Source organism: Pleurodeles waltl, chromosome 3_1, assembly GCF_031143425.1.
Source record: "Pleurodeles waltl isolate 20211129_DDA chromosome 3_1, aPleWal1.hap1.20221129, whole genome shotgun sequence".
NCBI classification, from domain to species: Eukaryota; Metazoa; Chordata; class Amphibia; order Caudata; family Salamandridae; genus Pleurodeles; species Pleurodeles waltl.
Window position 1 is genome coordinate 793,889,214 of NC_090440.1, and position 144,179 is coordinate 794,033,392.

The 144,179-nt window shown below is 44.6% G+C and overlaps 1 protein-coding gene across 6 annotated transcripts; it reads left to right on the forward strand.

The window, feature by feature from the left end:
* Positions 1-272: 272 nt before the first annotated feature.
* Positions 273-68,482, forward strand: LOC138284632 (SIN3-HDAC complex-associated factor-like). 6 transcript variants are annotated; one of them, XM_069223638.1, is made up of 6 exons: positions 273-405; positions 2,181-2,329; positions 15,426-15,525; positions 17,397-17,514; positions 28,038-28,185; positions 63,795-68,482. In XM_069223638.1, exons 1-6 carry the CDS (start codon positions 277-279, stop codon positions 63,925-63,927), a joined length of 777 nt encoding a protein of 258 aa, XP_069079739.1. In that variant the 5' UTR covers positions 273-276; the 3' UTR covers positions 63,928-68,482. The 6 variants fall into 6 exon arrangements, with proteins under 6 accessions (XP_069079739.1, XP_069079740.1, XP_069079741.1 ...); XM_069223639.1 differs by lacking the exon at positions 273-405 and adding an exon at positions 424-657; XM_069223640.1 differs by lacking the exon at positions 273-405 and adding an exon at positions 424-625.
* The last annotated feature ends 75,697 nt before the right edge of the window (positions 68,483-144,179 follow it).

Sequence of the window (144,179 nt, forward strand, 5' to 3'; positions counted from 1 at the left end):
CCGTTGCCTGATACCTTTTATACGAAGCTGTAACTCGAGCCACAGAACTAGAACGTAAGGATGCACATCGCTTGAATGGGTTATAGTTACTAATAGAAACTAATCACAACCATTCTCCTTCCCGCTCGTAAAAAAGTAAGCACGCATAAAAACTAAGTCGTGATTGGAGTACGTCACCTGGAGTCGTGTCGTTGCTAAGAGTTTTTCTCTAATGCATCGTACTCCCTACTGATTCGGACTCTGAGTCTCTAACATGGCGGCGCAGGCAGGCTGCCTATGCAAATAAGCACGATGCGTATGCTAATATATGCTAAAGAGCAGCTGCGAGGGGGAGTAACCGCTGGCCCATGCGCGATTACGTGCACGAGAGATAGAAGCGTTGCCCTGCGAAAGTTATCCATTTCGGTGAGTAGTATCCTGTTTTAAACCATTTAAATTGCGTTTTAGCGTGCAGCAGTCAAGTGTCGCTGTGGGTTTTGGAGAGGCCGATGCGTTGGGAGCGCTGACTTTAAGCATAAAGTTGTAGGCAGAGGATTTGTTTTGTGAGTGCGCGTCGGACGCGTGGAGAGGACAGAAGTACAACAATGGGACGTGCACAAAGCTGAGAACTCTCTGCCCACGGCAGGTGGGTGCACCTTCCCAGACGGCGTGCACGAGGTATTACGCCACTGCCAGCTGCGTGGTAGTTTAAACATACCGCCGTTGCGGACTCTTTTTAACCTCGTGGGTCAAAAAAACAGATTATGCTCCGAATCCCTGGCGATGCCCAGATCTTTGCTTTGATCTTGCGTTGTGTGTCGGTTGGTGCCTGCGGCTCGTGCTGCGGCCGTCCGCTGCTCTGTTGTGGTCGGGTCTGGGTCGTCTCTGGACCCGCTGTGGTCGGCACAGGAAGATGGGCGGGTGGGCGTGTGTGGTGGCTTACAGGGTCAACACAGCGCCCTCATTTCACGCACCACCTCGCTTTTGTTTCTGCACAGATACGCAGACAAGAAACAAGACATACGCGAGTGCTTTATCCTGATGTGCCATTTTTGTAAGGTTTTATTTTTTTTAACGGTTTCTGTTTCACGTGGTCGGCCCGCTGGGAGTTGTTTTGTTGTACTTCCACGGCTGCGGTTACTGGTTGCTGTCTGTCTGTCACTGGCTCTTGTGTGGCCGTAGAACGGCGGTGGGATCCGGCCAGGGCACTAACAGATCCCGCATTATTGCAGACAAGGGGCATGTTTCAACTTCCTCGCTAAATGCATTAGGTACGACGACAACTGTAGAGGAAGTTAGGTACGTCGAATATTTTATAATAAAAGAAAACTCTAAACGCATTGGTACCACCCACACGGCATGCTTTTCAAACAAAACAATACACGATCTATTTGGTTAGAGAAACGGGTTTGGCATCGCTTCGAGGGTGGTCTGGCGCGGATTAGGACCAACATGGTGTAAACTGGGTGCGTGCTCGTGGTTGTAGGGCTCCTTTGTCAGGTAAGCACCATGCGGTTCTGTTCGTGCGAGTGCATTCTAAAGGTTATCCTCAGTCACTGGGTTTATGGGAACTATCTACATGCTTCCACGTTCAAAGTAATACTGTTGGGTAGTGTATGAATTTACAGGAGAGAACATCGTTATCTCTCTCGCACGTTTGCCAGTAGGCAGACCGGTCTCTCTAATGTTTACCTCTTGAAATGTTCTTTTGTCGGTGTCCTGCCTATGCGCGTGTTAAGTTTCTTTTAATAGTTCGTTAACTCAGCCTGTTGATGCCTAAACGCCGTGCATTGTACCCACCCTGCCCCATCTGCATGTACGAAATCTTTTAATTAAACAGTGTGTGCTGTTTTCATTGAGGATTAATGGTATGCATACAACTCGGAATTTTTCATTTTCAAGCATTGATCAGAGTACCTGGGCACTCTTTTAGGACGCGGAACCCTTAATCGGTATACATTGATGGTGCTCAAAGGCATTGAGCTCAAGATTGTCCGCCTGTTAAAAACACGAGTTCATCTGATTTTGAAATGCTGCTTCATGTTCCCCTTTTCACTTTATGTTAATATGCATTAACTTTGTTTTACAAGGCCCAGTGGGACATCTGTAATTGTGTGATTAAATTACGGCAAAATGAGTTTGTATCCTCTGGTTGATATTTACTTACTTGGTACTGGCTTTTTTCCCCCTCGATTTCTCAGGCTGACGGAGGACCCATAGTCATGTTTGGCTTTCACAAATCCAAGATGTACCGGAGCCTGTCAGGGTGTTGCATCTGCAAGACCAAGTCTTCCAGCTCCCGCTTCACTTGCAGCCAGAGGTACCAAGAGAACTTCAGGACCTGCTTTGGGTACGTTTTGTTTCCTGCATCACCAATGTGCTGGTTGACCTTTTTGCTCTTGGGGAAATCATTTCTTAACAGTTGCTAAATTTTCCAGGTCCATGTGTGATGTGCCGCTCCAGTCCAGGTTTTGTCTTTTGAATTGTAGTTCTGTTTTTATAATGGAATATACCAAACTACAAGTCCCAGAATTCAAAGGGAAAAACATGCCAGGAGTAGCACATCAAGCACGAACCTGGGAAACTTGGCAGGGAGCTGAAGTATGGCCAAGGAATATATGCCTAAATATTTTCCACTTTCTCCAAAAATCGTTCTGTCTCCGAAAGAGGCACGTTTTGAGTTCTCCATTGTCTTAGTGTATTTGAAACAGGCCCTTTTTTGCCTGAAAAAAAATCAGGTTATTATATTGGTCACTCTCAGCCATGTTCTCCCACTGTTTCGCGTTTTAGCATGCTACCTTTTTATACTACGTTTTTCTTCCTCCACCCACGCCACATTCTTTCAGTACTTATATTTCGGAGAGTCTTGTGTTGATAGGCTACACATAGTTTAATCCCGATTTCTTTATATGGCATCACAGAGTTCAACTGCTGTGTGTAAGTTTGTCATATTTAAGAATCGGCTATTGATTTTTTTTTTTTTTCTGAAGTGGTAACAATCATGGGGCATGGTAGGGTTTTTCCACTGATGGTTTGTTTGCTAACCGTTAATGCAGCCGGATTAATGCCGATTCCCACTGAATCTCTAGTGGAAGCCAGGGGTCGCTGTATAAGCAATCTCTGATTTGAGCTTCAAAATAATAAATTATACACCAACCCATTAAACAAATTACAAAGTAGTTAATTTTAATCAGAAAGAAAATTAAAAAATCAGAAGTTTAATTTGAATTGTAAGGTTGGAGCTTTTCAAAATTTGCTTTAGTTCTAAAAGCAAGTGACGTGCCGGACTCTAGCACATCACTTTGGCTTTTTTGCTCCTAATGGAGGCTTTTTTTTTTTCTTTTTTCTCTTCTTTCCTTCTCCTTCATAGCATGCCAGCACTTCATTGGCGGCTACCAAATATCCATACCAGATTCAGTACTTGCTCCGCTGCCACGAGTTAAGCTGTGGATCTCAGGATTTCTTAATTCCCACACACACTTACCAATTTTTTTTTAGTTTGCTCTTTTGCACGTCTGTACATTATTATTCTGCTAAAATTATTTAATGTTTTAAATAGTTGCAGATCCCCTCAGTAGGCCCATGCGCCTCCCCAAGTAAAGAACCTCTGCATGAATGCATATCAGATATGATCTTGCCCTTTTTGTTGAGTAATTTTTTAAAATTTGTTTATTGAATATATAGGTGAAAAGCAACAACAAACACGCATTTGCAATGCAATAGGGCTCGCATTTACTTTGAGTTGAAGCTATTGGCATTGTAAATGTATAACAAAACTTTTTTGCCACTTTAATTGGTCAACCTTGCTGCATATTCTGATCCTTTCTGCCACAATTCCAGTGGCCTTGGAGAGAGAACATACTTTTTTTTTCTAGTGGAGGCTTGGAGTCATAAGGTTAATATGCCTGCTGCAAAGAACGTGTGCTGAGCAGATCAGAGTGCTTATAATGTAAATATGATACCGCCCATCAAGTGCACGCGGTGAGCTCCAAATTGGCAATTGTGTAACTATTCCTGTAGCCCTGTCTGTGTCCAAGTTGGTAACCAAACCACCCCAAGGCCGGACAAACGTAAAGCGTTTACCTGAAACAGAGTTCAACATAGATCTTGTGCTGTATGTGAATAATCAAGAATGTTTGAGTGTGGATAGAAATATTTTACCCCTTCAGGCATCCCGAGAACAGTGTGTAGGGTTCTGCATGGTGCTTCACATAATTAATACAATTTTACTGTGGTGTCAGACCTTTACGTTGATACACTGCATTTCATGCTGTGATATGGGTAATTTGTAGGATGACAGTTTGGCTTCAAGAATGTTTCTATATCTTATGCCTGTATGTTTTAGGGGTTCTGTGTTCCCCAGGGGCACTGGATGAGGGCTAGATCTTGCTCAAAGCATTGAGTCCAGCATCCAGGTCCTGCTACTGATTAGTCTGTGCCTGTAGGAAGTCAAATTTGGTGTCTGGAAAAGAACTATGAGAAGAGGAGGTTGAGTCAACATTTTTTTTTTTTTATTAAAACCATATTGGGTGGTCTGTACCCTTCCACTACTGGTGTTGGACTTCGAATTGTAGTGCATATGCTGGAGGTTTTGCTCTTTCTCCCTGCTCCCCTTCTCAACTCAATCTGTCTCTCTTTATTAAACACTAACACCAGGGCTCGTATGCCTCAGCGCCCTTGAGAGCTTCAAGCTTTGTATCACTGGGCAGCCATCTTAAAATATTTTTATCCATTTCAAGATGGCCACCTTAAAGCATAAGGCAGACTAATTCGAGGATGGTGCCTATCTAGAGTGAAAACAAGCATTGGCAAAGCCAATCTGTTTCAGATGCCTTTTTGTCATACTTTCCTTCTTATGTCAGTATTTCAAAGTCCGTAGTACAGTTTCTTTGCATCAGTAAGAATCCGTTTTCCCTGTGATGTGTTTTAAAATAAAGAATTTATATACCTTTCTCCAAGTCTGCCAGTCTGGTAGGAAGCACTCCTAGTGTTCTAATTAATTGATTCGCTTTTTATAGTGACTTTTTTTTTTCTTTTATGTATATTTAAAAAAAAGTGTGTGTGTGTGTATATATATTAGCTAGTTACACTTCTAGGCAGCAGATTTTGTTTTCCTCCACCAACCTTTCAGTTTTTCTGTCCTCCTGCTCCCTTCTTACAGACTCTTTCATTGTGGCATTGCCATTTCAACCTACTGACCTGCATGTTAGTCACATACCCAGTGATAATGATTGCAAAGCATTTAAACACAGTGGCGGCAGCTCTTAATAGCTTCACAAAAGTAGGTAAGGGGGTGTGGTAAACTGTATCGTTCTAAAGGCTCAAATGTTATAGTACTTGGCTAATCATCTTAGTCTTGCTGAAAGGGGTGGGGGCAGTTAGGGAGGCTGTGGGGAGGAACAGGGGACTGGATTGTGATCGGTCCTGCCCCGACCAGTGCATGAAAAATATTTCTGGGTTTAATTTCATTTGCTCAACTGAGCAATGAATGCGCTTGGTTTCTGCTTTTTCAAAGATGTGTGTGTGTGGTGTGGTTTTTTTTTTTTTTTTTTTTTTTTTTTTTTTTTTTGAGCTGTAGACATTTGCGCTGTCTTTGCTACTGCTAGAGATGGGCTGATAATGTTAGAACCTTTTCACTTTGGGTAACTGCACTTCAAAAACCCCACATGACTTTATTCTGGACTTTAGTCCTCTTTAGGTCGAGTATGCAAGCACTTCTGACCTGTTAGTATTGTGGGATTTTAACCATGCCCATCAATTTCACTCATTCTTGGGCTTGCCTTTCAAAAATCCCTTGGTGTTATTGGTAAATGCTTTTTGTCCCACCTTGAGGCTGCTTTGTTACCTCCTTGGGGACTGACCTTGTTACATAGATAATTACACGATTTCCAATATGCTTTGCTGTGAGCAGACTACTTTTTTTTATTTATTTTGTCTCCCCTCCATGGCACTTTCAAGTCTTGCACAGTGAATACTCAGGCGGCAGTATTGGAGAGATTTGCATGACTACCAGTTAATTCACATTGTTTAGTCTCTCCTTCACGCCATGGCGCTTTCAGGTTTTACATAGAGTGAATTTGAGTGCACTCAATGTCCCAAAGAGATGGCATTTTTTCCATGTCTGGAACATGTTATAAGGTTCCTTTTGCTGTGGCCCCACCATATGCAAAAGCTGGGCTGCTTCCATCTACCTTAACGTTGTGCGAACGTCACGTTAAATGTTTTGAGATTGACTTTAAATGCGGCTAGTTTACCATTTGTTCACAGCGAATCATGGCTTTTGAGACCGGTTATTTTACAGCAATCACGGAAGTTGGATAAATTGCTCTCCTGATAATCTCCATTCTACATAAAACAAGATATGAAATTATACCTAATCAAGCCAAGGGATTATATAATGGTTATTTCCCTACCTCTTTTACCACCGTAAAGTGAATGAATGTGAAAGCATCGGAATTGTTCTAACTTTGCAAAGATTAATAGCCTTTCTTTCTTTATTTGGGGGTGGGAGGGTAGGGCGCCAGGTAAAATACTTTTTTGTTTTGTTTTTTGTTGCTGCAGGTAAAGAAAGAAGGTAAATGGAAGTGCTTTATTTATATGCATGGCCACTGGAATTATGTGGCAGAGAGGACCAGGGCTCACCAATTTATATGGCAAGAAAAGTCCAGTTATGCAATTAGAACACTAGTAGCTGTAACATGAGCAAATGTGAGACCTGTTGCATTGAAAATGCATGTTTGCTTAGCTTACAGTTGCTGGACCCACTGAAGAATACCTTGTATGACGTTAACTATAACTCAATAGAAGAATTGAGAGTATTTGATCATGTCCACCAGAAACCAAAAGGTCATGTGATTTGGATAGCTCAGAAGCAGGAAAGAGGGTTTCTAGTGTTTATCCCTAGGAGCAGTTCATTGACACAATTTCACCAGTTGCCAAACTCTAAGCTCTGGAGTCAATGTAACAAAAAGACATGGGATACTCCAATTGTTCCCTAATGGTCACAGTCACACAGTGTTAAGCGTACCAGAAAAGAATGCACTGTCGGAAATCCAGGTAGTGTTGTCCCAAGAGGCCGAAAGGTAGCCCTATCAGTGAATTTACCTTTTCTATGCTTTTTAGTGTCTGCAAGGAATTCAGAAGGATTCCTGACACACTTCAATGGGTATAGAATTCTCTAGCACGGATGTGGAGAGGTCCACTGCTGTATTATAGCACTTACTGGGTGAGACATGGCCATTCAAAGGGATAGTGTGTCCTTGAAGTTTAGGAATGCTTTGGCTGTGTGTGGACATTCCCAAACTACAGTCTATCCCCTTCCCACCCAAATGTTGCTTGGGATGTAGGGGAAGGACATTCTCCTTGCGGATGTTTGTTGTGTGTTTTTTTTTAAATACCCCACATAGGGTGGGGGTGTGTGTGTATTTGCATAGAGTATCCTATTCCTGCTGTTAAGAGGATTCTGCGTTTGGAGCATGCATTGTCACTTGAACTTTCCAGGAGTACGCCTGAAAAGGTGCATCTGGCACAGCATTTCAAGCTTACTAGTAAGAATGTTTGTGAACATAAAAAGTAGAGAAAACCTGTTAGGATGGAGATGACCTTTATTTTTCCTTTGTGTACATCTTTCTTGGTGTGGCAGTGTTTTTTTTTTTTTTTTTTTTTTTCTGATTTACTTCACGGTTTAACCCCTTGGATGTATGGCTTTCTTTATAGAACAAGGCATGAGCTTGTTAAAAGAAATTGTGCATACCCAGCTGGCTTCTACTACCTTGATTAGGAATGTCCACCAATCCAAAACTACTGGGAATAAATTTCCCTTTCCTTAATAGAAATAATGGAATCTTCCGTTGACTGTGCCCTGGTGATGACATTCCTGGTTTACACTAAACCTATTCTGATGCTGGTTAGAAGGCTGGTGGGCGTGCTGCTTCTCTTAGCTGGGGGAAAAAAAGGTACCTTGCTGCTGCGGTTTTTTACTGAACGCCTTCTTATTTGATGAAGTTTAGAACTTTGTAAAGTGCTAGGAATGAGTATAGAGAAATTTCAAATAGTATGCAATGGGAGGGTGGATTTTGCAAGATTCAATTACGTGTCTGTCTACGGTAGGTATGAGCCTGGTGAAGGATTACAGGCTAATGGATAGATCTGTTTTCCGGCTAAAGGTGTAGGGATGTGCGTCTTTATTTCTGATTAGACAAAGTTTATTTTATTAGTGGCAGAGTTACGCATAAGGAAACTATTTGCTATCATTGTGTGGTTTTTTGTTTTTGTTTTCTTTTTTTTCTTTTTTTAAAGGTGTTTTTTTTTTTTTTCCCTCAAACATTACAGTAAAATAGTGCAACAAAACAAGGGGAACATCTCAGTGGTACATTTTTATTATGCAGCCAACGTTAAGAGGTGATGGTCTACATAATTTTGTGGGTATAGTAGGCACTCTTTGAAAATGACACATTAGATAATGGCAGTCAGTGTATAGGAAAGATGGGGGGGGGGGGGGAAATCACCACTCGGGAAGGTCTCACCTGAATAGTTCCCTGCTCACGGGGGGGGCAGTTGGCACATTGAGTATCACAACTGCATGCAGTCATCAAGCCATTCTTCTGCAAAGAGCTATAGGTGCTACATAAAATATCATCTGGTGCTCATGCAATGGGGAATGCGCTCTCATTGCGACATCCTGCCATCACAAGACCTCTGACTCCCTAGCCACCTTCTTGTACTGCAAGATCGCAGACATCCATGGCAGCTTCAATACCCAGCCCCCCCATCAACAACCGATACCACTTACTCACAACCCCCTCCAGCCTCCAACTCTCCTGGACCCATGTCAATGATGACAACACCATCAAAGCCATGAACACGTCCACTCCGGCTCACCATCTGACCCATGCTCTAACCACATCTTCAACAAAGTGAGCTCCGTCATCGCACCCCAACTCCAGAAGATCATCAACAGTTCCTTCAAGACTGCCACCTTCCTGGAGAGCTGGAAACACGCCGAGATCAACACCTCAAGAAACCCAAGGCAGACCCAAAGGACCTTAGGAACTTCCGGCCAATCTCCCTGCTCCCCTTCCTGGCAAAAGTCACAGAGAAAATTTGCCCACTTCCTCGAGGAGAACAACACTTTGGGCCCATCCCAATCCAGATTCCGCAGCAACCTCAGCACCAAAACCGCCCTCATTGTCGCCGCTGATGATATCGGGACCATACTTGACCAAGGCGAAACCGCGGCCCTCATCCTCCTGGACCTCTTGGCCATGTTCGACAGTCTATACACACTCACTCACTCACACTCTCTCGCAGGGGTCTGCAACAGAACCCTGGACTGGATCACCTCTTCCTCACTTGCAGAATGTTCTCCCTCCCCAATTCTGCCACCAAAATCATCTGCGGTGTACCCCAGGGATTGTCCCTCAGCCCGACCCTCTTTAATGTCTACATGGCTCCGCTCGCAAACATCGTCCGATCTCACAACCTTAACATTGTTTCATACGCTGATGACACCCAGCTGATCCTCACCAAGGACACCGCCAAAACCAACCTCCATGAAGGAATGAAGGCCATCACCGAATGGATGAAAAACAGCTGCCTGAAACTGAAATATTACAGTAAAATAGTGCAACAAAACAAGGGGAGCATCTCCGTTGTACATTTTTATTATGCAGCCTCAACAGACTGCTCTCCTTCTACAACCCGACAGCTTCGCTCTGCTGACCTTGCCCTCGCTGCTGTCCCACGCATCCACTGAGTGACAGCCGGTGGCAGATCGTTCTCCCACCTCACCACCAAGATGTGGAACACTGTTTCCACCCGCCTTCGACAGACACAAGACCTACTTATCTTCAGGAGACACCTCAAGACTTGGCTTTTCCAGCAGTAGCAAACCCGAAGATGCAGAGTGATGTCGGACAAATACGGCATGGGATTGAGGGCTAGGGGTTCAATTTGAGCCCAAATGGTCAGATGATGCTTGCAAATGGTTGAGTAAAGAAATTTGTTATGTTGGTTCTTAGAGTGCACTAATCACCTGCGAGGGTGTCCGGGCGCTAGTGCTGGAACAAGGTGTTTTTTTTTTTTTGCAGGACTCGAGTGAGTAGGAGGCTCTAATGTGTTTAAGGAGTTTGTTCCAAGATTTGGGTGTGATGTAGGACTCCTAACCCCCCTGCTGTGCTTATGTGAATGCCGGGGGGTGTGCGCGAGCAAAGTTGAACATACGTTTCTGGCTGGCTGTCGGAGTGTATTCTGCTGTTCAGGAATGCAAGGCTTTGTATGTGTGCGTGAGGAGTTCAACCTGACTGTTTGTGAATGGGGAGCCAGCAGAGCTCTCTGAGGTGAGGTGGGATATGTGTAAAGATGGGAGTTTGAGCATGAGGGTTGTGGTGGTGTTCTGGGTGGTCAGGGGTGCGTGTGAGCTGCTTGGAGATTCCGGAGTGGTACATTGCCGTAGTCAAGTCTGCTAGGTATGAGTGCTTGTGTGGCGGTTTGTCTGGTGTTCTGTGGCATTTTGAAGATCTTTTGGAGTATGGTTAGGGTGTGGAAGCAGGCAGTGCTCACTGCATTTACTTGTGCCGTTATGTTGAGCTTGTTTCTGGGGTGATTTCCCCCAGGGTCTGTCACCTGAGAGGTAGATCTATATGCTACATAGAGCTATATGGTCTGACACAGATTGCCCATTGCAGCGATCTGAATTGAAAGAAATTAACTCTTGCTGAAGATGCAGCTTTTGACATGCATGTGCTTCTTTTTTTTGCCACAGCACTAGCGAGATTGCTCCGAAATGCCTGATTCTTTAATGCAGATCTTCAGTCTGCAGAAGTATACACGTTTGATGTATATCTATTGCAAGATCTCTCCCCTAGATGAAACTAGAACCAAACATCCGGACAACCTCCTTTTTAGTTGCCATACTAAAGATCCCTGTGAACTGGATACAACTAAGATCAAGCAGAGGTGTCTCTCACTCTCTCCCTCAACGTACTATAACCACTGATTTATGTTCAGAGTTCTGAATGGAAGTGTTTTCAAACATTCCCTTCGGTCCATTGCAACAAAATGCTGAAGAGGTCAGGTTATCCTAACGATTCATAGATTTTAACAACTCGTAGATTTGTACATGTAGTAGCATAACATCATATTGTCTGCCACTTATTGCATAGAGTTATATGGTCTTAATATAGATATCACTTTGCAGCGAGCTGGTTTGAAAGAAAGTAGACTTTGCTGAAGATTCATCTGTTGAGATGCATGTGCTTCTTTTTTTTTTTTTTTGTTTTTTTTTTGTTGCCAATTTTGTTTCAAACGATAGATTGGGTGTCAAATTTCATAGAAAACTGCAATATCCTCATTCCTGAAGCCTTAGCTATAGTCTTCTATTTAAATGTTTTGTAAAGTAGTCTTATCTAATGAGATCTTAGTAGAAATGTATGTAATGGGCCTTTTCAACAAACGAGTCTAATAGTTAAATTCTAGTGAGCAGTCCTATTTCTGTAATGAATAGATCACCCCTGTCAAAATATAGGGCAGTCACAATGTGGAGTCGGAGTTGCTCACTACATGGGGAGCAACACTCATGCGAATGCTGTAGTGAATGGAGGGTAAAAACTGAGCTATCTGTTTTAATCTTATGGATATAAAACACCACATGTGAAAGCAACTTGCCTATAATTTCTACTATTCATCAGTGCACCACAAACATCAGCAAGGGCTGCTTTGTGCTTGGACCTTACGTGGTACCAATAGCTGTGGGAAGCTACAACTGATCAGCATGCAATATCAGATTAGAGAGCAATTGATGAACATTAAGTGTTTCAGGATGATCTAGGCTTCTTTCCAAACGTAAATGACACCGCGCTCCGCGGCATTGTGAAAAAGACTTAAGGTTGAAACCTGTCGGTGTAGTTGCACATTTCAATTTTCAGTAAAGAATTATTATGAAGTTCACGGAGTGCGGTGTCATTTATGCTTGGAAAGAAATTTGAATTGAGGAAAGCATTCTGCCTCGTTCGGGGGGTGGGATTATATACAGACTTCGAACCAGCCTGTTAGCTAATACTGTGTATGCTGCATGGGAGGGCATTTCACTGCATTAGCCTCACAAGCCCTTCTTACATCTGCTTAAGTGACAGCCCCTTCTGGAATTTCTTGAATCGGAGAGCATGGACAGCTACGTCCTACCTGAACTCTAGCAGGCTTTTGGCCGGATCTCCCAGGCGCGTTTGACACTATACCCTGAAGAGTTCCATGGGCTGCTGTATTGATTTCAAATTTGATCCTTGCTGCTCCTGCAGCCAGTGGATGTGTGGCTTGTGCCAAACCGCGCATGTTTGAATGTTCTTAATTGCAGATTACCACTACAACTTAATTCTGAAATAGTTGCGAATGGTGTGTGCCATAGCATGGGCATCCAGTGTACATGAAATGCCTAAGGAAATCCTACATATGGAGCAGTCTTTATGTTCCTGCTAAATGAAAGCACATGCAATGGTGTTTAGGCTAAAGGGGCATGCATGTTGCAATACCATGGATGGTGGCTGAAGGGATAATTGGTGAAATGGCAGAATTCCTCCACTGAATTTACACAGTGACATGAGCTCAATCTTTAATCCATTAACAGCAAACCTGCTGTGTGCTTCCAAGCTTGGGTGTCCACAAGCGGTTTGTGATTGCACAGTCTGTGCATTTCTCTACATAATATAACTAGCTGCGATTGTCCGCTTACATATGGAAATCCCACTGTTATATCCTTAGTAGCTGATGTTAAACGGAGATTGGCAAATGGGTACCCCACATGTTTACAGCTCTTGGGGGTAAGAAGTGTAAGTTTGAGCATGCCTATTGAATTTTGTTCCTGGGGAAAGAGCCCATGCAGGCTTTGGCCATCTCAGCAATTTCATCGGCTAATATCTTACGCCCATGCATGGAAACAGTGGTCAGTAGTCATTAAAATAATTCATTTGTTTCGTATTTGCAAAGTAGATTTGTGCTTTAACATTGAGTTGCCTTTTACAAAGTTTTTTTTTTCCACTATCTGTTACTTTATGAACATATCTGTGCTATGAAGCACTGTAATTGCCATATATTTGGTTTTAAATTGTTGGCCACCAGAATAACTAATCTAAACATGCAAATGTGAAATGGTATTTTGTAATGAGTTTTCCTAACTGTGCGATACATCAGCCCTAGAAAAAACGTTTAGAAAATGTTTGTAGATGGGGAGAATTTTCTTTAATAAATGGCTTCAGTACTCTAGGCAAGCCTTCGGTAGCTCTATAAACAGTTCTCTAGATTGTACATTGTGCACTGAATGTAATACTCCTGATCATTCCTGTGAAACTAGATGCCAAGTCCAGAGGTGTCATTTAAGTTGACACTTTGCTGGATATAGCATCTAGAGGTTGTATTAATGCTCCAGACGAGGAGCCAAAAACTTAATATTATACATCAAATGGACAGAGATGAGGCAGTAGAGTCCATCTGCTTAGTGGTGCTACATCCTTTTCTCTGTAGGCTATAGTTCTTCCTTTACACGCTGATGTTCCTTTTGCTCAACCCAAAGCAGTCACATTTTCTTACCCAGAGTGAAGTAATCTTGAAGGAGAGAACTAGGTTGATGAGGGAATCAATCAGTAGATGTGTAGTGTCTCTTTTCACCCATGAGGGTATCCAGGCATTGGAAGGGTTCAGTTGATTAGCTGAAAAGCCAGAACTTCAGGGACCTTTGGAAGAGATGAGGAGGCCTAGAGATGAAAGGATAGCTCATTCCATGTGTTTGCTGCTAGGTAGTAGAAGGGGCGACTTCCGCATCTGCTACGTCTCATGGTGGAGGTGAGGGTTAGGGTTAGAGAAACTGAAGCAGAGGTGTCTTTGGGGCTGATGGAAGTTAAGGCAGTGGGTCAAGTAAGAAGGTCCGCAGTGCTGTAGCTCCTTGTATGCTTGGCTCAGTAGCTTGAACTGGCTTCTTTTCTGTACAAGGAGCCAGTGGAGTTCCATGAGGTACAGGGTGATGTGTGGTTGTCTAGGGACATCCAGGATGAGCCCGACTGCGGTGTTCTGTATGGTTTGTAGTCTTTGGGGGATGTGTACTGTAGTCCCTGTGTAGAGCGTTGCTGTATTCAAGTCGACTGCTGATGAGGTGTTGGGTGATAGTTTGGCTTGAGCTTTGGGGGTAGCCATTTGAATATCTTGCAAAGCATGTACAAGATTAACAAGCAGGAAGAGGAGACTGAGTTGACCAAAGTCATGATGGTTATCTTGTTCAGAATAATGCCTACCGTGGTCATTGTGGGTAGGAGTACACCTGAAAAGTGTGGTGACTGTGCAGTAATTCATTTTATTAAAGACGACCATGTGATGCTACTGTACATACTCTGCCTTCTGTATATTTAGAGGAAACGTGTATTGCTGCTGGCAGGATTGTAAATGTTTGTCTGTGGGAGTCATTTGTACTGGGGCTGCTGCATTTGCTGTGCTTTTTAATGCAGCTTTGTAAAAACCTATATGTATAGGAAACCCAAACTTCTTTCCTTTATCAGTGCTTGTTCTGTTAGTTGTGTGGACCATGGATGTTGCCTGTTGATGTTAGAGATGAGCTTTGTTTTATAAAACGGTTAATCTTGTATTGTTTTTTCCACTGTGTTGTAGTAATAAAACCTCAGAGGGCAGGGAAGGTATACATTTTAAAAGCTTTAAAAGTTGAAGAAAGCATGGTTTTGCAAATGTATTTTTAGGCTCTAGGATTTGATCCAATAGAACAGGGTTTGAAAGTGAGATGCTGAGGTTCTTCCTTTTGAATAAACAGTTTTGTGCGCTGGGGTACAGGTAATGTATAATTCACATGACCGTCCGTCTTTTGTCCAAAAAAGTGTGCTGCTCCTAAAAGGCTACCCTCATCTTAGAACCCCCCTTTGTATTCCCATTCTATATCAAGATGCCGAACTCCCAGTACAGTGACTAAAATGGGCTGCTTATTGGCTTGTATAGGAACTTAAACAGGAGTTGAAACAAAGACCGCTTAGCAGGATCACCAAATATCTCACTTCATTACTGTGCCCCACAAATCTAATGACTCCAAGTAGACCCCCCCCCCCCCCCCCCCCCCCTAAGCGCCTTTACAATTATATGGTTCTTTATACCAACAGCAAAGAAAAGATTAACATGTAGCAATAGTCTTGCATGTTATGCGGTGTCGTGATTTAGCAGTTTCTTTTTGCCCAATTCCATCAGTTGCTAGTAAAATCTATGCATTTTGTGTGGAAGATTGCAGGACATTGTTCATTACGTTTGTGGCTTCTTCTAATTGAAGAGCCTTCCATTTGTAGTTCCTGGTTTTCAGGAGAATAGTCCAATGTTATTGCATTTGTTTTGACCGTGAAGCATTCACAGGTTTAGGTTGTTGCTTTCGGCTAAGAAAAAAATATTTGTTATTGGGCATCTGTGTTTAGGTTGCGCGAAGACCGTACTGGAGATATCTGCAATGCTTGTGTGTTGCTGGTGAAAAGATGGAAGAAACTTCCCAGTGGTTGTAAGAAGAACTGGAATCATGTAAGTAAAAGCAGTGAGTATAAGTAGGTAGCAGGCTACACACCACAGTCTGTTTTACTTCACAATTTCGCAACAGTTGAAAATGTGCCCATTGTTTTCAAAGTCTAACCTATGGGGAAAAACACTCCCACAGTGCAATAAAATGTGTTGAGTCTAAATACTGTTTATCAACATGTGGCCCTTCTTTTAATAAAAAAAAAAAAAAAAGCTGGTTGAACTTCTATTTAAAATAAAACATGTGTAGGGTAATTGTGTTCATATGACCTACATGCAAGCCCAAAAGGCTGCAAGGGAGCATTTTTAGGGATGAGGGTGAATTTCCATGCAAAGTTAGAACTCCACCACATGAAAAGCAGAGTTGAAATAGAAACAGCCTATCTCTGTCCCTTATTGTTTGACACTGTCATATATCAGAGCTAAAATTTGCAGAGTTTGAGCTAAGACAGACACATCAGCTTTGCTTCCAAGTTGAGACCTACTTGAAATTAGGTGGTTTAGGGTAAAAGCGGCAGTGTTTTCACTGGCGAAATGTTAAAGGGTGTTCTGTTTCTAAGGAGAACAGAGAGGCCAGGCTGGGGTACCTAATGTATGTAGTGAAACTCAAATTTTGAAAATGGCTGGAAATCTTTGATCATGCTAGATATCACATTTGATCTTGCATGTTCTAATGTGCTACCACTACAATTGGTGGACATTAGAGGAAAGCTCTCAAATGGTTGTCATTCTCTCTAGAGACCAGGCAGATTTTTTTGCCCTTTACAAATCTGCATTCCATCTTTTAGCTTGCTGGGGTTTAAGGACTTGACCTTGAGTCCCACGTTGTTCAACTATATATTAATTCAGCCTGAACTATAATTCTTACTGGTACACCAATCGCACATTCTTCTTCACGTACATGTGTAATTTTGCAGGTAGAGCAGTCGGCTGTTTCTTTTTGACTATGGTAGATTGGGCGCTTCAAATATTTGCACACGATCAAGTGAAAATATGACGTGATAATCTTGAAGTCCTTTGTGTTTCGAACTGCGAGATGCTGGCAAGATTCAGCACAATTGACAAGATCGGAAACTCTGCCTTTCTGATAGAGAGGGAGCATTCATTGGCTGCTAAAATCATTTGGTAACTTCTGCATGTGTTTAAATTATATATATATATATTTTTTTTTTTTTTTTTCTTCTATCGAGTAAAATCCTGCCCATGTTCCTCTGTGAATACATATGTTCAGTGGTGAAGCTGGAGTCTGCATGTCACAAGTCTATCCTAGTCTCCCCAGTCCTTTCTGGTAAATGCAGTCCAAGGTAGACTCCAACTCAGTTTTTGTTGTGAGACTTCACCACTTGATTGAGCTGGCGATTTTGGGAGTGGTTTATTCGCTCTTAAGAAAAGCATTGAAATGATGATAGCTGTGCATGCGTTAGATTTGGGTTTGTCTTGGGAGAATAAACAAGCATTTGCAAACCCAGTAGTGGTCTCTGGCAACACTGCATTGCCTTTGGCAATGCTTGTTTTCAGCGTGTGCGTGTGCGTGTGTGTGCGTGTGTGTGCGTGTGCGCGTGTGTGCGTGTGTGCGTGTGTGCGTGTGTGCGTGTGTGTGTTTTTTTTTTTTTTATATAAACTCCAGTCCTTCACTTCTTCCTTTTCAGCTTAACATTGCTTAAAACTGCCACTTTGGAACACTGTAGAAGTTGCAAAGAGCCTTTCCAGTTCTTTCTTGAAATATGTTGTTTAATGCAGACTGGAGTCCGCTTATACTGCACCCCTAAAATGAAATGTACGAAACTGGCCTTATTTCTTAAATAAGTGTTATTTTGAAGTTTCATATAGATAAAGAAATCATTCAGATTAACTGGCTTTTGTTTACCCTTCTATAGGTAGTGGATGCACGAGCAGGACCAGGCTTGAAACTCATGAAGCCCAGAAGATTCAGCAGCATAATTAAACGAAAACAGAAAAGGAAGCTGCGGGCCATGCGGAAACTAAAAATGCAAAGTAAATATACCAGCTAATCATTTTCTGGACTTACTTGTGAATATGGCACACTATTGTTGTTCAGAAACGTGGAAGTCTCATGAGAAGTGTTTCATGTATTTCAGTGGAAAATATATGTTCAATGGCAAGTGTGGTTGTAGATACACGTAGCCATAAACCTGTCATGTAGTGTTGGGTGCGGATGTGTGCAAGTTGTTTTTCTTTGAAGAAGTCTCTAGAGTCATGAGGCAAACTGGCTCCTCCTCTCGATGATGGTGTGCATGGGCATCAACTCCATTATTAGATTGTTTTCTTTCTGCCATCGGGTTCGGACGTGTTCTTTGGTGCTCCAGTTCAAGGCCATTTTTGGACTGTCTTTGGTCTGTTGTTCATCCCTATACCTGTCTGCATTGTTTGTTCACGTTTCACGCTCATCCTTTGAAAACTGGAGAAAATTGTCACCTGACTATTCAGCGTTTGTCTTTCTACGTGCGGCCTTCTGGCCTTTTCTTATGTAATCCGATTCAATCAACCATGCGCTGCTGATGTAATGGACTCCATTTATGTGCTGTCACGCCAAATACCAGAATACCTACCACTATCAAGTTTGTAGCCTGTTGTCTCCAAACCACAACAACGAAATCAGGGAGGCCTGTCGATCTTTCTGATTTAAGTAAACACTGCCTGATAGAAAGGAAATGCAGAGCTAAGAGCTGGAGAAGACACCCAACATCTTTAGTCATCATGATGTCGAACATCAGGATGAAATGCACAAGGCCTTGACAGCCGAGGCTTTTTCATTCCGGACTCGAATCCGATCCTGAAATAGTTGGGTATGCTGTTCCAAGATCTTCCCTCAGGTCAACGCGCAGTGAGTACCCATGCCCGGTCGAAAGCACAGCTTCTGAGCCACCACTAGCAACAGACTATGGTAGCAGGAGTGGGGAATTCATAAGGACTGCTTGTCCTAGGGATGAAATGCAACTGAAATCTTCTTGTCTTTTAAAAAAACCAAAAGAAAAAAAAAAACAATCTACTTGTCTGTACAAATGATAATACCCACCAAAGGCTAACACAGAAACCTATGCCCTGTGTATAGCTTTCATATCTTAGCTGTATATGGGTGTGCTAGGTTTAAGTTAATGTTTTCAGGGTGGTTTATATAGGTTGGTGAGTGGATATAGATGCAGTATAGCTTTAAAGGAAGTAACAGTATGGCGATAAATTATAAGGCTGTGTTGTGGGCATGATTGTGCCAGGAGTTGTCAAATGTATACTAAAAGTACTTGCGTAGCTCAATCTGAATGTGTTGTTGAAGGGGGGGAAACACAAACAACTAATTGGCCTGGTAACATGCTATGTACAGAATAGTGCCATATGATTAAGGGGACCTGTTCACGAAGATTGGAGGGTTTTTAGTTGTGACAAGGCACAGGTAGAGTAACGCAACCTCCATGGTAAGATGACCAGATCCCACGACTGATTTCTGAGTGGGCCTATGACATCCACTAAAGTAGAACAAGCAAATGCCATGATGCATTAAAGACAAGGAAGCATGGACTGCAGGACCTCCATGCAGGGCTGGGGTACCTAAGCACCATGCCCTCTAGAACCAAAGATACAAAGCAGTTGTCTGTCTCTTCCATTACTTAACTGTCATCAGTGATTTCCCACAAAGAACACGATACGAAAAGTAGCATGCATAAATACTTTGACTTATCATGGCCCACTGAATCTGCATGAGGGTGCCATCCACACACAGAGACTTTAAACATTTGTGTAGTAAAAGTGGAGTTCCAGGCCTGGCAAGTAAATTTAAATACCAAGCACATGTGGCAGTGCACTGTGTGTGCAGGCCCTGCAGGTCCACTGGTTGCATTCAATTTACAGGCCCTGGGTAGATGGTGTACCACTTTACAAAGGACTTACAGGTAAATTAAATAAACTAAACGGGTGTAAACCAATTCTATTAAGCTGTAGGGCAGAGAGCACATGCACTTTAGCGTTGATAGCAGTGGTAAAGTGCCCAGAGTCCTAAAGCAAACAAAAAGCGGGTCAGAAAAACAGGAGGAGAAAGGCAACAAATGTGGGCATAACCTGCAGAAAGGACCATTTCGAACTTGAGGATTAATAACCTCTCAGTAACCCTTTACTGTAAAGGAGCTGCAAAAAGCTCCCTCACAATTGAGGAACTTATTGGCAAAGCTGAAGCTCTCTCATAGCTTCTTGAATCCATAGGAGATTAAAACAAAATGTCTTCCCCATTGCTACGAGCAGGTGCTCTAAAAGATGGCTAATAACACTCAAATCTGTGAAAGGAAAAAACAAAAACACATGGAGGAAGGAAAAAAATTAACCCCTCAGTCACTAATACTACTGAGGGAGTTCACTTACAAAGAAGCTAATATTCTATTAATATAGAACTTTTCAGTAACTTTTTTTCCGTAGTAGAACAAATAGTGATAAATGATGTAGGTGGGGACCAGTCAGAACAAAAACAGAAAATAATTTTTGGAATCTGGCATTAACCTGTTTTTTCTCTGTTGGTTCGTGATTGAAGAGCCTTAATATAGGTGGCCACGAAACACATAGCTTACTGATATTTGAACCCTGTAGACATGAACACACAGGTCCTGCAGATACACATGTACTTTGCCCCAAATGCATTCAGCAAATGTCTGCCCCAGCAAAACCGCTTCCCAAATGGTATATCCTGCTGCTTAGTCCGTGCGTGATATCAATCTGTTGCACTAAGGGCCATTACGAAGGTGGACTTGTCTTCTGGAATGAACATTTGGAAAACTTGCCTTCTGGAGTGAACCTATGGAAAACCAGCATTTGTGATGCAACGGGTCTAGCGTTTGCTCGTGTTAGAGCTGATAGCGTTGTAAACTCCTAACCCAACTTTTCACTGGTAATGAAACCTATCGACAAAAGTGCATTTATGTACTAACCGGAAAAAGTGCAATTAACTGTGAAACAGGGTCAATATTATGTAAAGCGCCCGACTTCTGCCAAGCTAGATCGCGCTGTGAAAATAGATAAAAAGTAGTCCACGAGCCGGACGGAAAACAGCGAGCCTCGCATGTTTTCTGTACTTGGTCGATGCACTCGAGGAGGGCTATCCACCGGAAAAGGCATGACGTATGCATGCCTTCCAGTAATGAAATCAAGCAGATTCTAACATGCAAGCCCACAAGCCAATGACAAACGCTGACGTGACGTGGACAGGGCTCCGAGCCCTTTTTAATTACTAAAGCATCTCGCTTAGCGAAGCGCATGAGACGCAGGCTCAACCTTAAAAAGGAGACGGGTCCCACACATGCTGTCTGTTCAGGGAAGAAGGAACAACTAGTGTAAATCAGCTAGCCTGTATGAGAGATTTTGTGCTGCTCTCCAGCTGGTTTACGGTCGATGCCCTACTGGTTTAGGACTGATTTACTGCAGGTAATGGTGTTCATATTTGCACTCTTAAAGAAAATAACTAGCCTTTCACAGTTGGTTTGTGAGGGGCACTGCACTGCTGCGACTTTTCATATCACCTTGCAAACAAACCTAGGCCCCTCCTAAGCGTTTATGTACATGAATGTAAATAAAGGATCTGGGACACTGTTTTCCAGCCACCTTTTTAGAGTCTCCGTTTTGGTCACAGGCATCAGAGGCCTGGTAGGAGCAAATATGTGTGGGCATGGGTCTAATTGGAAAAGATGAGCGTGGAAGGGTTGTGACATGATCCATGGGCATAGGAAGCCAGATGGGGAGGAAAACGGAACTCCTCCCTCAGGCCTGGGGTGGATATGGGAGCCTGAGTGAGAGAAAAGATCAACAAAAGGAGCACGAGGGCAGGTGCCAGAAGCCAAGGATGAACTAATAGCTCAGACAGGGGCGCACACATCCGACCCAGGAGGAGCAAGATGCAACAAGAGAAACTAGCAGGAGACTGTCCTAAATGTTCCAGGAGAAGAGATTAGGCAAAGAAAGGACCAGTTTCAGCCCCAACCTCTACCAGCTGCTTCTGAAGGTGTATTCTACAAAACTGCACTGTCTTATCTCTCCTTCTCCACAGGCTCTCAAACAGTGTGTGGCTCCTCGAGGCCAACAGCACCAGAGTGTCTGGCCAAAACATAACCTCGCAGTAAGAATGAGGTTACCTGGAGGATGGGCTTAAATATTTATTCAGCCAATACCAGGCTAGAATCTAGAGCTTCTAGGACTATTACAGCCATTGATCCGTTTCCTATGCTGATTTCATTTCATTATGCCTTTGTGATTGGCTGTGAGCACCAGAGTGCCACAGCTCTATCCTGCTTATGGCCTGTTAATTTCTAATTGTCCGTCGGGCAAAATGGACATTAAATCTTCCTGCCCTTGACAGAAACCAACCTGTCTTGGTCGTTAGGCAATATGAATTCCACACTCCTGATGGTAGGCACCAAACACTCGCTAAGGATGCCCTGTGCTTTGGTCCGGCCCTGAAAGCCTAGCTGAAACCTTCTGCAACTGCATAGTCGATCAGTCTCTGTGCCGAGCCGACCAGCCACTGCATCATCTCTGACCACCTCAGCACCGAAACAAAGGCCAAGCACGGCACCAAAACCTTTCATATTGGCACCCAAGCTGATACTAAAGACTATGACTGAGAAACTTGAGCCAAAAAAATAAAAAAAAATCCCCATCCAGTCCTCAGTTGGTCGGATTTTGATAAAGGCAGTGCAGCCAGTGTATACTCCATCCAAGCGCCAGCTTTCTTTTGGGAAGGCTTTTGAACTTTCTGCACCTCCAAGGAAGAAGGACATTGCCACCAGTCCTATTTAGCCACTATTGCCTGCTTCTCCACCACCTCGTTCACCGCATCACCTTAGTGATATAGGTGAAGCCTCTCTACAAGACTCTCTGCAATCATACATTGGAGAACAGGGAGGAACAGATGAACAGCAGCCAACAGATCCATGGGACACATGACGTTGACACTCCAGGGATACTGACCCAAACCTCTACCCAACTAAACCCTCAACCTCCGATTACTGTGGTTAAATATCAAATGAAATGGTGTATGGCACTGGATTTAGGGCCACATGTACAAAGTATTTTTCTAATCGAAAATGGGCCGATTCGCAGAATCGGTCCAATTGCAACTAGAAAAATGCATTTTGGAATGTACAAAGCACAAACTGCGATTCGTTACCTTGTTACCGAATCGCAATTTGGGTTTCGCAGTTTTGTATGAGGAAGGGGCCTGTCCAGGGTGTCCCTTTCTAATACCAAATCTAAATGGTATGTATGATTGTTTTTTTTTTTACCGTGAATGTGGTCGCAAAACAATCGCAGTTAGCACCAATTGGAAACTGGGGCTAACCCATTCAAAAAGGGGAAGGGGTCCCAAAGGGGCCCCTTCCCCTTTGTGAATGTATGCGAAAACGTTTAAGAGCAGGCAGTGGTCCTGCTGCATACTCTTCAAAAATGAAACAAACATTTCATTTATTTTCTTTTTGTGTAAGAAAAATAAACAAAAAAACGAAAGATTACTTTTAAATAAAGCAATCAGACATGGTGGTCTGCTAAGACCAGCAGCCCACCATCCCTGTGCTTTTTTGCGATCCTCAGTGGGTCGCAAATTGGAACCTACCTCATTAATATTAACGACCCAGGTCTATTTGCGACCCACCAGGAATTGCAAAAGAAACTCAATGGAGTTTCTTATATTTGCAATTGTGATTCCCTATTTGCGATTCGCAATTAGGAAATCGCAATTCCAAATATATGTACATGTGGCCCTTAGTTCTTATACTTAAGTGTTACCCCAGTTCTGCAATGCATTATGTTAAGTGCAGTTCAGTTTGCTCATGAAATCATACTTCATACTTTTTAGGTTTGAGTCTGTTCAAGTGAGGAAACACACAAGCTTGATTTTCATAGTGATTACGTCCACCGTTACAACTCATGTGAAAGTATCAATATAAATAAGGTTTCGAAATCTCAAATGCAGTTTTCCTTGAATGCCACAGCTGCAAACCTCAACCTGCTCCACTACCAGTGACCTGATCCAATTTATTATGCATCTCTAGAAGATACAACTCTGCAGCTTCATCTGCAGTAAAAAATGTTTCACTTTTATAGTGAATATTTAATCTCAGTGGGTATTACAGGGATGCTTAAACTTTAAGAGCAAGCCCAATTTAATTTGCTGTAGCTGTTGTCGCCTCATGGTTGCCCTAGCCATAATGTGGAAAGATTATGATCTGCTGATTGTTCAGTAGGGCTGCTTGTCTTTGCAATCGCAGTGCCTTTCACCTAAAAATTGCCACTTCACTTTGGTATTGGCAGGATACAGACCTCATAACCCTTCGCAGATTTGCTTTCCGTTGGTAGTGCTGATTCATTGAGGTTTTTTTTTTTTTTCTTCAATATTTAGTGGTATACAGGCAGTATTGCATCACTTCATGGATCAGTTTCTTACCCTGTGAGCACATCTTGTAGGATGACCTTCCAGCTTCATATCTGCGTGTCTCATTCTGGCTTCGGATATGGTGACATGAGGATGTCAGTAGTCATTTTAGGGCTCTTTGTTGTACCTTTTTGTTTTAATTGCTTGTAATTGTACTCTAGCTGGATCTGCAATTCCGTATTACAGTGGGCCTCGCTTGCAGTGATCCCAACTCCTTTTATTGCTGTGTGTTCTACATCCCAGCCAGTTCTGAAGCACACTCTTTCCCAGGGGCATGTTGGCTCCAGAGCCACACATGCTCCTGTCAGCTCTGCCTTCCAAGACTGTTCCCTGCCAGAGCCCTGGAGTATAAGTGGGAGCAGAGCCTGGGTTGCCCTTGTGTGCTGCTCACATCACTGGATGGTTCATACCCATTGTAGGAAGTTGGCTCTGTATGCACTATTTCAAAGTAAGGAATAGTATGCACAGAGTCCAAGGGTTCCCCTTAGAGGTAAGATAGTGGCAAAAGAGATAATACTAATGCTCTATTTTGTGGTAGTGTGGTCGAGCAGTAGGCTTATCAAAGGAGTAGTGTTAAGCATTTGTTATACATACACACAGGCAATAAATGAGGGACACCCACTCAGAGACAAATCCAGCCAATAGGTTTTGTTATAGAAAAATATATTTTCTTAGTTTATTTTAAGAACCACAGGTTCAAATTCTACATGTAATATCTCATTTGAAAGGTATTGCAGGTAAGTACTTTAGGAACTTTGAATTATTACATTAGCATGTATACTTTTTACATTAAACACAATAAGCTGTTTTAAAAGTGGACACTGTGCAATTTTCACAGTTCCTGGGGGAGGTAAAGTAATGTTAGTTTTAACAGGTAAGTAAGTCACTTACAGGTTTCAGTTTGGGGTCCAAGGTAGCCCACTGTTGGGGGTTCAGAGCAACCCCAAAGTTATCACACCAGCAGCTCAGGGCCGGTCAGGTGCAAAGGTCAAAGAGGTGCCCAAAACACATAGGCTTCAATGGAGAGAAGGGGATGCCCCGGTTCCGGTCTGCCAGCAGGTAAGTAGCCGCGTCTTCGGAGGGCAGACCAGGGGGGTTTTGTAGGGCACCGGGGGGGACACAAGTCAGCACAAAAAGTACACCCTCAGCAGCGCGGGGGCGGCCGGGTGCAGTGTGCAAACACGCGTCGGGTTCACAATGGTTTTCAATGAGAGATCAAGGGATCTCTTCAGCGTTGCAGGCAAGGGGGGGGCTCCTCGGGGTAGCCACCACCTGGGCAAGGGAGAGGGCCTCCTGGGGGTCACTCCTGCACAGGAGTTCCGTTCCTTTAGGTGCTGGGGGCTGCGGGTGCAGGGTCTTTTCCAGCCGTCGGGAAATGGAGTTCAGGCAGTCGCGGTCAGGGGGAGCCTCTGGATTCCCTCTGCAGGTGTCGCTGTGGGGGCTCAGGGGGGACAACTTTGGTTACTCACGGACTCGGAGTCGCTGGAGGGTCCTCCCTGAGGTGTTGGTTCTCCACCAGTCGAGTCGGGGTCGCCGGGTGCAGTGTTGCAAGTCTCACGCTTCTTGCGGGGAGTTGCAGGGGTCTTTAAATCTGCTCCTTGAAACAAAGTTGCAGTTCTTTTGGAGCAGTGCCGCTGTCCTCTGGAGTTTCTTGTCTTTCTTGAAGTAGGGCAGTCCTCTGAGGATTCAGAGGTCGCTGGTCCTTTGGAAAGCGTCGCTGGAGCAGGTTTCTTTGGAAGGCAGGAGACAGGCCGGTGTTCTTCTTCTGCAGGGGTTTTTCAGCTCAGCAGTCCTCTTCTTGTAGTTTCAGGAATCTAAATTCTTAGGTACAGGGGAGCCCTTAAATACTAAATTTAAGGGTGTGTTTGGGTCTGGGGGGTTAGTAGCCAATGGCTACTAGCCCTGAGGGTGGGTACACCCTCTTTGTGCCTCCTCCCAAGGGGAGGGGGTCACATTCCTATCCCTATTGGGGGAATCCTCCTTCTACAAGATGGAGGATTTCTAAAAGTCAGTCACCTCAGCTCAGGACACCTTAGGGGCTGTCCTGACTGGCCAGTGACTCCTCCTTGTTTTTCTCATTATCTCTCCTGGACTTGCTGCTAAAAGTGGGGGCTGTGTCCAGGGGGCGGGCATCTCCATTAGCTGGAGTGCCCTGGGGCATTGTAACAGGAAGCTTGAGCCTTTGAAGCTCACTGCTGGGTGTTACAGTTCCTGCAGGGGGGAGGTGTGAAGCACCTCCACCCAGAGCAGGCTTTGTTTCTGTCCTCGGAGAGCACAAGGGCTCTCACTGCATGAGGTCAGACACTCGTCTCTCAGCAGCAGGCTGGCACAGACCAGTCAGTCCTGCACTGAACAATTGGGTAAAATACAGGGGGTATCTCTAAGATGCCCTCTGTGTGCATTTTTTAATAAATCCAACACTGGCATCAGTGTGGGTTTATTATTCTGAGAAGTTTGATACCAAACTTCCCAGTATTCAGTGTAGCCATTATGGAGCTGTGGAGTTCGTTTTTGACAGACTCCCAGACCATATACTCTTATGGCTGACCCTGCACTTACAATGTCTAAGGTTTTGCTTAGACACTTTGGGGGCATAGTACTCATGCACTGGTGCCCTCACCTATGGTATAGTGCACCCTGCCTTAGGGCTGTAAGGCCTACTAGAGGGGTGACTTATCTATACTGCATAGGCAGTGTGAGGTTGGCATGGCACCCTGAGGGGAGTGCCATGTCGACTTACTCGTTTTGTTCTCATCAGCACACACAAGCTGGCAAGCAGTGTGTCTGTGCCGAGTGAGGGGTCCCCAGGGTGGCATAAGATATGCTGCAGCCCTTAGAGACCTTCCCTGGCATCAGGGCCCTTGGTACCAGGGGTACCAGTTACAAGGGACTTACCTGGATGCCAGGGTGTGCCAATTGTGGAATCAAAAGTACAGTTTAGGTGAAAGAACACTGGTGCTGGGGCCTGGTTAGCAGGGTCCCAGCACACTTCTCAGTCAAGTCAGCATCAGGCAAAAAAGTGGGGGGTAACTGCAACAGGGAGCCATTTCTTTACACCCATCCCTTGCAGAACAGATCAGCACATGAAGGCCTTGCACGACTCATGCTGCAGCCCACACTGCTTTGCAAGCATGGTTGTTTTGCCTCTGATGTGCAGCAAGAGGGGGACTCATCTTGACTCTTAATGCTACGGAACACACTCTGCTTGCAAAGCTAAATTCTGTCTCAAGAGTTTCTTCTTCACCTTCGGATAGCTTCACATTGCCACTAGTGGGTCTCCTACTTATGCCTGGGGCTGCAAACAATGAGGTCACTCTGGTTTCTTGTATGATCCCAGGCACCCAGCAAGCTCTCGCCACTCCATTTCAAACGTTTTGCGCTATACAGGGAAAGAATTCCTGTGTGAAATACCAAACAAAGCTTGATACGTCCCACACAGCTTTTACCGCTGATCTAGCGGATGCTTTTCCAGCATGCTTGGCTGCTTCTTGGTTCAAATAAAGTGGTGCTATTTTATTTATTTTATGACAACTGTTTGTACTTCAGGGTTCCTTGTGGGGGAAGGGAGTCAGGCTCGTACATCCCAACATGATCACCTCTGTAGACTCCAGATGGCTATTTAAAAAAATAAATAAAAAAAATTCACCTGTGAACTCAGATTATTCAAGGATGTTACTGTTGGACAGGCCAGAGCCACTTCTTCCTTTATCAGGGGCTCTGGTGTTCATTGTAACCTTGAATTGCAATGGTTGGCGTATATAAATTCTATTAGATGGTTTCCTTTTAACTGGAATATGTGCCATGCCCCCACTGCAGCCTGCACGTTTTGTCCTACAAATGTGATGGAAGCCATTTGTCCTGGCTTACAAATATAATCTAGAATTCCATAGTTGTATATTGTCCACATGGGACACCAAGTTGCAAGTAGAGTATAGTCTGTTGCCTTAATACTTGGCTTTCCTTTTTGGGGTTGTAAATTGTGCCTGAAAGAATATGTATTAATTAGCAAAAGTTTGTAATTAAGTAGTTGCTTAATATCTGTATCACCTTCCCTTTGTGTTCACATGTCATACTCTATTGTGTTTATAACCTGTTGCAGATTCTGATGCCCACAGCACATCAAGCAGTTCTCCTTCTCAGTCTCCTAGTTACAGCATCCATTCTGATGAAAGTTCAGATACAGAGATCCCGAGCAGCTGCTCCTCGGTGCCGCTCCTTTCATTTTTGGATCTTACTTATTGGAAAAGGTATGCAATTTCAGCATGACCAGTAAATGAAACTGGTTTTGCGGTTGAAATACCGTCCAGTTCAGCATCATTTAATTTAAAGTACATATTAGTGGGTGTGGAACTGTAATTGATTCTCAGGTACTTGCCTGTGTTAAAATACAGGTACGTATTTGTGTTAAAATACATATTTTGCCTTCCTTACCTGCCAATCCTTTCTGTACCGTGTTGTCATGTTCCTGTCCCACATCTGCATGTATGTACATTTTTGCAAATCTCTTTTGTATACGCTTTACATGGATTGGCATCCAGTCCAAAGTACACTAAATGTATTTATTTATATTCATTTTTTAACTGAAGTATTCTATTAAAGGGGCTGGTGGTGCTGCATGCAGACAACAAAGATATGGTATTGTAGACAGTGGAAGAAAACGTTCAAAAAGATTGACAAGAAGATATGTTGGGGTGGAGGGCTATAAGATGAAATGGGGGTAGGAACTAAATGCAAGGTGAAGTAGGACCAAGCTTGCGTAGGCAGATCCACAACAAGGGTGTGGCATGTGAGGGACTGGCAATAGTTAACTATTATGGTTTTTCGTTTGTTTATACATGTGCTTACGGGAGAGTTTGAAAATGTTGAGAACAATGCAGAAATGGGAGAAATGTTACAGGGATCTTCCCACCCCCCCTTATGTAGGGAGAATAGAATGTAGAGTGAAGGACCTGTAACATTGCTTCTTATTTCCATATTGGTCCTGCCTATGACTTGCCTCTATTTCTTACCCATAGAGTCTTGGATCTGTGTTGCAGTTGAACAATAGGTCTGCATTGTTCAAATAGCACCCCTAGGTATATTTGTCAATGAGTTAAGTCTGTTTACTTTCTTGTCAAAATAACAACCACTAGTCACACCAGCACTTTGTTGGGCCATGCTTGACTACAGTGGGAAGAATCCATTGTGCCAAGAGGAGGGGTGGGGGGGGGAGCCACCTGTATCCTTGTCTTCGGCGGCATGTAAGGCCCCACCCCTATATCCCCAGGTTTTCTTCCTATTCCCACCTTCCCTCATGGAGACATATTGAGGCTGCCAGCGGTGGTGGTGTGGCTTGGGGCCTGCACAGGGTGTGGTAGTGCCTGTAAGCAACCAACCCTCCCCAGACAAGGACTTTAGTGTATTTGACCCTCAGAAAAGAGATGGCACAGGTGGGGGACGGGGAAATCACCAAGGACCTTGCATGAAGAGTGAATGATGCCAAAAATAAGACAAGATGAAATAATGTGGGATTGGTGTGGTTCCTGGCGGGGGTGGGGTAAAAAAAAGGCAGTATGCTCGAGTTATTGGAGCAGTGGCTCTGTGGCACATTTCAGTCAGCACAGTTCCTGACCTTTTGAAGACTGGGATGAAATTCTCAAAGAGGCTAGACGAAAGGAGGGTGGTTAATACAGTGCCTCAACAATGTTGTTCCCGGATTATTCCAAGGAGGTGCACAAGCCAAGAAAGATGTTCAACACAGTAAAGGCCAAGCCTTGCCCCTTGAAACTGCAGTGCATGCTACTATTCCCGGCCACATTGAAATTCATGTTTCAGGAAAAAGCCTTCATTTTCCTCACCCCTGAAGATGTCTGGCATTGGTTAGAGGAAATATCTCAACTTTGGGTGGTGACGGGCTGTTTGAGAGGCTTAAGGAAAAGGGACCCTGGTGGCAAGACCCAAGCTCTGGACTGTTCCGAAGAAGAGGAAATCCTAAGGCAGATTGAGCAAAGGGAGGCCTGTGTGGGGAACAGAGCACTTTTGCAAAGTGAGTGACGGAACAACTCCCTCTGAGGAGGGGGTGCCTTGCCGGGGATGCCCAGCGTCTCTGGCCTGGGGCGATGAAACCGTAACTCGACATACAACTCATAATGTTCATAATTGAAGATCACATGGTGCGGCAGTTATTTGTGACCCGAACAGTGATAGATGATCATACTGACTTCTTTTGTCATTTGGGTCTGGGTGGGCTTCAGGTGGCAACCTGCTTGGACAATGGAGGTAACTGTATTTTTGTTGGTGGTCTTAGTCCTCCTGGGACACACCCCCTCCACTTAGTGTGATGTTCATGTGAGGTGGATGTGACTGGGAGCTTGTTTGTTCTTTTTTTTTTTTTTTTTTGAAAATGAGAAGGGTGGGCAACAGACCTTTGTGATCTTGCCTGCGCGTAGTTATGTTCTGTTTTTTTTAGATGGGCACACTAGCGGGGGATGGGGGAGCAGAACTTGGGGTGGGGGGGGGGGGCGGTAGTTGGTTGGTTGTCAAGCTGAGGTTTGTCAATATGGTTTTGTAGTGGCAAATTAGGGAGATAGGAATGACCAGGTGCCTAGATGAGGCACAGCTATCAATCCTGTCCTGAAACGAGGTTAAGAGGTCCAGTGATTAGTATTAGTATTATTTCCTTCTTCAGATGATCCAGCTGAGAGAGATATGGTACCCGTTTCTGTGTAGTGGATTATGCACAACTCTGGCTCATGCAGGATTTACCTCGGGCTCCATGGGAGGGACTACACTGATTAAAGACACCCTCTTCCACCTCATGTTTCCAGATAACTCTAACCTGGATTGATTCTTATGGGGTTTTGGTCAGGGGTTCAGGGACTATGGGGAAAGACTGATATTACCCTGGTCTGCGTTTATGCGCTACCCTGGCTGCAAGCCTCCACATAAGGGAAAATGACATCCATAATATTTGAATTAATCGTCCCTACATATAATGGGAAGGGTGGGGGCAGGTGTCATTTCAGTTATGTCATGGCTCATGCCATGGATCTTTCAGGGCCAGTTGTGGCCCCTGTAAAAGAGACACCTAGCACACTTTGCAGCTACACTGGGTCTTTCGGACCTTTGGCGAAGGCCTCATCTTGGAGAGAGTTTGTTTATCAATGTATATAGCGCAAACAAATCCCCATGGGCGTCTTGTCACTGCCTCATGCATTAGATTGAAATCTGTCTCTTAGTGCTATATAGGGTGATTGAACAGCCAGGTTTTTAGGAGTTTCCTGAAAGGTAACAGCTTTGGCTGGTTCCTTAGGTGAACAGGTAGTTGGTTCCAGAGATGGGTGATGTAATGGGGGAAAAACTTCTGCCACCCCAGGAAGTTTTTAAAATTCTAGCAGTAATTAAATTCCTAGCTGTTCATGAGCCAAGGTTCCGAGATGGAGTTTGCCATGCAATACTGTTTTTAAGGGGAACCGAGCGAGTCTGAAAAAAGGATTTATGGGCGATGCAGAGTGATATAAAAGTGACTTTTGTTAATGGGAAGCCAGGGAAGTTTCTCTCTGGCCTTTGACACGGAGTAATATTTCTTTAGGTTGTTTGAGGCGTACAGCTGTGTTTTGAATTCTTCGCAATTTATCTATAATGCCTATTTGGACTCTAGCATGTGGTCTGTGAAAGAGTTTGGAATCCATAATGACTCCAAGATTTCTGACTTTGACTACTGGGGTAGGTGGCGGTCCCAGGAAATGTGGCCACCAATCAGTTCCACAGGGGGGCTTCAAAACCAAAAAGGAGTACCTCTGTTGGCCTAGTTTAGTTTTAGACAGTGAGTGCTCATCCAATTGACAATCACAGACATGCAGTTCTTAAAGCGCAAGGTTGTTTCAATAATGTTGTCAGTAATGAGACTGCAAGGAAGCCAAAGTTCCTTATTAATCTCAAAGAGGGAGTTAAAATAAATATTAAACAGAGTGAGGCTCAGAGAGGACCTGTGAGGAACCCCACAAGGAAGGGGGGGGGGGTGTGGAGAAAACGGTATAGAGTTGATATCTCCCATCAAGACTGATTGCTCCCTTTGGTCGTGAAAGGAGCATAATGAATTGAAAGCGGCTTTCGTTTCGACGGCAGCAGATAGATCCACTAGGATCACTGCAGCCTGCCCAACTTCGTCCACAATATTCCTCAATTCCTCAGTCACTGTTATCAGCAGTTTTCATGCTATGGCCTTTACGGAAGCCAATTTATGCATGATCCAGGGTGTTGTATCTTGATCAGTATCTTTAAGAAAGGTATTGATGTCTTTCTAGAACCTTGGCCTTCAGTGGGAGTCGAGAGATTGGCCGATAGTTTTTTATCTTCTAGGGGGTGGTGGGAGAAGTGACACCCTTTCCCAGTCCGATGGAAAAGTACTAGTTGCCTTAATGCTGTTAAATAGCGAGGCCAAGGGGTTGGGACAATGGCATTCTCCGTTAAGAAATTTAGCTGGACATGGGTCTGATGGAGATCCAGATTTCGTGAGTCGCTCGAGCCCTCCCTGGCCTGGAGAAATAGGAGGAAACTTACTAAGAGTGGGGAGGTCTGCGTCCAGCTCTACAGTAGCTGTGGTAGGGGGGGTCAGAACTAATAGTTTACGGAGACCTTAGCAACTGTTTCTACTTTATTTTTAAAAAAGAGGCTACATATTCACGTTGGGGATAAGGGGGAGTAATCTGGGCTGCAGGCACGGTGGACTGCTTTTGGACTGTTTGAGTTTGCGGCCGATTTAATTTTCTATAAAATATGCAGTATTTTCAGATATGATCAGTTTTTATACTCCTGGATCAGCAGTTTATTTTTGGATCTTTCCTCTGGAGAGTATGAGGATCACCACGATTTTTCATGTCTTCTGCATCTCTTTAATTTCTCTGAGCTGTGAAGAAAACCATGGGCTGTGGTACAAGCGCTAGTTATTTCCATCTTCTTCAGGGGGACCAACTTGTTGGTTGAATCAGCTCTGACACTTTGAAAGGCATATAAAGCGATTCTCAGGATAGAAGCCAAAACATAATTGCAAGGGGAAAAAAAGCACACAACGAAAGAGAGGTCGTGCCAGCTGCTGCACTTGGAGGGTCCAACACAGGGCCTGACAGACGCGTAGGTCCTCAGGAAAATTGAGGTGGTACATACAGAATACTGGGGCCCCGCCAAGGAGAAGGCAAGGCTGCAGATGTTGGCCATTCATCATCGCCTATACAACACCCGGGGACAAGGCATGCAAGTTGCTAGCACGGTTAGACTGGAGAAGGGCAGAGGCCCGTTTGGTGGGAGCCATCACTGCCATATCCGGAGAAACATACATGAATAGCACACTTCTAGTTGGAGTTCACCTTTTATTATACATGATTTTGTAAGGCACGCCCCCTTCCTGATGCTGAACACATTGGGGACTTCCTGGGCATAGTGGTTACCCTGGTACTCTCAGCTGAGGACTGTGTGATATTGGAAGAAGATATTGAGCTTCCCGAGGTCAAAGTTGCCCTGCAAGTCTTAAATCGTGGAAGGCCACAGGGCCCAATGGGCTCCCGGCCTAATTTTTTAAGAGGTATGCAGGCATACGGAGACCCCATCTTCCAAACTAGAGAGAATCTAGAGACTGGGGGTGCTAACCCCGTTCTCCAGTGTGCTATCATTACAGTGATACAGCTGGTTTTAGGCTGCTCTTCCTTTATAGGAGTCCTATCGCCCTATCTCACTTTTAAATATCAAAGCTAAGATACTTGCCGTGATCCTGGCCACCAGGCTACTCATTGGTGGTTCCACTAATATAAGGAGATCAATCCAGCTTCGTGCCAGGTAGGTCCTCCAGATTTAGTTTGAGGAGACTACACAATTGGATGGCGGAGGTGCGAGCTAGGGAGGAGCCCCATGTCTTTGTCACTAGATGTGGTAAAGGCAGTTGATTCTATACACTAGCCTTACCTGCAGCAAACACATCTAAAAATCGGTTTTGTCCCGAATTATAGGAAGTGGGTAGCCTTGTAATATCAAGCCCCAACGGCAGCGCTGCGGATTAATAGCACCCTTTTTAGCAATATTCCCAGTAGAGGTGGGGCTCTTCACTATTACAATCAAACCTCTGGCATGTATGGTCCGTACACACCCTGATATGAGGATTCTGGGTTTTTGGCTCTAGTTGGGAAGAGGAGAGACCCTTGCTTTATGCAGCTGACATCCTCCTCTGTCACTGAGCCCCTGGCCACGTTTCTGGTCACCTTTCAGACCTTGGAGATGTTTGGAGGCTGTGTAAGGGTACAAAATAAACTGGTGGAAGTCTGTGTTATTTCAGCCATACTGGCCCCTCTGACCTGATTGCTTTATGGGTTACAGTGCAGGTTGAGACGGTGGGCTTTAAGTACCTTGGAGTTTGATGCCCAACAGGGACTTTGGTCTCTCCGGCAACCTGGGAAAGGTAGCTATATCGGGAGATACAGAGCACCGGTATGGGCTACCCCAACTCTTCTGGGGAGAGTTGCAATCTTCAAGGTGATCACACTACCTAAACTGCTCTATGCCCTTCGGAATACATACTGCAAAATTCCAGAGGAGATGTTCACCAAAATAGACAGGGATTTGAGTACACTGTTATGGAATGGGAGACACCAGAGTTGCAGTAAAATGCTGCAGCGCAATTCTTATAACTGAGGGATTGCTCTTCCGGATATGTGGCCTGCTACTTGACTGGATATTAGCATCTCGGGACCATTCGATGTAAAAGCTGGAGCGGGCCCGGGACTGCCACGTTCCCCTTTGCATCACTTCTGTGGGAAGGGGGGCTGGGGTTAGCAACTGCTGCCTGCAACCAGGTGGTGATTAAACTTTGGAGAAAGGGCTTGTAGGTGCGTAGGCTGGCTGAATAAGGTGACCTGGGAGACACTCTTGTGGGAAGCAGGGGAGGGGATATGATGCAGGAAGTGGGCAGGCTGATGTGTTTGAAGCCTGTGACATGTTAGCCATTGCCAAGATTTGAGATCTTAGATGGTGATCTGATGCTCTCTTCTAGTTACCCACGCTTATTGGGTTAGGGTGGTGCGGTAACTCTGGACCATCCTTGGTGTTGACATTATGATTGAGCCAAATTATGTTCTCCTTGGGGTTGGGCCTGAAGTAGATGTCCCACAGGCCAAGCTTCTCTTTAGTAACCTGGGTCTGGTGGTGGTGGTGAAAGTGAAAAGAGATGTGGCCAGGTACAGGGGAATGCCGGAGGTCCCAACACTACGCGAGTGGACAATAGAATGGGCATGTATATGACCGTGGAAAAGGTGATCTATAAGAGCATGGGATGTCCTCATAAAGTTTATAAAGAATGGGGGCATTGGATTAACCCTTATAACCTGGGCAACACCAAACCTTCGGGGCAAGTAGCCTAATGTGATGCCTATGATGGTTGTACATTTGCTGTATGTCTGATCTTCTATTGCTTAACGCTGTTGGCACATTCTGCATATATGTGCACGTAAGATGCTGCTGTGCTCACTAATCTCCCTCAGATGTCTGTTGCTTTTTATGGATATCTGTACGGGTGCAGTATGGTGCCCGATTAGTGTGTGTATAGATAGATAGATATTGGATGGCATGTGTAGCTGCAGATACACATGCTATGCACAAGTCCTGCCATCTAGTGTTGGGCTCGGAGTGTTACAAGTTGTTTTTCTTTGAAGAAGTCTTTTCGAGTCACTGGACCGAGTGACTCCTTTTTCGGCTCCATTGCGCATGGTCATCGACTCCATCTTAGATTGTTTTCTTTTCGCCATCGAGTTCGGACGTGTTTCTTTTCACTCCGGTTGTTCAAGTCGGAACAAATATTACAAACTCTCAATTAGTCGGTATTGTTTTCGATCGAGTATCCTCCATCATCGACACCTCTGTACCGGCGGATACAGATCTCTACTTGCCCTTCGGGGCACCGGCGCCCAATTTGGGCCTGGTCGGCCCGACCAAAAGTATTGTCGAAGCCTCATGGACCGGACTCCGTTTAGATTCTGCCCTCGGTGCCACGCCAAGTATCCCTACACGGACCAACCTCTGGTTTGTAACCTTTGTTTATCTCCATATCATCGAGAGGATCCCTGCGAGGCCTGTAGATCCTTCCGCTCAAAAAAGACTGAGACCCCGAAGAGCGTGAAGGTTAGAGATGGCGTCCAGAAGCACTGAACACCTCGAGGAGGAGATGATCCACACCGCCGTCTCCGTTCGGGGGTCAGATTCCGAACAAGTCTGACATCAACCACCCAATAACAGCGGGCCAGCACGTGAGTACGCTTGCCCCGACCCAATCCAAGCCCAAATACAAGGCCTCTGGGATGCCACTGCCAGAAGGCCATAAGAAAACTACTAGTGACCAAGCAACATCTTCGGCACCAAGGAATGCCACACCAACAACAAAGCCTTCGGACTCTAGCTGAGGCACAGGCTCTGAAATTATAAGGCACTGACCCATCGAGTCGAAGCCCCGAAAGTCACTCTCAGAGCAGAGGCCAACCAGTACTTCAGGCCCTTCGATCCCGAAAAAGCATACATACACTGAGGAGAATGGACTTTCAAAGGAATTAAAAGAAAGCCATAAATTTGCTGAGGAACTGACACAAATGGAGGATTTTGATGAGAAACAGGCCAGAATACTAATCCATAAAGACACTGGCAAAATCCTCACTGCACCTCCTCTAATAACAAAGAGGAAACTGGCCTTCCATGGACATTTGGACACTGATCAGCCACCGGTTACAGTGCCAAAACCAAGAGAAAGATCTCTGCCTCCTCATTTTCACCTCACCAGTCTCCTCCTCATTCTCCTCACCTAACTGTCTCCCCGCCTGCTACCCCCATTGCACAGTCTCCATCACACACTGTAGAATCACAACAAGATGACACTGATTCATGGGACCTCCTATGATGATCCAGTTTCAGATAATAGTCCAGAGTGCTATCCATTAAAGCCATCACCCCCCTGAGGATAGCACCTCATATACACAGGTTCACAGGGCAGCGGCATTTCACAACGTGGCCATGCACACAGAACCTCTTGAGGATGACTCCTATTTAACACATTGTCCTCAACTCACGCCACCTACGAGTCTACCCATGCTTCCTGGCATGTTAAAACATGCACATCAAATCTTCCAGGAACCAGTTAAGGCAAGAGCTATAACCCTAAGGGTAGAAAAGAAATATAAGCCACCACCCTCAGACCCAATTTTTATTACACAACAGCTGCCCCCAGATTCCGTAGTAGTCAGCGCAGCAAGGAAAAGGGCTCACTCCCAGTCCTCTGGGGTCGCACCCCCTCCAGATAAGGAAAGTAAGAAATTCGATGCTGCAGGTAAAAGGGTGGCATCGCAGGCAGCTAATCAATGGCGTATAGCCAATTCGCCGGGGCTCACTGGGATGAGATGAAAGACCTTATTCAGCATCTCCCCAAGGACCAACAGAAGGGAGCCCAGCAGATAATAGAATAGGGACAAGCAATCACAAACAACCAGATCAGGTCAGCGTTGGACTCAAGAGACACAGCCGCAAGAACTATCAATACGGCTGTCACCATTAGGTGACATGCATGGTTCAGGTCATCAGGATTTAAACCTGAAATCCAGCCTGCTGTCCTCCACATGCCTTTTAACGAGCAACAACTTTGGCACGCAAGTTGATACAGCCATTGACAAAATGATAAAAGATGCCAACACTGCCAAAGCTATGGGGGTGCTTTATTCATCCCAAAACAGAGGCTCATTTCGAAAGCCTCAATATAGGGGAGGCTTTAGACCCCAACCATCTGAGCCATCTACCTCACAAGCCAAACCCTCTTACCAGACTCCATACCAGAGAGGGGGGTTTCGGGGAACCTACAGAGGACAATTTCCCAGATCTAGAGGAAAATACCAGCCCTCAAAGCAACCCATTCATACCAAACAGTGACTTTACCACCATCTTCCCTCACCACACTTCCCCTGTGGGAGGAAGACTGCAAAACTTCCACACCCACTGGTTACCCAGCACAAAAGACAAGTGGGTGTTATCCATTATTCAACATGGTTACTGCATAGAGTTCACACAAACTCCTCCAGACATTCCCACCAAAAGCGCACAAACTTCTGTCTCAACACATTTCAATGTTGCAAACAGAAGTACAGGCACTATTACTCAAACAAGCCACAGAACTTGTGAAACATCATCAGAAAGGAACAGGTGTTTACTCCCTGTATTTCCTCATCCCCAAAAAGGACAAAACATTGAGACCAATACCAGATCTCAGAACTCTCAATCTCTACATCCGATCAGAACACTTTCACATGGTAACACTACAGGATGTAGTCCCACTGCTACAAGAGCAAGATTTTAGGGCAACACTGGATCTAAAAGATGCGTATTTTCACATACCCATCCATCCAGCTCACAGAAAATATCTCAGATTTGTAATACAAGGAAAACATTACCAGTTCAAAGTGTTACCTTTTTGGGATAACGACTCCCAGAGTATTTACAAAATGCCTTGCCGTAGTCGCAGCATACATAAGGAGACAACATATACATGTCTTTCCATATCCCGACAGTTTGCTAATAAAAGCCAACTCTCAAAAACCATGCCAACATCATACATTTTATGTAATAAACACCCTACACACAGTAGGGTTCTCAAATTACCAAAAATCGCACCTAGAACCAGCACAAATTCAGCAGTATTTAGGAGCCACATTAAACACCCAAACAGCACTTGCAAGCCCAAGACCACAAAGGGTGCAATCGTTCCACAGCATATTGCCAAACCAACAGTACACAGTCCAATTTGTCATGAAACTGTTGGGCATGATCGCATCCTGCATCGTCATTGTCCCAAATGCAAGATTAAATATGTGGCCCTTACAACAGTGCCTTGCAAATCAATGTTGCAGGCACACGGTCATCTTCAAGATCTAGTGTTGATAGACCGCCAAGCACATATCGCTTCAGTGGAATCTCACCAATTTAAACAAAGGATGGCCATTTCAAGACCCTGTGCCTCACTCTATTCTTACAACAGATGCATCAATGATTGGATGGGGAGCACATCTCAACAATCACAACATTCAGGAACAATGGGACAACAAACAAAAACAACTTCACATAGTTCTAAGTGATTTGCTAGCAGTATCTCTAGCACTAGGAGCTTTTCAACCTCTTCTTGTTCACAAACACATTCTTATCAGAGCAGACAATATGACAACAATGTACTACTTAAACAAACAAGGAGGAACCCACTCCTCACAACTTTGCCTTCTAGCACAAAAAATTTGGCATTGGGCATTTCACAACATAATACACCTGGTAACTCAATATATTCCAGGGATTCACAATCAATTAGCAGACAGCCTCAGCCAAGCTCATCAACTAACACACGAGTGGGGAAATTCACTCCGAAGTGCTTCACAAATACTTTCGCCAGTGGGGAAGACCAGACCTAGATCTGTTCGCCACCAACCACAATGCAAAATGCCACACCCTCGATTCAAGGGCAATGCACTATGGATCAACTGGTCAGGGATATTTGCTTACGCTTTTTCCCCTCTCCCGCTCATTCCATTTCTGGTCAACAAACTCATACTTATAGCACCACTGTGGGCACGTCAGCCATGGTACACCACATTGCTAGACCTGTCACTAGTACCACACATCAAACTTCCAAACAGGCCAGACCTGTTGACCCAAAACAAACAACAGATCAGGCACCCCAATCCAGCAATACTCAATCTGGCTCCTGAAATCTTAGTTTGATATCTACATCTTTCACCAGAATGTATTGAAGTGATTAAACAAGCAAGAAAACCTACCACCAGGCAGTGTTATGCAAACAAATGGAAAATATTTGTTTTCTACTGCCAAGCACATAACACCTCTGGACGCAACCATACAAGACATTGTAGGTTATTTACTCCATCTACCAAAAGCAAATTTAGCTTTTTCATCCATTAAAATACATCTCACAGCAATTTCTGCTTATTTGCAAAATATACAAAACAAATCTCTATTTAGAGTACCTGTCTTCAAAGCTTTCATGAAGGGTCTAAAGTGTATCATACTGCCAAGAACGCCACCAGTACCTTTGTGGAATCTTAATACTGTACACACACGACTCATGGGTCCACCCTTTGAACCCATGCACCCCTGTCAAATTCAATTCCTAACATGGAAAGTAGCATTCCTAGTGGCAGTCACTTCATTACAAAGAGTTAGTGAAATACAAACACTCACTATTGAGCAACCCTTTATACAAGTACACAAACATAAGGTAGTACTTCGCACAAACCCTAAATTCCTACCTAAAGTCATCTCACCATTTCAGTTAAATCAAACAGTGGAACTTCAGTCTTCTTCCAACAGCCAGACTCTGTGGCAGAGAGAGCACTACATACATTAGATATTAAAAGAGCTTTAATGTATTACATTGACAGAACAGAATCATTCAGAAAGACTAAACAGCTGTTTGTCACATTCCAAAAACCCCGTACTGGTAATCCTATATCAAAACAAGGTATAGCCAGATGGATAGTGACATGTATCCAAACTTGTTACCTAAAGGCTAAAAGAGAGCTACTTATTACACCAAAAGCACATTCCACTAGGTAAAAAGGAGCAACAGTGGCATTTCTAGGAAATATACCAATGACACAAATCTGTAAAGCAGCCACTTGGTCAACACCCCATACATTTACCAAATATTGCTGTGTAGATGTGTTAGCAGCACAGCAAGCCACAGTAGGACAGGCTGTACTAAGAACACTATTTCAAACAACTTCAACTCCTACAGGCTGACCACCGCTTAGGGGAGGAGAACTGCTTTGTAGTCTCTGCATAGCATGTGTATCTGCAGCTACACATGCCATTGAATGGAAAATGTCACTTACCCAGTGTACATCTGTTCGTGGCATGTAGTGCTGCAGATTCACATGCGTCCTCCCCCAGGAGCCTGTAGCCATTTACATTTGTACATATGTATATACATCTCTATTCCATTGCATGGACATCTTTCTTTACACTCCTACCTTACCCTCTGTGGGAAAACAATCAAAGATGGAGTCGATGCCCATGCGCAATGGAGCCGAAAAGGAGGAGTCACTTGGTCCCGTGACTCAAAGACTTCTTTGAAGAAAAACAACTTGTAACACTCCGAGCCCAACACTAGATGGCAGGACCTGTGCAAGAATTGACATGGTGCTGCTTTTAGTGTTTTTAATTAGAATGAATTCTTTGTTTTAATTGTATATCTGTACTATTGTGCATTCATGGCTTTGCACAGTAAGCCGAATAAAGTTTCTTGGTTAATTGGCTGCCGCATTCTGTTAAAAGGAATTTTATTGTTTAGACATTTTTGGAATCTGAGAATTTCTTTTTTTTAATAGATGATAACATGTTCCCCAGTTATCTGCTGGTGGAGCATAACATCAAAGAACGAGGGGGAACTGCATATTTCAAGAAACATTGCAGTTTTACGTAAAGGTGTTGCAATTTTACCTGAAGTTGTTGCAATTAGACTAAGCAATACTTTCCGGCTAATAAAATAGGATTTCCAGTTGCTGAAACTATGCCTTTGATTGAGGTTTTAGATCTCATCTGTGGCACTTTGATTTTTCTGTGTCCATGGCACCACTTGGATGGACTACCATTTGTGCCTCACTTCACTTCATTTAGCTTGTTGGAAAATATTGGATATTGGAGGAATTGTAACTTGGCTGTCCCTTTCATGCTGAAAAGATTCAGCACATTTGAGGGATCTAAATGAGTAGCCACCTTAATTTCAATTCTAACAGCTGTTTAGCGTTGAACTGCAGATCTCAGGAGTTAAATTTTAAATATATAAATTAATGCTTTTATCCATTTTCTAAAGACATTTTTTAATTTGTTGCCTTTTTCCCCCATGTTTAGGAATTAGCGATTGTTTTAACATTTTTATAAATGTATTTTTTTTTAATGAATCTATGCTGTAAGACTTTTTTTTTTTTTTTTTTTTTTTGTTTTTTTAATTTATTAATGGTGCAGTAAGTCTTTAGAGATTTAATTAAAAAAAATACAAAGATTTAGTCCAGACCAGTCACACATTCTTTACACAATTATCTTTTCTTAATCTGGGGACATGTTTTAAAGCGGGTTCTGTAACCCCAGAGGCAGGTTTACTGCCTTTTTGTCCCAAATAGCCACTTGAATTATTGTCTACCATCTAGTAACTTGGTCCAAAATGTGCTCTCTTCCTATCTGATGCACTACTTGTCTGACCATTTGTAGGAGGCTGGCCTGGCTTGTAGTGGGTACCAAGGGGTACTTACACTCTGTACCAGGTCCAGTTACCCCTTATTAGTGTAGAAGAGGTGTTTCTAGCAGCTTAGGCTGATAGAAGGTAGCTATAGCAGAGCAGCTTAGGCTGAACTAGGAGACATGCAAAGCTCCTACTATACCACTGGTGTCATATGCGCAATATCATAAGAAAACACAATACACAGATGTACTAAAAATAAAGGTACTTTATTTTTATGACATTATGCCAAAAGTATCTCGGTGAGTACCCTCAGTATGAGGATGCCAAATATACACAAGATATATGTACACAATACCAAAAATATGCAGTAATAGCAAAAGGAAGTAATGCAAGCAGTGTATAGTTACAGTAGATTGAAATAGGAGCACATAGGTATAGGGGCAACACAAACCATATACTCCAAAAGTGGAATGCGAACCACGAATGGACCCCAAACCTATGTGAGCTTGTAGAGGGTCGCTGGGGCTGTAAGAAAACAGTGAGGGTTAGAAAAATAGCCCACCCCAAGACCCTGAAAAGTAGGTGTAAAGGGCACCTATATTCCCCAGAGAGCACAGAAGTCGTGATAGGGGAATTCTGCAAGGAAGACCAACACCAGCAATGCAACCAAAGTGGATTTCCGGACGAGAGTACCTGTGGAACAAGGGGACCAAGTCCAAGAGTCGCGACAAAGTCGAGAGTGAGCAGATGCCCAGGAAATGCCAGCTGAGGGTGCAAAGAAGCTGCCACCGGATGGTAGAAGCTGTGGATTCTGCAAGAACGAAGAGGGCTAGAAACTTCCCCTTTGGAGGATGGATGTCTCACTGTAAGGAAATGCCTCCTTGGCATGGTTGCCCCCTGACTTTTTGCCTTTGCTGATGCTATGTTTACAATTGAAAGTGTGCTGAGGCCTGCTAACCAGGCCCCAGCACCAGTGTTCTTTCCCTAACCTGTACTTTTGTATCCACAATTGGCAGACCCTGGCATCCAGATAAGTCCCTTGTAACTGGTACTTCTAGTACCAAGGGCCCTGATGCCAAGGAAGGTCTCTAAGGGCTGCAGCATGTCTTATGCCACCCTGGAGACCTCTCACTCAGCACAGACACACTGCTTGCCAGCTTGTGTGTGCTAGTGAGGACAAAACGAGTAAGTCGACATGGCACTCCCCTCAGGGTGCCATGCCAGCCTCTCACTGCCTATGCAGTATAGGTAAGACACCCCTCTAGCAGGCCTTACAGCCCTAAGGCAGGGTGCACTATACCATAGGTGAGGGTACCAGTGCATGAGCATGGTACCCCTACAGTGTCTAAATAAAACCTTAGACATTGTAAGTGCAGGGTAGCCATAAGAGTATATGGTCTGGGAGTCTGTCAAACACGAACTCCACAGCACCATAATGGCTACACTGAAAACTGGGAAGTTTGGTATCAAACTTCTCAGCACAATAAATGCACACTGATGCCAGTGTACATTTTATTGTAAAATACACCACAGAGGGCACCTTAGAGGTGCCCCCTGAAACTTAACCGACTATCTGTGTAGGCTGACTAGTTTTAGCAGCCTGCCACAAACCGAGACATGTTGCTGGCCCCATGGGGAGAGTGCCTTTGTCACTCTGAGGCCAGTAACAAAGCCTGCACTGGGTGGAGATGCTAACACCTCTCCCAGGCAGGAATTGTCACACCTGGCGGTGAGCCTCAAAGGCTCACCTCCTTTGTGCCAACCCAGCAGGACACTCCAGCTAGTGGAGTTGCCCGCCCCCTCCGGCCCGGCCCCCACTTTTGGCGGCAAGGCCGGAGAAAATAATGAGAATAACAAGGAGGAGTCACTGGCCAGTCAGGACAGCCCCTAAGGTGTCCTGAGCTGAGGTGACTCTAACTTTTAGAAATCCTCCATCTTGCAGATGGAGGATTCCCCCAATAGGGTTAGGATTGTGACCCCCTCCCCTTGGGAGGAGGCACAAAGAGGGTGTACCCACCCTCAGGGCTAGTAGCCATTGGCTACTAACCCCCCAGACCTAAACACGCCCTTAAATTTAGTATTTAAGGGCTACCCTGAACCCTAGAAAATTAGATTCCTGCAACGACAAGAAGAAGGACTGCCTAGCTGAAAACCCCTGCAGAGGAAGACCAGAAGACGACAACTGCCTTGGCTCCAGAAACTCACCGGCCTGTCTCCTGCCTTCCAAAGATCCTGCTCCAGCGACGCCTTCCGAAGGGACCAGCGACCTCGACATCCTCTGAGGACTGCCCCTGCTTCGAAAAGACAAGAAACTCCCGAGGACAGCGGACCTGCTCCAAGAAAAGCTGCAACTTTGTTTCCAGCAACTTTAAAGATCCCTGCAAGCTCCCCGCAAGAAGCGTGAGACTTGCAACACTGCACCCGGCGACCCCGACTCGGCTGGTGGCGATCCAACACCTCAGGAGGGACCCCAGGACTACTCTAAGACTGTGAGTACAAAAACCTGTCCCCCCTGAGCCCCCACAGCGCCGCCTGCAGAGGGAATCCCGAGGCTTCCCCTGACCGCGACTCTTTGAACCTAAAGTCCCGACGCCTGGGAGAGACCCTGCACCCGCAGCCCCCAGGACCTGAAGGACCGGACTTTCACTGGAGGAGTGACCCCCAGGAGTCCCTCTCCCTCGCCCAAGTGGAGGTTTCCCCGAGGAATCCCCCCCTTGCCTGCCTGCAGCGCTGAAGAGATCCCGAGATCTCTCATAGACTAACATTGAAAACCCGACGCTTGTTCCTACACTGCACCCGGCCGCCCCCGCGCTGCTGAGGGTGAAATTTCTGTGTGGACTTGTGTCCCCCCCGGTGCCCTACAAAACCCCCCTGGTCTGCCCTCCGAAGACGCGGGTACTTACCTGCAAGCAGACCGGAACCGGGGCACCCCCTTCTCTCCATTCTAGCCTATGTGTTTTGGGCACCACTTTGAACTCTGCACCTGACCGGCCCTGAGCTGCTGGTGTGGTGACTTTGGGGTTGCTCTGAACCCCCAACGGTGGGCTACCTTGGACCAAGAACTGAACCCTGTAAGTGTCCTACTTACCTGGTAAAACTAACAAAAACTTACCTCCCCCAGGAACTGTGAAAATTGCACTAAGTGTCCACTTTTGAAACAGCTATTTGTCAATAACTTGAAAAGTATACATGCAATTTTGATGATTTGAAGTTCCTAAAGTACTTACCTGCAATACCTTTCGAATGAGATATTACATGTAGAATTTGAACCTGTGGTTCTTAAAATAAACTAAGAAAAGATATTTTTCTATATAAAAACCTATTGGCTGGATTTGTCTCTGAGTGTGTGTACCTCATTTATTGTCTATGTGTATGTACAACAAACGCTCAACACTACTCCTTGGATAAGCCTACTGCTCGACCACACTACCACAAAATAGAGCATTAGTATTATCTATTTTTACCACTATTTTACCTCTAAGGGGAACCCTTGGACTCTGTGCATGCTATTCCTTACTTTGAAATAGCACATACAGAGCCAACTTCCTACATTGGTGGATCAGCGGTGGGGTACAAGACTTTGCATTTGCTGGACTACTCAGCCAATACCTGATCACACGACAAATTCCAAAATTGTCATTAGAAATTGATTTTTGCAATTTGAAAAGTTTTCTAAATTCTTAAAAGACCTGCTAGGGCCTTGTGTTAGATCCTGTTTAGCATTTCTTTTAGAGTTTAAAAGTTTGGTAAAAGTTTGAATTAGATTCTAGAACCAGTTTTAGTTTCTTAAAAAGTATTCCAACTTTTAGAAGCATAATGTCTAGCACAGATGTGAATGTGGTGGAACTCGACACCACACCTTACCTCCATCTACAGATGAGAGAGCTAAGGTCACTCTGTAAACTAAAGAAAATAGCAATGGGCCCCAAACCTACCAAAGTACAGCTCCAGGAGCTTTTGGCAGAGTTTGAAAAGGCCAACCCCTCTGAGGATGGCAACTCAGAGGATGAAGATAGTGACTTGGAGGGAAATTCCCCCCCTCCAGTCCTACTTAGGGAGAGCAGGGCTTCTCAAGCCCTGACTCCACAAATAATAGTCAGAGATGCTGGCTCCCTCACAGGAGGGACCAACAACTCTGAAATCACTGAGGATAACCCCAGTGAAGAGGACATCCAGTTAGCCAGGATGGCCAAAAGATTGGCTTTGGAAAGACAGATCCTAGCCATAGAGAGGGAAAGACAAGAGATGGGCCTAGGACCCATCAATGGTGGCAGCAACATAAATAGGGTCAGAGATTCTCCTGACATGTTGAAAATCCCCAAAGGGATTGTAACTAAATATGAAGATGGTGATGACATCACCAAATGGTTCACAGCTTTTGAGAGGGCTTGTGTAACCAGAAAAGTGAACAGATCTCACTGGGGTGCTCTCCTTTGGGAAATGTTCACTGGAAAGTGTAGGGATAGACTCCTCACACTCTCTGGAAAAGATGCAGAATCTTATGACCTCATGAAGGGTACCCTGATTGAGGGCTTTGGATTCTCCACTGAGGAGTACAGGATTAGGTTCAGGGGGGCTCAAAAATCCTCGAGCCAGACCTGGGTTGACTTTGTTGACTACTCAGTGAAAACACTAGATGGTTGGATTCAAGGCAGTGGTGTAAATAATTATGATGGGCTGTACAATTTATTTGTGAAAGAACACCTGTTAAGTAATTGTTTCAATGATAAACTGCATCAGCATCTGGTAGACCTAGGACCAATTTCTCCCCAAGAATTGGGAAAGAAGGCGGACCATTGGGTCAAGACAAGGGTGTCCAAGACTTCAACAGGGGGTGACCAAAAGAAAGGGGTCACAAAGACTCCCCAGCAGAAGGGTGATGAGACAACCAAAACTAAAAATAGTAAAGAGTCTTCTACAGGCCCCCAAAAACCTGCACAGGAGGGTGGGCCCAGAGCCTCTCCACAAAACAATGGGTACAAGGGTAAAAACTTTGATCCCAAAAAGGCCTGGTGTCATAGCTGTAAACAGCATGGACACCAAACTGGAGACAAGGTCTGTCCCAAGAAAGGTTCCACTCCAAACTCCCATCCAGGTAACACTGGTATGGCTAGTCTCCAAGTGGGATCAACAGTGTGCCCAGAGCAAATCAGGGTCCACACTGAAGCTACTCTAGTTTCTGAGGGTGGGGTGGATTTAGCCACACTAGCTGTCTGGCCGCCTAACATGCAAAAATACAGACAGCAACTCTTAATTAATGGGACCAGAATAGAGGGCCTGAGGGATACAGGTGCCAGTGTCACCATGGTGACAGAGAAACTGGTTTCCCCTGGCCAATACCTGACTGGAAAAACTTACACAGTCACCAACGCTGACAATCAGAGAAAAGTACATCCCATGGCAATGGTTACTTTAGAATGGGGAGGGGTCAATGGCCTGAAACAGGTGGTGGTCTCCTCAAATATCCCAGTGGACTGTCTGCTTGGAAATGACCTGGAGTCCTCAGCATGGGCTGAGGTAGAGCTAAAAACCCATGCAGCAATGCTGGGTATCCCTGAACTGGTGTGTGTGAAAACAAGAGCACAGTGCAAGGCACAGGGTGAAAAAGTAGAGCTGGAGTCTGGAAAAATGGCCCAGCCTACCAAGAGAACAGGAAAGTCAGTTGGGAAACCAACTGCAACACAGCAAAAGAAAGGGAACCTCTCTTCTCAGGAAGAAGTTCTGCCCTCTGAGGGAACTGAGCCTTTGGAGCTTGAACCTTATCAGGTTGAGCTCTTAGGCCCAGGGGGACCCTCAAGGGAGGAGCTGTGTAAGGGACAAGAAACCTGTCCCTCTCTTGAAGGCCTTAGGCAGCAAGCTGCTGAAGAGTCCAAAGGCAAGAAAAATGGAACACATAGGGTCTATTGGGAAGATGGGCTCCTGTACACTGAGGCCAGAGACCCCAAACCTGGTGCCACTAGGAGAGTGGTAGTGCCTCAGCTGTTCAGGGAGTTCATCCTAACATTGGCCCATGACATTCCCCTTGCTGGACATTTGGGACAAACCAAGACGTGGGAGAGGTTAGTCAACCACTTCTACTGGCCCAATATGTCCAACATGGTTAAGGAGTTTTGCCTCTCCTGCCCCACCTGTCAAGCCAGTGGTAAGACAGGTGGGCATCCAAAGGCCCCCCTCATTCCACTTCCAGTGGTGGGGGTGCCCTTTGAAAGAGTGGGTGTGGACATAGTTGGTCCACTAGAACCTCCCACAGCCTCAGGAAATATGTATATCCTGGTAGTAGTGGATCATGCTACCAGGTATCCTGAAGCTATTCCCCTTAGGTCGACTACTGCCCCTGCAGTAGCCAAGGCCCTCATTGGTATCTTTACCAGAGTGGGTTTCCCTAAGGAGGTGGTGTCTGACAGAGGTACCAACTTCATGTCAGCATACCTAAAGCACATGTGGAATGAGTGTGGAGTGACTTATAAATTCACTACACCTTACCATCCACAAACTAATGGCTTAGTTGAGAGATTCAACAAGACATTAAAGGGCATGATCATGGGGCTCCCAGAAAAACTCAAAAGGAGATGGGATGTCCTCCTGCCATGTCTGCTTTTCGCTTACAGGGAGGTACCACAGAAGGGAGTAGGGTTCTCACCCTTTGAACTTCTGTTTGGTCATCCTGTAAGGGGACCACTTGCCCTTGTTAAAGAAGGCTGGGAGAGACCTCTCCATGAGCCTAAACAGGACATAGTGGACTATGTACTTGGCCTTCGCTCTAGAATGGCAGAGTACATGGAAAAGGCAACCAAAAACCTTGAGGCCAGCCAACAACTCCAGAAGTTTTGGTATGACCAAAAGGCTGCACTGGTTGAGTTCCAACCAGGGCAGAAAGTCTGGGTTCTGGAGCCTGTGGCTCCCAGGGCACTCCAGGACAAATGGAGTGGCCCTTACCCAGTGCTAGAGAGGAAGAGTCAGGTCACCTACCTGGTGGACCTGGGCACAAGCAGGAGCCCCAAGAGGGTGATCCATGTGAACCGCCTTAAGCTCTTCCATGACAGGGCTGATGTGAATCTGTTAATGGTAACAGATGAGGATCAGGAGGCAGAGAGTGAACCTCTCCCTGATCTTCTGTCATCAGACCCAAAAGATGGCACAGTAGATGGAGTGATCTACTCAGACACCCTCTCTGGCCAACAGCAGGCTGATTGTAGGAGAGTCCTACAACAGTTTCCTGAGCTTTTCTCCCTAACCCCTGGTCAGACACACCTGTGTACCCATGATGTGGACACAGGAGACAGCATGCCTGTCAAGAACAAAATCTTCAGACAGTCTGACCATGTTAAGGAAAGCATCAAGATGGAAGTCCACAAGATGCTGGAATTGGGAGTGATTGAGCGCTCTGACAGCCCCTGGGCTAGCCCAGTGGTCTTAGTCCCCAAACCTCACACCAAAGATGGAAAGAAAGAGATGAGGTTTTGTGTGGACTACAGAGGGCTCAACTCTGTCACCAAGACAGATGCCCATCCAATTCCAAGAGCTGATGAGCTCATTGACAAATTAGGTGCTGCCAAATTTCTAAGTACCTTTGACTTGACAGCAGGGTACTGGCAAATAAAAATGTCACCTGGAGCAAAAGAAAAGACAGCATTCTCCACACCTGATGGGCATTATCAGTTTACTGTTATGCCCTTTGGTTTAAAGAATGCCCCTGCCACCTTCCAAAGGTTGGTGAATCAAGTCCTTGCTGGCTTGGAGTCCTTTAGCACAGCTTATCTTGATGATATTGCTGTCTTTAGCTCCACCTGGCAGGATCACCTGGTCCACCTGAGGAAGGTTTTGAAGGCTCTGCAATCTGCAGGCCTCTCTATCAAGGCATCCAAATGCCAGATAGGGCAGGGAACTGTGGTTTACTTGGGACACCTTGTAGGTGGAGGCCAAGTTCAGCCACTCCAACCCAAGATCCAGACTATTCTGGACTGGGTAGCTCCAAAAACCCAGACTCAAGTCAGGGCATTCCTTGGCTTGACTGGGTACTACAGGAGGTTTGTGAAGGGATATGGATCCATTGTGACAGCCCTCACTGAGCTCACCTCCAAGAAAATGCCCAAGAAAGTGAACTGGACTGTGGACTGCCAACAGGCCTTTGACACCCTGAAACAAGCAATGTGCTCAGCACCAGTTCTCAAAGCTCCAGATTATTCTAAGCAGTTCATTGTGCAGACTGATGCCTCTGAACATGGGATAGGGGCAGTTTTGTCCCAAACAAATGATGATGGCCTTGACCAGCCTGTTGCTTTCATTAGCAGGAGGTTACTCCCCAGGGAGCAGCGTTGGAGTGCCATTGAGAGGGAGGCCTTTGCTGTGGTTTGGTCCCTGAAGAAGCTGAGACCATACCTCTTTGGGACTCACTTCCTAGTTCAAACTGACCACAGACCTCTCAAATGGCTGATGCAAATGAAAGGTGAAAATCCTAAACTGTTGAGGTGGTCCATCTCCCTACAGGGAATGGACTTTATAGTGGAACACAGACCTGGGACTGCCCATGCCAATGCAGATGGCCTTTCCAGGTTCTTCCACTTAGAAAATGAAGACTCTCTTGGGAAAGGTTAGTCTCATCCTCTTTCGTTTGGGGGGGGGTTGTGTAAGGAAATGCCTCCTTGGCATGGTTGCCCCCTGACTTTTTGCCTTTGCTGATGCTATGTTTACAATTGAAAGTGTGCTGAGGCCTGCTAACCAGGCCCCAGCACCAGTGTTCTTTCCCTAACCTGTACTTTTGTATCCACAATTGGCAGACCCTGGCATCCAGATAAGTCCCTTGTAACTGGTACTTCTAGTACCAAGGGCCCTGATGCCAAGGAAGGTCTCTAAGGGCTGCAGCATGTCTTATGCCACCCTGGAGACCTCTCACTCAGCACAGACACACTGCTTGCCAGCTTGTGTGTGCTAGTGAGGACAAAACGAGTAAGTCGACATGGCACTCCCCTCAGGGTGCCATGCCAGCCTCTCACTGCCTATGCAGTATAGGTAAGACACCCCTCTAGCAGGCCTTACAGCCCTAAGGCAGGGTGCACTATACCATAGGTGAGGGTACCAGTGCATGAGCATGGTACCCCTACAGTGTCTAAATAAAACCTTAGACATTGTAAGTGCAGGGTAGCCATAAGAGTATATGGTCTGGGAGTCTGTCAAACACGAACTCCACAGCACCATAATGGCTACACTGAAAACTGGGAAGTTTGGTATCAAACTTCTCAGCACAATAAATGCACACTGATGCCAGTGTACATTTTATTGTAAAATACACCACAGAGGGCACCTTAGAGGTGCCCCCTGAAACTTAACCGACTATCTGTGTAGGCTGACTAGTTTTAGCAGCCTGCCACAAACCGAGACATGTTGCTGGCCCCATGGGGAGAGTGCCTTTGTCACTCTGAGGCCAGTAACAAAGCCTGCACTGGGTGGAGATGCTAACACCTCTCCCAGGCAGGAATTGTCACACCTGGCGGTGAGCCTCAAAGGCTCACCTCCTTTGTGCCAACCCAGCAGGACACTCCAGCTAGTGGAGTTGCCCGCCCCCTCCGGCCCGGCCCCCACTTTTGGCGGCAAGGCCGGAGAAAATAATGAGAATAACAAGGAGGAGTCACTGGCCAGTCAGGACAGCCCCTAAGGTGTCCTGAGCTGAGGTGACTCTAACTTTTAGAAATCCTCCATCTTGCAGATGGAGGATTCCCCCAATAGGGTTAGGATTGTGACCCCCTCCCCTTGGGAGGAGGCACAAAGAGGGTGTACCCACCCTCAGGGCTAGTAGCCATTGGCTACTAACCCCCCAGACCTAAACACGCCCTTAAATTTAGTATTTAAGGGCTACCCTGAACCCTAGAAAATTAGATTCCTGCAACGACAAGAAGAAGGACTGCCTAGCTGAAAACCCCTGCAGAGGAAGACCAGAAGACGACAACTGCCTTGGCTCCAGAAACTCACCGGCCTGTCTCCTGCCTTCCAAAGATCCTGCTCCAGCGACGCCTTCCGAAGGGACCAGCGACCTCGACATCCTCTGAGGACTGCCCCTGCTTCGAAAAGACAAGAAACTCCCGAGGACAGCGGACCTGCTCCAAGAAAAGCTGCAACTTTGTTTCCAGCAACTTTAAAGATCCCTGCAAGCTCCCCGCAAGAAGCGTGAGACTTGCAACACTGCACCCGGCGACCCCGACTCGGCTGGTGGCGATCCAACACCTCAGGAGGGACCCCAGGACTACTCTAAGACTGTGAGTACAAAAACCTGTCCCCCCTGAGCCCCCACAGCGCCGCCTGCAGAGGGAATCCCGAGGCTTCCCCTGACCGCGACTCTTTGAACCTAAAGTCCCGACGCCTGGGAGAGACCCTGCACCCGCAGCCCCCAGGACCTGAAGGACCGGACTTTCACTGGAGGAGTGACCCCCAGGAGTCCCTCTCCCTCGCCCAAGTGGAGGTTTCCCCGAGGAATCCCCCCCTTGCCTGCCTGCAGCGCTGAAGAGATCCCGAGATCTCTCATAGACTAACATTGAAAACCCGACGCTTGTTCCTACACTGCACCCGGCCGCCCCCGCGCTGCTGAGGGTGAAATTTCTGTGTGGACTTGTGTCCCCCCCGGTGCCCTACAAAACCCCCCTGGTCTGCCCTCCGAAGACGCGGGTACTTACCTGCAAGCAGACCGGAACCGGGGCACCCCCTTCTCTCCATTCTAGCCTATGTGTTTTGGGCACCACTTTGAACTCTGCACCTGACCGGCCCTGAGCTGCTGGTGTGGTGACTTTGGGGTTGCTCTGAACCCCCAACGGTGGGCTACCTTGGACCAAGAACTGAACCCTGTAAGTGTCCTACTTACCTGGTAAAACTAACAAAAACTTACCTCCCCCAGGAACTGTGAAAATTGCACTAAGTGTCCACTTTTGAAACAGCTATTTGTCAATAACTTGAAAAGTATACATGCAATTTTGATGATTTGAAGTTCCTAAAGTACTTACCTGCAATACCTTTCGAATGAGATATTACATGTAGAATTTGAACCTGTGGTTCTTAAAATAAACTAAGAAAAGATATTTTTCTATATAAAAACCTATTGGCTGGATTTGTCTCTGAGTGTGTGTACCTCATTTATTGTCTATGTGTATGTACAACAAACGCTCAACACTACTCCTTGGATAAGCCTACTGCTCGACCACACTACCACAAAATAGAGCATTAGTATTATCTATTTTTACCACTATTTTACCTCTAAGGGGAACCCTTGGACTCTGTGCATGCTATTCCTTACTTTGAAATAGCACATACAGAGCCAACTTCCTACACTCACGTCGTGAAGAAGCTTGCAGAGGTGTTCCCACGCAGAAAGACCGCAAACAAGCCTTGCTAGCGGCAAGGGTCGCGGTTAGGGTTTTTGGATGCTGCTGTGGCCCAGGAGGGACCAGGATGTCGCCACTTGGATGAGGAGACAGAGGGGGCGCCCAGCAAGTCAGGGAGCCCTCACAGAAGCAGGCACTACGAAGAGGAGTGAACCGGAGCTCACCTGAAGACACAAAAGGGAGTCCCGTGACGCCGGAGGACAACTCAGGAGGTTGTGCACTGCAGGTTAGAGTGTCTGGGACCCAGGCTTGGCTGTGCACGAAGGAAATCCTGGAAGAGTGCACAGGAGCCGGAGCTGCTGCAAATCACGCGGTACCCAGCAATGCAGTCTAGTGTGGGGTGGCAAGGACTTACCTCCACCAAACTTGGACTAAAGAGTCACTGGACTGTGGGAGTCACTTGGACAGAGTTGCTGAGTTCCAGGGACCACGCACGTCGTGCTGAGAGGGGACCCAGAGGACCAGTGATGCAGTCTTTTGTTGCCTGCGGTTGCAGGGGGAAGATTCCGTCAACCCACTGGAGATTTCTTCAGAGCTCCTAGTGCAGAGAGGAGGCAGGCTACCCCCACAGCATGCACCACCAGGAAAAGTCAAAGGCGGCAGGATCAGCGATCCAAGGTTGCAGTAGTAGTCTTTGCTACTTTGTTGTGGTTTTGCAGGCGTCCTGAGCAGTCAGCGGTCGATCCTTTCGCAGAAGGTGAAGAGAGAGATGCAGAGGAACTCTGAGCTCTTGCATTCGTTATCTAAAGAATTCCCCAAAGCAGAGACCCTAAATAGCCAGAAAAGGAGGTTTGGCTACCTAGGAAGGAGAGTAGGCTAGTAACACAGGTAAGAGCCTATCGGAAGGAGTCTCTGACGTCACCTGCTGGCACTGGCCACTCAGAGCAGTCCAGTGTGCCAGCAGCACCTCTGTTTCCAAGATGGCAGAGGTCTGGAGCACACTGGAGGAGCTCTGGGCACCTCCCCTGGGAGGTGCAGGTCAGGAGAGTGGTCACTCCCCTTTCCTTTGTCCAGTTTCGCGCCAGAGCAGGGCTGGGGGATCCCTGAACCGGTGTAGACTGGCTTATGCAGAGATGGGCACCATCTGTGCCCATCAAAGCATTTCCAGAGGCTGGGGGAGGCTACTCCTCCCCAGCCCTGACACCTTTTTCCAAAGGGAGAGGGTGTAACACCCTCTCTGAGGAAGTCCTTTGTTCGGCCTTCCTGGGCCAAGCCTGGCTGGACCCCAGGAGGGCAGAAACCTGTCTGAGGGGTTGGCAGCAGCAGCAGCAGCTGCAGTGAAACCCCGGGAAAGGTAGTTTGGCAGTACCCGGGTCTGTGCTAGAGACTCAGGGATCATGGTATTGTCTCCCCAATGCCAGAATGGCATTGGGGTGACAATTCCATGATCTTAGACATGTTACATGGCCATGTTCGGAGTTACCATTGTGACGCTATACATAGGTAGTGACCTATGTATAGTGCACGCGTGTAATGGTGTCCCCGCACTCGCAAAGTCCGGGGAATTTGCCCTGAACGATGTGGGGGCACCTTGGCTAGTGCCAGGGTGCCCACACACTAAGTAACTTAGCACCCAACCTTTACTAGGTAAAGGTTAGACATATAGGTGACTTGTAAGTTACTTAAGTGCAGTGGTAAATGGCTGTGAAATAACGTGGACGTTATTTCACTCAGGCTGCAGTGGCAGGCCTGTGTAAGAATTGTCAGAGCTCCCTATGGGTGGCAAAAGAAATGCTGCAGCCCATAGGGATCTCCTGGAACCCCAATACCCTGGGTACCTCGGTACCATATACTAGGGAATTATAAGGGTGTTCCAGTATGCCAATGTGAATTGGTGAAATTGGTCACTAGCCTGTTAGTGACAATTTGGAAAGCAGAGAGAGCATAACCACTGAGGTTCTGGTTAGCAGAGCCTCAGTGAGACAGTTAGGCATCACACAGGGAACACATACAGGGCACACTTATGAGCACTGGGGACCTGGCTGGCAGGGTCCCAGTGACATACACTAAAGCAACATATATACAGTGAAATATGGGGGTAACATGCCAGGCAAGATGGTACTTTCCTACACCATTTTCCCCCTGCTGATCTTGTTTTGGGTGAGTAGAATAGCCCTACGGGTCCCTCTGTGAAGATGAGTGTTGAGGCTTTGGCAGATCCGATTTTTGCACATGAAGTGGCTGAGGTGTTGGATCATTTCTTTGAAGAGAATTGAAGTAGTACAAATGTCAGGGCCTCGAAATGGGACACTAAGAAGGTGGTGCTGTGGGAGAGTGCATGAAGATGTGTGGTGTACAACAGCAGTTGTCTAAGTCACTAGATGACCCGGAGAAGAGACTTGGGATGGTTTTTTTGGGGGGTGAGGGGAGGGAGAATGGGTGGTTATGGTTTCACAGCAGCTGGCTGAATGAAAGGACTGTAGGCAAGAGCTGATGGAAACGTGGGAGTGATTGGATAAGTTTGCACTAGTTATAGGCAGCTCTGCCACATGGAAGGGGATAAAGCTAGTAGACTTCTTGCCACGAGTAGGTAATGGTTTTGATCTGAGCTTTGAAGATTGTGAAGTCCCTGGGGTGTGATGCTGATCTATACCAGTGGGTGCTGGTTCCTGATCTATACCAGTGAGAGCTGGTTCCCTGACTGATCGTTACCTGCATCTATGCGTGAGGCACTGTTTTTATCTTACCAAAACCAACAAAGGATGTTAGCTGTGACTTCCCATCACCCCCTGTCGATGCTAAATGTCAATGTCAAAATCCTTACTGAAATTTTTGTGTCTAGGGGCCAGATATGTACCAAAGGGTTTTACCCATTCTGTGTCTATGGGGAAAATGTGTTTGTACATATGGCCCTAGATTGTTAAAGTACTTGCTGCAGTTGGCACATGAGGACCAGTGTGGCTTTATTCCACACAGGAACACCGCTTGCAACTTAAGAAGACTGTTGCTGGTTATGCACGCTCCTATATTGGTCGGAAGAACACTATGCCTTGGTCTTTCTTGATACAGAGTAATCTTTTGACTGTCGGGCTTTTTATGGCACATCTTACGTAAAGTCTGCATTTGGGAGTGCTATATAAAATGAGTGCAGTTATTGTACAGTGGCCCGCTAGCACATTAATGCGTAGGCAGGACAGTGTATCTGTGCTTCTCTTTGCATATGGGAGAGCTAGGCTGGGCTGCCTATTTGCCCAGCCCCCCAATTGTTGCTTGTGATGGAGCTTCTGGCCTGTCGGCTACACTCTGTGCTGCAGGGGTGGGGTGTACAGGTAGGAGAGACCACTTGCATGGTCTCCCTATATGTGGATGATGCCTTGATATACCTGTGGCAGCCAGTGCACACAGTCTCTATTATGCTGGCTGTCTTGTCTGAATTTGACGAAGTTTCAGTTTAGATTTGGTAGGATTGACACTCAACCCTGTTTCCAGTGAGGGAGCTGGCAGAGAAACTGGTGCAAGATCTTCCTCTTGAACCTCGCCAGGGTGCTGAAGGGGCTCGGACCCACAGTAAAGTTTTGCAACACCCTCCAGTTGTCCTTGATGGGGAAAGCTGGCATTAGTGAAAATGATAGTATTGCCATGCTGCCTGTGCGTTTTCCAGGGGTCCATGTATGAGATTCCCTGTGAGTATTTTGTAGAACTTGATAAACTGGTGCTCGAGCTACTGTGGGCCTTGGGGGAGGAAAAGGGCCAGCTTAGCGACTCAAGTGCCCGTGGCGGAAGGGGGTTTTGAATTACTTTGCCTGGATCTTTACTACAACATGCAGTGCACTGGTTTGACAAAAGGGAGAATTGGGATCAACACTTGTTGCAGGGAACTTGCAATGGAGTTCCCTTACTAGAGCTGTTGATGCAGGGGTTGAAGTTCTGGAGATTAGACGGTTTGTGGTCGGACAGGTATGCAGAGCCTTGGAGAGGGTTGCTTGTTAGGACGGGCATGGGGCCCTTTTTTTCCCCCTGATATGAGTATCTGGACGCTACGTCCATTTGTGCTCATTGCCCGGTCGATGTCAGGAGACAGCTGGGCGGGAGAGTGTGGCACCTTATGTGATTTATTACCCCAGGGATAGATTTATCCCTTTGGCTGACTCGTTTACCTTAGAGATGGGACAGTTACTGCAGTTTGCCAAAATAACCATGACGGCACACTGGATATGGTCCTCTTGTCCTGACGTTCCTCCGGAATCTCTCTGTGAACATGGCTGGTGAGGTTGGAAATTAATCTTGCAAATTTATAGAGTGCTACAGGATAATCTTGCCTCTAGGTGCTTTGCCAGTGCATGACCGGTGGTATGAGATTCTAGGGGCTCCTCTTTCATCTAAAGTGGCCAGGGTACTGGTGACATTGGGGGATGAAGCTATGGTCCCTTGTTTAAGGATCTGGGTTTTAGGAATATTTATTTTGTTTACGCTCTTGTGGGTCCCTAACCTCACCTCATACAATGAGATGTGTTCTCTCCTTTGGGCGGTTGGTGTCCATGTTATTTATCAGATGGATCAGACTGGGGTGGGTGGAGGGGATTTTTTTTTTTTTTTTTTTTTTTTTTTTATTATCCCTGAACTGATAATGTTGTTCTAAATGGCAAAGTACAAAAAAAATGTTTTTTTTAAAAAGGGTGCCTCGGAGGACACCGCAGGCGTTTGCACCTGTAGTGCACAAATTCTGTCATCTAGTGGTTGGGTCTGGATGTTTTTGGTGTGGCCCACCACGGGTATCAATGTGTGGGCTCATTTAACTCCTTATTAAGTTGACTAGAAGCCCAAATTGCCCCATATATGACCTCCGTCTTGGATTCTTTTTTCCTGCTATTTGGTCCGGAGATGTATGTGCAGAGTTCTAGAGCATGCAGAAGATTTTGTTGACAAATTTGGCAACAACTTTGAAGATTCAGAAGAGGTCTAACGTTTCCGGGGTACAAGCTTTAGAAAGTTGAGCGTTGACTGGGTATGAAAATGTGTACGAGTATGGATGTAGTCTCAAAGGCTGTATTTTGACACACACTTTAAATTCTGCCCTTACTGTAACAAAACTTTCACTTAAAATGATGAACACTCAGTGGCTTTATTGTGGTTCCAAATAGACCATATGTCAGAACTTTAATGCCTGTTTGTGAATAAGTCTTTGGCCTAAAAGACAAAGGGAGAACTGGGCAAAATTTGATGTGCCTCAATCAGAGTTAAAAATACAGAGTAAGCAAATGTCAAGATATGAGCTCTTTGTCAGGAGATGAGCTCTTTTGGAGGCCAAAAAAAGTATTTTAGAGGAAGCTTGAGGAAAAGATCACTCCAGTATGACCTCCCCCTCAAAATCATATCTTCAGAAATTATCAAGGAACACAATAAAATATCTGGGGGAAAAAAAAAAGTCCCTAAGACTAAAGACCATAGGTCTACAGTTCCAACCTCAATAGACAATAGCAAACTGAGTAAAGAAGGGTTGTTATTGTTTTTTTTAATTTTTTTTTTTAAATCCAATCCGAACATAAAAGAGAAGATTAAATATAGAAAAACGCTCAACATCAAAGGAACAAAATGTTGAAGTGGTTCATCAGCGAGCCTTCTAGATCTAAAGGGAATGCTATCGGAAAGGAGTCTCATTGCATGATAAATTCTGATTTGACCTCTGAGCACTGTCAAATCCAAAAGCAAAGAACATCCATTTAGACATTACTTTAGAAAACTACCCAGTCTGGAAAGTAAAAGGAGAACATTACGGACTCTACCACTGAGCATATAATAGAGTTAGTAAACCTAAAAAGAGAGCTACGACTCTATCAAAAACTACTATCCCAGAATCAGATGAAGTTACTGAGCTTAGAATATTTTTTTAAAGCTCTCAGATGTACAGTTTGACATACAGGAGGTGGGAGATACCTCGCTGGAACAAACTGAGCTTTAGCCAAATAGACCATTTGGCATGTCCTCCAAAAGAGATTCCGCTTTATCTCTAGATCATTAAAAGGGTTTTAGACACCTTGTGGTTCAGCTGGATTTGGAGCAAGAGGATGCTACCCCTATTTTGGAAATCTTAAGTCCTCAACATTCAGAGCTTTGCTACTTAACCTGTTTCCAACAATTTTTTAAGGTAAGGAGATATTTCTTAAGCTGCCATCGCAAGAGAGATGGCACCTTTAATTACAGTTGACGCTAGAAAGAGCACTAGCAATAGGTCTTTCTCCTGACAAAGATAATAAAACAATGAAGCTGAGAAAATAGGTTGAAAAGTCATCAGCAACTAAGTGGCACAAAGCCAATCCAAATGTGCTCCCAGAGTTTCAAAAAAGAGAGAAAGTGATTGGTGAATGTGGGAAGAATATTTTTAGTACATGCTTAATAGATGGCATTAGATGCATCTGGTATAGTGAATAGACATCAGGTACAGTCCTTTGCATACATGCTTGTCTCCATTTTCATAACTAAAGTTCAAGCCAAAATCAAACTATGCCCTTTATTTGGGGAAGATATTTTGGGATCTAGTTTTATCAGTCCGTGAGCAGATCCAAAAGGCCAATGACTGGGTCAAGTCTGTGATCCTTTACTGATGAGAGGATCCTTTAAAATGGGAGGTCTTTGGATAGAAGAGGTTGGAGAAGACTGCTTTCTGCAGCTACCTTTTACATGCATCTGCAAAGGGCTTCCTTCATCAACCAGGGTCATGGCAGCTGTCTTCCCAGCAATAGCAAATCTTTTGAGAAAATGGCAAAGATGAGAGGCCAGTTCTCTAGGAGGTTCAGTGACCTCAAATGACTTTAAGTCTGCCCTCTTAACATCAATCTCCAGTGGGTGGCTGTTTACAACATTTTTCCCCCCAAAAAAGGAAGAAGAGAAGAGCAGATAAATGGGTCTTACAGCTGTTGTAATGAGGGGTTAAAGAAACTCCACACAAGTCGATCTCAAAGGTCCAGATCACAATAGTTAAAATCTTGCAACAAGAGGTACAAGAACTACTCTAGAGAAGCAGTGGAAAAAGGCACCACTAGAAAAAAAACAAGCACCATATGTTTATTCAAGTATACTTCCTGTTCCCAAAAAGACTTTAACTCCATTAGAAGAATATTGGACCTATGCTTTTCGACAGATTCATCAACGCACAAGTTCCAAATAGCTCTTCAAGGGGTGATTTTGTGTTCTAGAACAGAATAATTTTCGAGCAGGGTTATGTATTTTCAGGTCCTGATGCCGATCAGCACACACAAAATGAGGTTTGCGATGAGACATTTTTCCCCATTCAGAGTTCTAGTTATGGCATAAAATCTGCAAAAAGTGTCGCCCAAAGACATTGCCGTTATAGCACATATAAGGCATCTAAAAATGGGTAAACCCAAATTATTTTGTGAAATGTAAACACCTTTAGACAGCGGCAGATAACCTTTCTTTTCGGGTTCCTAATCACCACACAAATTGTCACTGACTGTAGAGAAAGACAAAGACATTTCTGTATAACAACACAAGACACCTCACTCAATTGCCAAGCCAGCCATGATAATAATTGCATTGCAAAACTTGATTTGCTGTTTACCAGACATCTCAATCTCTGCATGGGAGAAACGCAATGCAGTGTTTGGGGGTGACTGCATCATGTAGTCAACTTTTTCCACAGTCAGTGGTCACAAACTCTGGTGTAATGGGACGTGTCTAGCTGTGTCATCAGCAAGGTGTAAGTCAATTTTTAATTGAGGTGCACCACAAATAATGAAGTCTGCATCTTGTTAGGTATTAGAGAACATGTGCAAAAATGAAAGAAAAAAAAAAAAACAATTTCTTAATATGTCCTTCAGGCACCACTAAGGCTCCCAGGACCTCAGGGATGGCACTGGGTGGTTGGTCCAGTTCCCTACCTGTTGCAGCTGGTCATTCCAGCAAAAATACCTCTTGCAGCTTTTGATGTCCCTGTAATAACACAGGAGGTCACCCGACTGACCCCTTGAGTTCCCTCCTTTGTTCTGGGTAAAAGTAAGAGCTGGTCCAGCCCTCTGGGTCTCTTGTGGGTCTCAAACAGCAGATGAATTCCTAATATTCCACAGGTCCAGAAAGTTTGGACTACCTGTCTGGTCCATTTTTGTTCATTTGAGTAGTCGGTGGACAGGGGTGTTTCCTGAACACTCCCTAACCAATGAGGAAAAGGTTTCCAGGGGCAACCCTACCCACTTTTGAAACTCATCCGGTTTGCTTTAGTGGAATCTGGCAGAGAATGTATTGTCCTGCTCTGGGAACATCTTCACACCTCGTTCATGTCAGTCACTGGCAGGGGTACCTGCTGGCGGGCTAATGCAAGTTAGCCGATAGGGGCTTCAAGCGGGGAAAATGGTAACTCTAAACATTTCTCCTAAATATTTATTAAAATCTATTTGCACAATTGATTTGGATTTTTTACTAAATATTAAAAGTGGTAGTTGAATAATTTCTCTAGCTTGTTCCAAACCCAAGATATAAAACGTAATATATTAATCTGCACTCTAGATCTCTCCATAGAACAGCCAAGGCCTTCCACAGTGAAAATAGGTTTTGGGAGCCTGTCATCATAGAGACATGTCATTACATTTCTGCGTGCCACACTTTTAAATACCATGCACCTTTCCTTGTGGGCTACAAGGCCTTCATGGGGTGACTTTTTATTGTTTAAAAGAATGGGGTTTTCCTTGTCAAAAGGGGAATTTTTGCAGGTTGGGGTTCAGGTTTCAACTGCAGCAATAAGGCTACAATGTTGGGTCTGAAGCCATGTTTTCCTTTATCACACTCATAGTACAATAAGTGCTACAGTCCACAAGTGATATTTAACTTTTCATGCCATGTGTGTAGCTTCTACACAGTAAACTATGGCCTTACAGGAGAGTTAAATATGCCATTCGAGGATAAGCCAATTGTTACATGTTTTAGTGGTCAGAGTGCAGGCTTTAACAGTGGGAAAACATGCTAGATTGTCCAGAAGGTCAAAGTAGTAATGAGAACAATGTTTGTGAAGATTCGTCCATTGCTATTCTTCTTTTTGCTTTTGTTAGTGTTTGGTGCTGATTGTTTTAATGTAGAGACGACTATAACTGTACGTATAGCTTACAATTTTTGAGATGTTGAGTGATGAGGCCAAGGGTAGTAGTTGAATAGCACTGGGGATAAGAAGTGGGCCCTTGTGGAACAATTTACCCTAGCTTAGAAGTGTCTGCTAATTAAATATCTTGATTCTTTGACCTTTGTTCTCCTGTCATGACATGGACCATTAAAAGACTGTGCCTTTAATACCCATTTTTTCTTATAGCTTGTATAGTAGGGTAGACTGATTAACTATTTCAGATCCAGCTGACTGGTCCAGGAGTATTGAATGCCAGGGTTCAGTAGAGTGCTAAATGTAGAGCATCACTATCTGTCAGATGATAGATTCCTTGTTGCATCCATTCCTGAACCATTATTGACCATCATCCAGTAGGTTATTGTATTTGAAAGCAGTGTGGTGACAGAGTAAATAAGTGACACATTGGCAAGGAATGGTAGAGTTAAAAATGGGTGAAAGTTAATCATTTTCTTGTTTGCCTGTTTTCCTAAGCAGTGGACTTCACCTATTTTGAGAGAGTTTGGGACTTTGCCTGGAAGTAATGTTCACTTAAGTTTGGTCAGTAAGGGGTGATAGTGATGGATTTCCTTTAAGGTTCTAGAGTTAATGGGAACAGAGTTGTGAAGAAAGACCACTCTGAAATTAATGGCTGAGTAATGCCATACACATGCATGGAAAAGGCTTGTGAGCAATTGGCCGCATGTTCAGTTTTCCTTGTCAAAGTCGGCCACACAGCCAGAGTGTTTCGGGCTTTCAGTTGTGATTAGTTATTTAGACCTAGATAAAGCTAAATGTATAGGGTGTGTTCAAGACGATTTTTTTTTTTTTTTTTTATGTAATATTTCTTATGTAAGACTATCTTAATGTTAAGTTTTTGCTTTGGGGCTCTGGTGGCTGACCACACTGCCCAGTACCTTCTCATAATCAGGAATTCTTACTCTGCAGTCCTTTGTTAGTCTTTAGAAAAACTAACCTCCAAAAATTCATCTGTGTCTTTACAGCCCATGACGTTGCCTGGGAACTGAGTGTGGCTGTGTTTGAGGCCATTAGTGCTTCCCTTTAAATCCTTTCATGGATTTACATGTTTTTCTTGTTTTGCATTTTATTTCCAAAACTGAACTGCTGGTAGCGACCTACTCATGTTCCCTGGTTGTACAAAGCTGCTGCACAGTTCCCATTCCAACATCTAGTCTTTCTTTTTATATCTAGGCAGAAAGTTTGCTGCGGCATTGTCTACAAAGGCAGGTTTGGGGAAGTTCTGATTGATCCTCGTCTCTTTAAACCATGCTGCAGTAGAAAGAAAGAATCTCAAGACCTCGACCAGTCGCACACCTCAAGCTGAAATTGGAGACCCTGGAACTCTTTCAAATCTGGATGTAGCCGATAGTTGTCAGGGCATTCCTGATTCCAATATCCATGTCCCCAGTGGAGGACGCTGAATCATTGTATATTGTAAATTATCTATTCCACAGCTCCTGATTTATTTACCTGGACCAATTTTGTAGACCGTTTTCAGTGTCCTGTGTTTTCGTGTTTAGTAAAACACAATGTCTTCTATGTATATGTGAAGTAATTATTTTTATTATTAACTGCCCACTCAGTGTATTTTTTTTGTTTGTTTGTTTTTATAAAGCTGAGAGAGAATTTTGATACTGATGCATTTATAGGCTTTGATTTTTTAGGAAGATGCATGTACAAGTTCCTTAATGTATTTGTGTAATTAAAGTGGACACTTCCCCCTTTTTTAAAAAAATTTTGTTGTTGTTATTATTATTATTATATAAAATGTAGCTAGAAATTTCTCATATCGGAAAATTGACATTAAGTTCAAAATGTGTCATTTGAGTCTGAAGGCACAGCTCTGTATGTTTCCATAGCCCATATTTTAGATCATCTGCCTGACTTGGAACTCTTCTAATGTTCAACATTACCCAAAAACATTACGGAAGGTGTTGCAGCAAACTGATTTAGTTCTGTGTACAAGGTGAGGCTGTGAATATCTTATATTGAGCCCGTGTTTTTTTTTTTCATTTTTTTTCATTTAACTATAACTTACTATCCCTTGATAAATACATGGGATCACAAATCCCATTCTCAAATTGCCTTATGTACTCCTGTGCTAGTGGGTTGTTACTTTGCCCATCCTTGAAAATTAACTTCTTTGTAAGCACAATCTTTGCAGGACTTGCAGATCTATTGACGCACTGTACATCTATTGAGGTTAGTGTAATTACACCCTTGTGTGTTTACCTCTTACGTGATAGAAGTCGAGTTACTGTAATGCACAGCTTTGTAATGATTAGACAAAGTCTACTACCTTGAAAGAAAATGTTTCAGCAAGGTAAATTGCACACGTTGTCTTTTTATTTAGTTTTTTGTCCCTCTCTACATTACCCCTTCCCATCATTGGTATATTTGAGGAAAGAGCTATTTGTGTATACCTATATTATTATTATTATTTTTTTTTCCTTGTAATGTGCTTAAGTTTCACACCAGTCTCATGCCTGCCTTTCTTGGTGCTTGCAGTGGTGCAGCCACTTGGGGTCTTGATATTTAAAACTGATTTACAGTAACAAGATGATGTAAAGTTCCTGTTCTGGCAAATTGAGCTCCTGCCTTGTTAAGGCAGCAATGGTGCGTGGAACTTAAGGCTAAAAGAAAAAAGTAAGGACTTGGAGCATGTGCTATGCTATATAGTTGTTGCCATATCTTGGGTATTGACTGCTACACACTGAGGTTTCTAGTGCAAAATGAAGGTGAAACTTATTTCTACCAAATCTGTGCTGCTGAACGGATCTGTTTTGCAGCATTGAATTGCTTTGGTATTATTTTTTGTACATTATTTTTGTGGCTGGGAATGAAACATTTGTTTGCTTTCTTACATTAATATATTTTTCTGTCAAGTGTTAATACTCTCGATGCTCAGCGGGGTAACATTGCATTTCTGCATTTGTCTACTTACTACAATGATTTAGTGATGAAACTTTTACAAAGATGGGAATATAACACTAGCATTTAAGACCACATTTGTCCCTTCTTCAGTAGATACAGAGGTGTTTAAGAAATAGAGCTGCATCAAATGACCAGAGCATAATGTTGTTACATCAAAAGTCCGAGCATGTCCTTCTCCAGCAGTGGCATTTACAATATACATCTGCAATTTCCAGATGTAAGACTTATTTCTAATGTTCGACTTGTGGCTTGTACTTGGTTATCAGAATAACATTGAAAGTTGCAATCCATCTCAGTATGGTCAGTGTAAGTGAAAGAATAATTTACAAATTATTGAATGAAAGCAGACCGCCACATTTTTTCCTAGCTCAATCGGCATGTAGGTTGGTGTCAGTGAAGTAAGACATCCTATAATTGTTCTTAAAAAAGAAAAATGCAGGACTTTCCAGGGTTAAAAAGATTAGACCACTTTAGATTTTGCTATAGTGACTTTTAAATTGCATGCCGCTTTCTAGCCTGGTGTTATTAGTATTTTCCTACTTCCGTTATTTAACCTCTTTTGAAAGTGTATGCAGTGTGTTTTAAAGCTACCTTTCTGTAGTAGAGCAAAGATATCATGCAGTGTGTGTGTTGCACTAGCACAGGAAATAGACTTTACTTTAGAAATTAGTTCTTTTTTTATCATAGGTTCCTTGGCTTGAAAATAGTTACACTGCGTATCGTGCTTTAGGAATATAAAAACACATACGTGGTCACATAGCATAGTAAATTGACATTAAGCTTTAATGTACCTTTTTCATTTTCAGTTTCAATGGATTTTAGAACCATACATCCTTTAAAATGAGAGAAGATATGCAACCCTGTGTATCGCGCAATCTACTTCATTTTACCAAACAGAAAATAAATGAAATTCAAGACAAAACCTAAATTTGAAAAATTGCAATTATTCAAATAGGTTTGGACTAGAAAGCAGTAATGGACCAAATCCTTGGCATACAGAAATTAAATCATTCAAACGTTTATCTTTGGCATCAACTTAGATTCCACAATACCGTAGTGTATCATGATAGGAGAACACCCAAAAAACCCTGATGTGTTTTTCATTGTCTAAATACTCCTTTTTGAATAAATGTCTGATTACTCTTCTGTTGCTAAGGGTTTAATTTACCACCCTTCCAAAATTTCGCTTTATAGATCATTGTTTCTACTAAATTTGTTTTTGCCTTTGTGTTGTCTGAAGAAGGGCCTGGTGTGTTCTTGAAGGCCAGTGTGCCTTATCCCTCTGTGGTCTTTTGGTCAGTCCTATAGAGTTGCCTTGCCAAAAGCACATACTGACATGGTGATGCAAATTTAGCTTCTGTGGAGTGTGAAATGCAAATACATGCGTTGGTGTCATATTGAAAGGGAACTGAGAAGTATTGGGAAGGGTGCAAGAAAAAAGGCAAGTATTTTTGTGTGGTGCCTTTGCTGATGCCTTTTACCTTGCTATTGTTTGAAGCATTTGCATCTTTAGGAATGGTTATGTATAATCCCCAAAATATCTACCTCCATCTGAGCAAATAAAGTAGTATGCAAAATTATCTAGCTATTGCTTGCCATAAACTGGTACAAGACTATACTGTGATTTGAAATGGAGACACAATTTCATTTTTGATCTTTATAGCAGGAGGAACTGTAGCGTTTACTTTGAACCTACTGCCATTGAGATGTTTTTTGGGGCATTAAAAGGCAGCTACGTTTTGGTAATATCTTTCTAAACCTGTGTTTCTCTCAGTGCAAACCATTTTTATGTCTCTTTTAATTGAGTGGAAAAGAAAATATGCTTTTTTTTTTTTTTTTTTGCACGCTTTGTTACAGCCCTTCAGCAAAGTGTTAGTAGAATTTGAGCGTGTGCGTTGTGTATAAATAAGCACATTCTCACCTTTCTTGCGGTTTAGGTGGACTACCCATCAGATGCTCTGTACATGCCCACATATTTTGCTTACACATTCATTTTGTACTGAACACCATTGGTAAAGAGCACGTGGGAGGAAATGTGTTGATGTTTCCCATCCTTTGACTGACTATTGAAGTGCGTGCTGTTTTTGCCATTTTACATGCTTGCGTTAATGTTTCATTATAATTGCAAACAAATACAAGACAGCCTTGATTAGTCCAGTTGGCAATCATGCACCTTTTTATGTAAAGAAATGTGTACCAAAAAATGAATTGTATAAGTCATTGAAAATTCAGCAGTTTTGTTATCTGTTGAATATTTTTGTAAGCAGCTTGATGTTCCATTTCCCTTCACTGGAGATAGATATATATCTATATATATATATATATATATAATGTAGCCTGTTCTTTGATAATTATTGCAGACTTTCAACAGAATTATTTCATTACAGTGTGGTGGATCTTGTGGTTTAGCACACACTACCCAACTAGTAAAATGGCAATGAACTCTCAGGATTGTGTTAAGGTTGCCCCATATCTGGCAGTGAGGGCAGCCTTTGGAGCTATAAGCGTCTCCCATTTATTTGTGTTTAAGAGAAAATGGATTGCATGTGTTTGACAAGCTTTGAGTGCCTACTTGAAGGGCTGTGCTAAAGTTTGTAGTAATTCTTGTACTATTGACCATCTTGGTATAAGAATAAACTGTTCGCTATATATAATATACACACACTCTCAAGGCATGCATTCCTTTAGAAGTCTTCCATTTGAGAAAGGAGAATGCCAAAAAGTTATTTTGTAATTATGTATCAGTTTGACTTCATGTATTATGATGAATTGTTGTTATTCATGCCCTTGATTAACTCGATGTACATATCACCAGGAATCAATATTACAGCGTGTTGCAAATTTCTATATTTTTCTACACTTGGAAAAGAAGAAATGTTTGAAAATACTGTCATCACTTTATGTAACTGTACTACTTTTTATATCCAATAAACAAAACTTTTCTATGTAGTGTGGTGTTTATGTAGACCCACCAAACGCTCCATTCAAGATCTGTTTCATTATGTTATGCAATTAAACATTGCCTTATTGGAGCTCCACCATTATTCTTATGGCTTTCCCAATATCTTTCTTTTTAAGGCACTTTGTATTTTTTTTTTAAATGATATTTATGATTGTTTATTTTTTTTCTATTTTTCTTTGTAGGAAGCTAACCACATTAAGCAAATAGAATATTTTAGAGGCAACACTTACTGAAAGTCTTATAATGTTTTTTCAAATTTGTTTTGTAATGGAAAAAGGTGGTTTGCAAGGAGGCAGTAAGACTGACTTATCACAGAGATACTGTCTTGTCGACTCTGGAGTTAGGATCCTTGAAGCCTGGGCTTGCACTGCTTTATTCGCTATTTTTCTTTAAAGTTTAGTCAGTTAAAAACCACACCATTCTACATTTAGTGTAGACCCCACAGCTCAAAGGTTTTGCTGCAGATTTACTCTTAGATGTGTCTTCACTATTAAGTCCCTGTCCTTTTGAAAAAAGTTTAAGAAGCTCCACTTGCTCCCTCTGTCTTATAGCTCCATAGGAGGCACTCCAAGAATGTCCTTGTTGGCAAATCTCAAAGCCACTTAAAAGTTGGAGAAAGAATCCATATCTAACATGAGGAACACTTGGGAATCTTCTGCAGGATAACCACCTACTGAAAAGCCTAATTTGGCTCCCCATTCATATGTTGTCAATGCACATTTGATACCCCTACCTGCAAAAAGCCACTAAAATGGAACAAAAGTATAATTGCCCCTGTTCAAAGTCCATCTTTAGAGGTATGATGGCGAAAGGTTTACTGGTGCCGAAGAAGCATAGACCTACTGTGTTCCCTGTCAAGATCAGTTGTGGCACGTTTCACAGCAAAAATTAACTGTTAAAGGACTGTTCATAGGGTGAACCCCCACAGTGACTGGCTTCGGCAAGGAAGTGCCCAACTGTGACTACACAATGGCCTAGAAAAGTGCTGAAAATAACATGATTGTTGGCTTTTGTAAGTGATGGCTATGTGCCAAAGTTAAGACCACTTTCTCCAAATGCTCAGTCCACCGTATCCAATCAATACCACCTGGAGAAACTGACTGGTTAATTGTGGTATCTGTAGCAAAAACAGGCAATTGCATGAGTTTCTAAGCCTCACGAGTAAAGGCATCCACTAGCAGTATTTCCTGTTATGGTTAAAAAAAAAAAAAGTGCAGACAAACATCAACCCAATTCTTTAAAGCAGGGAAAAAAATGAGAGGAAAAACAATTTTCCTAGGTTTCATTAGACTATACGTACATTAATAAATGGCTTTAATTTTCACAAGCAAGTTTGACCACTCATTGTTCAAAGTAAAGCATATCAGTCTAAGGGGTGCACGGGGAGCATTCTCTAAACGCATTTCAATAAAGAAGCTGCAAGCACATTCATTCATTGACCAGCTCAGTTTCTTCCCTAATCAGTTTAAGTGATCATTATTATCTGAAGATCGGATTATGGGAAGAAATAGTTAGCCTTGCTGGGTTGAAGAAACGGGGCAATTTAAAAAAATATATATATTTTATTTTTGCCCTATTGGCTCCCTTTCTTACGTATGGCCTACAAATAGTTGTAGCTGTCTCACAAGACTCTTGCAATAAAAAAAAAATATATATATATATATATATATATGTTCAATGGCATGTGTACCTGCAGATACACATGCTGTGCATTATCCTGCCATCTAGTGTTGGGCTCGGAGTGTTACAAGTTGTTTTACTTCGAAGAAGTCTTTTTGAGTCACAAGACCGATGGACTCCTCCCTTTCAGCTCCATTGCGCATGGGCGTCAACTCCATCTTAGATTGTTTTCTTTCCGCCATCGGGTTCGGACGTGTTCCTCTTCGCTCCGGATTTCGGTTCGGAAAAATTAGTTAACTATTGGAAAATTTGACTGTATTGTTTGCGCTCTGTACCGGGTTAGTGATAGCACATAGACACCAAAGACAGAAGCGCTCCGGCGGCCCTTCGGGGCTTCCACTCCTCGGCGTGGCCTGGTCGGCCCGACTGCGTCCATCTTCAAACCTCATGGACCGGACCCCCCTTCCGCCACGCAAAGTATCCTTATACAGACCAATACTTGGTCTGTAATCTGTGTTTGTCTCCCGAACACAAAGAGGATAGTTGCGAGGCCTGTTGGGCTTTTCGATCCAAGAAAACACTGCGAGATTAAAGAGCTCGAAGACTCCAGATGGCGTCGACACCGACCGGGCACATCGACGTCAAAGAAGAGGAGAGATTCTCCATTCGAGATTCGGACTAGTCAGAGAGTGAACAGCCAAAGACCCAGCAAACCGTGAGTAAACCAGCCACGGCAAAAACTCACTCCAAAATAATGAAGGCCAAGGGGACGCCACCGCCAACAGGCCATGGCTTAACCCGAAAATACGGTGACCAAACATCGGCACCGAAAAAGGCCTTCCAGCAGCCGAAGACATCCGACTCCGGTCGCGATACCGGCTCTGACCAAACTCGACACCAAGAGTTTGGCACCCCGAAAGTCAAAAAGGTTTCCTCGGAGCCAAAAAAGACTGTCAAAGACTTCGGTGCGGAAACATGTGGCCTCGGAGCCAAAACCAGGCTCCTATACAGAAGAACAAGGCCTTTCAACTCAATTACAAGGTCACAGATTTGAACAAGAACTGGGCATGGGATAGCCAGACCATACCCAGAGGAGGTTGCATAAACAAAAAGACACGGGGAAAATCCAAACTCTTCCTCCAATAAAGATGAAGCGCAAGCTCGCATTCCAAGAAACAGAAATGCAGCCAAAAGCTAAAGTGGCTAAGGAAAAGACACCACCACAATTCTCGCCACAGCAATCGCCATCACATTCACCACATCTGTCCCCGGTAGCAACACCCCCAATGATGCAGTAACCGACGCACACGGGGATGACCCGGATGCATGGGATTTGTATGATGCACCGGTCTCAGACAATAGTCCTGATTGCTACCCGGCAAGGCCGTCACCACCTGAGGACAGCACTGCATACATGCAGGTGGTTTCAAGGGCAGCTACATTCCATAATGTAGCATTGCATGCAGAGCCCATAGAGGACGACTTTTTGTTCAACACCCTGTCATCTACTCACAGCCAATACCAATGCTGCCAGGCATGTTAAAACACGCCAAACAAGTGTTTGAGGACCCAGTAAAAGGCAGAGCCATCATGCCTAGGGTGGAGAAGAAATATAAACCTCCCCCTATTGACCCTGTATATATCACACAACAATTAACTCCTGATTTGGTGGTAGTGGGAGCAGCCCGGAAAAAGGCAAACTCCCAAACGTCTGGAGACGCACCACCGCCTGACAAGGAAAGTCGGAAATTTGATGCAGCAGGCAAGAGGGTGGCAGCACAGGCAGCCAATCAATGGCGGATTGCCAATACCCAAGCTCTATTGGCTCGATATGACAGGGCACATAGGGATGAAATGCAACATCTAATTCAACACCTTCCCAGAGAGTTCCACAAACGTGCCCAACAGGTTGTTGAGGAGGGCCAAGCTATCTCGAACAACCAAATAAGGTCGGCTATGGACTCAGAAGACACGGCGGCAAGGACAGTGAACATGGTAGTAACCATTCGTAAACACGACCTCCGGATTTAAGCCAGAAATCCAGAAGGCTGTGCTAAATATGCCTTTCAATAAACCATTGTTAGGCCGGAGGTGGATACGGCAATAGAAAAACTGAAAAAAGACACGGACAAGGTCAAAGCCATGGGCACGCTCTACTCCCCACAGAGCAGAGGCACTTTTAGGAAGCCGCACTTTAGAGGGGGGTTTCGTGCCCAAACCACAGAGCCTTCCAGTTCGCAAGTCAGACCCACATATCAGGGCCAGTATCAAAGAGGAGGTTTTCGAGGACAATATAGAGGTGGACAGTTCTCTAAAGCAAGAGGGAAATTCCAGAGCCCAAAAACCCTGCTAACCAAACAGTGACTTAAATGTCACAAGCCCCCACCACACTACAGTAGTGGGGGGGGGGGGAACTTACCACATATTACAACAACTGGGAACACATAACTACGGACGTGTGGGTCCTAGCCATTATCCAACATGGTTATTTCATAGAATTCCTACATTTGCCACCAGATGTGCCTCCAAGAGCACACAATATGTCCAAACAACACTTAGACCTGTTACAACTAGAAGTCCAAGCATTGTTACAAAAAGAACAATAGAACTAGTACCCAACCATCAAAAAGGAACAGGTGTTTAATCCCTGTATTTCCTAAATCCAAAGGACAAAACACTGAGACCCATATTAGACCTCAGAACACTGAATCTTTACATCAAATCAGATCACTTTCACATGGTGACACTTCAAGACGTGATTCCCTTGCTCAAACAAGACTACATGACAACATTAGATCTCAAGGATGCTTATTGCCACATACCCATACATCCTTCCCACAGGAAATATTTAAGGTTTGTAATCCAAGGCGTGCATTACCAATTCAAAGTGTTACCATTCGGCATAACAACAGCCCCGAGAGTATTCACAAAATGCCTTGCACTAGTAGCCGCTCACATCAGAAGACAGCACATGCATGTATTTCCTTACTTAGACGATTGGTTAATAAAAACCAGCACTCGGCAACAGTGTCTTCTACACACAAAATACATCATAGAAACCTTACACAAACTAGGGTTCTCTCTAAACTACAAAAAAATCACATCTACAACAGTGTCAAATACAACAATACTTAGGAGCAACAATCGACACAAAAGGGGATTGCCACGCCAAGTCCACAAAGGGTACAGGCCTTCCAAAATATAATATTAAACATGTACCCAAACCAACACTATTAAGTGAGGTTTGTAATGAAACTCCTAGGCGTGATGTCTTAATGCATAGCCATTGTCCCAAACGCAAGACTACACATGCTGCCCTTACAACAGTACCTAGCAACACAATGGACACAAGCACAGGGTCAACTTCAAGATCTAGTGTTGATAGACTGCCAAACACACTCCTCGCTTCAATGCTGGAATCCTGTACATTTAAACCAAGGACGGCCATTCCAAGACCCAGTGCCTCAATACGTGATCACAACAGATTCTTCCACGATGGGGTGGGGAAGCACACCTCAACCAGCACAGTATACAGGAACAATGGGACGTTCAACAAAGGCAACTGCATATAAATCAGTTAGAACTGTTAGCAGTGTTTCTAGCATTGAAAGCATTTCAACCGCTAATTACCCACAAACACATTCTTGTCAAAACAGACAACATGACAACAATGTATTACCTAATCAAACAAGGAGGGACACACTCATCACAACTGTCTCTCTTAGCACAAAAGATTTGGCATTGGGCGATTCACAATCACATTTGCCTAATAGCTCAGTACATCCCAGGGATTCAAAACCAGTTGGCCCACAGTCTCAGTCGAGATCACCAACAAACACACGAATGGGAAATTCATCCCCAGATACTACAAACTTACTTTCTATGCTGGGGAACACCAGAAATAGACCTATTCGCAACAAAACGCAAAATGCCAAAACTTCGCGTCCAAGGGCAATGCGTTATGGATGAGTTGGTCAGGGATATTTGCTTACGCTTTTCCTCCTCTCCCACTCCTTCCTTACCTGGTAAACAAATTGAGTCAAAACAAACTCAAACTAATAGCACCAACCTGGGCCCGTCAACCATGGTATACAACACTACTGGACCTGTCAGTAGTACCTCATATCAAACTACCAAACAGACCAGATCTGTTAACTCAACACAAACAGCAGATCAGACACCCGAATCCAGCATCTCTCAATCTAGCAATCTGGCTCCTGAAGTCTTAGAATTTGGACATTTAGACCTTACACAAGAGTGTATGGAGGTCATTAAACAAGCTAGAAAACCTACTACAAGACATTGTTACGCAAACAAATGGAAAAGATTTGTTTATTACTGCCATAATAACCAAATTCAACCACTACATGCTTCCGCCAAAAACATTGTAAGCTACTTATCACACTTACAAAAATCTAAACTAGCATTTTCTTCCATTAAAATACATCTCACAGCAATATCTGCAGATTAGACATTCAACATCATTCTTTAGAATCCCAGTCATCAAAGCATTTAACACCACCAGTTCCCTCGTGGAACCTCAATAATGTATTAACACGACTCATGGGTCTACCATTTGAACCCATGCACTCTTGTGAGATGCAATACCTAACCTGGAAAGTAGCCTTCCTAATAGCTATCACATCTCTTAGAAGAGTAAGTGAAATACAAGCATTTACTATACAAGAACCGTTTATACAAATAAATAAACATAAAGTGGTTCTCCGTACAAATCCCAAATTCTTACCAAAAGTTATATCACTGTTCCACCTAAACCAAACAGTGGAACTCCCAGTCTTTTTTTCTACAAGCAGACTCAGTAGCTGAAAGAGCCTTACATACGTTAGACATTAAAAGAACACTAATATATTACATTGATAGAACAAAACAGTTTCGCAAAACAAAACAATTGTTTGTAGCCTTCCAAAAACCTCATGCAGTAAATCCAATATCCAAACAAGGCATTGCCAGATGGATAGTGAAATGTTTTCAGACCTGCTGTATTAAAGCAAAAAGAGATCTACCTATTACACCAAAGGCGCACTCCACTAGGAAGAAAGGCGCCACAATGGCCTTTCTAGGAAATATACCTATGACAGAAATCTGTAAGGCAGCCACATGGTCTATGCCTCATACATTCACAAAACATTACTGTGTAGATGTGTTAACAACACAACAAGCCACAGTAGGACAGACGGTATGATGAACATTATTTCAGACAACTTCAACTCCTACAGGCTAAGCCACCGCTTTTGGGGAGATAACTGCTTACTAGTCTATGCACAGCATGTGTATCTGCAGCTACACATGCCATTGAACGAAAAATGTCACTTACCCAGTGTAATCTGTTCGTGGCATGAGACGCTGCAGATTCACATGCGCCCTTCCGCCTCCCCGGGAGCCTGTAGCCGTTATAAGTTGATGAAACTTGTACATTTGTAAATATATACTATTTTTATACACATTATGTACATACATACTTACTCCATTGCATGGGCACCTTTACTATATACACAACTCCTACCTCACCCTCTGCGGGGAAAACAATCTAAGATGGAGTCGACGCCCATGTGCAATGGAGCCGAAAGGGAGGAGTCCCTCGGTCTTGTGACTCAAAGACTTCTTTGAAGAAAAACAACTAGTAACACTCCGAGCCCAACACTAGATGGGAGGATAATGCACAGCATGTGAATCTGCAGCGTCTCATGCCACGAACAGATGTACACTGGGTAAGTGACATTTTCCATATATATATATATATATATATATATATATGTATGTGTATATATATATATATATATATATATGTGTGTTCGGTGGCATGTGTAGCTGCAGATACACATGCTGTGCACATCCCGCCATCTGGTGTTGGGCTCGGAGTGTTACAAGTTGTTTTTCTTCGAAGAAGTCTTTTCGAGTCACGAGATCGAGGGACTCCTCCCATTTTGGCTCCATTGCGCATGGGCGTCGACTCCATCTTAGATTGTTTTTTTTCCGCCATCGGGTTCGGACGTGTTCCTTTTCGCTCCGTGTTTCGGGTCGGAAAGTTAGTTAGAATCTCGGAAAAATCATCGGTATTGTTTGCGTTCGGTATCGGGTTAGTTATAACAGATCGACACCGACTTTTGAAGAGCTCCGGTGGCCCTTCGGGGTTTTTTCGATTCCCCCCGTCGGGGCCTGGTCGGCCCGGCCACGTGTCTCTTCAAGGCTGATGGAACGGACCCCATTCCGCTTCTGCCCAAAATGCCATAACAAGTATCCATATACAGGTCAGCATCTGGTCTGTAACTTGTGTCTGTCTCCAGAGCACAAGGAGGATACCTGTGAAGCCTGTCAAGCGTTTCGGTCGAGGAAGACATTAAGAGACCGAAGAGCAAGAAGACTGCAGATGGCGTCGGCGCCGACAGGACAAGGGCGTTTCGAGGAGGAAGAAGAAAGCTTCTCCATCCATGAATCGGACTCGGACGAGCTCGATCCCGAAGAAACGCCGAAAACCGTGAGTAAGACATCGAAACATAAAACTCACGAGAAGACAACAAAAGCCCAGACGACGCCACCGCCAACAGGCCATGGCTTAACCCGAAAGATAGGTGACTGATCATCGGCACCGAAAAAGGGCATGCATGTGGCGAAGTCATCCGCCTCCGGTCGAGATACCGCCACACAGCAATCTCGGGCCCGAGACACCGTCCCCGAACAGATTCGGCACCGAGACAGTGGCACCGAAATGGTTCGGCACCGAAAAACCACGACGCCGAAAATAAAGAAGGTTGCCTCGGAGCCCAAAAAGGCGACCGAAAAGATTCCGAAACATCCAGCATCGGAACCGAAAACAGGTTCCTACACAGAGGAACAGGGATTGTTCTCCCAGATGCAAGGACATAAGTTCGGAGAGGAACTTCAATCTGTTGAGCCAGACTACACTCAAAGAAGGCTCCACATTCAAAAAGACACAGGGAAGATAAGCACTCTTCCCCCAATTAAGATGAAAAGAAGACTTGCCTTTCAAGAAAAGGACAAGCAGCCACAGGCAAAGGTGGCAAGACAAACAACTCCACCACCATCTCCACCACCATCAATGCACACATCACCGGTAGCCACTCCACCACTGATGCAATCTCCGACTCATACTGCAATGAGTCCAGATGATCCTGATGCATGGGACCTTTATGATGCTCCTGTATCAGATAACAGCCCAGACTGTTACCCTACAAGGCCGTCGCCACCTGAAGACAGTACATCCTACACGCAGGTGGTCTCAAGGGCAGCTGCGTTTCATAACGTCACCTTGCATTCAGAACCAATTGAGGATGACTTTTTATTTAATGCACTCTCCTCCACTCATAGCCAATACCAAAGCTTACCTATGCTCCCAGGAATGCTAAAACATTCAAAACAAATATTTCAGGAGCCTGTTAAAGGCAGAGCCATAACTCCAAGGGTGGGAAAAAAGTATAAGCCACCACCAACAGACCCTGTTTATATTACGCAGCAATTAACACCAGATTCTGTGATTGTTTGGGCAGCTCGCAAGAGAGTAAACTCTCATACCTCGGGAGATGCACCACCTCCAGACAAGGAGAGTCGCAAATTCGATGCTGCGGGTAAAAGAGTTGCAGCACAAGCAGCAAACCAATGGCGTATTGCCAATTCACAAGCACTTTTGGCAAGATACGATAGAGCTCATTGGGATGAAATGCAGCATTTCATAGAACACTTACCCAAAGAGTTCCAGACAAGGGCACAACAAGTGGTAGAAGAAGGACAAAGTATCTCCAATAATCAGATACGGTCATCAATGGACGCAGCAGATACAGCTGCAAGGACAGTAAATACTGCAATAACAATAAGGAGACACGCATGGTTGCGTACCTCAGGATTCAAGCCGGAAATACAACAAGCCGTGCTGAATGTGCCCTTTAATGAACAGCAGTTGTTTGGGCCGGAAGTCGACACTGCTATTGAAAAACTCCAAAAAGATACTGATACCGCAAAAGCCATGGGCGCACTCTACTCCCCACAAAGCAGAGGCACATTTCGCAAAACACCATTTAGGGGAGGGTTTCGAGGTCAACCTACAGAGGTCACAACCTCACAAGCAAGGCCCACTTATCAAAGCCATTACCAGCGGGGAAGTTTTCGGGGGCAATATAGAGGGGCACAATTCCCAAAAAATAGAGGGAAGTTCCAAAGCCCCAAAACCCCTCAAAACAAAAAGTGACTTCCAAGTCACACATCCCCAACACATAACACCTGTGGGGGGGAGACTAAGACAATTTTACAAACATTGGGAGGAGGTAACAACAGACACTTGGGTACTGGCAATTATCCAGCATGGTTATTGCATAGAATTTCTCAAATTCCCTCCAAACGTGCCACCGAAAACACACAATATGTCAAAACAACATATAGATCTTCTAGGACTAGAAGTTCAGGCATTACTACTAAAAGAAGCAATAGAATTAGTACCAGAACACCAGAAAGGAACAGGAGTTTACTCTCTGTACTTTCTCATACCCAAAAAAGACAAGACTCTGAGACCTATATTAGATCTCCGAACATTAAATACCTACATCAAATCAGATCACTTTCACATGGTGACATTACAAGACGTAATGCCACTACTCAAACAACAAGACTACATGACAACACTAGACCTAAAGGATGCATATTTCCATATACCGATACATCATTCACACAGAAAGTACTTAAGGTTTGTATTCCAAGGAACACATTACCAATTCAAGGTGTTGCCATTCGGAATAACAACTGCGCCAAGAGTTTTTACAAAGTGCCTAGCAGTAGTAGCTGCACATATCAGAAGGCAGCAAATACATGTGTTCCCGTATGTAAAGAAATGGCTCCCTGTTGCAGTTACCCCCCACTTTTTGCCTGATACTGATGCTGACTTGACTGAGAAGTGTGCTGGGACCCTGCTAACCAGGCCCCAGCACCAGTGTTCTTTCACCTAAAATGTACTTTTGATTCCACAATTGGCACACCCTGGCATCCAGGTAAGTCTCTTGTAACTGGTACCCCTGGTACCAAGGGCCCTGATGCCAGGGAAGGTCTCTAAGGGCTGCAGCATATCTTATGCCACCCTGGGGACCCCTCACTCAGCACAGACACACTGCGTGCCAGCTTGTGTGTGCTGATGAGAACAAAACGAGTAAGTCGACATGGCACTCCCCTCAGGGTGCCATGCCAACCTCACACTGCCTATGCAGTATAGATAAGTCACCCCTCTAGTAGGCCTTACAGCCCTAAGGCAGGGTGCACTATACCATAGGTGAGGGCACCAGTGCATGAGCACTATGCCCCTACAGTGTCTAAGCAAAACCTTAGACATTGTAAGTGCAGGGTAGCCATAAGAGTATATGGTCTGGGAGTCTGTCAAAAACGAACTCCACAGCTCCATAATGGCTACACTGAATACTGGGAAGTTTGGTATCAAACTTCTCAGAATAATAAACCCACACTGATGCCAGTGTTGGATTTATAAAAAAATGCACACAGAGGGCATCTTAGAGATACCCCCTGTATTTTACCCAATTGTTCAGTGCAGGACTGACTGGTCTGTGCCAGCCTGCTGCCGAGAGACGAGTGTCTGACCTCATGCGGTGAGAGCCTTTGTGCTCTCTGAGGACAGAAACAAAGCCTGCTCTGGGTGGAGGTGCTTCACACCTCCCCCCTGCAGGAACTGTAACACCTAGCAGTGAGCTTCAAAGGCTCAAGCTTCGTGTTACAATGCCCCAGGGCACTCCAGCTAGTGGAGATGCCCACCCCCTGGACACAGCCCCCACTTTTGGCGGCAAGTCCAGGAGAGATAATGAGAAAAACAAGGAGGAGTCACTGGCCAGTCAGGACAGCCCCTAAGGTGTCCTGAGCTGAGGTGACTCTGACTTTTAGAAATCCTCCATCTTGTAGAAGGAGGATTCCCCCAATAGGGATAGGAATGTGACCCCCTCCCCTTGGGAGGAGGCACAAAGAGGGTGTACCCACCCTCAGGGCTAGTAGCCAATTGCTACTAACCCCCCAGACCTAAACACGCCCTTAAATTTAGTATTTAAGGGCTTCCCTGAACCTAAGAATTTAGATTCCTGAAACTACAAGAAGACGAAGACTGCTGAGCTGAAAAACCCCTGCAGAGGAAGAACAGAAGACACCAACTGCTTTGGCCCCAGTCCTACCGGCCTGTCTCCTGCCTTCCAAAAGAAACCTGCTCCAGCGACGCTTTCCAAAGGACCAGCGACCTCTGAATCCTCAGATGACTGCCCTGCTTCAAGAAAAACAAGGAACTCCCGAGGACAGCGGCCCTGCTCCAAAAGACTGCAACTTTGTTACACAGGAGCAGATTTAAAGACCCCTGCAACTCCCCGCAAGAAGCGTGAGACTTGCAACACTGCACCCGGCGACCCCGACTCGACTGGTGGAGAACCAACACCTCAGGGAGGACCCTCCGGTGACTCCAAGACTGTGAGTAACCAAAGTTGTCCCCCCTGAGCCCCCACAGCGACGCCTGCAGAGGGAATCCCGAGGCTCCCCCTGACCGCGACTGCCTGAACTCCATTTCCCGACGGCTGGAAAAGACCCTGCACCCGCAGCCCCCAGCACCTAAGGGAACGGAACTCCTGTGCAGGAGTGACCCCCAGGAGGCCCTCTCCCTTGCCCAGGTGGTGGCTACCCCGAGGAGCCCCCCCCTTGCCTGCCTGCAACGCTGAAGAGATCCCTTGGTCTCTCATTGATTTACATTGAAAACCCGACGCTTGTTTCTACACTGCACCTGGCCGCCCCAGTGCCGCTGAGGGTGTACTTTTTGTGTGAACTTGTGTCCCCCCCGGTGCCCTACAAAACCCCCCTGGTCTGCCCTCCGAAGACGCGGGTACTTACCTGCTGGCAGACCGGAACCGGGGCACCCCCTTCTCTCCATTGAAGCCTATGTGTTTTGGGCACCTCTTTGACCTCTGCACCTGACCGGCCCTGAGCTGCTGGTGTGGTAACTTTGGGGTCGCTCTGAACCCCCAACGGTGGGCTACCTTGGACCCAAACCTGAGACTTGTAAGTGATTTACTTACCTGACAAAACTAACAATAACTTACCTCCCCCAGGAACTGTGAAAATTGCACTGTGTCCACTTTTAAAACAGCTTATTGTGTTTTATGTGAAAAGTATACATGCTAATGTAATGATTCAAAGTTCCTAAAGTACTTACCTGCAATACCTTTCAAATGAGATATTACATGTAGAATTTGAACCTGTGGTTCTTAAAATAAACTAAGAAAATATATTTTTCTATAACAAAACCTATTGGCTGGATTTGTCTCTGAGTGTGTGTTCCTCATTTACTGCCTGTGTGTATGTACAACAAATGCTTAACACTACTCCTTTGATAAGCCTACTGCTCGACCACACTACCACAAAATAGAGCATTAGTATTATCTCTTTTTGCCACTATCTTACCTCTAAGGGGAACCCTTGGACTCTGTGCATGCTATTCCTTACTTTGAAATAGCACATACAGAGCCAACTTCCTACACCGTACCTAGACGATTGGTTAATCAAAACCAACACTCTAGAAAGGTGTTCACAACACACAAAGTATGTCATAGAAACCCTACACAAACTAGGTTTCTCAATCAACTACACAAAGTCACACCTTCTGCCGTGTCAAACACAGCAATACTTAGGGGCGACAATCAACACAACAAAAGGGATTGCCACTCCAAGTCCACAAAGGGTTCAGGCATTTCACAATGTAATACAGGCCATGTATCCAAATCAAAAAATACAAGTCAAAAAGGTGATGAAACTCCTAGGCATGATGTCCTCATGCATAGCCATTGTCCCAAACGCAAGGTTGCACATGCGGCCCTTACAACAGTGCCTAGCATCACAGTGGTCACAGGCACAGGGTCAAATTCTAGATCTGGTGTTGGTAGACCGCCAAACATACACCTCGCTTCAATGGTGGAACAGTATAAATTTAAACCAAGGGCGGCCATTCCAAGACCCAGTGCCACAATACGTAATAACAACAGATGCCTCCATGATAGGTTGGGGAGCACACCTCAATCAATACAGCATCCAAGGACAATGGGACACTCACCAAAAACAGTTTCACATAAATCACTTAGAACTATTGGCAGTATTTCTAGCGATGAAAGCATTTCAACCCATAATAAGCTACAAACACATTCTTGTCAAAACAGACAACATGACAACGATGTATTACCTAAACAAACAGGGAGAAACATATTCAACACAGTTGTGTCTTCTGGCACAGAAAATATGGCATTGGGCGATTCACAACCACATTCGCCTAATAGCACAATTTATTCCAGGAATTCAGAACCAGCTAGCGGACAATCTTTCTCGGGATCACCAACAGATCCACGAATGGGAGATTCACCCCCAAATACTGAATACTTACTTCAAGAGTTGGGGAACGCCACAAATAGATCTATTTGCAACAAAGGAAAACGCAAAATGCCAAAACTTCACATCCAGGTACCCACAAGATCAGTCTCAGGGCAATGCGTTATGGATGAGTTGGTCAGGGATATTTGCTTACGCTTTTCCCCCTCTCCCACTCCTTCCATATCTAGTAAACAAGCTGAGTCAAAACAAACTCAAACTCATACTAATAGCACCTACATGGGCAAGGCAACCTTGGTACACAACACTACTAGACCTCTCAGTAGTGCCTCATGTCAAACTACCAAACATACCAGATCTGTTAACGCAACACAAACAGATCAGACACCCAAATCCAGCATCGCTGAATCTAGCAATCTGGCTCCTGAAGTCCTAGAGTTCGGACATTTAGACCTTACACAGGAATGTATGGAGGTCATAAAACAAGCTAGGAAACCTACTACTAGACATTGCTATGCAAATAAGTGGAAAAGATTTGTCTATTACTGCCACAATAATCAAATTCAACCCTTACACGCATCTGCCAAAGACATCGTAGGATACTTACTACATTTGCAAAAATCAAAGCTAGCTTTTTCTTCCATTAAAATACATCTTACAGCAATTTCAGCTTACCTGCAAATTAAGCACTCAACTTCTCTATTTAGAATACCAGTCATAAAAGCATTTATGGAAGGTCTAAAGAGAATTATACCACCAAGAACACCACCAGTTCCTTCATGGAACCTCAACATTGTCTTAACACGACTCATGGGTCCACCTTTTGAGCCCATGCACTCTTGTGAAATGCAATACTTAACATGGAAAGTTGCATTTTTAATTGCCATCACATCTATAAGAAGAGTAAGTGAGATTCAAGCATTTACCATACAAGAACCATTTATTCAGATACACAAGCATAAAGTAGTTCTACGAACAAATCCTAAATTTTTACCAAAAGTCATATCACCGTTCCACTTAAATCAAACAGTAGAATTACCAGTGTTCTTTCCACAGCCAGACTCTGTAGCTGAAAGAGCACTACATACATTGGACATCAGAAGAGCGTTAATGTACTACATTGACAGAACAAAACTAATTCGCAAAACAAAACAATTATTTATTGCTTTCCAAAAACCTCATACAGGAAATCCAATTTCTAAGCAAGGCATTGCTAGATGGATAGTTAAGTGCATTCAAACCTGTTATCTTAAAGCTAAAAGAGAACTGCCTATTACACCAAAGGCACACTCAACTAGAAAGAAAGGTGCTACCATGGCCTTTCTAGGAAATATTCCAATGACAGAAATATGTAAGGCAGCTACATGGTCTACGCCTCATACATTTACCAAACACTACTGTGTAGACGTGCTAACAACACAGCAAGCCACAGTAGGCCAAGCAGTACTACGAACATTGTTTCAGACAACTTCAACTCCTACAGGCTGAACCACCGCTTTTGGGGAGATAACTGCTTACTAGTCTATGCACAGCATGTGTATCTGCAGCTACACATGCCACCGAACGGAAAATGTCACTTACCCAGTGTACATCTGTTGGTGGTATTAGTTGCTGCAGATTCACATGCGCCCACCCGCCTCCCCGGGAGCCTGTAGCCGTTATAAGTTGATTAAAATTAAACTTGTACATTTGTAAATTTGTAAATATAATACTTTTAGTCACATATGTACATACACACTTACTCCATTGCATGGGCACTATTACTATATACACAACTCCTACCTCACCCTCTGCGGGGAAAACAATCTAAGATGGAGTCGCCGCCCATGCGCAATGGAGCCGAAATGGGAGGAGTCCCTCGATCTCGTGACTCGAAAAGACTTCTTCGAAGAAAAACAACTTGTAACACTCCGAGCCCAACACTAGATGGCGGGATATGCACTGCATGTGAATCTGCACCGTCTCATGCCACGAACAGATGTACACTGGGTAAGTGACATTTTATATATATATATATATATATATATATATATATCCTTGATAGAGGGTATTTGGTCAGCCCTTTTCATCCATTGGTCTGTTTAACTGTCATTCACACTTTGCTCTCCCCACCATATCCAAATTGGGGCACAGTGAATGACTGCACTTTCTCTGCTATGTTGTACATACACCTGAAAAGAAGTGCGTATGAGTGCCATGTGGTGGGCCAATCTGTTACCTTGCAAACTTGTTTGACACTGATTTCTTCTGATTTTTTTTTTTCCAACTCTTTTTGGTCTTTCATATGTGTTTGAAGTATGTCTTCAAGTAACCGTACTCAAAAGCCAATAGTACCTTTTTTTTTTTAATGCACCAATAATAATTATATGTTCATAGCCTCTGGGCTCTAGGTACACATTCTCTTAATACTCTTGTGCCATTGGGTTTCAATGTTTGCAGCTTGTTTTTATTCTAAGAAGTCTTTCGAGTCATGAGGCATAATGACTGCTCACTTAGCTGCTAGTAATGTGCATGGGCATCGGCTTCATGGTTAAATTGTGTTCCTTCCCCTAACACTGGGCCCGTTTGATTCCTTGACTCCACAATAGAAAAAATTTACTGTTTCGGATCCTCCATCCTGTTTCCTTTTCGTATACACTCATCGGGCATTCAAATCCCAACTCCCTTCACCTCACCACTCAGCCCCCATTCAGGTCCCTATACCTATCATCTCTCCTCCTGCACCCCTTTGAGAATGCCAGGTCAGTGGTTTAAAGGACACCCTTCCAATACTGTCCCCATTGTTGTTCCAACCTCCCCTGGACTGCCCACCATCAAGTTGGCAATTTCCTTCCTCTCACCTGAGCATGAAGACACCACATGCCATGCCTACCTCACATTCTGGTCAAAGAAGCGGCGTTGTTACTGATGCAAGCAGTGGAGAATGCAGAGGCAGGAGTCCTAAGGACCCCCTCATCATCCCAAACATCTTCAGGGAATGCAATGTTTAAGTTTAGGAAGAAGAGGGTCTAGCTGATCCAGTCCAGGTCAGAACTGAGCAGAGCCTCTAACTTCAAAGGAGAACATCAAGACCCCGAGCTCTTGCAGTCACGAAAGACTTGGTCTGTGAGTATGGTTGGCACCTACACACAACCCATGGCTGTTTAGTGATCATGTGTGCAGTCTAAGCACTGCCCTAGTGCGGTCCAGAATCTCAATTGCACCCTTCTGGGCCTCCACTGCCTTAGTCAACACTAACTGAAGGCTTCAGAGGTGGCACTGCTCCCTTCCGCAACCACAAAGGCCCACCATAAACCTCAGGCCCATTCAGAGATGGCAATGCCCTCTGCATCACCACCAATACTGAAGTAGATACTGGCATGCAAGCATGGTCCATGTCAAATGCTCCCTCAAACTCAAAAGACACACCCCATCAAAGACTTCCTCCTCCTTAACCACTACCACCTCATGCACTTCCTTCATCAGACACACCAAAAGAGTACCCACATTCTGCTTCTTGGCCTACTCCAATTGGATGGCCCTTATGATGCTCCCTATGGCAAGAAGCCCAGGGATGACTGATGTCAATCCTCCAGGTGATGCAGGCCTGGATCTGTATCCAGCCAAGTCTTCACCCACTGATCACACTATTGCTTAACATGAGGTCATACACAGGGCAGCCACATATCATAAAGTTGAAGGACAATGTTTCAACCAGGAAGTTGTCTTCCCACGCAACATGTATAAGACCCAATGCACCTTTCATTTCCTACGCATATTTACAGGCTGAGGATCGCTCCTGAGACTTTCAGAGATCTAGGCACGGTTTATTACACGTAGGGTCGATGTAGTTATTTGTTTACTCTTCAGGATTTTTTTTTTTTTTACAAACCCTCTCCTAGTGATCCACCCTACGTTCTTGGCCACATACGCCCAGACTTGCTGGTAGTCTACATGGCATGGAAAGATTCAAATGCACAAGCTGCAGGTGACGTCCCCCCTCCTAGCAAGGAGATAAAAAAAGCTGGATGCAGCTGACAAGAGGGTGGCAGTGCTGTCAGCCACACTTTGGGTGGCCTCCTCTCCCAGTACGATATAGATGAGAAGGTGGTTCTCCTTAAGCACCTTCCTGAGGAGTGCAGGCTGTGTCGGCACAAGCTGGTAAGAGGGGAAGACCATATCCAATGACCCCCATCTGCTCCGCCCTAGACACAGCCAACACTGCTACCAGGGATGTCCACACCAGTATTCTGGTAAGATGTCACATCTGGCTCAATGCCTCCGGCTTTAAGCCAAATGTACAGCAACACATGTTAAACCTGCTGTTCGATGGTGAACATCTTTGGACTGCAGGTGGACCAGATATTAGAAAAACTTTAAAACATGTACATAGCCGATACCATGGGGTCCCTACAGATATCAACTCAGAGAGGGTCCTTTGTGTGCCCATTCTACAGGGCTGGTAGGAATCAAGAGAGCAAACAAACAGTGCCTTCCTTGCTCACATCAAAGCCACTATATTCCTCCTTCACATTTCGGTGTCACCAGTCAAGTTCACACAGAGCCTCTATATGAGCCTCTTGTGCACCCAGTGGAAGAGGTTTGTTTATTACTGTATGTCTAAGCACCCGGCCCCTTTTATCCCTACAGTTCAGGAGATCATATATTATCTTCTAACATTACACTTGCAAACATAGAGCCTGGCATATGCTTCCACGTATCTGCACTTGGTTGCTCATCCACAAACGGTAACAGAAAGGGCCCTTCACATCCTAGAGGTCAAGTCTGTCCTCATGTTTTACATTGACAGAATCCAGTCCTTTTGGAGTACACAACAACTTTTTTTTTGTTACTTTTTCCAAAACGCACAAAGGCCATGCTCTGTCTAAAACGGGCACAACTGATGGAATCAAGTATATCCAAACCTGGTACAATAGGGCAAAGAACCTTTGCCTGCCTCTCCCAGGCCATATTTCACAGGAAAAAAAGCAGCCCAGTGGCTTTCCTGGGGAAAAAAAATCCCATAAACTGACATTTGTATGGCAGCTACTTGGTCCACTCCATACATGTTCACCAAGCATTGCTGTGTGAATGTCCTGCATGCCAGCAAGCTAGATTTGGTCAAGCTACCTAAAGACCATGTTTCAGTCTTCTGCAACATCCACTGGCCAACCACTGCTTGGGGTGTACTGCTTATCTGATAGAGACTTTTAGTTGCAGATTACTTACTTTAGAATTTCCCTAGGCGTCAAAATGGATCCGGAGATTTTTCTTTGAGCAGTACCCTTGTGTGCCATCAGGTGGTGTCAGTCGACTCTGCGTGCGTTGTTGGCGTCATGGTCGCTGTGATGACATCGCAGTTGTATATAGGTGCCACCTCAGCACATTGACGCCAGTTCTTTTCTTTCTGCCCCAAGCGCAGATGCAGAAAAGGGCTACCCTTTGTCATTTTTTGACTAGCTTCAACCATTTTGTCATAATTTTTTATGTTTTAGGTGCGTTGAGGGATGTCACGGAAGACCTGGTTCAAACCGTGACTCCTGTCACCAAATGATGTTGGTGACTGATTCGCACCTTGTGTGTTTGTGGTGTCTGGAGCATGAACACGACCCAAAGTCGTGCTCCAAATGCTTGGCCGAAGGCTTTGAGGGAGTGTTCCCTGAGACTCATGGTCGCCCTGCGCACTCTGCATCGCTCCCGGGCTCATTCGAGAGGAAGGTCACTAGACCGCTAGCAGAATCATCACCACTCTTCCTCGCCCCATTCTAAATCTTCGGGACACTTGGGTCATATAAAGAAAGTTGTAGAAGGCCAAAAGTTCTTTGACTTTGCCCCGTGGCTCGACCGATGCAGTGCAGGAAGAGTGTTGATGCTCTAGGCCTCAGTCGGTGGAGCCTACTTCTGGGTCCACTCTGCACCTCCCCTACTTTCGGGGAGCCAGAGCCACCCCTGCCCAGCTGAAGGAGTTTTATGAGGTCATGCGCCTCATCTTCGGGCAGACCGACCCGACCCTACCCCTCCCCCCCCCCCCCCCCCCCCCCCCCCCCCCCCCCCCCCACCACCACCACCACCACCACCCATCGCAGCGCCTTTAGGGCCCAGAGGATTGGATTTTGGGGGGGGGGGGGGTAGGGTCCCTCTGGTTCCATGCTGGCAGCTTTGGCCACTGAGGGCCCCTCTGGATCTGTTGTGTGGTCAGTGCTGATGACAGTTGTGCCAATGTGACCGTCCCCTGCACCAGCAAAGACTTTGATACTTCCGGAGCCGGGTGGCCCCACTATCATTGTCAAACCAATCATGATCCACGGCAACCCATAGCTCGACACCGGTGGGGTCTTCTCGCCCCAGGTTTTATTCTGACCCTTTTTATTATGGGTATGAATACGGGGAGGGTGTGAAGGCGTTGCTTGACCCTCAGGAATACCCTCTAGACAACCGTGAATTGAACAGGGCGATGCTATTGGTCTGGATACTTCTACAGACACTGGCATGCTTTCTCCCCCTACCGTGGCTACGGTGGAGGGAGCTTCATATTCAATGGTGATCAGCAGGGTCGCTGAGGTCCTCTGCCTCTAGCTCCCTTCTGTAGCGGTCAGGACTAATCTCCTGACTTAGGTGCTTCAGCCTGGGGCTTCCACTTCGGAACCCCTTTCACCATTCAAAGAAGCCCTCATGGATGTCCCTCTGGGTACCTGGTCAAAACCCAGCGCAGGAGCATCTGTGAATAGGACAATCGCCCGCCGCCATTGGCCTGCGCCGAAGGACCCTAAATTTCTGTCTGAACACCCTACGCCTGAGAGCCTAGTCATCCAGGCTTCTTCCTCATCTCGCACATTCCCATCCGCACTCCCAGATAGGGAATCAAAAAGACTGGATCAACTTGAGAAGAAGATGTTTTCTTCCTCCGGTCTGGCATTACAGTCTGTGAACACCGCATTCCTCTTGGGCCGCTACACCCATTCCTTATGGGATACGGTCGGGCAGGTGTTGCTGCAGGTCCCGGAAGAGGCCCGGGCCATCATCTCCCAAGCCGTTGCTGATGGGAGGGGTGCAGCCAAGTTCCCAATCCATATTGGGGTGGACACAACTGACTCACTGGGTAGATCGGTGGCCTTAAAGTGCCACGCCTGGTTGAGGACGTCTGGCTTTTCAGGAGATGACCAACACTCTCTCATGGACATGCCCTTCGATGGCGCCTGTCTCTTTGGAGACAAAGCAGACTCTGCGCTTGAGCGTTTTAAGGAGTCCAGGGCTATGGCTCAATCCCTTGGCCTTGCAGCAGCCCCTCACCAAGCACAGCCTGCTTTTTGCCCCTTTTGTGGCCATGGAAGGTGTGTCCCCCCGCGTCCTTTCCTTTCCAGCTGCACATACTACTCAGCCACTGTGTGGCCATGGATGCGGAATTCCTTGGGCTTGTGTGTCTGGGAGCCAGAGGTCTGCCCAGTCCACCCCACCTCTGCTGCAGCCTCCAAACCCTCCTAGTCAGTCACAACATCCCGGACCAGTTGGTGGCAGGATCTGCCATCACCTGCCCCACTGGGAATCCATCACGACGGACAGGTGGGTTTTGCAAATAGTCCTAAGGGGCTACTACCTCCCCTTCGATTCTACACTCCCGCCCATGTCACCATTTTTTTGACTGCTTAGTGGAGGATCACTTGCCACTTCTCCTTGAGGAAATCACGGCTCTTTTGGCCAAAGGAGTCTGAGAGAGGGTCCCTGTGCCACAAGTAGTTTGTGGTTGTTATTCCCACTACTTTCTTGTGCTCAAGAAGGACAGGGGCCTTTGCCCTATGCTAGACCACCGGGCGCTCAATCCCTTCCTCAAGAAGAAGTTCAAAATGCTCACCCTGGCTCAGGTCTTGTCTGCCTTGGACCCTGGAGACTGGATGGTAGCGCTGGAGTTTCAGGACGCCTACTTCTACATACCCATCCTGCCTGCCCACAGATGTTACTTGAGATTTGTGGTAGCTCACAAGCACTTTAATTTCACTGTGCTCCCCTTCGGCCTTACCAGCGCACCTTGGGTGTTCAGGAAAGTGGCAGCAGTGGTCGCAGCTCATCTGCGCAGGTTAGGGGTTTCAATCTTTCCCATCTTCGACCACTGGCTGTTGAAGATGAACAAGCCCCAGACTGTTGTCTCCCACCTTCAGACTACGCTGAATCTTCTGCATTCGCTGGGGTTCACTATAAACATGCAGAAATCACACCGGACTACCTCTGAAATGCTGCCCTTCATTGGAGCTGTTCTGGACACACTGCAGTTTCGGGCTTATCCTCCAGAAAAGTGAGTTCAGGATATTCAGGCTATGATGCCGATGTTCCAGCCTCTATCTTGGATTTTGGTGAGAATGACACCGAGGCTGCTGGGCCTCATGGCTTCCTGCTGTTGACACATGCCAAATGGCATATGCAGGAGCTGCAGTGGAACCTGAAGTTCTAGTGGGTGCAGCATCACAGGAATCTCTCTGACATGGTCCAGATCAAGATCTGCAGTAATGGCTTTTGAATCAGGATTGGGTCAATGGCAGATCCCTTTCCCTTACCCATCCAGACAGATGTGTCGCTCCTTGGATGGGGCAGCCACATGGCAGAGATCAGAGTCCTCTAGTCTCCGGTGTAACACTGCTTCCACATCAATCCTTTGGAGCTCCGAGCGATCAGGCTTTCATTGAAAGCATTCCTTCCTTCGCTCAAAGGGAAAGTAGTGCAGGTGTTCACAGAACACACCACCACCATGTGGTACTGCAACAAGTAGGTTTGTGGACTCTGTCAACAGGCTCTGTGCCTTAGGACATAGCTGGGTCACCAGAGCATAACCCTGATGGTTCAACATCTGGTGGGCTCTGAACGCCAAAGCAGACAAACTAAGCCGTTGATGCATGGTCGATCATGAATGGTGTCTCTATTCTGAGGTGGCGCAAGGTCTCTCAGCAGTGGAGAGAGCCTTGGTTAGATCTGTTCGCCTCTGCAGAGAGCGAGCAATGTCAGCTGTTTTGTGCGTTGGAGTTTCCAAGACCGCACTCGCTCTGTGATGCTTTTCGTCTCAAGTGGAACTCAGGCCTCCTTTACACCTTCCTGCCAATACCACTTCTGCCCAAACTTTTGAAGAAGATCAAGAATGACCGGGCCCAAGTAATCCTTGTGGCTACGGACTGGGCAGGAAGAGATTGGTATTCTGAGCTATTGAGCATGGTGACGGATCCTCTGATCAGACTGCCCCTTCGGGAGGATGTTCTGTCGCAGTAGCAGGGAACAGTTCTCCACCCAAACCTGTCTAGTCTCTGCCTTCTTGCGTGGGGATTGAGCGGTGGCAGTTGACAGCTTTCGACCTTCCGTCCGAAGTCTGTGATATTATCTGGGCAGCCAGGCATCACACCACCAAAACAGTATGCGGCACAAATTGATGGCAATGTGTACCAACAAATCTATTGATTTATGGCAATGTGTACCAACAAATCTATTGATTCCCCTTTCTGCACCTCTCTCTGAGGTTCTATTGTTCATCCTCTCTCCTGCCCAGCAGGGCTCTGCTTTGAGCATCCTTAAGGGCTACTTATCTGCTATCTCAGCCTTTCTCAGATTGCCAGATCTACCTTCTCTATTCAAGTCCCCCATTGTGTGAGGTTCCTTAAGGGACTCACCCATTTGTACCTACCTACCCTGTTTATAATGCCCCAGTGAGATTTGAACCTGGTCCTTACCTACCTTATGTGTGCCCCCTTTGAGTCAATCCATAATTGTTCTTTGCGGATCCTCCTATAAAAACTGCTTTCCTGATTGCCATCACCTCTGCCCGCAGAGTGAGTGAGTGAGTGCGCTTCTTGCTGTTTCGTCGAGGCCACCATTTTTATCTGTCCATCCTGACAAAGTGATGCTTAGTACCAGTACCTCCTTCCTTCCTAAGGTTGGTTACGCCTTTTCATGTAGGCAAATCCATCACTTTGCCTACTTTTTACACACCCCTCGTCCCTCTCTTGAAGAGGAGAGACTCCACTGTCTAGATCCAAAAAGAGCACTAGTGTTCTAACTCAATCAAACCAAATATTTCTGCGTGGGTGATCAACTCTGTCGGATATGTGGACGCGAAGAAAGGACGGGCAGTGTAGAAGCAAACCATCTCGAGATGGGTGGTGCTCTGCATAAAAATGTGGTAATCTGGTTGGTGCCCCAGCTGTTCAGCATGGCTAAAAGTTAGTAACATGGAGGGGAATGGAGTGGAGTGGAGTGGAATGGAATGGAATGGAATGGAATGGAGTGGGGTGGGGTGGGGTGTAGAGTAGAGTGGATGGGTGTAGAGTGGCATGGAGGAAGAAGAGTGGATGGGTGTAGAGTAGAGTGGCATGGAGGAAGAAGAGTGGATGGGTGTAGAGTAGAGTGGCATGGAGGAAGAAGAGTGGATGGGTGTAGAGTGGAGTAGAGTAGAGTGGCATTTTGTATACTGGAGTAAAGTGGCATGCAGTGGCGTAGAGAGAGTTGCGTAGAGTAGATTGTCGCAAAGTGGAGTGGCAAAAGTAGTGTGTTTTAGAATGAAGCGTTGTACAGTGTCATTGTGTCATAGAGTAAAGTGGCGTAGAGGGTGTTGCGTACTGTTAAATGTTGTGGAGTATAATGTTGTAGAGTGGTGTGTTGTAGGGTGTCTTAGAGTGGAGTAGTGGTGTGAACTGGTGTAGATTGGAGTCCCATAGTGTCATAAAGGGAATAGTGACATTTGACCTCTGTCTTTGAGTGCACAGCAATTGTAACAAGAACAAGATTTAGAAGTCTTTCTGTAAAACAGCGAGCACTTATGGAAGAATACAGTAAAGGGGTTATGCTCCACCAGTGCGACAAACTCAAGCTGGACAGCCTAACACAAATAAAACCAGCAAATAGAAAGTAAACAACTGTGAGTTACAGCCACAAAGCCATTGGTGAGCAATGGGCAAAATGAATTCACAGGGAAGCTTTCAGAATGTCCCCAAGTAGCTGTTAGAAAACCAGACAGCTGTGCTGTCTGGTAGGCATCGACCTAAAAAAGCATCAGTAACTGAGAGGTAACATAGTTCTTGAAAAAGCGGGCTCAATCAGTATCGCATCAGGACCAAGGGACCTGTGAATTGTGCACAACACGCTTAACAAGTAGCACCTACTGATAGCTTGGAATGACGGCAAATATCTTCTATAAAAGGACTGTAATTGCATAAGGGAATAGTTTTAGGATGACATCTAAATCTAGACTGGATACCTTCAGAAAATTTTAATGTATTGACCGTTTCTAAAATTCCTATGCAGATGTTTTCTGTTACTTCAAAGTAGGGTGTTTTGCTGCGGCAGACAGAATTGGGATTAGATTTGGAGAGGGCCCCTGCTATGACATATGGAGTGGAACTTGGGGGGAATCGTGCAAGTACAACAAAATAGTTAACGGCTCTAAACCATATACAAGTAAGAGTAATAACTTCAATTTTCTATAACATCAAGATGGAGTTCGAGCAATATGTAGACTTGATGAACTTTGTAGGTGACTGCACATTTTATTGGTTTGATGCCATAATTAATTGAAAATATTCAATTATACATAGAGTAGTAATAACCCAAATAAATGATGTCTTATACAGAGACACAACAGTTGTAATCTTTTCAAACCTAACTCCCTGGGTATCCCACACATTCACTCACAATATTATCATTTAAAATATACAAACCACACCAATCACCATCTTCCTTAGACTTCACACTTAACAACTAGAAAACAAATCTAGAGCATAGAGTTGCAATCATATACAGAACATTGAACTACCACATGTAAATTAATATATCTATCTCCCTCCCTCCATAACCAAATGCTGGAATAAATCCTTTAAAATTCAATTATCTCCTCTACTATTGTTTATCCATATAGTTGTGTGTGCAGCTGTAAGTCTGTCCCTTGGTCACATCCAGCCGAGTACTGTTCAACACCACAGATGTGCGTTTTGATGGTAGTCGACACCTTCAGGGCGAAAACACTAAAAAAAAAAAACTGTGCAAGACCGCAGATAGAGTATCTAAGATACAAAGCTGATAAGCCATATGCTCCAAACTATCAGAGAACATAGAAAGGTCCAAATTATATGGTTATACAAGTATTGGAGAGGTACCTAGGTAAGTATAGATTTAACTCAAAAGTGGGCCTAAATTAGCACCAGTGCTGCTATTATTGCGCATGCAGGCTAAAAACAACCCTATGTAATCACCAGTGCACATGCACACTCATGTTCCCACTGAAACAAACATGGACATATCTAACATTAAAAGACTACTAGGCAGACTGAATAACTCACATAAAGATGTAATTCCTTTTGGGCTAAAACAGAGGCCCCAGGCACAAAAATACAAACTACATCTAACAATACAAAAACATTGTTGAAGAGACACCAAACCAACCTACTGAGTAGCCTAAAAAGAGTGCAATAAATTACTACTTACAGTCCCATGGATGAGAACTGAAGGGCACAACTCTCCCAAAATAGAAGATCTTAAGAAAATGAGGACCTTCAAGTGAATAACTGGCACCCAAAATTAAATGAAAAGAAAACTTTTAGTGTTACGTAAAAAACAAATAACATTCAGCCGATACACGGCAACCTGGGAAGCAAACACAAGCTGTGTTGCCAATATGGATGTTCCAACAGAGACAGAGTTCCTGGCTTTAGATGTGAAACACCATTACCTGCATATAACCATATGCACATATATCTGGCCGGATATCTAAATGACAACACGCTGACCAGCTTGAAGAAATAAGTTCAAAAGCAGCGCGGAGGGTCCAGCACCACTGTCATTGCCACAGAGAGGATAGTAAGATCCCTGAACGATGCCAAAACGAGGAAGCACAGCAGTGAGCTATGGTAAATCTCGCGATAACAGGAGAAGCCCGGAACCACACTTACCTGCTAAATAGAATCTAGTGATACAACAGTTCTCTGAATGACGGACTGACCAGGAGTGCCCATGTGCCAAAGGTTTTAAAGACGCAGAGGTAGTTCAACCGTATTTAAAGAATCAAATCCAAAGTCACATGTTGCATCATGTACGTGGCGCTCGACCTCCAAGTGGTCAAAGCATTAATGCTAATGGAACACAGAGTCGCCATATTAAGGGAAAGATGCAAAAAAACTAAAACACAGGAGCCTGCCTGCCCAAACCAGCAGGTGCGCACAGAACAATGGAAATAAAACTGGACCATGTGTCCAAGGTTGTTCTAAAAATTGTTTAAAAAGAACTTGATAAAACAGCTGCATCAAATATAAAAAAATAATAGAATACATCAAATGCAAAAAATAACAAATGAAACACAAATGCATAGAACATCTAAGGTAAAATCATACAAACAGCCTAATAAGACTAAGTAAAGATGCAACCTACTGCCCAGACACACCTTATATAAAAAGACTACTGAAGAAGGAAGACAAAACCTAACACTGAATATGGATAAACAAAAATCAGGAAAACCAGTAGGCATAATGTAGCAAAAACCTGAGCATTTTACTCACATATATCCCAAATAGTACTTTCCGATGGGATGTCCTCATTAAGGCCTTTCTCAAAAGTTTCAAGGGAATAAATCCCAGAACACCTCCCTTCTTTTGCTTTTGATGTTGCAATCCTGTCCCTTAACCCCTTCGCTGCAATGGCCTTTCCCCCTTCTGTGCCGAGTCTTTTTTTGGCTATTTGGGGCAGTTCGCGCTTAGGCCCTCATAACTTTTTGTCCACATAAGCTAGCCAAGCCAAATTTGCGTCCTTTTTTTCCAACATCCTAGGGATTCTAGAGGTACCCAGACTTTGTGGGTTCCCTTGAAGGAGGCCAAGAAATTAGCCAAAATACAGTGAACATTTGTTTTTTTCTTTAAAAATGGGAAAAAGTGGCTGCAGAAGAAGGAATGTGTTTTTTTCCCCTGAAAATGGCGTCAACAAAGGGTTTGCTGTGCTAAAATCACCAGCTTCCCAGCTTTCAGGAACAGGCAGACTTGAATCAGAAAACCCAATTTTTTCAACACAAATTTTGCATTTTACTGGGACATACCTCATTTAAAAACTTTTTTGTGCTTTCAGCCTCCTTCCAGTCAGTGACAAAAATGGGCGTGAAACCAATGCTGGATCACAGAAACCTAAACATTTCTGAAAAGTAGACAAAATTCTGAATTCAGCAAGGGGTCATTTGTGTATATCCTACAAGGGTTTCCTACAGAAAATAACAACTGAAAAAGAAACATATTGAAATTGAGGTGAAAAAAACATAAATTTTTCTCAATGTTTTACTCTGTAACTTTTTCCTGCGATGTCAGATTTTCGAAAGCAATATACTGTTACGTCTGCTGGACTCCTCTGGTTGCGGGGATATATAGGGCTTGTAGGTTCATCAAGAACCCTAGGTACCCAGAGCCAATAAATGAGCTGCACCCTGCAGTGCATTTTCATTCTATACCGAGTAAACAGCAATTCATTTGCTGAAATATAAAGAGTGAAAAATAGCTATCAAGAAAACCTTTGTATTTCCAAAAAGGGCACAAGATAAGGTGTTGAGGAGCAGTGGTTATTTGCACATCTCTGAATTCCGGGGTGACCATACTAGCATGTGAATTACAGGGCATTTCTCAAATAGATGTCTTTTTTTACACACTCTCTCATATTTGGAAGGAAAAAATGTAGAGAAAGACAAGGGGCAATAACACTTGTTTTGCTAATCTATGTTCCCCCAAGTCTCCCGATAAAAATTATACCTCACTTGTGTGGGTAGGCCTAGCGCCCGCGACAGGAAATGCCCCAAAACGCAACGTGGACACATCACATTTTTTTAAAGAAAACAGAGGTGTATTTTGCAAAGTGCCTACCTGTAGATTTTGGCCTCTAGCTCAGCCGGCACCTAGGGAAACCTACTAAACCTGTGCATTTTTGAAAACTAGAGACCTAGGGGAATCCAAGATGGGTTGACTTGTGGGGCTCTGACCAGGTTCTGTTACCCAGAATCATTTGCAAACCTCAAAATTTGGCTAAAAAAACACGTTTTCCTCACATTTCGGTGACAGAAAGTTCTGGAATCAGAGAGGAGCCACAAATTTCCTTCCACCCAGCGTTCCCCCAAGTCTCCCGATAAAAATGATAACTCACTTGTGTGGGTAGGCCTAGCGCCCGTGACAGGAAACGCCCCAAAACACAACGTGGACACATCACATTTTATGAAAGAAAACAGAGGTGTTTTTTTGCAAAGTGCCTACCTGTAGATTTTGGCCTCTAGCTCAGTCGCCCCCTAGGGAAACATACCAAACCTGTGCATTTTCGAAAACTAGAGACCTAGGGGAATCCAAGATGGGGTGACTTGTGGGGCTCTGACCAGGTTCTGTTACCCAGAATCCTTTGCAAACCTAAAACTTTGGCTAAAAAAACACGTTTTCCTCACATTTCGGTGACAGAAAGTTCTGGAATCTGAGAGAAGCCACAAATTTCCTTGCACCCAGCGTTCCCCCAGGTCTCCCGATAAAAATGATACCTCACTTGTGTGGGTAGGCCTAGCGCCCGTGACAGGAAACGCCCCAAAACACAACGTGGACACATCACATTTTATGAAAGAAAACAGAGGTGTTTTTTGCAAAGTGCCTACCTGTAGATTTTGGCCTACTATCTCAGCCGTCCCCTAGGGAAACCTACCAAACCTGTGCATTTTTTAAAACTAGAGACCTAGGGGAATCCAAGATGGGGTGACTTGTGGGGCTCTGACCAGGTTCTGTTACCCAGAATCCTTTGCAAACCTCAAAATTTGGCTAAAAAAACACATTTTCCTCACATTTCGGAAACAGAAAGTTCTGGAATCTGAGAGGAGCCACAAATTTCCTTCCACCCAGCGTTCCCCCAAGTCTCCCGATAAAAATGATACCTCACTTGTGTGGGTAGGCCTAGCGCCCGTGACAGGAAACGCCCCAAAACACAACGTGGACACATCACATTTTTTGAAAGAAAACAGAGGTGTTTTTTGCAAAGTGCCTACCTGTAGATTTTGGCCTCTAGCTCAGCCGGCACCTAGGGAAACCTACCAAACCTGTGCATTTTTTAAAACTAGAGACCTAGGGGAATCCAAGATGGGGTGACTTGTGGGGCTCTGACCAGGTTCTGTTACCCAGAATCCTTTGCAAACCTCATAATTTGGCTAAAAAAACACGTTTTCCTCACATTTTGGTGACAGAAAGTTCTGGAATCAGAGAGGATCCACAAATTTCCTTCCACCCAGCGTTCCCCCAAGTCTCCCGATAAAAATTATACCTCACTTGTGTGGGTAGGCCTAGCGCCCGCGACAGGAAATGCCCCAAAACGCAACGTGGACACATCACATTTTTTTTAAAGAAAACAGAGGTGTTTTTTGCAAAGTGCCTACCTGTAGATTTTTGCCTCTAGCTCAGCCGGCACCTAGGGAAACCTACCAAACCTGTGCATTTATGAAAACTAGAGACCTAGGGGAATCCAAGATGGGGTTACTTGTGGGGCTCTGACCAGGTTCTGTTACCAAGAATCCTTTGCAAACCTCAAAATGTGCCTAAAAAAACACGTTTTCCTCACATTTCGGTGACAGAAAGTTCTGGAATCAGAGAGGAGCCACAAATTTCCTTCCACCCACTGTTCCCCCAAGTCTCCGGATAAAAATGATACCTCACTTGTGTGGGTAGGCCTAGCGCCTGCGACAGGAAATGCCCCAAAAAGCAACGTGGACACATCACATTTTTTTAAAGAAAACAGAGGTGTTTTTTGCATTGTGCCTACCTGTAGATTTTTGCCTCTAGCTCAGCCGGCAGCTAGGGAAACCTACCAAACCTATGCATTTTTTAAAACTAGAGACCTAGGGGAATCCAAGATGGGGTGACTTGTGGGGCTCTGACCAGGTTCTGTTACCCAGAATCCTTTGCAAACCTCAAAATTTGCCTTAAAAAAATACGTTTTCCTCACATTTCGGTGACAGAAAGTTCTGGAATCTGAGAGGAGCCACAAATTTCCTTCCACCCAGCGTTCCCCCAAGTCTCCCGATAAAAATGATACCTCCCTTGTGTGGGTAGGCCTAGCGCCCGCGACAGGAAATGCCCCAAAACGCAACGTGGACACATCACATTTTTTGAAAGAAAACAGAGGTGTTTTTTGCAAAGTGCCTACCTGTAGATTTTTGCCTCTAGCTCAGCCGGCACCTAGGGAAACCTACCAAACCTGTGCATTTTTGAAAACTAGAGACCTAGGGGAATCCAAGATGGGGTGACTTGTGGGGCTCTAACCAGGTTCTGTTATCCAGAATCCTTTGCAAACCTCAAAATCTGGCTAAAAAAACACATTTTCCTCACATTTCGGTGACATTAAGTTCTGGAATCTGAGAGGAGCCACAAATTTCCTTCCACTCAGCGTTCCCCTAAGTCTCCCGATAAAAATGATACCTCACTTTTGTGGCGCCCATGACAGGAAATGCCCCAAAACACAACGTGGACACATCACATTTTTTGAAAGAAAACAGAGGTGTTTTTTGCAAAGTGCCTACCTGTAGATTTTGGCCTCTAGTTCAGCCGGCACCTAGGGAAACCTACCAAACCTGTGCATTTTTGAAAACTAGAGACCTAGGAGAATCCAAGATGGGGTGACTTGTGGGGCTCTGGCCAGGTTCTGTTACCCAGAATCCTTTGCAAACCTCAAAATTTGGCTAAAAAAACACATTTTCCTCACATTTCGGAAACAGAAAGTTCTGGAATCTGAGAGGGGCCACAAATTTCCTTCCACCCAGCGTTCCCCCAAGTCTCCCGATAAAAATGATACCTCACTTGTGTGGGTAGGCCTAGCGCCCGTGACAGGAAACGCCCCAAGACACAACGTGGACACATCACATTTTTTTAAAGAAAACAGAGGTGTTTTTTGCAAAGTGCCTACCTGTAGATTTTGGCCTCTAGCTCAGCCGGCACCTAGGGAAACCTACCAAACCTGTGCATTTTTAAAAACTAGAGACCTAGGGGAATCCAAGATGGGGTGACTTGTGGGGCTCTGACCAAGTTCTGTTACCCAGAATCCTTTGCAAACCTCAAAATGTGGCTAAAAAAACACATTTTCCTCACATTTCGGTGACAGAAAGTTCTGGAATCTGGGAGGAGCCACAAATTTCCTTCCACCCAGCGTTCCCCCAAGTCTCCCGATAAAAATGATACCTCACTTGTGTGGGTAGGCCTAGTGCCCGCGACAGGAAATGGCCCAAAAAACAACGTGGACACATCACACTTTTTCATAGAAAACAGTGCCTACCTGTGGATTTTGGCCTCTAGCTCAGCCGGCACCTTGGGAAACCTAGCAAACCAGCGCATTTTTGAAAACTAGAAATCCAGAGGAATCCGAGATGGGGTGACTTGTGGGGCTCTGACCAGGTTCTGTTACCCAGAATCCTTTGCAAACCTCAAAATTAGGCTAAAAAAACACGTTTTCCTCACATTTCGGTGACAGAAAGTTCTGGAATCTGAGAGGAGCCACAAATTTCCTTCCACCCAGCGTTCCCCCAAGTCTCCCGATAAAAATGATACCTCACTTGTGTGGGTAGGCCTAGCGCCCGTGACAGGAAACGCCCCAAAACACAACGTGGACACATCACATTTTTTGAAAGAAAACAGAGGTGTTTTTTGCAAAGTGCCTACCTGTAGATTTTGGCCTCTAGCTCAGCCGGCACCTAGGGAAACCTACCAAACCTGTGCATTTTTTAAAACTAGAGACCTAGGGGAATCCAAGATGGGGTGACTTGTGGGGCTCTGACCAGGTTCTGTTACCCAGAATCCTTTGCAAACCTCATAATTTGGCTAAAAAAACACGTTTTCCTCACATTTTGGTGACAGAAAGTTCTGGAATCAGAGAGGATCCACAAATTTCCTTCCACCCAGCGTTCCCCCAAGTCTCCCGATAAAAATTATACCTCACTTGTGTGGGTAGGCCTAGCGCCCGCGACAGGAAATGCCCCAAAACGCAACGTGACACATCACATTTTTTTTAAAGAAAACAGAGGTGTTTTTTGCAAAGTGCCTACCTGTAGATTTTTGCCTCTAGCTCAGCCGGCACCTAGGGAAACCTACCAAACCTGTGCATTTATGAAAACTAGAGACCTAGGGGAATCCAAGATGGGGTTACTTGTGGGGCTCTGACCAGGTTCTGTTACCAAGAATCCTTTGCAAACCTCAAAATGTGCCTAAAAAAACACGTTTTCCTCACATTTCGGTGACAGAAAGTTCTGGAATCAGAGAGGAGCCACAAATTTCCTTCCACCCACTGTTCCCCCAAGTCTCCGGATAAAAATGATACCTCACTTGTGTGGGTAAGCCTAGCGCCCGCGACAGGAAATGCCCCAAAAAGCAACGTGGACACATCACATTTTTTTAAAGAAAACAGAGGTGTTTTTTGCATTGTGCCTACCTGTAGATTTTTGCCTCTAGCTCAGCCGGCAGCTAGGGAAACCTACCAAACCTATGCATTTTTGAAAACTAGAGACCTAGGGGAATCCAAGATGGGGTGACTTGTGGGGCTCTGACCAGGTTCTGTTACCCAGAATCCTTTGCAAACCTCAAAATTTGCCTTAAAAAAATACGTTTTCCTCACATTTCGGTGACAGAAAGTTCTGGAATCTGAGAGGAGCCACAAATTTCCTTCCACCCAGCGTTCCCCCAAGTCTCCCGATAAAAATGATACCTCCCTTGTGTGGGTAGGCCTAGCGCCCGCGACAGGAAATGCCCCAAAACGCAACGTGGACACATCACATTTTTTGAAAGAAAACAGAGGTGTTTTGTGCAAAGTGCCTACCTGTAGATTTTTGCCTCTAGCTCAGCCGGCACCTAGGGAAACCTACCAAACCTGTGCATTTTTGAAAACTAGAGACCTAGGGGAATCCAAGATGGGGTGACTTGTGGGGCTCTAACCAGGTTCTGTTATCCAGAATCCTTTGCAAACCTCAAAATCTGGCTAAAAAAACACATTTTCCTCACATTTCGGTGACATTAAGTTCTGGAATCTGAGAGGAGCCACAAATTTCCTTCCACTCAGCGTTCCCCTAAGTCTCCCGATAAAAATGATACCTCACTTTTGTGGCGCCCATGACAGGAAATGCCCCAAAACACAACGTGGACACATCACATTTTTTGAAAGAAAACAGAGGTGTTTTTTGCAAAGTGCCTACCTGTAGATTTTGGCCTCTAGTTCAGCCGGCACCTAGGGAAACCTACCAAACCTGTGCATTTTTGAAAACTAGAGACCTAGGAGAATCCAAGATGGGGTGACTTGTGGGGCTCTGGCCAGGTTCTGTTACCCAGAATCCTTTGCAAACCTCAAAATTTGGCTAAAAAAACACATTTTCCTCACATTTCGGAAACAGAAAGTTCTGGAATCTGAGAGGAGCCACAAATTTCCTTCCACCCAGCGTTCCCCCAAGTCTCCCGATAAAAATGATACCTCACTTGTGTGGGTAGGCCTAGCGCCCGTGACAGGAAACGCCCCAAGACACAACGTGGACACATCACATTTTTTGAAAGAAAACAGAGGTGTTTTTTGCAAAGTGCCTACCTGTAGATTTTGGCCTCTAGCTCAGCCGGCACCTAGGGAAACCTACCAAACCTGTGCATTTTTAAAAACTAGAGACCTAGGGGAATCCAAGTTGGGGTGACTTGTGGGGCTCTGACCAAGTTCTGTTACCCAGAATCCTTTGCAAACCTCAAAATTTGGCTAAAAAAACACATTTTCCTCACATTTCGGTGACAGAAAGTTCTGGAATCTGGGAGGAGCCACAAATTTCCTTCCACCCAGCGTTCCCCCAAGTCTCCCGATAAAAATGATACCTCACTTGTGTGGGTAGGCCTAGTGCCCGCGACAGGAAATGGCCCAAAACACAACGTGGACACATCACACTTTTTCATAGAAAACAGTGCCTACCTGTGGATTTTGGCCTCTAGCTCAGCCGGCACCTTGGGAAACCTAGCAAACCAGCGCATTTTTGAAAACTAGAAATCCAGAGGAATCCGAGATGGGGTGACTTGTGGGGCTCTGACCAGGTTCTGTTACCCAGAATCCTTTGCAAACCTCAAAATTAGGCTAAAAAAACACGTTTTCCTCACATTTCGGTGACAGAAAGTTCTGGAATCTGAGAGGAGCCACACATTTCCTTCCACCCAGCGTTCCCCCATCTCTAAAAAAGCAAACAAATAAAAAAAAAACACAAATTCTTTTTTTGCCCTGGCGCCTAGAGGCATCTGCCACCCACGGGGGCAGATCGGCCTAATAACAATAGGCTGATCTGCCCCCAGGGAGGGCAGAAATGGCCTAAAATAAATTTGCCCCTTCACCCCCCCAATTCCCCCAGGGAGCGACCCTTGCCTACGGGGTCGCTCTCCCTGCGTGACATTGGCGCCAAAAAAAAAATCCCCAGTGCCTAGTGGTTTCTGCCCCCTTGGGGGAAGATTGACCTAAAATCAGCCAATCTGCCCCCAAGGGGGGCAGAAATGGTCTAAATACAATTTGCCCCCCAGGGGAGCGACCCTTGCCTAATCTCCCCATCTCTAAAAAAACAAACAAACCAAAAAAAAACACACAAAAAAAAAATTGCCCTGGCGCCTAGAGGTGTCTGCCCCCCCTGGGGGGCAGATCGGCCTAATACCAATAGGCCGATCTGCCCCCAGGGGGGGCAGAAATGGCCTAAAGTAAATTTGCCCCCCCACACCCCCAACCCCTTCCCTCCCCAGGAGCGACCCTTGCCTACGCGGTCGCTCCCCCTGCATGACATTTGCGCCAAAAAAAAAATCCCCGGTGCCTAGTGGTTTTTGCCCCCCTTGGGGGCAGATTGGCGTAGCAAAAAATTGGCCGATCTGCCCCCAAAGGGGGCAGAAATGGCCTAAATACAATTTTTCCCTCCTTGTCCAAGGGTTCGCTCCCCATCTGTAAAACAAAAAAAAGAAAAAAGCCCTGGTGCCTATTGGTTTCTGCCCCCCTTGGGGGCAGCTTAGCCTAAATAGCAGAAATGGCCTAAAATAATTCCGCCCCCAGGGGAGCGACCCTTGCCTAAGGGGTCGCTCTCCTTGCGTGAAATTCACGTAAAAAAAAAAAAGCTCCCTGGTGTCTAGTGGTTTCTGTCCCCCTTGGGGGCAGATTGGCCTCATCAAAATAGACCAAATGGCCTAAATATAATTTCCCCCCTAGGGGAGTGACCCTTGCCTACGGGACCCACACCTAAAACAAAAACATAAACAAAACCAAAAGAAAAAAATTGATATATCCCTGGTGCCCCTCTGGGGGCTCCCCTTTCTGCCCCCCCCGGGGGCAGAAAAGGCCTTCCCAAAAAATGCCCCCCCTGGGAGCGACTCTTGCCCAAGGGGTCACTCCCTCATGACAATTTAAAAAAATAAAATAAATCCCTGGTGTCTAGTGGGCGTTTCAAAAGCCGGATTGCAAGCAATCCGGCTTTTGAAACGCTTGGAGAGACTTCAAAGGGAAGGAAATACATTTCCTTCCCTTTGAAGCCTCTCCAGGCCTCCCCCACGTGATCGCGATGGGGGAGGCTCTGTGACAAACAGCGCGTGCTCGCGCGCTGATGTCACGGGGGGTGGGAGGGGTCGGGGTGGAAGGGGAAGGGGAAGGGCTTCCCCTTCCATCCCTGCCTTTGGGTGGGGGTGGGGGGAAGCACACAGAGGGAGCGAAAGCACTCCCTCTGGGCTGTGTGCCGAGGACGTAATGGTTACGTCCTCGGCACAGCAGCACTGTGCCGAAGGACGTAACCACCACGTCCTCGGCACAGAACAGGTTAAGGACCAATATTTTCTCTAAAATCGTCCAATGCAGATCTTGCTGTTTGGCCTACTTGAAGCCATGTGCCACTGGGAGGGGCATTCATTTTTTCTGTGCGTATAGCAGATTTATGTTTGCTGTATCTTTATCAAGTAGATCACATTGTGTTCTACAGTTAGTCATCCCGGTTAGATGAATAGATTTGTTGCCTTAAGTAATCTCAATAGATACAGTGGCTCCTGCATACGCATGGCAGGTCCCACATTTATGATTACCTTTAATAGGCTGCAGTCCTGTAAGGGACCTCTGAGCCTCCTTCACTGGGCTATCTACAGAAAATGTGACCAAGATATTTCTCAGGTTGTGATTCCTGTTAAAAGCGAGCACAGATGTACTCCGAATACCTGTGTCCGAATTGGTGTTGAGGATGTGCCATTGGGAATTAATGATGTGTCTGATTTTCTAGTCAGATTCAAATGTCAAACATCACATACTAATTTCTCATCTTCTCTGTCATTTCTGTTGTGACATAGAATGACTGTCATAATACCTGGCTCTTTTCAGTGAATCCTTGACAAGTCTTCTGGGGTAACCTTGAAGTATTAGTTTGTGTTCCAAATTTTCTGCACGATGAAGGAAATCCCTCATATTGGTGCAAGTGCGACGTAGAAACTGGCTAAATGATATGCCTCGTTTCTAGCAGCGAGGATGATAGCTATTAAAATTTAATAGCGTATTTCTCGCTGTGGGTTTGGGATATAGAGAGACCTCAAAATAACCATCTCAGTGTTTGATCCAGATGTCTAAGTATTCAACTTGTGAACGACTCTTGTTACACATGAACTTCAAATTAGGGTCACATAAGTTGAGCCATAGGCAGAACTCTTCCATTTGTTCCTCCTCCCCTAGCCATATGAAAAACACATTGGGGGTCATTCTGACCCCGGCCGGCGGCGGAAGCCGCCGGCCTGGCTGGAACCGCCAGAATACCGCTGCGCGGTCAAAAGACCGCCGCGGGTATTCTGGGTTTCCCGCTGGGCTGGCGGGCGACCGCCAGAAGGCCGCCCACCAGCCCAGCGGGAAACACCCTTCCATGAGGATGCCGGCTCCGAATGGAGCCGGTGGAGTGGAAGGGGTGCGACGGGTGCAGTTGCACCCATCGCGATTTTCAGTGTCTGCATGGCAGACACTGAAAATCTTGGTGGGGCCCTGTTACGGGGGCCCCTGCAGTGCCCATGCCATTAGCATGGGCACTGCAGGGGCCCCCAGGGGCCCCACGACACCCCATACCGCCATCCTGTGCCTGGCAGCCAAAACCGCCAGGAACAGGATGGCGGTATGGGGGTCGGAATCCCCATGGCGGCGCAGCAAGCTGCACTGCCATGGAGGATTCCCCAGGGCAGCGGAAAACCGGCGGTACACCGCCGGTTTTCCGTTTCTGACCGCGGCTGTACCGCCGCAGTCAGAATGCCCAAGGGAGCACCGCCAGCCTGTTGGCGGTGCTCCCGCGGTCGTTGGCCCTGGCGGATTTTACCGCCAGGGTCAGAATGACCCCCATTGTCTATTATATATCTAGACCAATTCATGTAATTCTCATAGAATGGAGCTATACACACTTCTCTTCAAATTCACCCCATTTCTCCAGAAACATTGAATTTTTCGTTTTTTCTCTTAACAAGATACTGGTTGAAAGACTGAAACTCAATAATGAATTCTTCACAACGCTTCTTGGCTTCATCTAGTGCAGTTGTTTGTTTGAACTTTTGTTCTAACCAACAATTTCTTTGTAGAGAAGAGCCACCATCGCTCTAGTAGTTTCTCAGATACAGAGCATCCAGTCATGTGAACACCTATTGGAGATCAAGGACCATTTCTCCAGAAACATTTTATGTCTATGTAGAGACCTGGTATGTTTTTCTCACCCTTAAGCCTATTAGTATAACCCCAGTTTTAGGATATCCAGCATAAAGTCAGCATGCGCTTCTGTCCTTCTAGCCGCCTTTTTTAAATTCAACTATTTAATCCAATTGTCATTTAAATTATTGGATAAAGTAAACAGCCTATCTCCAAGGTAACCTTTCTCCTGGAAACACAGCACCAGCTTAGTCACACACAACAACACAAAACGTCACTACAACTCCTCAACCGCAACACCATCAATACATTGGCAAACACCCACAGTAGACACTGCCCAGTGACAAATCATACATACAACACCAATGTACCACCAACAGAGAACGAAAACACACAATCAGACAACCATACAAAACAGCATTTGGCATACACAGCAAGCACATATCAGAACGTATCTTACATACCATGCACCAAACACGCACATGCACAAAGTCAAGACACACAAAGGCACACAATACTGCAACAAACACGTCAACACAGACACCAACCAATACCATGACGACAACATGTCCCCAACATACACATGCCCATCACACAACACACCCATCTCTGGGGGACAAATGCACTGCCCACAACCTCACATGCTGCCCCGAAAAATAGGAAACACAAGCACCACTTAACACACAAATACTCTCACACAAACAATGTCAGCCATTCCCAAATATGCCCTAACAAAAGAAATGCAGGACAAATATGTAACGTGGTTTGACTTAGAATTTTTGAAAACTCTTCATCCGTAAAACCCAACATTTTCATAGTTTCCATGAAGTAAAAAATATATACAAAAGTTTAGAATAAAAACCTCTCAAGGAAACAAAAGAATAAAACCATGTGCACCTTGTCAGAAAGAATCAAAATGTAATGAAAAGAGAATACTTAAACAAATAATGCAAAAGAGGGAAGACAAAAAAGTCACCAAACTAACAAGAAGAATATGAATGTACCTCTACCAGTACACTACTAACTGACCCGTTCCCTCACAGCAAAGTGCTGTACAAACTCCATTAGACTCGCAGAGAGCCCTGCTATGATATATGGAGCAGAACCCAGGAGAAACATACAAGTACAACAAAATCGTTAACTGCTCCAAACCATAAATAAGTAAGGGTAATAACTCCAATTTTCTATAACATCAAGATAGAATTGGAGCTATATGTATACTCAATAAACCTTGTAGGTAATTACACATGTTACCGGATTGATGCCATAATTATATGAGAATATTTAATTATACATATAGTAATAATAACCCAAATAAACGGTACCTCATACAGCAACACATAAGTTGTAGCCTTTTCAAACCTAACTCGCTGGGTATCTTGCACATTCATTCACAACATTATCGTTCAAAACATACGTACCACACCAATCACCATGTTCCTCATACCTCACACTATGCAAATAAAACTTACTCTATAACATAGAGCATACAGTTGCAATCATATACAGAACATTGAACTACCAGATATACCTTAAAAATATATATCCATAACCAAATGTTGGAGTCAATCCTTTCAAATTCAATTATCTCCCTTATTTTCTCTACTATTCTTTATCAATGTAGTTATGTGTACAACTGTAAATCTGTCCCTAGGTCACATCCTGCCGGGTACTGAATTTCTTGAGGTCCAGTGTTCAACAGCTCCAACGCGCATTTCAGTGGAAGAGGCAACCGGGGGGAGCCACCTTCTTCTGGGAGAAAACATTAAAAAAACATGCAAGACCCCAGATAGTATCTAAGATATAAAACAAAATTGATAAGTCATATGCTCCAAACTATCTGATTGAGACGTCTAGTTGCAGATTCCTTACCTTAGAACTTTCCCCCAGGCGTCAGACTGGATCTGGAGATTTTTTCTTCGAGCAATACCCTTGCGCGTCGGTAGGTAGCGTTGGTTGACTCCGCAGGGCTCGTAGGCGTCGTGGTCGCCGTGATGACGTGGGGAGTAGTACATAGATGCCGCTCTCGCGCAGTGACGTCAGTTCTTTTCTTTATGCGTCAGGCACTGATCCGCAACATGTTGGAGCTCTGAGCGATCAGACTTGCGTTGAAAGCATTCCTTCCCTCTCTCAAAGGGAAAGTGGTGCAGGTGTTCACGGACAACACTACCACCATGTGGTACTCCAACAAATAAGGCGGAGTAGGGTCCTGGACCCTATGTCAGGAGGCACTATGCCTCTGGACATGGCTGGAAAATCAGGGCATTACCCTGATGGTTCAGCATCTGGCGGGCTCTCTCAACGCCAGAGCAGACAAACTCAGCCGCCGCCGCACTGTCGATCACGAATGGCGTCTCCATCCGGAGGTGGCGCAAGGTGTCTTTCTCAAGTCGGGAGAGCCTTGGTTAGATCTGTTCGCCTCCGCAGAGAATGTGGAATGTCAGCTATTTTGCGCGTTGCAGTTTCCAAGACGGCACTCGCTCGGAGAAGCTTTTCGTCTCAAGTGGAACTCCGGCCTCCTTTACGCCTTCCCGCCTATCCCTCTTCTGCCCAGAGTTCTCAAAAAGATCAAGAGCGACCGGGCCCAAGTTATCTTGGTGGCTCCGGACTGGGCTCGAAGAGTGTGGTATCCAGAACTACTGAGCATGTCCATCGATCCTCCACTCAGACTGCCTCTTCGGGCCGATCTTCTGTTGCAGCAGCAGGGGACGGTCCTTCACCCGAACCTGTACAACCTCCGCCTTCATGCGTGGAGACTGAGCAACAACAGTTGACGGCATTTGCCCTTCCACCCGAAGTCTGCAATGTTATCTTGGCAGCCAGGCATCCCTCGACTAAAACTGTATACGCCTGTCGTTGGAATAAATTTGTGGCATGGTGCACCAACAAATTTGTTGATCCCCTATCTGCCCCTCTTTCAGAGGTTCTTCTATTAATTCTTTCATTAGCCCAGCATGGCTCTGCATTGGGCACCCTTAAGGGGTATCTGTCTGCCATTTCCGCCTTTCTTAGGCTTCCTGATCAGCCCTCCCTCTTTAAATCTCCTCTTGTGAGTAGGTTCTTAAAGGGACTCACCCACTTATTTCCTCCCACTCCCTTCATCATGCCTCAGTGGGATCTTAATCTTGTGCTTACTTTCTTTATGTGTACTCCCTTTGAGCCTATGCATAATTGTCCCTTACGGCTCCTCACATTCAAAACTGTCTTTCTCATCGCCATCAACTCTGCTTGCAGGGTGAGTGAGCTTCAGGCCCTTTCTTCAAAGCCTCCATACTTGTCCGTACACCCCGACAAAGTGGTGTTACGCACTAGAGCTTCCTTCCTTCCTAAGGTGGTTACATTGTTTCATGTAGGCCAGTCCATCACTTTGCCTACCTTCTACGAACCCCCACATCCTTCCCATGAGGAGGAGAGGCTCCACCGCCTGGACCCAAAAAGAGCGTTGGCGTTCTACCTCAATCGTACTAAAGACTTCCGGGTGGACGATCAACTCTTTGTTGGTTATGTGAGTGCGAAGAAATGGAAGGCGGTGCAGAAGCGCACCATCTCTCGATGGGTGCTTCTTTGCATCAAAATGTGCTACGCTTTGGCGAAAAAGCAACCTCCTGACGGCTTGCAGGCTCATTCTACCACGGCCACTGCTGCTTCCACACTGCGTTAGCACGCGAAGTTCCTGCCCTGGATATCTGTCAGGCAGCTACGTGGGCGTCTCTGCACACATTTGCTAAGCATTACTGCCTGGACAGTCAGGTCCGTTGGGACGGCTACTTTCGTCGTTCGGTCCTGCAGGACTTTCCAGTATGTCCTTAGTTCGCAGCTCACCACTGAGGATGGCATTGCTTGGGTATCTATTCTAAGGTAAGGAATCTGCAACTAGAAGTTTCCATCAGATGTACAAGTTACTTACCTTCGGTAACAAAATATCTGGTAGAGACATATTCTAGTTGCAGATTCCTTACCGCCCACCCATCCTCCCCGCTTGCGAACTGATTTCTAGGGACAGGGATTCCCCCCTTTCAGGTCCTTAGCTCTGGCGCACCAATATCAGTGTTCTTAGCGGCTCTGCGCTCTGGCGTGGAAAGTCATTAAAAGAAACTGACGTCACTGAGAGGTCTGCATCTATCTACTACTCCTGACGTCATCACGGCGACCACAACGCCTGCGGAGTCGACCGACGCCACCTACCGACACACAAGGGTATTGCTCGAAGAAAACAAATCTCCGGATCCAGTCTAACGTCTGGGGGAAAATTCTAAGGTAAGGAATCTGCAACTAGAATATGTCTCTACCAGATATTTAGTTACCGAAGGTAAGTAACTAGTACATCAGAGAACTTAGAAAGGTCCAAATGATATGTATATACAAGTACTGGAGAAGTACCTAGGTAAGTACAGATTGAACACAAAAGTGGGCCTAAATTAGCACCAGTGCTGCTATTGTGCATGAATGCTAAAAACAACCCTATGCAATCACCAGTGCACATGCACACCTCATGAGAACATCAGTGCGTGCCCACTGAAGCAAACATGGACATATCTAACATTAAAAGACATGCTTACCATGAGGCAGAGTGAATAACACAAAATTGATGTAATTCCCATTGGGCCAAGATGGAGGCCCCAGACACAAGAAAACAAACTACATCTAAAAATACAAAAACATTGGTGAAGAGAGACCAAACCAACCTATTGAGTAGCCTATAAAGATACATAAAGAGCGCAATAAATTACTTCTTACACTACCAGGAATGAGAACTGGTGGACACAACGCTACCACAATAGAAGATCCTAAGCAAATGAGGACCTTCAAGTGAATAACTGGCATCCGAAATAAATTGAAAAGAAAAATATGAGCATTAAGTAAAAAAACAAGTAACATTCGTCCGATATATTTGGCAACCTGAGAAACAAACACAAGCTGTATTGCCACTATGGATGTTACAACAGAAACAGAGTTCCTGGCTTCACATGTGTAACAGCATCACCTGCATATAACCACATGCACATATATTTGGCTGAATATATAAATAGCAGCACACCGACCAACTTGAAGAAATAAGTTCAAAAGCAGCGCGGAGGGTCCCACACCGCAGTCATTGCCGCACAGTGGTTAGTAAGATCCCTGAAAGATGCCAAAACAAGGAAGCACAGCGGTGAGCTATAATAAAGCACTTGATAACAGGAGCAGCCCGGAACCACATTTACCTACTAAATTGAGTCTCGTGATACAACAGCTCTCCGAATGACAGAACGACCAGGTCATGCACCAAAGGTTCTAAAGACGTGGAGTTATTTCAACTGTATTTAGTTAACCAAATCCAAAGTCACATGTTTCATATAACCAAAAAGATAGTCTTGGAAAAGCAAACATTCAATTTTAATACAAGTTTAAATTGTCCAATCTAATCCAAACATTAAATTAAGAATCTGCACAAATTAGAAACCCATCCGTAGTGATACAATTTCAGCCAAATTTAAATTGTCCAATCTAATCCAACATAAAATTAAGAATCTGCAAAAATTAGAAACCCATCCGTGGTGATACAATTTCAGCCAACACGTGTTTCGTCATGGGAAATTATTTTTTACATCCCGAACGACTTCTTCAGGGCTCATGATTAGACAATTCCTCAATAGTCCATTGATTGTTGTCCGTTATCTGATCTAATGTTGTTTGTGTTTCTCATTACACAGCAAACTATCCAGATCTCAAATCCAGCATCCAAAAATAGTAGTATATATTCAGTGTTATGGTAAATTCATCCTTATATTACACTAATATTTGTAGTATCCTTTCAGAAAGCGGTGTTGTCATGAATTCGAAAAAAGGCCGACCCGCAAGTACGCGTACTCGCGGGTCGGCGTTTTTCGAATTCATGAGTAATGAGAAACACAAACAACATTAGATCAGATAACGGACAACAATCAATGGACTATTGAGGAATTAGATTGGACAATTTAAATTTGGCTGAAATTGTATCACTACGGATGGGTTTTTAATTTGTGCAGATTCTTAATTTAATGTTTGGATTGGATTGGACAATTTAAACTTGTATTAAAATTGAATGATTGCTTTTCCAAGACTATCTTTTTGGTTATATGAAATTTACTTTTTCTTGTGAGTGGAGTGCTGCACACTTTATTACTGTTTTTGTTGGGTTTTTCTGAACCTTTAGGGGATGGGTGTTTTCCCTTGTGCAGGCACCCCTCATTTCTTGTCGTAACTTGTGCGATTTAGGATCCTGAGCGCCTGTTTAACCCTAACATTTCACCCCATTAGCTAGGCCAAAGTCACATGTTGCATCATGTACGTGGCACTCGACCGCCAAGTCGTCAAAGCAATAATGCTAATGGAAAACAAAAGTGCCATATTAATGGAAGGACACAAAAAAACATAAACACAGGAATCTGTCTGCCTAAAACAGCAGGTGCGCACAGAACTACGGAAAGAGAAACTGGACAACGCGTCCAAAGTTATTCTAAAAATTATTTAAGAAGAACTTGATAAGACAGCCGCAACAAATAGAAAAAAATAGAACACAAATACATCAAATGTAAAAAATAACAATTGAAACACAAATACAAAGAACATCTAAGATAAAATCATACAAACAGCCTAACAAGACTGAAGGCCTCATTACGAGTTTTGTGATTTCAAGAACGCCATGCTGGCTGTCTGACCACCAACAGGCAGGCAGAGAAGACTGCCAAATTATGTCATTGGCGGTATTCAGTACAGAATACAGCCAAAGCACTGCCACAGTGGTCTGGCTGCCACGGAGGACGGAGGCAACCTGTAGGCCGGCGAATACCATGTTCCCGCTGGACAGATTACGAGGTGGCACACCACCAAGGTTTCCGCCGCCACACCACCACCACAGAAACCCAGGCAGAAACCAACTGCATAAAAGGAAACACTCACCTTCAGGAAGCCATACTCGTCCAGAGCCGCCATGCAACCAGAACTACACGTCTTCCCACTGCTCCAACTTACCAGAGACACCAAAATCAAACCTGAAGACGACAACAGCAACAGTGAGTTCACACACTTGCATGTCACTGTTATGCATTGTCAAAGTTCGTACGCTGACACAACATAAGAATCGGGAAGGGGGGGGCAACTGCGACACACACATGTAACCTAACACTTACATGCACATTCACAGACAGCTACATACACATACACACATACACAGTACACACGCTATTGCCATCACCCACACACACACACACACTGACTCCCAGAAACACAGCACTGGCACAGTCACACACAACAACACACACCACCACAAAATGTCACTACAACACCACAACCGCAACACCATCAGTGCACTGGCAAGCACCCACAATAGACACTACCCAGTGACAAATCACACATACAACACAACGTACCACCGACAGGGAACGAACATACACAATCACACAACCATACAACGCAGCATTTGACATACACAGCAAACACACATCAAAACATATCTTACATACCATGTACCAAACACGCACATGCACAAAGTCAAAGCACACAAAGGCACATAATACTGCAACAAACACATGTCAACACAGACACCAAACAATACAGTGACGACAACATGTCCCCAGCATACACATAACCATCACACAACACACACCCATCACTGGGGGACAAATGCACTGCACACAACCTTACATGCTGCCCAGAAAAAATAGGAAGCATAAGCACCACTTAACACACAAGTACTCATACACAAACAATGTCAGCCATTCCCAAATATGCCCTAAGAAAAGAAATGAAGGAAAAATATGTAACGTGGTTTGACTTAGAATTTTTGAAAACTCTTCATCCGTAAAACCAAACGTTTTCATACTTTCCATGAAGTAAAAAATATATACAAAACTTCAGAATAAAAACCTCTCAAGGAAACAAAAGAATAAAACCATGTGCACAGTGTCAGAAAGAATCAAAACGTAATGAAAAGAAAATACGTAAGTAAATAATGCAAAAGAGGGAAGACAAAAAAGTCACCAAACTAACAAGAATAGGTATGTACCTCTACCAGTACACTACTGACTGACCCGTTCCCTCACAGCAAAGTGCTGCACAAACTCTATTAGACTCGCAGAGGCCCCCTGCTATTATAAATGGAGCAGAACCAAGGAGAAACATACAACAAAATCGTTAACTGCTCCCAACCATACATAACTAAGGGTAGTAACTCCAATTTTCTAAAACATCAAGATTGAGGTGGAGCAATAGGTATACTCGATAAACCTTGTAAGTAATGACAAATGTTACTGGATTGATGCCATAATTATATGAGATTAATTATACATATAGTAATAATAACCCAAACAAACTGTGCCTCATACAGCGACACATCAGTTGTAGTCTTTTCAAACCTAACTCACTGGGTTTCTCGCACATTCACTCACAACATTATCGTTCAAAACATACGTACCACACCAATCACCATCTTCCTCATACCTCACACTTAGCAAATAAAACCTACTCTATAACATAGAGCATACAGTTGCAATCATATACAGAACATTGAACTCCCAGATATACCTTAAAAATATATATTCATAGCCAAATGCTGGAGTAAATCCTTTGAAATTCAATTATGTCCGTTATTTTCTCTACTATTCTTTATCAATGTAGTTATGTGTCCAGCTGTAAATCTGTCCCTAGGTCACATCCAGCAGGGTTCTGAATTTCTGGAGGTCCAATGTTCAACGGCTCTGATGCGCATTTCAGTGGAAGATGCAACCTGCGGGAGCCACCTCCTTCTGGGCGAAAACATTAAAAAACTGTGCAAGACCCCAGATAGTACCTAAGATATAAAACAAAACTGATAAGTCATATGCTCCAAACTATCAGAGAACTTAGAAAGGTCCAAATGATATGTATATTCAAGTACTGGAGAAGTACCCAGGTAAGTACAGACTGAACACAAAAGTGGGCCTAAATTAGCACCAGTGCTGCTACTATTGTGCATGCATGCTAACAACAACCCTATACAATCACCAGTGCTCAATGCCACCTCATGAGAACGACAGTGGTGCCCACTGAAGCAAACATGGACATATCTAACATTAAAAGACATGCTTACCATGAGGCAGACTGAATAACACAAAATGGATGTAATTCCTATTGGGCCAAGATAGAGGCCCCAGGCAAAAGAATACAAACTACATCTAAAAATACAAAAACATTGGTGAAGAGAGACCAAACCAACCTATTTAGTTAGTAGCCTATAAAGAAATATAAAGCGTGTGATAAATTACTACTTACAGTACCAGGGATGAGAATTGGAGGACACAACGCTCCCACAATAGAAGATCCTAAGCAAATGAGGACCTTCAAGTGAATAACTGGCAACTAAAATAAATTGAAAAGAAAAATATGAGCAGTAAGTAAAAAACAAGTAACATTCATCCGATATATACGGCAACCTGAGAAACAAACACAAGCTGTATTGCCACTATGGATGTTAAAACAGAAACAGAGTTCCTGGCTTCACATGCGCCACAGCATCACCTGTATATAACCACATGCACATATATCTGGCCATATATCTAAATAGCAACATGGCGACCAACTTGAAGAAATAAGTTCAAAAGCAGCGCGGAGGGTCCCACACCGAAGTCATTGACACATAGAGGTTAGTAAGATCCCGAAAAATGCCAAAACGAGGAAGCACAGCGGTGAGCTATAATAAAGCGCTTGATAACAGGATCAGCCCGGAACCACACTTAGGGCCAGATGTAGGTAGAAAACATTTTGCGAGGTGCAAATTGCGAGTCTCAGCGACTCGCAATTTGCACCTCGCAAAATGTTATGCAGAAAGGTGTCTCAGACACCTTCTGCGACTCGCTATGGGGTCGCAAAGACCCACCTCATAAATATTTATGTGGTGGGTCGCAGTTTGCGACCCCATAGCGAGTCTAGGCACTCACGGGGATGGTGGCCTGCTGGAGACAGCAGATCACCATGTCCGTGACTGCTTTTCAATAAAGCAGTTTTTTTTTCTTTTTGCAGCCCGTTTTCCTTAAAGGAAAACGAGCTGCAAATAGAAAAAATACCGAAACCTTTTAGTTTCGGTTTTTTTCAGAGTAGAAAAAATATTATTGTGAGCATTCACAAAGAGAAGGGGTTCCATGGGGACCCCTTCCCGTTTGCGAATGAGTTACCATCCACTTCAAGTGGATGGTAACTGCGAGTTGATTTGCGACCGCTTTCGCGGTCACAAATCAACCCTACATCGTGGTGCGACTCGCAAATAGGAAGGGAACACCCCTTCCTATTTGCGAGTCTGAAACACATTTTGCGAGTCGGTACTGATAGAGCGGAACGTAGTAACAAATTTACCTACGTTTGGACGCTCTTTAGGCCGATGAATCTTTTGACTTAGTGGGAACTCTCTGTACTCTTCACCCGGTCAATCTCATCAAATCAATAATCAATAACGAACATAAGCAACACCTTGAACAACATAACACTTTACAATTAATCCAGAATACATTTCGGCGAACCCTGACCTTTCAGTCAGGAAGAACCACACCAGTTTATTGCAAAGTTAGTGAATTTATTTCCCTATATTAACAAAGCTAGCACAATATAAATGTGTCTCAACACCAAATGATAAACATAAATGAACATTAATAGCTGTCCATAACGTCGAAACAAATGTAATCTATGTAGCATTTGAATCACAAGGCATTCGATAATGGCAATGCAAAGCACTAATACAATAATCTGTAATGAACTAATTGCGTACATTTAGTCAGCATAACAAGATCTCAAATTGCATCGTGCAACATATGGAATCCTCGTCTAACCTCAAATTAGCATCGGCATGTGGGACTTCATGCAAAAACAATTTAGCAACATTAATTTAGAAAACTCCTAGCTAGGGCTCTTACCAAAAATCAGCAGTTGGTTACCTAAAAGGAACACAATGCAATATTACAGTTTCCTTTCATATTTACCAATTACGATCAGCATACAAGGAAGTCTTCGTCTCACAGGTACCGTTCTTCGGTCATCATGGGTACCATTTCTCGGTCAACATGGGACGGGACCAAGGGGCAGGGGTGGACGGGGCAATTGCCTCACGGCGGCAAGGTAAAACTATTACTTCATGCAAAGGAATCAAATCAAAGTTACAGTCTCTAGGGCAAGAATCATTTAAAGTCTCTTTCTCTCGATTAGAGAAAGCATCAAAGTCTCTCAAAATGGCGTCGCAGCAAAGTGGGCCATAATAGCTATGAAGTCAAAATGGCAGGATGTTCGATGACAGAGAGAGAGTTCCTCTCGTGCACCTGGGTTTTATAGACAACAGTTCAAGTCCTGTAGGGTCTCCATTGGAGGGTTCATAGGTTAGCTTCAAATTGACCAATCAAAAACGACAGTTCTCAAGCTTTTACTTAAGCATACATTATCCTTGGAGATGGGTACGCAAATCGCAACATTGTTTCCCAATTAGCTTACTCTCAGAGCCTCCATTGTCCGCACCTGCAAGTCGACCTTGAATTAAAGAGAAAATATGCCAGGCTGGCACTAACTTTAAGATAAGCATGTGAACAGTTTCTGTGGAAAAGTACAGCTTCAAGCAAGAATACACGTTTATTAGCACAGTGGAAAAATACGAGCATCTAAACCGTGAGACCAGGCAACTAGGCCAAAGCCTCTGCTAAAGTAATGCTAAGCTAAAACATTTCAAACAAGCAAATCGTAGCACACGTTTATGATTATGTCGGATTAGTGCAATTCTAATTCACCACGTTATATAAAGCACGCGTATAAATGATGGCAAACTACTCTGAGGGCACATTTTGTCCCCATACAATCTTAATTAGTTCGGTTAATGTCACACATGATTATTTCAGCACTACGTTTAAGCGTTAATAAATCAAAACCTTCATTTTCTGCTTCATCAATCCCTCCTCTGATGACTACTTGTCATCACACAAATCATGCCCACAAATTTTATTCCATTAAAATTCTGTCAGTTCCCTTTTCCTTTTAATTCCCCTAGTTTGCGCTTTGTATTCTTCCGCCATTCTTTTCATAATTTTCTCTTCTTTTCTTCTTTTAATTCTTTCCATTATCATTATTATTCCCCTTTTTATTCCCCAAATTCCAAATACACAAATTATTACTATTAATATTCCTTCTATTATTTTCAATAATATTCCATTCCAAATTCCCCCAATCCAATGTCCCACTGAAGCTATTCCCTTTCCAACCTTCTCCCACACTCCTGGTTCTTTCAGTTCTTTCAAATCTGCACTTTCTTTTGTTAGATTAGCAAGCATAGTTTTAATCTTCACACTATTATCCGGTATATAGGTACAGCAGTGACGTGCACCAATCATTTTGCAAACGCCTCCATCCTTTGCTAAAAGAATGTCTAAAGCAAGCCTATTTTGAAGAGTCATAGCTCTTTCCGCTGCAAGCTCAGCATCTATCAGGATTATAGCACCTGAAAACTTTGTCAGCATGTTATCCACTATAGTAGACAACTTTCGTATCTTGATGGAATTCAGCACAACCCCCAATGAAGGAATCATGGCTCCAAATATGTCACCTACCACAGCAGCTGCGGTCTGTCTTTTCTGGATACTGTGAGATCCAGATGTCTTTTGAATCATCGATACGTCATCCAGCTGATAAACCTTTGGGAACACTATACCCAAATAACATCTCCCCCACCATCCCTTTGGAAGACGATAATAAGCATTATGCCCACAAATGTAATACACACCTGGAATGACAGGGTCAAGTCCGTTCATCATGAATGTCCATTTGGCCTTAAAAATAAACGTATGTTTACACTCACTCGCTCCTACAAAAATATTGTCATAATATGATTCACCTCGATATATACAAAATTTCCCTACATGCCAAGCATCTAAAGCTATTTTCCCTTGTGTCTTTATAGCAGCAAAATCATAATTATCTACTGAAGTCCTCTTATGTAGCTCCTTTTCTAATTTCGCTTTCATTTGAGCCCTTCTATCATCTGTGCGATCTAAAAAGCTTATTTCTACAGCAGAGACTGAGCAAGTAAGGTTTTCCCTATGAGCATGAGCCGTCTCAAAAGGTTGCATTGGCTCGAAAAAGTCCCTCATAATTTTGTAATCCCAATATCTTGCAGTTTCGCTTAGCTGCGCTATTATAGGAACATAAGCAAAGGTAACATCATAATTCGAGTAAAAATACTGTATGTTAGTTTGACCATAAAACCTAGACATTACTATACTACACGTAATCCCATATGTAAGAGGCATGTGGTGATAAGTCACCCCTTCCTTTACTGATGTCGGTATCTGTGTACACACATAACAATCCTTTGCATCCATAGTCTCAACATACTCTGTTAGTAAGCGATAGAAAACGTTATACGAAAGCTCTTTCTTACCGTGCAAGAGCCTCTCATCCATTGCTAGTCTTTTCAATGGTGTTAGTTCAGTGACAGTAACAGGAGCAATAGTAGAAGCAGTAATAGTCTCATTCTCACCCTTTCCATGCATTCCAAACACAATTGCCATTATTATTATTACACATGTTACTACCAAGCCTATACACACATATTTACAATATTTCTTTCTATTGTTTAGCGCCATGATCTGTATAGAATCAGAGAGCTAGAATCACTTACAAATGAAACGATTTAGCAATTCAGTTGCAAAGCTGAACGAGTGCAATGTTCACACCGTCTTCTTCAAAGGCCAGTCACTTATCGGTTAGCAGCATTTGTCTCAATTCGGTAAGCAAATGTCTCATCCGGTTTAACAATGTCTCAGCTGGTTGTTTCTTTCACGTTATATTGTAGCAAGCAATGTCATTTACTCTTTCAATCGACAGAGTCTATGAAACTTTTCTTTTCTATTGGTATCTCTTCTTCTTCTTCGTTCTCGATGCTTAGAGATACAAACTCATCAGTCCAATCATCATTGACTGCATATGCCCATTCAGGACCGGAATATCTCCTGTTTGGTATCCTTTTCCTTTTCAATTTTGCTTCTCTTTTCGACTCTGCTTCGCTGGTACTTTCCTCTTTTGTCAGGTCTTTTTCCTCACTTGACGATTGATCCACAATAGTCACTTCTTTTCTTTTCTCTTTCACTTTCGGCCTTCCTCCCTCGTTCAAACTTTCTTTACCCTTTTCTTTTATTGGTGAGATACTTAGTCTTCTCTTTGCACCATGTCCATTTGATGGACCTGCGACCTTTTCTGTGGAAGCTTGAACCTTTTCGTTCTGTTCTGCCTTATCCCCTTCTTCCGGAGAATCGATCACGTTCTCCTTTTCTTTTTCTGTATCGTCTGCTTCTGGGAAAGCCCTCCTCTGATCAGGCTCTCCTGCCTCTTCACCTTTTCCGAGCCCTTCGTCACCGTTACTTTCTTCAGGCTCTTTATCACTTTCAGCTGCTTCAGACTCTTTGTCACCTTCAGCTGCTTCAGGCTTTTTGCTACCCTCAGCTGCTTCAGGCTCTTTGTCACCTGCAGCTTCTTCGTCGCTGTCTGAACTTTCTCCTTGGTCTCCCCCAAGCGAGTTGGTGTCTTCGTTGTCGGAGAATATCTCCTTTTCTACTGCTTCTGCCTGTTCGCTTTCAGTTCGTTTTTGTTCTGTCTCCGCACTCGGCACTGCTTTATCAGGCACTGGTACTTTCAGCGCTTCAACTTCCTCATCTGTGGGACACAACACCTTCTTTGTGTGACTGGCGTGAATCCAGTTGGGAACCCCCGCACACTTCACAGCGGTAGTTGTCGTCAGGATCACTTGGAAAGGGCCTTTCCAACGGGGTTCCAAACACGATTTTCTCACGTGCTTCTTTACCACGACCCAGTCACCTGCTTTCAGTGCGTGTCCTGGACCTTGGATCGGTGGCAAGGTGGTCGCTTCCACCTGGTGAGAGAAAGAGCGAACCACGTCAGCCAGTCCTTTGCAGTAGTCTAACACCATATCATCTGTAATATTCAAAAGCATGTTTGCGGGAACTGCAGGAAGTCTCATAGCCCTGCCCATGAGAATTTCATGCGGAGACAATCCAGTCTTTCTATCGGGAGTGTTTCTCATTGACATTAGCACTAAGGGCAATGCGTCAGGCCATTTCAAATTTGTCGATGCACATATTTTTGCCATTCTCGATTTCAGCGTCCCATTCATCTGCTCCACCAGTCCTGAGGCTTCAGGGCGATAGCTACAGTGTAGCTTTTGCTCAATGTTCAGTGCTTCGCAAAGTAACTTCATCACCTCATTATTGAAGTGACTTCCCCTATCTGATTCTAAAGAGATCGGAAATCCGAAACGTGGTATCAACTCCCTCAACAATAGCTTGGCAACTGTAAGGCTGTCGTTTCTACGTGTAGGGTATGCCTCAATCCAGTGACTAAAAATGCACACAATCACCAACACATATTTCAGACCCCCATGCACAGGCATCTCAATGAAGTCCATCTGCATTCGGCTAAAAGGACCGCTTGCCCTACCAATGTGACTCGCGCTCACAACTGTTCCCTTTCCTGGGTTCATCTGCTGGCAAGTGACACATCGATGGCAAACTGCTTCTGCAGCTTGGCGAAATCTGGGGTTAAACCAATCAGTTTTGAACAATCTTATCATGGCATCTCTCCCTAGGTGAGCTTGCCCATGATAGAACCGCGCAAGCTGTGATAAGAGACTATTTGGCAAAACAAATTTTCCCTCATGTGAAACCCATAACTCATCTTGTCTCTTTATGCATTGTGATTTGATCCAGGAATCTCTTTCATCCTCCCTGACATTATTCTGTAGTGCTTTCAGTTCCTCTATTGTATCTACAACCTTCAAGGCAAATGCTTCAGTTGGTTCGAGTTCTGGTTCACTTATTGTATTCCAATCATCCCTTAGTAATATACAGTTCAAGGCACAAAATCTTGCGACTTGATCTGCATATGCATTTCCCAGAGACACATAGTCCTGTCCTTTCGTGTGAGCACTGCACTTTACCACTGCAACTTCAGCTGGCACTTGAATGGCATGTAACAATTCCCTTATCCTCTCCCCGTTCTTCACTGGGGATCCTGAAGAAGTCAGGAAACCTCTCTGTGACCATAGTTGTCCAAAGTCATGCACAATCCCAAACCCGTATTGACTATCAGTGTAAATGGTGACTTTCATCAATGCAGACAGTTGACATGCTCTTGTAAGGGCAACAAGTTCTGCTACTTGTGCAGAATAGACTCCTTGAAGCCATCCTGCTTCCAAGACACCTGTTACAGTACATACAGCATATCCTGCTTTCAAAATCCCCATCCCATCTCTTAGACATGAACCATCAACAAAAAGAATTTGGTCATTTACATCAAGCTTAGTATCCTTGATGTCCGGTCGAGGTTTTGTGCAAAATTCAGTCACCTGAAGGCAGTCATGCTCGACGTCTTCAGCGTTCTCAATTTCAGCATTTTCTCCAGGAAGCAAGGTAGCTGGATTCAACGTAGTGCACCTTTTCAGCTGCACATTCGGTGAGCCCAGAATTATCGTTTCATACCTTGTGAGTCTTGCTCCGGTCATGTGCTGCGTTCGGGAGCGGGTCAAAAGTATCTCAACTGAGTGAGGGACCATGACTGTTACTGGGTGTCCCATCACTATTCCTTCACTCTGAGTGAGGCTGATACCAACTGCTGCTACGGCGCGCAAACACCCTGGGAGTGCTGCTGCAACCGGGTCCAAAGTAGCTGAAAAATACGCTACTGGTCTGTTTACGCCACCATGGGCTTGGGTCAAGACAGACAAAGAACATGCATCACGTTCATGGCAAAACAACGTGAAAGGCTTCGTGTAATCAGGCATACCTAAAGCTGGAGCCCTGCACATGCATTCTTTCAGTTCAACAAAAGCATCCATCTCATCTCCTTTCAGTTCAATTTCATCCAAGGCATCCTTCTGGGTCAATTTCAGTAGGGGCTTCGCTAGAGACGAAAAGTTGGGAATCCACTGGCGACAATATCCCACCATTCCCAAAAACTTCCTCACCTCCTTCCTTGTCTTTGGTGGACTCATTTGGAGTATGCTTGTAATTCTTTCCTTCATTATTTTCCGCGACCCTTTCTCTATTTGGTGACCCAAGTATTTCACTTTCTTCTGACAGAACTGCAATTTGGAAGGAGACACCTTATGTCCATTCCTTCCCAAATGGTTCAACAGAGCAATGGTATCGGCTGTGCAGCCACTTTCTGTCTTTGATGCAACCAGTAAGTCATCAATGTACTGTACTAGGGTTGACTCGAATGGCAGTTCTAATGCTTCCAGATCTTTCTTTAGAGTCTGATTGAATATTGACGGTGACTCAGAAAACCCTTGAGGAATTCGACACCAACTGTATACTCTGTCTAGGAATTTGAAACAAAAGAGGAATTGGCTGTCCTCATGAAGAGGCACAGAAAAGAATGCTTGTGACAAATCGATGACTGAGAACCATTCAGCATCGCAAGGAACTTGAAACATTATCACAGCTGGATTCGGTACGACAGGGCAGCACTTTATTATGATGTCATTTATTTTCCTCAAATCCTGCACGAGTCGGACCTTTTCACTTGGCTTTATTAGTCCCATTATTGGTGAATTACATGGACTGCTTAGCACTTCTTTCAGTACCCCCTGCTTTACAAATTCGTCAATGAGTTGGGCAACTTTCATGAGGGTGTCTTGTGGCATGTGGTATTGTGGGGTCTGGGGAAAGATCGCATTGGGTTTTACCATCACCTTTACTGGTTCCACTCCTTTCATCAATCCCACCTCTTTCCCTGTCATGTCCCACACTTCCTTTCCGACTGTCTCTCGTAATTCAGCTGGGATGTCTTCTTCAGTTATCATCGGGAAAAGACAAATCAGAGGATACTCTTCGTCGACTGTTTCCATCTCATCCCCCTCTACACTGTCCTCTTCCTCCCCATCATTGCTCGTTTCTATTGTTATTCCTTCGTTTGAACACATTATCGAACATCCCAATTTACACAATAGGTCTCTCCCTAACAGTGCTATCGGGCTTGAGTCACACACCACAAACTGATGTACCCCTTGATAGTTACCGATGCTGACTGGAACCGGATCTGTTATCGGGTTCGTCAGATGTCTGTTTGCTACTCCCACCACTTGAACTGTCCTCCCTGAGAGTGGCAAATTTGGTACTTCACTGCTCTTAACTGTTGAACGTGTGGCTCCCGTGTCAACCAAGAATGAGACACAATGACCCATTACTCTTCCCTCTACGTACGGACCCCTTTGATCAACTTCCAAGGATGCCGCAAGCACACAATCTCCTTCTTCTCCTGAACTTTCACTCTCCCATACGTTGTTTATTCCACTCTCACTGTGTAAGGGGAACTGTTGTACGGTGCCATTTGTACTCATTACCTGACCCGTTACCTGTGGAGGAACCATCACTTGCTGCTGACTCATTGGTGCCAAGGGTATTTGCATTTGCTGATTAGGTACCATAGGTAACTGCTGTTGCATCGGCTGCATCTGCGTCATCTGCACACGAGGCATCTGCATCTGCTGCGGCTGCATAGGTTGTAATCCCTGCAATTGATTTACAGTCTGAAAATTTGGGTTTGGACCTCTCATTTTTGGTCCCCCCATTGTCTGAAATGCATTGACATCATTGTTTTGCTGACCAACACCTACACCTGCACCTGCACCTGCACCTACACCTGCACCTTCCTGCACCACCATCGGGCACTCGCGTTTCCAATGACCGACGATCCCGCACACGTGACACGGCATCACCTTCTTCATTGCCTGCACACCCGTCACAACAGTGTTCAAATCCGGACCATTATTCACAAAACCTCCTCGACCTCTGCCTCTGGCCTGTGGCTGAAACGCCATGTTTCCCTGCAACTGCAACTGTGGTTGTGGTACCTGCTGTTGGAACCCTTGCATCCCTTGCAAGCCTTGCAGACCTTGCAAACCTTGGAAACCTGTTTGAGCTGCCTTAAGCTGCATCATCATCACCTTCTCTTTCAGCCTTTTCTGTTTCACTTCAATTTCGTCGCTACAGTATTTCGCATAAGTCAAGACCTCATCAATCGGTTTCGACTGCCAACAAATCAAATGCGACTTTATCATCTGACTTATCTCTGGCCTCAGCCCTTCCACAAATCTGAAAACAAAATGGAGCATGTCCTTAGCCTCTATTGTTTCCGTGCCACTGTAGTTCTTGAACGCCTTCAACAACCTCTCATAGTAACTATGAATCGATTCTTTAGTCTCTTGGGCAGTTCGGTCAATCTTCTGCCAATCCACGTTTTTCGCGTGTACCTTCGTTTTCAAATGCTCAATCACCTTATAGTACAAGCTCATCACCATAGGTGAGGGTGCGCCCGTTTCCCTGTGTCTCTCCGGTTCACTTGTCGGCCAACCTACAGCTCTTTTGCAATCCTCCCACAAATCTGCCGGAACCACAATCTCAAAGAGAGTATTCAGGTCTTCCCAGAGACATTTTGCAAGCTTCACAAACCTATCAGTCTGCTGATACCATTCAATCGGCTTCTCTCTTAGTTTGGGGAAATCATCCGTAAAGGACTGAATGTCGCTTCTGTGCCATGGTACATGTACTAATTTTCCTCCTGCTGTCTCCCTCATTGGTAACATTGTTACTGTATCACTACTCTGTGGTCTTTTCTCATTGTGCTCTGTAGCACTGTCCCTCCTCTTATCCTTCCTCTTTACCCACCTGCTTTCCCATTTGTCTAAGCACCTCCACACTTGTGCACTCTGCAGCAATTCTTTAAGGTGTGTCTTCATGCCTGCTGACCTCATGTGTTCAAAATCTGTGGTCCCAAAATCTAACCTGTAGCTCCTGCTCAAGTGCTTCGTCTTGTCTATGTCAACCCCGTTTCTGTCAGCTGCTTCCTGCAAGCTCTTATGTATCTTGTTCACTTCCTTCGTAATCCTGGGACATAGATACCTCAGCTCTTCTTCCGTGTAGGACTCTAACCTGTTCACACCCATAGTCCCTTCCACCAATTCTTGTGCTTCCATGTTCAACCTGACCCTATTCATGTAGTCTTCTCCTTTCCCACTAGCTGGACTTTGTGTGGAATTCAGACTGTTGAACCACTGGGTCAACTGTTGCGCATTCACCCCCATCAGGGTAGCGTTCACATCGACTGCCATCGATGGCTGTGGCAGCTTTTCAGTGTTCGATGTGAGAGGTATTATCAGTGGGGGGCTCGACCTCACCAGTGTCGACTGAGCACATATGGGACTAAACTCCATCAAGGACCCAGACCCAGTTGGCTGAGCCGCTATCGGAGTTATCCCTGGAGTGTTTTCTATGCTCCTTCTTTCTGTCCCATTCTGCAGCATTGATCCCTGACTGTTCAGACCCGAATTAGGCTGACTATACAGAGGTACCACTGGACCTACAGTAATGGGTAATGATATCGCGTCTGGGTTCTGTCCATTCCCCATGTTCTGAGGCATGTTCATTCCCACACCATGGGTCATCATTGCCGGCATGCCCATCTGGCTCCCCGTCATTTGAACATGTGCATTTCCTCCCTGCATCTGCTTTTGAGGCATCATAAACTGAGTTGATTCAGCTTGTGTCATTGCTTGGTTGTAACCATTCTGTACTCCCCTTACGGTTGGATCTAGAATCATTCCTGCACCGTTATCACTACTGTAGTACCCTGGCATCTGCGGCTGATAATTTTCTGCTGGTTTCAACACGGGCACATCTGGATATATTCTCCTAACCTGCGGTATCTGCGGGGTGAACAGCAGACTCAGGTCCTTTGATCCTGATGACGCTCCTGGACTCTGTGTTTCACTGTTCTGTACCGGTGCTGGAGGGGCAGAACTGGTACTTGGACCTTGTCCATTCTCTGCATAAGGCGGTGGACGGTCGTTCAGCAATTGCATTATTAACTCCTCATCCTCTAACTCCTCTTCTCTTCTCAACTTTTCCTCGTCCTCTCTATCCTTTGAACACTTCCTGTCTGTCTTACAGGTGGCTTTCTTACCTGTTTCTTCTCCTTCCTTAGTAATTGCTGGAAACAATTTTATCCCCTGCAATACATCTGACCTCCACACCTTCTGTGCATTATCCCACCTAGCATCCGCTAGTGTCTTTTCTACCTTCCTCATTCTGGTCTCGAACTTCTTTTGCTGTTGCTGTCTGGCCATCAGTTCCCAAATTGCTAGAGCCTCAAACTGTGCTGGCCTTGGAGGCACCTTCATGTCGTACATCGTGAATCTCAAATTCTCTAAAATCTTTATATTGAATGTCCCATATATCGGGAACGCTACGCTCCCATGTTTTTCTGTCAACTTATGCCATTGCTTTAGCCAAAGGCACTGAGCTACCCCCTTTTCTTCCATTACAATGTAAGCTGGTGTACCCTCAGGTGGCGTCTCCTCTCCTACGTTCGCTTTAATGTAAGACTCCCCCTTCATTGCGCTCCTAAATGCTTTAAGGAATTTCATTTTCTCGTCTTCTATTTTCACAAAGTTTATAACCAATATTTGACTTCAATTCCACAAAACTTTAACCAATAGGTAACTTTAATTGCACAAAATTTGTAATCAATAGGTGACTTTAATTCCCGGAATACTCTTCACCTGCCTTTCCCCTTCCAATCGAGTCCCACGGACTGCGTCCAATCCGTGCGCGACCCGTCTCACCCACCAACCTATCTCAGCGCGGCTCTTAGTGACGTCACACTCTCACACACTGCGGCTGACAAAGCCTCGCGGCTAGTCTTCCTTCACTCACCTCTTTTCATAACAACTTCTTGCATATAATGCGAGCTACCAAAAATAAAACAGATCTGTCGGTTTACTACAGGAAGGGTAACACAGTCGCTTCAGGACCTTAGGGACTTTTCACCAGCCTCGACCACTATTCGATCTCTTTCACCAGCCTCGGCCGCTATTCGGTCTTTCTCAGTCCCCACATTCGCAAGCAAATCTGACCCGCAGACCTACTCTCAACTTGTCAATGATCTGTTCTAGTGCACTTAGAATCTTGTCAAAGCCCGAAGTCGAAGTTTCTTTCACTCCCTAACACACGTACCCGACTTGTTGACCACGCCCGATCAACCTACTAAACCGCCCAGACCACAACATGGATCAACATACTCCGGAGTCTCTTGACCTCGCAGGGCCCATCTCAACAACAACAACCACGTGGACCTTTTTATGCACAAAGCGCCACACGCACATGAAGTTCGACGACTTCCCTACTCTCACACTCGGAGCCGCACCTCCGCTATCTCTATGAAGTTCGACGACTTCTCTACTTCTACACTCGGAGTCGCACCTCCGCTACCCTTAAAAGAAAACCCTCGCAACCTTTTCACACACCCTGCGGCAATAAGCTGTGCAAGCGCAAAACCCTAACTTCTCTCATACCATCACTAGTACCGCCAGCGCTGATTCCACACCTCCGTTCTCTCCATTCGCAAGCTCCGAGATCCCGGGAAAGTCGCGGTGGACCTAGCCCATCATCATTCTGTCAATCGTTTTATCCAAGAAAAATCTAATTCAACCTTTCGAATGGGGTCTCAAAATGCGTAACCGTTAATTCGACACCATGTACTTTAATAGTACAGGGTCCCAAAAGACGGAACCGTCCTCTGCTACCATCTACTGATAGAGCGGAACGTAGTAACAAATTTACCTACGTTTGGACGCTCTTTAGGCCGATTAATCTTTTGACTTAGTGGGAACTCTCTGTACTCTTCACCCGGTCAATCTCATCAAATCAATAATCAATAACGAACATAAGCAACACCTTGAACAACATAACACTTTACAATTAATCCAGAATACATTTCGGCGAACCCTGACCTTTCAGTCAGGAAGAATCACACCAGTTTATTGCAAAGTTAGTGAATTTATTTCCCTATATTAACAAAGCTAGCACAATATAAATGTGTCTCAACACCAAATGATAAACATAAATGAACATTAATGGCTGTCCATAACGTCGAAACAAATGTAATCTATGTAGCATTTGAATCACAAGGCATTCGATAATGGCAATGCAAAGCACTAATACAATAATCTGTAATGAACTAATTGCGTACATTTAGTCAGCATAACAAGATCTCAAATTGCATCGTGCAACATATGGAATCCTCGTCTAACCTCAAATTAGCATCGGCATGTGGGACTTCATGCAAAAACAATTTAGCAACATTAATTTAGAAAACTCCTAGCTAGGGCTCTTACCAAAAATCAGCAGTTGGTTACCTAAAAGGAACACAATGCAATATTACAGTTTCCTTTCATATTTACCAATTACGATCAGCATACAAGGAAGTCTTCGTCTCACAGGTACCGTTCTTCGGTCATCATGGGTACCATTTCTCGGTCAACATGGGACGGGACCAAGGGGCAGGGGTGGACGGGGCAATTGCCTCACGGCGGCAAGGTAAAACTATTACTTCATGCAAAGGAATCAAATCAAAGTTACAGTCTCTAGGGCAAGAATCATTTAAAGTCTCTTTCTCTCGATTAGAGAAAGCATCAAAGTCTCTCAAAATGGCGTCGCAGCAAAGTGGGCCATAATAGCTACGAAGTCAAAATGGCAGGATGTCCGATGACAGAGAGAGAGTTCCTCTCGTGCACCTGGGTTTTATAGACAACAGTTCAAGTCCTGTAGGGTCTCCATTGGAGGGTTCATAGGTTAGCTTCAAATTGACCAATCAAAAACGACAGTTCTCAAGCTTTTACTTAAGCATACATTATCCTTGGAGATGGGTACGCAAATCGCAACATTGTTTCCCAATTAGCTTACTCTCAGAGCCTCCATTGTCCGCACCTGCAAGTCGACCTTGAATTAAAGAGAAAATATGCCAGGCTGGCACTAACTTTAAGATAAGCATGTGAACAGTTTCTGTGGAAAAGTACAGCTTCAAGCAAGAATACACGTTTATTAGCACAGTGGAAAAATACGAGCATCTAAACCGTGAGACCAGGCAACTAGGCCAAAGCCTCTGCTAAAGTAATGCTAAGCTAAAACATTTCAAACAAGCAAATCGTAGCACACGTTTATGATTATGTCGGATTAGTGCAATTCTAATTCACCACGTTATATAAAGCACGCGTATAAATGATGGCAAACTACTCTGAGGGCACATTTTGTCCCCGTACAATCTTAATTAGTTCGGTTAATGTCACACATGATTATTTCAGCACTACGTTTAAGCGTTAATAAATCAAAACCTTCATTTTCTGCTTCATCAGTACCGACTCGCAATATGTGTTTCTGCATCGCGTGAGGGCATTTGCGCCTCGCAAACGGCGTTTTTCGCCATTTGCGAGGCGCAAATGCCTTCCTACATCTGGCCCTTACCTACTAAATAGAGTCTCGTGATACAACAGCTCTCCGAATAACAGACCGACCAGGAGTGCCCATGCACCAAAGGTTCTAAAGACGTGTAGTCATTCAAACAGTATTTAACCAACCAAATACAAAGTCACGTGTTGCATCATGTATATGGCGCTCGACCATCAAGTGGTCAAAGCAGTAATGGTAATGGAAAACAAATGTGCCATATTAACCCCTTAGCTGCTTGGCTCCCCCACCCCCCCCTGAACCCCCCCACCCGTTCTGAACCCTTTTTTGGCTAATTGGGGTAGTTTGAGCTTAGGCCTTCATAACTTTTTGTCCACATAAGGTCTCCACACCAAATTTGCGTCCTTTTTTTCCCAGAATCCGAGGGATTCTAAAGGTATGCACAGTTTGTGGACTCCACTGGAGGAGACCAAGAAATTAGCCAAAATACAGTGAAAAATTCTTTTTTTTTTCCAGAAATATTGGGAAAAAAGGGCTGCAGAAGAAAGCATGTGGTTTTTTCCCTGAAAATGGCATCAACAAAGACTTTGCGGTGCTAAAATCCCAAACTTCCCTGCTTTCAGGAACAGCAGGCTTGAATTAGGAAACCACATTTTTCAACACAATTGTGGCATTTTACTGGGACATACCCCATTTTTACTGTTTTTTGTGCTTTTATCCTCCTTCCCGTTAGTGACAGAAATGGGTGTGAAACCAATGCCGGATCCCGGACAGCTAAACATTTCTGAAACGTAGACAAAATTCTGAATTCAGAAAGGGGTCATTTGTGTAGATCCTACAAGGTTTTCCTACAGAAAATAACAGCTGAAATAAAAAAATATTGAAATTCAGGTGAAAAAAACAGATATTTCTCTCCACGTTTTACTCTGTAACCTTTTCTACGATGTCAGATTTTCAAAAGCAATACCCTATTACTAGTCTGCTGGACTCTTCTGGTAGCGGGGATATATAGGGCTTGTAGGTTCATAAAGAACCCTAGGTACCCAGAGCCAATAAATAAGCTGCATCTTGCAATGGGTTTTCATTGTATACCGGGTATATAGCAATTCATTTGGTGAAATATAAAGAGTGAAAAATAGGTATCAAGGAAACTTTTCCAATATGGGCACAAGATAAGGTGTTGAAAAGCATTGATTATTTGCACATCTCTAAATTCGGGGGTCCCCATACTAGCATATGAATTACAGGGCATTTCTCAAATACACTTCTTAATTACACACTGCCTTACATTTGGAAGGAGAAAATGTGGAGCAAAACAATGGGCAGTAATACTTGTTCTTCTATTTTGTGTTCCCCCATGTCTCCCAATAAAAATAGTACCTCACTTGTGTGGGTAGGCCTGGTGCCTGCGTCAGGACACGCCCCAAAAAGCAACATGGAATCATCACATTTTTACATTGAAATCCGACCTGTTTTTTGCAAAGTGCCCAGCTGTGGATTTTGGCCTCTAGCTCATCCGACACCTAGGGAAACCTAGCAAACTTATACATTTATGGAAAGTAAACTCCTTGGGGAATCCAGAATGGGGTGACTTGTGGGGCTCTAACAAGGTTCTATTACCCAGAATCCTTTGCAAACCTCAAAATGTGGCAAAAAAACACTTTTTCCTCACATTTCCGTGATGGAAAGTTCTGGAATCTAAGTGGAGCCACAAATTTCCCTCCACTCAGCATTCCCCCAAGTCTCCCGATAAAAATGGTACCTCACTTGTGTGGGTAGGCTTAGTGCCCACGACAGGAAATGCCCCAAAACACAATGGGGGCACATCACATTTTCCCAAAGAAAACTGACCTGTTTTTTGCAAAGTGCCAAGCTGCGGATTATGGCCTCTAGGTCAGCTGGCACCTAGGGAAACCTAGCAAACATATACATTTATGAAAAGTAGACACCGAGGGGAATGCAGAATGGGGTGACTTGTGGGGCTCTCACCAGGTTCTATTACCCAGAATACTTTGCAAACCAAAACATTTGACAAAAAAACACTTTTTCCTCACATTTCAGTGATAGAACGTTCTGGAATCTGAGAGGAGCCACAAATTTCCTTCCACCCAGCATTCCCCCAAGTCTCCCAATAAAAATGGTACCTCACTGGTGCGGGTAGGCCTAGTGCCGGTGTCAGGAATTTCCCCAAAACACAACATGGACACATCACATTTTCCCAATGAAAACTGACCTGTTTTTTGCAAAGTGCCTAGCTGTGGATTTTGGCCTCTAGCTTAGCCGGAACCTAGGGAAACCTAGCAAACCTATACATTTTGTTAAACTAGGCACCTAGGGGAATTAAGAATGGGGTGACTAGTGGGGCTCTCACCAGGTTTTGTTACCCAGAATCCTTTGCAAACCTCACAATTTGGCACAAAAAACACTTTTTCCTCAAATTTTGGTGCTGCAAAGTTCTGGAATCTGAGGGGAGCCACACACTTCCTTCCACCCAGCATTCCCCCAAGTCTCCTGATAAAAATGGTACCTCACTTGTGTGGGTAGGCTGGTGCCCGCGACAGGAATGGATCACACAAGGGTCAATGGTAGTCCTTGCATGAGGGCTACTTTTAACCCTGGAGTGATCCAATCCTGACGCAGGCACTAGGCACAGGCAAACAAGTGGGGTTTTGTTTTTATCAGGACAAGTGGAGAAACATTGGGTGGTAGGAATTTTGTGGATCCCTGCACATTCCTGTAGTTTCTGTGATGAAAAAGCAAGGAAAAATAGTGTTTTTAATCAACATTTCACTTTTTCAGGGTATTCTCGGTAAAAAAACTTTGTGAAATCCAAACACACCACACTTCTTGGACTGCCTCGGGTGTCTAGTTTTCAGAAATGTCTGGGTTTGGTAGGTTTCCCTATATGGCGCCGAGCCCAGGATCAAATACTCAGGCGACTGTCTTACAAAACTAGGCTGTTTTGCGGTAGGTAATTTTGATGTCTCCACAATCCATTTTGGGTACTTCCCTGTTGTGGTCACTTGCCCACCCACTAAAGTGAGGCAATATTGTTCTCTGAAGACTTAGTGGAACGCTGGGTGGTAGAAAATGTGTGGCTGCCTGCAGATTCCAGGACTTCCGCTCACTGAAATGCAAGGCAAAAGTGTTTTTTAAGCAAATTTTGTGATTTCAATGGGATTCTGAGTGAAGGAAAACTGGTTAGAGCCACGCAAGTCTTGCACCCTTGGACTCCCCTGGTACTAGTATGTTCAAATTAATCCACCACTCACACTGGTTGGTTTTAGCACTTCCAAAAATTATGGTTTCAAAGCATGAAAACTTATCTGAATATTGAAACCAAGCCTTCTGAAGGTGAACCATAAAGCCACGACCAGGCACCAACCTCTTTATAGTCCATTCACACGCCATTCACGCACAACAAAGAACCCTTTCATCTAGCTGGCTACGGGCCCAATCCAACCAATCACTGCACTCACATTAACTTACTGCTGCCAGACAAGGGCCCATCACATTCATACGCCACAGGACGGAATAAGTTTGACTATATTTTACCACCTATCAAGTAACCGCCTCCTTCTTCCTGAACATTACCGAAGGCATGCGTAACAAACCTTTACTAATCACTCCCATGACAGCCACCCAAGGCTCAGGAAGACATGCTTTTCATGCACCTTTAGCGCACTCACTGTGCTAAATCCAACTCCTTCCAGTTTGTGGATGCAAGTTGTGGGTGTTCGAGTATGCAGTACAAAGCATTTCCTGGAAATGAGTGAGCATATCTACCTTTGAAACTAATGCAGAAATCAAAATATCCAACAGGGATAGATATATACCAAATATCTAAGCGAAAACCTTAATTTTTCACTGAGTAGTAATTTCTTTATTACAAATAAATCAATTCAATCATAGTGCCAACAAATCGCCTATACACCTAAAAAACGAATACACAAAATCTAATTATATACAAATCCAAAACAACCAAAAATTCCAAACGAGCACCGTGATACATAAAATATAGGCTGCTTAACCATCAAGTGGCAAGCAGTCACCAATGCAGGTAGTGACAGTTGTAGAAGGAAAGTATCCTGCAGCAGTGAGAAAAGTCAATCACTGGAATAAATGTCCGATACAGTCAACAAATTATTCAATCCAAATGTTTCAGGAATTCCAACAGTCACTCCTTAGAACGTTATAATCGACGTGTTTCGGCCTTAACAAATACGGCCTCCTCAGGACAATGAAGACAGTGCCTGTATATACAACACAAGAAATTACCTAAAAAACTTGTAATCATAACAACCATAAATACCACCAGGTGTAGGAGGACCCGCACCTGTTCACCAAAATAACCTCGTGTGTGCACATAAAGAAAAATATATTTACAGTGAAAAAAATAACTAAAAGAGTATATGTTAAAAAATTATATATTAAAAAATTAGTCAGGCTGAACACCATCGATAGTCCATTTGGTTAATTATAGTAAATGTTGTCTAAACAGGAATCACTCCAAGAGGTATACCACACAAAACTAAAAAATGTTAATAAAATAATCATGGTACTGGACAAACCAACAAAAGTAACATATTAACCTCAAAAACCTATGAAAGCAATGCTATTAATGCTTCAATGTAAATAAGAGTAGATAGGAGAGACGCGTAGCCAAGGGGACTAACCTTAACTTGGTAAATTCATAGGCTGCACAGGCGGTAATTCAATGAAGAGTGCAACCGGACTAATGCTGTTTAAAACAAAGACAACAGGAGCTTACTGGAACAAGCTTAAAGAGATAACAAAATGACAAAAGCCTGCCAGCCGCGGGCGCACCAGAACACACAGCGCCTACCTTTCCATCGAGAAGTTGCCAGCCGTCTTTCTGCAAAAGTAAAAGCTTCGCCGCATGACAAGCTGAAACGGAGTGCATTTAAATAAGCAACATGTCGGGCCGTCACCATAGCTACGCGTCCTCACTAGACATCGAAAAGGTGACTTAACGTATATCTCCTCCTACATCAAAACTGTGGGGGACATTTTGAAGTGTGCAAAAAACGTAACTGAAACAATAATAAAGGACAAACTACTTAACATGCTTAGATTGTAGAAAAGCTAATAAAGGGCATTTAAAAGACACTACCTATTATCATGTTATTAGCAGTTTAAAAACTGATTACAAATATGATACAGACACCTATAAATAAATAACCACTAAAAAAACTACACAAACATTACATAATTCGAGAACTTATAAAAAATACAAAATCATAAGTGGTACCTCTGTGGCAGTTATTAATAGAGCCTATCTCATCGATCTCTATCTCAACAAAATATATTATTTAGAAACATTCATAGTTGTCCCATATACAATGAAAAACCACGACAGACAACATCCTCAATAACATTAAACAAGTTTTGTATACATCTCTGGGACTGATTCTGTGCAACATATTCTACATAACGCAAGGTTATAGTTAAAGCCACTGAGGAACAATTACAGTTTAATAAAGGTCCACATCTTTTGGTTGGCAGTCAGGTTACCCCCTGTCCAAGCAAGGACCCTCACTCTAGTCAGGGTATGTCACACACAATCCAAATTATCCTGTGCCCACCCTCTGGTAGCTTAGCACTGAGCAGTCAGGCTTAACTTAAAAGGCAATGAGTAAAGTATTTGTGTAATAAATCATTTTTCACCGCGATGCAGGCTGTGCGTCGTTTCTGGCAGGCTGTGCGTCGATTTTCGCCGCACAAGGAGCCCTTCTTGCAGAGATGAAGTCTTTTTGGTCCTGAGACTTCAGGGAACCGGAAGCAAGCTCTATCCAAGCCCTTCGAGAACACTTCTCACCACAGCCAGAGAGCAGCAAGGCAGCAGGGCAACAGTAAGGCAGCAGTCCTTCACAGAAAGCAAACAGGTAAATCCTTTTGGCAGCCAGGCAGTTCTTCAGGATGCAGGTTCTGATTCAGGTTCTCTTCTCCAGGAAGTGTCTTGTTCAGAATTGTCCAAGTTGGTAGGGTCAGAGACCCTGCTTAAATACCCAAATGTGCCTTTGAAGTGGGGGAGACTTAAAATAGTGGCTTAGAAGTGCACAAGGTCCCCTTTCAGTTCCATCCTGTTTGCCAGGGTCCCTAGTAGGGGGTGTGGCAGTCCTTTGTGTAAAGGCAGGCTACTGTCCTTTGACATGTAAGTGTCAGGCCCTCCACACACCCAGGCCAGGAAGGCCCATTTAAAATGCAGATGTATGCAAGTGAGGCTGAGTATCCTGTGTTTGGGGTGTTTCTGAGTGAATGCACAAGGGAGCTGTCAACTGAACCCAGCCAGACGTGGACTGTAAGGCACAGAAGGACTTAAGTGCAGAGAAATGCTCACTTTCTAAAAGTGCCATTTCTAAAATAGTAATATTAAATCCAACTTCACCAGTCAGCAGGATTTTGTATCACCATTCTGGCCACACTAAACATGACCTCCCTACTCCTTTCAGATCAGCAGCTACTTCTCAAACAGTATATGAGGGTAGCCCCAATGTTAGCCTATGAAGGAAGCAGGCCTCACAGCAGTGTAAAAACGAATTTAGGAGGTTTACACTACCAGGACATGAAAACTACACAGGTACATGTACTGCCTTTTGTCTACACAGCACCCTGGTCCTATGGGTTACCTAGGGCATACCTTAGACTTGGAAAGTAATTTTAAATGCCAAGTCGAATTGGCAGTGAAACTGCACACAGAGGCCTTGCAATGGCAGACCTGAGACAAGGTTAAGGAGCTACTTAAGCATTTAATCTACAGGCCCTGAGCACATATAGTGCACGTTACTAGGGACTTATAAGTACATTAAATAATCCAATTGGGTATGATCCACTTTTATCATGTTTAAAGGGAGAGAGCATATGCACTTTAGCACTGGTTAGCAGTGGTAAAGTAAGCAGAGTCTTAAAACCAGCAAAAACAGTATCTAAAAAGGGGAGCGAGGTAGGCAAAAATTTAGCGGTGACCACCCTAAGGCTGTCGGGTCTAACATATATATATATATATATATATAGAGAGAGAGAGAGAGAGAGACTGACTCTCTGCATCACTTCTTTTGTTTTTTTATGCATCTGTGCTTTCCCTGGGGCCGATCGTGACCCCATGGCTAAGCACAAATGTATATAAAAAAAATGCCCCCATAGGGGGTCAGCCCAAGGGCTGACCCTAACATTTTCTTTTTTTTTGAATAAACATACCCCTAGGGGCGCAATCGCCCACCCAGGGAAAACCATATCATTTATATTCCCCCAGGGGCCGGCCTGTGTAGGAAGGGCCGACCCTGCCAATTAGTTTTTTTTTCAGAACCAAAAAAAAAGACGTTTTTTTCAGAATCTGGGTGGGCGTGATATTTTAAAAAATAATTAGTGCTCCCATTGGGGGGGGCGTTTACACAGGGCCGACCCCCCCAAACAAGATCCCTGGTGCCTAGGGGCGTTTCCTGGCCATGGATTGCAGCCGCGCTGCGATCCATGGCCAGGAAACAGTGCCAGGAAGGCATACATGGAAATAGGAGACTCTCCCCTTTACATCAATGCCTCTCTGGCATATGGGGAGGCCATTATGGTCTTTTTTTCCCCCACCGAAGAGGGGAGAGGACGCTTACCTGCTCCTCCGCTGCTCCGGTGGGGAAAAATGTGACACAGAGGGGTGGGTAGGGGGCAGGGGGAGACGCGTAAGTTCTTCTGCGTCTCCCAGGGTAATAAGAAAATAAAATAAAAAATCATCCCGTGCATTGCACCGCAGGATGTTTTTAACCCCCTCCCTGGTGTTGGCCACTGGTCGTGACCCTCACCAATGAGGTTAAGGTAAGGACAAAAAAAAAAAAAGGAACCTGTCTGCCCAAAACAGCAGGCGCGCAAAGAACTATGGAAAGAGAAACTAGACAATGTGTCCAAGGTTGTTCTAAAAATTATTTTAAAAGAACTTGATAAAACAGCTGCATCAAATACAAAAAAATAGAACACAAATACATCAAATGCAAAAAATAACAAATGAAACACAAATACAAAGAACATCTAAGATAAAATCATACTAACAGCCTAACAAGACTGATGAGTTTTGTGGTTCCTGGAATGCCATGTTGGTTGTCTGACCGCCAACAGGCTGGCGGAGAAGACCGCTAAATTATATCATTGACGGTATTCAGTAGAGAATACAGCCAAAGCACCGCCAGCACTTCCACAGTCGTCTGGCCGCCATGGAGGACGGTAGCCACCAGCAGGCCTGCAGAGACCATGTTCCCGCTGGACAGATTACGAGGTTGCACACCGCCAAGGTTTCTGCCACGGTCGCACCACCAAGGAAACCCATGCGGAAACCATCTGCATAAAAGGAGACACTCACCTTCAGAAAGCCATACTTGTCCAGAGCCACGATGGAACCAGAACTACACGTCATCCTGCTGCTCCTACTCACCAGAGACACCAGAATCAATGCCAAAGACGACAACAGCAACCGTGAGTATACAAACTTACCTGTCACTGTTGTGAATTTCCAAAGTTCGTACGGTCACACAACATACCATTCGGGAAGGGGTGTGAGTGCGACACACACATGTAACCTGACACTTAATCGCACATTCACAGACAGCCACATACACATACACACATACACAGTACACACACTACGGCCATCACACACACACGTCAAAAACACGCACTGACTCCCGGAAACACAGAACTGGCACAGTCACACACAACAACATACAACACCACAAAACATCACTACAACACCACAGCCACAACACCATCAATGTATTGGCAAGCATCCACAATAGACAGTACCCAGTGACAAATCACACATACAACACAACGTACCATCAGCAGGGAACAAACACACACAATCACACAACCGCAGCATTTGACATACACAGCAAATACACATCACAATGTATCTGACATACCATGCACTAAACACGCACATGCACACAAAGCACACAAAGGTGCACAATACTGCAACCACATGTCAACACAGACACCAACCAATACCATGTCGACAACATCCCCAACATAAACATGCCCTTCACACAACACACACCCATCACTAGGGGACAAATACACTGCACACAACCTCACATACTGCCCAGACAAATCAGGTAGCACAAGCACCACTTACACACAAATAATGTTAACCATTCCCAAATATGCCCTAAGAAAAGAAATGCAGGACAAAAATGTAACATCGAAACCAACAATTGGTTGGTCCAATTATCTATTAAAAGTGAGAATAAATATGAAAATTTCCAAGGCCATAAGCCATTCCAAATGGAAATAGTGCAACATGCACTTGATGCACATCTGTGTGCCCTGAACTTGACTCCTGACTGCCATGTAACCTCCACAGGTAGGGGCATCAAGAGGGCAGGCAGGTACCTCAGGGATTAACGGGGTGGCGGGGGCTGAGGAGGGGGGTTGGGCTTAAGCTTTGGAGGGGTTGCTCTGGGATTGGGCTGGGGGGGGTTTAGGTTTAGGTTTCGGCTTAGGGGAGTTCTCTTGGGAGGGGTATGGGAAATTCTCTTGGGAGGGGTATGGGAAATTGCAGGGTGGTAGGGGTGGCCTTGGACATGAAAGGGACGGGCCTTGGTAGGGCAACAGAGCGTTTAGGGGTCTCATGGGGGGAAAAGGAGTAGGTAAAAGGTCAAAACATGAAAGGAAAACTTTTTTAGACACAGGACGGTCATCAGAAGGGGGTTTGGGAGTGGAGGGTGATGGAATTGGTTGTCTGAAGTGTCAGTGTGGGTGTCGTGGGTGCATGTGTGTATGAGGTATGTTTGTGTGTGGTGAGTGGGTGGGTGGGTGAGGGCGTTTATGTGTATGGGACAGAGGGGGGTGGAGGTGCTGGGGGATGCCGTGGTGGGTGGGTGAGTGTCTGTTGGGGTGGTAACCACAGGTATGGTGGATGTGCTGCATGTAAGAGTGTCAGAGGTTGTGATGTATGCACGTGTGGTGACTGAGGGTCTGCTGTGGTGCTGTCTGTGGGTAGGAATGGTTTGGTGGCTGGATCTGATAATGTTGGTGTAGTGTCTGCAGGTGTGTCTAGTGTGCTGTCAGTGATGCTGGGGTGGTGGGGTGTCAGGGCAGGTAGTGACTGTTGCTGTGTGTGCAGGTGTATGTTGCTTGTGTACATGTCAGTGGTGTGTCTTGTGGTGCTTGTGTTTGTCTGGGGTACCCTTGGATGTTGAGGTGGATGCATGCCTGTCTGTCTGTGTGCTTTGGCTGGGTCGGGGAAGAGAGGTTTGGGATTGGGAAGAGGAAGGTGGAAGGGGCACGGGAGACAAAGGGTGACTGGTTGCCATCATTGTGGAGGCCAGAGCCTGAAAGGATCTCTGTAGGCCAGCCAGTGCTCTGTGAATGCCCTCCAGGAACGCATTACTCTGTTGTGTTGAGTTGCCAGTCCCTCAATGGCATCCATGATGGTCAACTAACCCACAGAGATGGACCCCAGGAGGTCAATAGCATCCTCACTGAGGGCAGCAGGGCTGACAGGGCTCTCCTGGGTGAGCGTGCACGGCCAACTGGGTGGGGAGCTACAGGGAAGGGCGGTGGTAGAAGTGGGGTGGTGGACAGAGATGGTGTTGGGATGGTCCCAGATGGGTTTGCCACCACCAGGGAGTGTCCACTGGAGGAGGATTCCGAAGATGAAGAACAGGATCCTGTCTCCCCGTGGCACTCGCCTCGCCTCGCCGTTCGGGCTACTGGGTCCCTTGCTGTCAGTGGTATCATGACTTCGGGCCCCGTGGCCAGCAGCTTCCCCACTTGGCTATGCCCCGTTTCCTTCACATGTCGATGCTGATGCTGAGAAACAGAGAGAGAGGTAGGGTCATCACATTTTTTACATACACATACATTTTACTATACACAACAGTAACATTACATCTATGTGCAAAACACCCCCAGGTAGGAACCATTTTGAGTGAACATCATGTCACAACAACATAATCCCACAACCCTATATGACAAGAATGTCACACACAACATAAGCCAACATCTGAACACTATTTGACCATCCTATCGGTACAGCTATTACACACCCCATACCAGCACAAGATGATTTCCCAACATTAAAAGTGTATCCCTATACACAGCATCACTGTGAAACTATAATCCATCAATAGGAATTAGTGTTGCCTGTGATATCACATTCATACATACTCCAAATCAACACTTGCTCTTTCCATTTTATGAAAATCACATTCCAATTATAACACAGGATTTTGTTTAGCATTCACATTATTAACTTGTATCTGTGTCTATTACTTTCACAAATTCAAAAAAACACACACACCTACTCCATTTGGCATATCCAAAGTTGGAGTATAAATATTTCATATACATTTCAAAAATACATGTATCAATAGTGTTTTAGTAAGGTTGATACACACTTTTGTGGACCTACTCATCTTAGCAACTATCACATAGTAAACAAATTCAAGTACAGCAACATGGGCCTACCCAGCACACAGGATTTACCCACAGACAACCCCAGGTACCATACCAACACTTTCAATACAATTGGCACCTGTCATGTGCGTGAAGGCCACAAACAATACTAATAATACTGATGATCATCAACCTTACATCAACATCATCCAAATCACAAAATGACTATCAGCACTTCAGACATGAATAACCTAACATCTTTGGAGTAAAGTTACACTGACAGAAACAAGCTTGTAAGTGACCATGGTTGAGACATACACCTAGAGTGCAACAAACTGAGAGATAACATATACCAGTCCACCAACATGTGAATGTCAACAACAAAACCAGCAACACAATGAAGTCAGTGAAAAATAAGCTTAGCCATACTAACATCCATCTAAACAGATTCAGAATAGCTACAGTAAGTATACCACACTTGGATCAGAAATCTGGAAAAGGCAGGAATTACCAATGAACACATGATGTTGGCTAAACACAGTGTATATTGTACCATATAGGAGGTGTCCTACCCCTTGTATCATGCCCATAGTATATTGGCTAAGGAACTAGCAGGCTGGCCCCTTACCTTCACATTACCATGTACATGGGACAAAAAGTCAGAACTCACATTTCCATGCTGTATCTAGCACTGGAAATGTAGAAATACCGCCATGTTTTTCATCATGTAGGATGTCCACCTTGAATATACATCACAGTTTTCCAATGTACAGTCCTCACTTAACTATGGGACACCTCCGCACACCTCAGAGTAAGTGTAGCAAGTATGGCATTTGTATTTCCTGATTGATATCACACCCTCACATGAACTGCATCTAGATCATAACCCATGATTAATTGGTCTTTTTCTCACCTGTCAGATCCTATGTTGCACATAGAGCTAGATCCAGTGTAATAGAAATGGACAGAGACCAAAGACCTCAAGTACTTACCAACAGGATACCTGGAGTATGGATCAGTAGGTGGTAAGGATGACCCAGCATGTTATATATAGAGCAGTATAGTGGTACACATATGACACTGTCACATGTGCATCACCACATGCTTCAATACAATGTGGTCAACACTGGTGAGTTGAATGTCCCTATACACACTAGAAGCTCCACACCTGTATGTCAATGTTATAACTTTTACACCTAAGTGTACCTAGGGATCCATTTGCATTTAACACTTACCACATTGTCACTGCTTTAATACTCACAAAGCATACACTGAGCTGGCAGAGAGAGGAACATGTGAGTAGTCTGTACTTACCCCCTTGTGGCTGCTGTGCTGCCCTCAAACGCCCATCCAACTCAGGGTAGGCCACCACCAATGTGTGGGCCATTAGGTGGG

Excerpts from the sequence above, each read along its gene's own strand:
- LOC138284632 (XM_069223638.1), top strand. The coding sequence starts at position 277 with ATGCAAATAAGCACGATGCGTATGCTAATATATGCTAAAGAGCAGCTG. Across the intron at positions 15,526-17,396 it reads GTAAGAAGAACTGGAATCAT|GTAGTGGATGCACGAGCAGG; the intron begins GTAAGTAAAAGC and ends ACCCTTCTATAG. Across the intron at positions 28,186-63,794 it reads GATCTTACTTATTGGAAAAG|GCAGAAAGTTTGCTGCGGCA; the intron begins GTATGCAATTTC and ends TTTTATATCTAG.